Source organism: Cibotium barometz, chromosome 52 (genome assembly GCF_041138505.1).
Source record: "Cibotium barometz isolate CiBa-2024 chromosome 52, ASM4113850v1, whole genome shotgun sequence".
Classification (NCBI taxonomy): Eukaryota; Viridiplantae; Streptophyta; class Polypodiopsida; order Cyatheales; family Cibotiaceae; genus Cibotium; species Cibotium barometz.
Window position 1 is genome coordinate 15,264,712 of NC_141097.1, and position 124,513 is coordinate 15,389,224.

At 42.3% G+C, this 124,513-nt stretch overlaps 2 protein-coding genes across 5 annotated transcripts; both read right to left on the minus strand.

Moving 5' to 3' along the window:
- Nucleotides 1–34,015: 34,015 nt before the first annotated feature.
- On the minus strand, nt 34,016–35,250 carry LOC147608853 (photosystem I reaction center subunit XI, chloroplastic-like). 2 transcript variants are annotated; one of them, XM_086788614.1, is made up of 3 exons: nt 34,977–35,250; nt 34,279–34,797; nt 34,016–34,187 (listed from the first exon to the last, which is right to left on the minus strand). In XM_086788614.1, exons 1-2 carry the CDS (start codon nt 35,160–35,162, stop codon nt 34,312–34,314), a joined length of 672 nt encoding a protein of 223 aa, XP_086644740.1. In that variant the 5' UTR covers nt 35,163–35,250; the 3' UTR covers nt 34,016–34,187; nt 34,279–34,311. The 2 variants fall into 2 exon arrangements, with proteins under 2 accessions (XP_086644740.1, XP_086644739.1); XM_086788613.1 differs by having other exon boundaries at nt 34,016–34,797.
- An 11,676-nt stretch (nt 35,251–46,926) lies between these two features.
- LOC147608854 (DNA topoisomerase 1 beta-like) lies at nt 46,927–90,193 on the minus strand. 3 transcript variants are annotated; one of them, XM_086788153.1, is made up of 16 exons: nt 89,894–90,193; nt 88,322–89,616; nt 88,039–88,233; nt 87,743–87,823; nt 87,594–87,653; nt 86,804–86,898; nt 86,074–86,230; nt 85,864–85,989; nt 83,363–83,443; nt 83,177–83,267; nt 82,849–82,982; nt 82,620–82,685; nt 48,668–48,757; nt 48,434–48,537; nt 48,180–48,348; nt 46,927–47,776 (listed from the first exon to the last, which is right to left on the minus strand). In XM_086788153.1, the coding sequence occupies exons 1-16, from the start codon at nt 89,904–89,906 to the stop codon at nt 47,708–47,710; spliced, it is 2,826 nt and encodes a 941-aa protein (XP_086644279.1). In that variant the 5' UTR covers nt 89,907–90,193; the 3' UTR covers nt 46,927–47,707. The 3 variants fall into 3 exon arrangements, 2 of the variants coding, with proteins under 2 accessions (XP_086644279.1, XP_086644280.1); XR_015264305.1 differs by having other exon boundaries at nt 47,192–47,776; nt 48,668–48,768; XM_086788154.1 differs by lacking the exons at nt 82,620–82,685; nt 82,849–82,982; nt 83,177–83,267; ... (7 more) ...; nt 88,322–89,616; nt 89,894–90,193 and adding an exon at nt 49,089–49,110 and having other exon boundaries at nt 47,192–47,776.
- Nucleotides 90,194–124,513: the final 34,320 nt, after the last annotated feature.

Here is a 124,513-nt window from a genome sequence, read left to right on the forward strand (position 1 = left end):
TCTTTGAGTTGATGACCATGAGAGAATTTCGAAGCATTTGAAAGCTAGAGAGGGTGTTGATGACTAAAACTCTCTCATGATAGGAAGTCTACATTATGTCATAGTACTTCTTTTCATTTCATAGTTGTACTTTTAGAGGTATGTCATATTTATTGATGTTGACATTTCTTCTGCCTCAATTTTATCTTTATACCTTATTAGTGTGATTGATCTTGATGATTATTTATGTTTTCTTAATCAAGACTCCAACTAAGTTTCTTTTTGTTTTAGGATTTAAATTGCTATTTTTTATACCAACTTTGTTTTAAGATTTAAATTGTTATTTTATATACCAACTTTGTTTAAAGATTTAAATTGTTATTTGTTTTCCCTAAGACAGTCCCTCCCACATGCTTGCAAATTTTGGTCACCATGCCATTATACAAAAACATCATCTGATTTGTCGAAGGGTCTCTTGAATATCAGAGACTTGAAAAAATGCACATTGGGTTCTACTTGATATATCAAACATCAAATGGTGTTTGGGTATGATGGCATAGGGAAGAGCAAGATTTTTCAAGGCCTCTTGAGCACTAGGAGACTTGAAAAATGCACACTGAGCACTACTTGATATATCAAACATTGTCTGATGGTGACCAAACTTTGCAAGCATGTGGGGGAGACATTCAAGCCTCATGGTTTTTTCTGAAAGAAAACTTTTCTTGAATTGAAATATTTAATTAAGTACCAAGATTACTTAAAGATAAGAAAAATACATCTTTTATTTCTTCAAAATTTATTGCATTACTAGAGAAATCTCAATCCTGGGATCCAAAAAGTTAGAAACAATGATACTAACCTATGACTATAAATTTCCTATAAGGAAGCTATAGCTAACCCTGATGCATCTACATGAACATGGAATTTTACATCCCGTCTAGGTTGCCTAAGGATTCGCACATTGAGGACCATTACCTTGAGTGTTTGGAATGCCAATTCCTCACACTCTCTCTAGGTAAACTTGACATCTTATTGCAAATTTTGGTCACCATCCTTTGTGATGATATCCAAACACTTTGCACCTTAGCAAGCAGGCTTATTGTAAAACCAAGCAAGCCACCATTGCCCTCACAAACATATTTGATTAAAGAATCTAGGCCTGAAAATTTAGGTGGTTATTGGGTTGAGGGATCAAGTGGGTAAATTGATCCTTCCACCCATATATCGACATGCTTTCTTCCTAATCCCCTAGCCTATTGCATTACATAAGGGTTGATCTTAGAAGCCTCTGTTCTCTTATAGAGAGGATCATGCTCATCATCCAAGTCCACTTGTATAAATCACTTCTTAGAATTGTTTCTGATGTTCTACAAACCGGTTGAGGGATCAAGTAGGTAAATTGATCCTTCCACCCATATATCAACATGTTTTCTCCCTAATTCCCTAGCCTATTGCATTACCTAAGGGTTGATCTTAGAAGCCTCTATTCTCTTATAGAGAAGAGCATACTCATCATCTAGGTCCAATTGTATAAATTACTTCTTAGAATTGTTTCTAATGTTCTATAAACCATAAAACAATACTAAAATTGTAATTAACTCCTTTCTTTTCAAAAATATAAGTGCAATAAAATATTATCATTAATTTAAGACACTTACATTTCAAATAACATAAAATTAATTCCCTTTAAACATATCCATATCTCCATTGAGTATCGTAGCAACACTTATTGGTGCCCTTCTTGATATACAACAACACTTCCTGGTAGTAGAGGAATTGGGTATAGAAAATCTAAGGTGTGGTTGGATTAATTATATCACTAAGATAACAAATTTGCCCCACGGGCTATAAGATGTCATAAAACTGCTAGAATAATAAGTTGGAGACGTTTGCCTCCTCCTTCTTTGGCTGCTTGGCTTTCTCCTTATCTTTCTCTTCTTAAACTTTCTTCCTCTTGTAGCAATCTTTAATGGTGTGGCCCTTCTTTTTGTAATAGTACCATGTTCGAGGAGCCTTGGTCTTCTTGTCCTTGACTGTACAACCTGGGTAGGCATGCTCCACTGGGACTAAAGGAGCTAAAGCTTTGGAACCCTCCATGCGAGTTTCCTCTAAAATGAGGGAAAAAGTCATTGAGGTTAATATATGATTGTTTCAAATTGCTATGACAGAGACACAGTGCTCATAGCAAGGAGGCATGCTGGGAAAGAAACACATAGATGGCCTCCTCCCCATCAATACTCACTCCTGCACCACTAAGTTGATCAATCATACAAAGGATGTCATTTACATGAGCAACAATACTAGTCTTATCATCCTTTTCCATCCTATAAAGCTTCTTCCTTTTAAGAAGAATCTAGCAGCTGCATTTGTTTGCCCAAAGATAGACTTGAGCCAAATCCATGCTTCATTTGAAGTCTTTTCAGAACTAACTTGATGAATCTTACTATCATCAAGCCCACAAATGATGAGAGACAATGCCTTTGAGTCTAAAGTGGTCCACTTAGAGATAAGATCTAGATTTTGACTTGGTCTTTCTCAGTTCCATTTACCACTCCCCACAGGCCTTTCTCAATCAGACACATTTGCATTTTTAATGCACCAAGTGTGGTACTTGGAGCCATCAAATATGTTGGTTTTGTCAAACATTTTTCCCACTATCGTTGCCATGGTACTCAACCTAGCACTCACACACACAGTGTTACACAAACAAGGAAGTCCTTTACAGCTCTACGACTTTACAATGGAGCTCAACTTTTCACCTACAAATGCTTTTACTCAAGGATCCCTTCACCAAACAGATGAAGGTGTGTGCACATGAATTTTGACCACTCTTGATAGTGTGAATTTGCCTGGGTTTTGAAATTGAGCTTAGATTCTTTGGCTAGTGCAAGTTGGGCTTTAGTTTTAGTTTGTGAAAACCTTGGCATTTGACTAGCACCACTCACACTTGAATCCTTCAACTTCTTGTCACTAAGCAATGCAATATGACATGCAATGTGCTCTTTATAGTGTTAGAGAATTTTACAAAATGTTGATCACAAAGGAATGCAATGTCCACTTAGATGTGTGTATCTAGGCCAAATGAGAAAGCCCTCACAAAGAGGCTATGTAAATATGCCTTGTAAACTTTTGAAATTATCACCAAGATAAACGTTAATTTTTTAAACTTTCCCTCCTATAAACAAGGAGGAAGGTGAGCAATTTTGTGGAGGCCAAGCTCTACTTGAATCGTGGGAATTTGATGCTGATTTTCAGCTGGACAGGATCTCCCCTGTGTGCGCACTAGAGGATTCCCCCACAAACTTGTCAGCAACTGCACTTAATTTAGAATTTAGTGTTAAATAATCTCTCAATTAGCACTTACTTTCCTATGCAGACTTTGCATAAACCCTTTGGAGAGGATGATGAATACCAAGCTCTATATGTGCTAGATTTTCAAGCTCTTAGACTTAGCCTGCTGTGACACAGAATGGCCTACATAACCTCGACAAAAGAGCTGCTAATGCGTGGCCTGATTTGGGAGGTGATGGCCTCCGATTTGTTGTTTGTCTTCTGCTTCTCTCAACTCTAAGATACCTGCTTGTTAAATAGGTTGTATGCGGCATCTCTTATGATGTTGCTACACGCCCAAGGCCCTAAACCCGATGCCCTCTGGTGGGCTATACAAAAGCCCCAATGTAATGGATGCAGGGCAATCAGCCAAGTGGGATTGGACCCTCAAAAATTCACCTTTCTGCACACTGTTTCAGTCACTCAAAAAAACAACAAGATGCACCTTCATTAATGTTATTACCCATTAAGTTTAGTATTGAGCAAGGCCTTTGGATTTTTTATGATGACTTGAAGGAGATCTCTAAGCTCAGCTTCAATGCTTTGATGCAATAAAACTCCCTTCACAATGCTCTCACCACCACCACTTGCTCTTCAAACAAAATTTCTCTCATGTAGATATTTCCTTTCTTCTAATGCTCATTCACACCCACAATGGTGTGCCCCACTAAGTGATAATACCTCCCTTAATCTTGTATTGTGCCACTCGCTAAGAGGATGAGAGGAATAGATGAGATAATGATTTCAAGATATGATCCACAAAGAGGTTATGCTCACATAGAGACCTACACACACATGTGTAAACTGTTTTCCAATGTGCCACTCACTGAAGTGATGAATCAGCCCAAAATGCAACAAATACAACACCTTCTTCTTCACTCCAATGTGCCACTCAATGAAGTGATGAATCAGCACAACAAATGCAACAAAGAGTCACTCACAAAAGAATACCACTCAATGATGTTAATAGAGAATTCTACCCACAATCACAAAGATGTATCTATCAACTCATGAAAGATTACACTCCAATGGAAAGGAGATATGATACCATGTTAAAAGATATGGTGTGAGCTTAGTTTATTGAATGAATCAAGCAATGCACCAAGGATCCTCACACCTACAAGAGCTCTAGTAAGTGTTATATATAGATCTATGTCATGTATAATTTGTGTTACTACATACTGGAGTCATGGCATGTACAAGTTATTGAGGAAGGAACACATAATGTAACATAGTTTGGATGGTCAAAGTTATGGGTTGTGTTTAAATGAAATAGATGTGGGTCAAGAAAGCAATTTCTTGAGACTAGTTGAAATTTATCCTTATAGGCTAACTTAAATATTGTTTAAAGTTAGCAAATTACCAATATCTTATGTCAACATATTGGTGATCTTCAATCATGACATCATGGAAACAAGGGTAAATCATGATGAAATCCTTTCATGAGTAAATGGATTTGCTAAGGGTTAGTCCAAAATAGTTTTAGTCTTTGGAAAAAAAAGAGTGCTCGGATTGACCAAAAGGTAATGACATGATTAGAGACCATGATGGGGTTGTTGAGTTTCATATGAAATTTTTATTTGAGTGTAAGACTTATCCTAATGAATTTTTCTTGTAATTCAAAACATGGGGCATCAAGAGGAGACTATGTGTTCTTTGAACCACAATCTTTTAAAGAATCAAGAGTTCTTTAAGGGATTAAATTTGGATGCTAAGAACTCGTATAGAGAACTAATTTTCTCTTTCAAGAACTAGTTGAGAGATGTAATCGTGGTGTTGTAAGGATCACAATATGGTGTAAGATGTTGAGAGATGTAATCGTGGTGTTGTGTGTATGTGGGAAAGCACCCTAAAGGTGCAAGATATTGTGGCAAGATAAGAATGCCACATGTAATATTGAATGGTATGTGAGTGTGACCAAAAGAAGTGGAAAAGGAAGTGCCACATGGGATGATGACATGTAAAGTGGGATAAGGCTAGAGAGCCTATATCATTGTATGGTTCATTTGAGATATGCAATAGAACTTGTGTTGAGTGTGCAATCTCTCTCTCTCTTATGGAGTTCTTAGTGTGGTTTAATCCACCCTAATTATGTTGCTTAATCATTGTCTATTACCATGATCAATCCCATTTTTGGATTGTTAACATGGTATTAGAGCTTGGGTGGGATCTTGGTCATGGTGATTATTTATGTATAGATTTCTTGGTTATGAGTTCTTTGATTAAGCATTATTTTAAGTTATTATGAAGAAAAAAATATGCACACTCATATTTTCATTTGGATTTGCATTTGTGAGGACTTGAGAGGAGATTTGCAACAAGGAGGTTGCATAGAAGCTGCCCCAAGGGAGTTGCAAATGGGAGTTTTGCAACATGAAGAGCCTGCTCATCATCAAAGAAGCTGGAAATGGAGATTTCAGCAAAGTATGAAGACTATGGAGTCTTCCGTGTTCAAGAAAGCTGCCAAGAAGATTTAAGAAGGTATTTTTGGTGATTTTGCCTCTCTAATTTGGTATTTGAGCGTGGAAGAATGTTCATATTTAAGAAGGGTTGCTGATTTGTGGGATGAGAAGATCCCATGGTTCTTTGCATTTGGGCAAAGAGTGTGAGAGGTGCAAGCTTGTCAACTTGGTGGGGCAAGCTATAATGGGCTGATTGCAGCTCATGTTGGAGCATGTTGAAAGGGCATGGCTCACAGAGTTGCTCATGGAAGATGGGCAACAATGGTGAAAGCACTTAATAGCTTTCACATGTTTGGCACCTAGAGATTTCTTGTGAGAAATCCAGTTGAAGAAGCACCCTTGGAATCTGTTGCATGTCAAGAGGAGGAACATACAGGTTGGAGAGTGCTTTAATGAGAAGCACTATGTTGCTGCTGCAAAATGTTGGAGAGTGCTTTAACGAGAAGCACTATGTTGCTGCAAAATGTTGGTTGCTGTTTTTTGATGCTCATTGAAGGGGTCTCGAGAAGTTGTCCCTCACTCATCCCTCTCGTATCCAAAGAGGGTGGGGTACAAACCACTTTTGGAATCATGGACTGAGATACTTTATCATCGGAGCATACCAAATCGGGAATCTCCCAATCGATTTGAAGCGGATTCATTGGATTGAGATGCTAAAGATGGTTTGCTTATTCTAGTTCATGGGTACCCCTAGACCAGACAGTTACATGACCATAGAAGGGAACCATATACCATAGAACCGATGGGTGTATGACCAAGTAATGCAAGTCTTACCCACCGATAACTATTATGGATTATAATACAATCCATAGTCTACCTCCCCTACCATCAGTTTTTCGCTTATTCTGGTTCACGGGTACCCCTAGACCAGACAGCTACATGACCATAGAAGGGAACCATATACCACAGAACCATTGGGTGTATCACCAAGTAATGCAAGTCTTACCCACCGATAGCTGTTATGGATTACAATACAATCCATAGTCTACCTCCCCTACCATCCATTTTTTGTATCCTAGAAACCCCACTATGAAACCCCCATATTTCACTTACATGAACCACTCGAGTCTTATGCCCTATTTAAGCCTCGAATTCTCTTTTTTTAAACTAAATACATTAGTCTCAAAACCTTGTAATCAATCTTGTCCTTGTAAATATTTGAATTGAGAAATAAAATGATTTCAAGGTTTTACTTTTATCTCATGAGCATAGTGTAAAGTATAAGTCTCGTGATCCTAAATTTAATCTTACAATAATGGCCATCATGATCTGTTTCCTCCCCCCAATGTGCTATACACAGACACACAGGAGAAGAAGCTGCTACTCAAACAAATGCAACCTCCCTCCTTTAAAGGGGAAGGTTTAAAAATTAAGAAGGATGCCGAGGAATGGATTGAAGTAATGAATGATTACTTCTCAGCCACCGGTACTGGAGTTGCGAACTAATCCATGCTTGCACGGTTTTGCCTCACTAGGGATACTAAGCTCTAGTGGAAGCAATGGTGCACAATGATAAGAAAGTTACCGAACAATCCCAAACCTAGGGTGACATCAAAGAAGCTATGAAGGAGCAGTATCTTTCTCCATCGCATGAGTCTATCAAGATGAATGATGGACGGATGGTCGGGTAACTTTCCAACAAAATTAATCGATTGCACTATGCTAGGCAAGTAAGTCCATGGGGGGAAATTCTACTTTAGAGGACTAGGTCGATGGCGGTGCCTCACATAGATGGGGAAAAAGGCATTGTTTTTCAGAATTAAGAATAGAGGTTGCCCAAGATAGGTTGATCACTCTACGTGTGATTCGATTTTAAGAATCATATAGGAGACCATGCTGGGGGGGACATAACTATGTCTTACCTAGTAGACGTATCCTTGTATCTCTACACATGGTCGAGGTGTTGACAAATATGATTTTGTTTTTGACTTAGTAGACTACCTTAAGGATTCCCCTTTCAGGTTGGGGAATCTTACACAAAGAGAGGTGGTACTTCGCAATGGTTCTCTCTCACAAAATGTGGGGAAAGAAGAAGCTAATGAAAGAGGAGAACCTATAGTCAAACCTATTCAAACATGCATCCATCTAGCATGTAAGAATCTAATAGCATGCAAGAAAGAAAGAAGACGAAAGAAGGGGAGCTCACAAAGAAAACTATTGTAGGTGAATGTTTGTGTACTGTTTATTATCCAAAAATGACTCATATACAAATGACTATTATAAGGGAATGATTGTGTATTGTTTGATCGTCCAAGAATGACTCATATACGAATGACTAGTTTTCACACTAGGCCAACCAAACTTAAAAATGGTCCAACCTCTATTACTAGCCTTTACCAACTATGTACACGGAGTGAGTAGACTTTGGTTATGTCCTCTTTTTCTTGTACAAAGCAATTCAATTGGTTTTTAATTTGGAGCATAAGAAGCTTTTGCTATTTCTAGTGGTGGATAGAGGTTTTTCTAGGCTCACTTGCAAGCTTGGTAATGATAGTAGTACTTTTTTTATATCAATCATTGAAGGGAGGCTTCTACTTATAAGGACATAAAACATGTTTTTTGTTTATCGAGCCGGGATCAGAGATGAGCATTCTCATCTCTGAGACTCGAGCAGAGAAACGCTTTTGTCATTAGCTTCATCAACTCTCGGTCATGAGGACGGTGACACTACAATGCTACTACAATGTAACATGATAGGCCAATGGATTATTTCCTTATGTAATATCACTAGCCTACCCAAGAATAAAAGTAATTAATTTGACATAAAACATGCTACTACAATGTAACATGATAGGCCAATTGATTATTTCCCTATGTAATATCACTAGCCTACCCAAGAATCAAAGTAATTAATTTGGCCTCTAAGATTGTGCAACAATGCTCATATTCTTACCCAAGTAGTAGTTGTTATCTAGAGTATCCACCCTTTGTTTTGATTAGTCCAACCAATGGGGATGATTTTAATTCTTACCCAATGAGTCGTTGATATCTTAGATATCCACACTGGAAATCCTTAACTCATTCATTACATAGAGCTTAAGAGTCTAACCAAGATGGAGTTTGTACACACTTGTGAAAATACTTTTTCAATTTAGCATAGAATTCTCTTATTAGTGTCCTCACACACACTTTGAGTGATCGAACAACTCCACTTTAAGAAATCTAACAACATTACATACTCATATCATTAGATTTTTCCATAGATTGATTTTGATAGATGATTGTGGGATCTTACACTATATTGTGATCCTTATTCACTTACTAAATAGTTCTTGAAAGAGAAAATTAGTTCTTTATACGAGTTCATAGACTGATCTTATGTTAACAATCCAAAAATGGGATTGATCATGGTGATAGACAATGATTAAGCAACATAATTAGGGTAGATTAAACCACACTAAGAACTCCATAAGAGAGAGAGAGAGAGATTGCACACTCAACACAAGTTCTATTGCATATATCAAATGAACCATACAATGATATAGGCTCTCTAGCCTTATCCCACTTTACATGTCATCATCCATGTGGCACTCCCTTTTCCACTTCTTTTGGTCAACACTCACATACCATTCAATATTACATGTGGCATTCTTATCTTGCCACAATATCTTGCACCTTTAGGGTGCTTTCCCACATACACACAACACCACGATTACATCTCTCAACACCCCCTCTTAATAGAGGTGTTCCACAACTCACCCATCACCCATATCAATGTAGCATTGCACAACCGCAATCCCTGCCTCTCAACACTCCCCCTCAATGATACATTGGAGTGTCCATCAACCAATCATGTGTGCGTGTGTCTACCATCTTAGACACCAAGTCAACACTCCCCCTCAATGATACGTTGGAGTGTCCATCAACCAATCATGTGTGCGTGACCTCACACGTGCATTGCTCATGCACACATCACAACAACCATTTTGAGCTTCTCAGTGAGCTCGGGTAGGGCAACCCTCATACCAATGGGGGTGAGAATAAAAAAATACATATCTCGTTTTGAGCTTCAAGCTCAGGTATGGTTACCAATCTCATAATCATGGGTGAAACAAATACAATGCCTTTTGGGCAGCGAACCCAAGTGTGTGTGAACAAGCGTTAACCTTAACTCTTATGTGAATGGATGCTTAGTTAAAGGCTTTCAAACTTCAACAATTAAATTCTTTTGCATTGCTGAATACGAACGTGGCAGCTTGTAGCGGCTTGCAACGCGCCAAAATCAACTATCCTTCTCTGCAGAGCAGCTACCCATGCGGCTTTCTATGCACAACACGATGCTCTTTGCTGTACGGGACCCACTCGCTCTGCAACTCATTAGAGTCTAGCTATAGGCTTTGCCTTCTCTCTTGTTGTACCATAGGTTCCGTGGGCGACCTTGTAATCTATTGCTTTACTTCTGTCTATCGTGTGCACGACTTCTTGCTCCAGCCTCTGTCTTGTTTGTCGTTAATGTTGAAATTGAGCAGCATAGGCAGTTGTGTTTCCCTCTGCAAAAACTACATCCTCAACTCTCCACTCCATAAGCTGCTGCACCTCTCTCTTGGGCTACACTCCACCTTAAGGTTTTTCTATAGGCGCAAGTCTCAGATGTAGAATTCCTGCATCTATTGCTTCGTATTCTTCCACATCGCCTATGAGTCTTCAATAGTTGTTGCACTACCAGCACCTACAGTATCAAGATGTTGCTGTGTCATGTTGACTTGGTCGAGACCCATCCCTGATCTCCTTGGACTACTGCAGCACCTCCACCCACATCGCCATGGTTTCAACCGGACCAATCCATTGCCTTCTTTGTCACACACTTGCTGCTTTCAACTATTGATTCAACATTCTTTTAACTTTCCTCATAGCCTCTTGTTGCTACAAATGCTTTGCCTTTGCAAGGCTCTCGGTAAAGAGGTTTCCAGAGCCATCTACATGGCTTCTTCATTTTGTTGTTCGAATTGAGGGCATTCTCTCTTCTTCATGCTTGCTTTCCAATCTTCTAACATGTTGTGCACTCCTTTGTGCTTCCTTCCATGAAGCATTCACCATATTAATATTGAATGGTATGTGAGTGTTGACCAAAAGAAGTGGAAAAGGGAGTGCCACATGGATGATGACATGTAAAGTGGGATAAGGCTAGAGAGCCTATATCATTGTATGGTTCATTTGATATATGCAATAGAACTTGTGTTGAGTGTGCAATCTCTCTCTCTCTCTCTCTCATGGAGTTCTTAGTGTGGTTTAATCTACCCTAATTATGTTGCTTAATCATTGTCTATCACCATGATCAATCCCATTTTTGGATTGTTAACATAAGATCAGTCTATGAACTCGTATAAAGAACTAATTTTCTCTTTCAAGAACTATTTAGTAAGTGAATAAGGATCACAATATAGTGTAAGATCCCACAATCATCTATCAAAATCAATCTATGGAAAAATCTAATGATATGAGTATGTAATGTTGTTAGATTTCTTAAAGTGGAGTTGTTCGATCACTCAAAGTGTGTGTGAGGGCACTAATAAGAGAATTCTATGCTAAATTGAAAAAGTATTTTCACAAGTGTGTACAAACTCCATCTTGGTTAGACTCTTAAGCTCTATGTAATGAATGAGTTAAGGATTTCCAGTGTGGATATCTAAGATATCAACGACTCATTGGGTAAGAATTAAAATCATCCCCATTGGTTGGACTAATCAAAACAAAGGGTGGATACTCTAGATAACAACTACTACTTGGGTAAGAATATGAGCATTGTTGCACAATCTTAGAGGCCAAATTAATTACTTTGATTCTTGGGTAGGCTAGTGATATTACATAGGGAAATAATCAATTGGCCTATCATGTTACATTGTAGTAGCATGTTTTATGTCAAATTAATTACTTTTATTCTTGGGTAGGCTAGTGATATTACATAAGGAAATAATCCATTGGCCTATCATGTTACATTGTAGTAGCATTGTAATGTCACCGTCCTCACGACCGAGAGTTGATGAAGCTAATGACAAAAGCGTTTCTCTGCTCGAGTCTCAGAGATGAGCATGCTCATCTCTGATCCCGGCTCGAAAAACAAAAAACATGTTTTATGTCCTTATAAGTAGAAGCCTCCCTTCAATGATTGATATAAAAAAAGTACTACTATCATTACCAAGCTTGCAAGTGAGCCTAGAAAAACCTCTATCCACCACTAGAAATAGCAAAAGCTTCTTATGCTCCAAATTAAAAACCAATTGAATTGCTTTGTACAAGAAAAAGAGGACATAACCAAAGTCTACTCACTCCGTGTACATAGTTGGTAAAGGCTAGTAATAGAGGTTGGACCATTTTTAAGTTTGGTTGGCCTAGTGTGAAAACTAGTCATTCGTATATGAGTCATTCTTGGACGATCAAACAATACACAATCATTCCCTTATAATAGTCATTTGTATATGAGTCATTTTTGGATAATAAACAGTACACAAACATTCACCTACAATAGTTTTCTTTGTGAGCTCCCCTTCTTTCGTCTTCTTTCTTTCTTGCATGCTATTAGATTCTTACATGCTAGATGAATGCATGTTTGAATAGGTTTGACTATAGGTTCTCCTCTTTCATTAGCTTCTTCTTTCCCCACATTTTGTGAGAGAGAACCATTGCGAAGTACCACCTCTCTTTGTGTAAGATTCCCCAACCTAAAAGGGGAATCCTTAAGGTAGTCTACTAAGTCAAAAACAAAATCATATTTGTCAACACCTCGACCATGTGTAGAGATACAAGGATACGTCTACTAGGTAAGACGTAGTTATGTCCCCCACCCATGGTCTCCTATATGATTCTTAAAATCGAATCACACGTAGAGTGATCAACCTATCTTGGGCAACCTCTATTCTTAATTCTGAAAAACAATGCCTTTTTCCCCATCTATGTGAGGCACCGCCATCGACCTAGTCCTCTAAAGTAGAATTTCCCCCCATGGACTTACTTGCCTAGCATAGTGCAATCGATTAATTTTGTTGGAAAGTTACCCGACCATCCGTCCATCATTCATCTTGATAGACTCATGAGATGGAGAAAGATACTGCTCCTTCATAGCTTCTTTGATGTCACCCTAGGTTTGGGATTGTTCGGTAACTTTCTTATCATTGCACACCATTGCTTCCACTAGAGCTTAGTATCCCTAGTGAGGCAAAACCGTGCAAGCATGGATTAGTTCGCAACTCCAGTACCGGTGGCTGAGAAGTAATCATTCATTACTTCAATCCATTCCTCGGCATCCTTCTTAATTTTTAAACCTTCCCCTTTAAAGGAGGGAGGTTGCATTTGTTTGAGTAGGAGCTTCTTCTCCTGTGTGTCTGTGTGTGTGTGTCTATGTATAGCACATTGGGGGGAGGAAACAGATCGTGATGGCCATTATTGTAAGATTAAATTTAGGATCACGAGACTTATACTTTACACTATGCTCATGAGATAAAAGTAAAACCTTGAAATCATTTTATTTCTCAATTCAAATATTTACAAGGACAAGATTGATTACAAGGTTTTGAGACTAATGTATTTAGTTTAAAAAAAGAGAATTCGAGGCTTAAATAGGGCATAAGACTCGAGTGGTTCATGTAGGTGAAATATGGGGGTTTCATCGTGGGGTTTCTAGGATACAAAAAATGGATGGTAGGGGAGGTAGACTATGGATTGTATTGTAATCCATAACAGCTATCGATGGGTAAGACTTGCATTACTTGTTTGGTGATACACCCAATGGTTCTGTGGTATATGGTTCCCTTCTATGGTCATGTAGCTGTCTGGTCTAGGGGAACCCGTGAACCAGAATAAGCGAAAAGCTGATGGTAGGGGAGGTAGACTATGGATTGTATTATAATCCATAATAGTTATCGGTGGGTAAGACTTGCATTACTTGGTCATACACCCATCGGTTCTATGGTATATGGTTCCCTTCTATGGTCATGTAACTGTCTGGTCTAGGGGTACCCATGAACTAGAATAAGCAAACCATCTTTAGCATCTCAATCCAATGAATTCGCTTCAAATCGATTGGGAGATTCCCGATTTGGTATGCTCCGATGATAAAGTATCTCAGTCCATGATTCCAAAAGTGGTTTGTACCCCACCCTCTTTGGATACAAGAGGGATGAGTGAGGGACAACTTCTCGAGTATTTGCATCATCATATCACATCATCATATCACGGAATTCAAAATTCGAGGAATTAAAGGCTGTCTCAAAGATGCATTGGAAGACTAGGAATCTCGAGTAAGCATCTTCCTCCGTCTACAATCATTAATTCACCAATCAAGTTGTACTAGTAAGCTAATTTATTAAGCAACATCCAATTGAGGTAAAACATATTATACTTCAAAACAATCCTAAATAACAAATTCTAGGAACTAAAAACTCTCTGATAGCAATTGTAAGGTCCCTCAACCTAAAAGGGGAATCATTAAGATAGTCTACTAAATCAAAATAAAAAAATTCCATATTTGTCGACACCTTGATCGTGTAGAGATACGAGGATATGACTACTATAGGTAAGACCTAGTTCTATCTTACAGGGAGAGCATGGTATCCTAAATGATTCTTAGAACCTATCTTGCAAAACCACTATTCTTGATTCCTAGAAACAATGCCTTTTTCCCCATCTATGCGATGCATGGCCGTCGATCTAGTTCTCTAGGGACTTACTTGCCTAGTATAGTGCAATAGATTATTTTTATTCGAAAGTTACCCGAATACTCGGGTCCACCCATCCATAGGATGGCACCGTCCAGGGCATTCCATCCTCCCACTTTCCTCCCAACTCTCCCGTCATTTTTGTTTTCTAATTAAACGTACCACACTGTGTGACATATATAAACAAGTTCATTAATTAGAGATCTTATACGGTGCTCATTAAAATAGCCACTTAACTTGAAACAATGATATAACAATACTAGAAAACGGGGGACTTAATAAAAAATTAATTACAAAGGTTCAAATCTAATTATAGCCAAATCCAAGCTCTCTTATTCTATGTTTGATTTTGCCCGCGCGATGATCTAGAATACGGCCTTCCAGTCTCCATAGACTATGCAATCCCTACAGGACAATACACCTTGTTGGTAGCTAGCGAGGACTCAAGCACCGGCTTGTCACTCTCCCAGGATCCATTGCTTGATTCTCCCACTTCTCAGAGGGATGTCTACATGCTAGTCCCATGCTTATTTACCACACTAGCTTAGGCCCGTAGAACTAGGCAGTATCCATAGTTCTCACCAAATTGGCGAGTTCCAACTTCCCAATGGTATGAGCAATATCTTGGGCTGACTCCGAGACGGGCCTCACTAACGTCGCTGTGTCTGGCTACACAAGAACATAAATGGGGTAAGCATTAAGGCGGGGAGAAGATGTACCTCTACTTTAATTTAAGCAAGATAGCAACATAGTAATTCAATCCAATCTTATAAGATACGAGAAATCACATTATCTTTTCGAGAAAGTAATAATTCTACCTGAGATTTGGTATTTTGAAAACAAGGAAAAACAAATAGCATCATTTATCTTTCTTAATTAATGCTAATATCTAGGATTATTCCACTCCTCGGAGGGATGTCTACATGCTAGTCCCAGGCTTATTTACCACACTAGCTTAGGCCCGTAGAACTAGGCAGTATCCATAGTTCTCACCAAATTGGCGAGTTCCAACTTCCCAATGGTATGAGGGATATCTTGGGCCGACTCCGACGGGCCTCACTAACATCGCTGTGTGTCTGGCTACACAAGCACATAAATGGGGTAAGCATTAAGGCAGGGAGAAGATGTACCTCTACTTTAATTTAAGCAAGATAGCAACGTAGTAATTCAATCCAATCTTATAAGATATGAGAAATCACATTATCTTTTCGAGAAAGTAATAATTCTACATGAGATTTGGTATTTTGAAAACAAGGAAAAACAAATAGCATCATTTATCTTTCTTAATTAATGCTAATATCAAGGATTATTCCAAAAACCTCTTTTAAATGATTTTTAAGCTAACCTAGCCATTAATTCCCATGAGGGACTCCCAAGGGAAGAGTTAGGGCCACGTTTGGAGCATTCCCTCGTGCATCGTCATCCATGCTTCCCAAGGCAGCATTTTGGCATCTCCAAGGAGGAGCCATACTATCCACCCTCTCGTATCTCGCGCAATCTTGAACTCAATTCTCTAGACGGATTGCGATTTGAAGTCCATTTTCTCACTTTATGAGCAAAAGACTCTTCCTCAGAAACCACCTCTTAGAGAAACAATGTTCTTGCTTAAGTCTCAATATATGGGAGGGGGAAAAAAGTAGAGTGTCATTAAGTTGGGAGGCTGGAAACTGAACTAGAGGGTTGAGGGGAGGAGAAGGGCTCTCCCCTTAAGTCTATTCACACAAGGGATGAGAGCAGTGTAGGACACCCCCTCCACACAAGACTAGAGGGCTGGCTATGATAGCTTGGCTAGAGAGGGCTGCTAGATAGAACTTTGCTTGCATAGAGCCTTTGGGGAGATCCTACACGCATAGAGGTGGCTACTGGGCAGAGTGGGGGTGCTAGGACTGGGGGGTTTATATAGGGTCTATATAGAGCTTTGTTGAATAGAGCCTTTGGGGAGAACCTACACACATAGAGGCAGCTACTACTGGGCAAAGTGGGGGTGCTGAGTGGGGGGTTTATATAGGGTCTATGTGGGTAAAGAGAGAGCAAAGATGGGTGGAAAGGATGGTGTATGGTGAAATTATGCCGTTCGTGGTTGCATGGGCCTATAGAACGAGTGGTACCTCTCTCGAAGACACGCCAAAGGTGGGGTACACATGTACCTTTCAATCCAATTGGTCAAATGGGTGTCCACATGGTGGCATGTTAGGGAGGTCTATATGGGACCGTTTGTATGGCTACCTTGGTATGTGTATGGTCCTAGGAGGCATCTTTTTGCGGTGGGGACCCCTTTTTAGGACGCCAGCCTCAATATGCATGCCAATGCATTCGACGGCTATCGAAATGTTTTTTAGTGAAATTGTCCGAGGTGTTTTCCTAGTCGCGCAGGGGTGCAGATCAGACACCCAAACGGGCATTTATTAAGGCTCAAAGTTTACCATAATTTAACTAAAAATTTACGTAAAGGTTGAGTGCTGTAAAATCTATTATCAAGGTAAAATCACACGTAGATTTCAAATTTGGACTCATAATTTTAAGATTCCAAGTAGAAATAGCTCAATTATTAAAATTTTGATTTTTATACGATAAAAAGGACCATAATTTCATCTATTAAATGTATGTTTATTATTACTGAAGATGGGCATGTTACATTCTTCCCCCCTTACAGAAATCGAGATGTCCTCATCTCTCATGAATTCAGGGTAATCTCTTAAGAGTGTAGCTTCATCTTCCCAAGTTGCATTCTCTTTAGGGTAGTCTTTCCATTGCTCTAGATGTTCTATTAGAGTTTGATTACAGAGTTGCCTTTCTATTCAAGAGGGTAGTCTTTTCATCGCACTAGATGTTCTATTAGAGTTTGATTACAGAGTTGCCTTTCTCTAGAATCTATGATCAGTTTCTACTCAAGGACTCCTTGTTGGGATTACAACGTGCTCATCATCAAGAATATGATCGAGACTAGGTACATAAGGCTTTAACAAGATTACATGAAAGACATTGTGGACCTTAACATGGGCTGGGAGCTGTAGATTATAGGCACTTGTGCCCAAACATTTGATGACTGTATAGGGCCCACAATATCTTGGGTTGAGTTTCTTATATTTCTCAAGTGATAGAGAGCTACGCTTGGGTCTTACCCATAGAAGAACTTTGTCTGCTTTCTTCAATATCTTTTTAGACCTCCTTGTGTCAGTGTAATGTTTTTGCAATCTTAAGAAACTTTAATATCTTTGTCTCCTTCCTTGAAGATCCTTTCAGGCCTCCTTGTGCCAGCGTAATGTTTTTGCCGATCTTAAGTAGCTTTAATATCTTTTTGAATAGCCTTGGTCTGCTCTTCCATCTCCTTAAACATTTTTCTAGAGACTTCAACTCTTAAGGTTGGATCAGAGAAATTTAGAGGAGATAAGCATTCTTGCCCATAGAGTGCTTTAAATGGTGACATACCTATGATCTGGTGATAAGGTGTATTATAGGCAAATTCTACTAGAGAAAGACATTGAATCTGTATTCTTGGCTCCCGCCTACAATATGCTTTGAGAATGTCTTCAATTACTTGGTTGACTCTCTCAGTTTGGCCCATCAGTCTCTAGATGATAAGCTGTACTACTGAAGTAAAGTTGAGTACCCAAGGCTTGAAATAAGGACTTTAAAGTTAAGTCAGAGTCTTGATCGTTGGCTATCCTTTTAGGTAAACCATGAAGCTTGAAGACCTCCTTGATGAATAATCAGGCAACATCAGAAGCTTTGAAGGTTTTCTTTATAGGTATAAGATGAGCTAATTTGGTGACAAAGTCGACCACTATAAAAGTGGAATCATATCCTTCTTGTACAGTGGGGAGACTTGTGAAAAATCCATATTAATGCATTCCCACTTCATTTGAGGAATATCCAAGGGTTGAAGCTTTTCAGACATCTTAAATCTTTCAGCTTTGATCCTTTGACATGAGAGACATTGTTTCAAGTATTGAAGGAAATCATTTTTAAAGCCTGCCCCCTCCTTAGAGCATTTAAGGTCTTTACATAGCTTGGGTGCCCTATGGCGGGGCTATCATGAGCTTCATGAAAGATTAGCTTCTTTAGGAATACAAAGCGTGTGATTGAAGTAGAGGCACCCATCATGGGTGAAGTAACCCCCCTTGATTAGATTTTTCTCTTTCTGTGAGGTTTCCCCTTCTTCGACTAAGTTCACCATCCTTTAAGGTAGTTAGGATCATGAAATGAGACTTCTTTCACCTTGACCAGTGTGGGATCATTTGGTATAGAAATTGCACTTAAGAAAGATTGTGGCTAAGTGCATTTGCTACCACATTATCCTTCCTAGAGCGGAATTGGTGTCAAAGTAATATTCTTGTAGGATTTCAATCCATCTTCTCTACCTCATATTGAGGTTAGGCTAGGTGAAGATCCACTTTAGACTCTTGTGGTCGGTTACAAGCTACAAATTGCACCCCAAGAGGTAATGTCTCCATAACTTGAGGCAATAAACAACTGATAAAAGTTCCAAATCATGGGTGGCATAGTTGGCCTCATATTGCTTCAACTTGTGACGAGAAGTACAAGCCACCGATCTTCCTTCTTCGGCTAAGACACCACCAAGTGCTAGACTACTAACATTAGTAACCACCTCAAATTCTGTGGTGAAATCGAGAAGTTTCACGACTCGTGCTGCTAAGGTAATGATGGCTTTGAGCTAATCAAAGTTAACTTGATGGATTGGCAATGACACTATTTTGCAATCCTTCTTAAGAAGATCGGTAAGAGTGGTACCTGTGCAAGTGAAAGGTATTCATGTTCCTTCTAGGCCAATGGTCACATGGAGGACCTTACGTTAGGGAGCCGATATTTGGTCCGTATGTGACCGTTTGTATGGGTGCTATGGTATGTGTATGGTTCTAGGAGGCATCTTTTTGAGGGGACTGGGATCCCTTTTTTGGGGTGTCGGCCTCGGCATGCTTGCCGGCACGTCCAACGATTGCTGAATTTTTTTTCTTGTTTGCAAGGGTACAGTTTGTTCACCAATCGGACACTCGGACATGCATTTATTAAGGCTGGAAGTTTATCATAATGTAACAAAAAATTTACATAGAGGATTATTTTGAAGTCGATCATGAGTGTTGTAAAATCCATTATTAGGGTAAAATTGCATGCAGATTTCAAATTTGGACTCAGATCTTTAAGATTCCAAGTAGAAATAGCTCAATTATTAAAATATTTATTTTAACACTATAAGAAAGATAATAATTTCATGTATTAAATGGACATATATTATTACTAAAGATGGGCATGTTACATTTTGCCTCCATCTAGGTATAGAAAGGTCTTCCTTCACCCCTTTGGCAAAGGAGACTTCCAATGTGACAACGAAGTGAGGACACGACGAATCAGCTAGTGCACCCACACAAGGAAGTTGTATTTTGTGACTCTAAGGCATGAACCAATGACACATGCTTCGGGAAGGCCAAGGTAAGCTCTTGAACATATTTTGCACCACTACTAGAGACTAGCCTCTAAAGCTTAGCTCCGTTCATCCGTCCATTCCAAGCTATTGGAATCACCTAATATTAATGTTGGTTAGATGGTCACACTTTGAAAACATATGTTTTTAGAGCCTTGGATGTGTTAGTTTTCTTTTAAATTTTGATTTAAAGTTTATTTACATTAGGACGTTCTATTTTCATCACAAAATCCTGGTGTGATTTGAATGAAATTGGAGCCCGAGAGACTTAGATTTCATTTCTTTGATCCAAGCATTAGCTTAGCAATTATGATTAAGAGTACATGAGCATTGAGCTCCATTAAAGGGAATTAAAGTGGGATAGTCAATTTTGTTCATCCATTTTATAATTTTTCATGCGTTGTTTGAATTGGTAGCTAGAAGCAACCGATAAAAAATAATTTAAAAAACACTTAATTACTTATATTTTTCATGCATTGTTTGAATCGGTAGTTTTGAAGCATGCCAAATCAACGAAAAACAATTAAAAAACACTTAATTACTTACATGAAAACCATTAATTAGGATAAGGACTCTTAATTACCCCCATCAAGTTCAAAAAAACATCAAAACACTCAAAACCCAGGCTAAACTAGCTCTTAGGTTGGGAGATGTAAACTCACATTCCTTGAAAAAGAATGTGAGTCAAACATGTGATTCAACACATGTGAGCCTAAAGATGTGAGAGCCATGAGCCTAAAGACATGATCCGTGAGAGAGCCGTGAGCCTAAAGACATGAGCTGTGTGAGTGCCATGAGTCTAGACATGTGAGCTATGAGTCTGGACACGTGAGTCGTCCTGAGTCTACCAGGTACTCATGTCCTTTAAGGGTTTTCTTATTATACAATCTGTACCTGACTATAATTTCCAAGGAAACTTCTTATGTCCTTGGATACGTGAGAGCCTTGAGCCTAAAGACATGAGCTATGAGTCTGGATATGTGAGATCCCTGAGTCTAGACATGTGAGCTGTGAGTCTGGACACGTAAGTCATGAGTCTACCTACTCATTTCCTTTAAGAATTTCTTCTCATATAATCTGTACAATTTCCAAGGAAACTTCTTATCCATTAGGGCTAATATGGGAAAAAAATTGGCCCTCTACTAAAGGAATTGCTCAGAGACTGATTAAGTTAATTAATCCAGGGTGAAAAGGTCCCTTTATTGAGTGATTCCTCTGTGTCTGCTCTAAAAAGTGTACTTTTATCCCTATATTTGGGGCCTAGTGCCTAGATTTCTAGCTCACTTTATATATTTGACTTTTTCATCATTATGAAAACATCTCTTTTTCAAATTCATGGATTTTGGATAGAAAATGAATCATCTCTCTTCTACCTCCCTCACACTAACCCATATCTCTCCCTCACACTAACCCATATCTCTCCCTCTCTCTCACTTTCCACCATTTTGGAGAGAAAAGGCATTATCTCTCTTTTCCCTACCTCCCCTGTTAGAAATATGTGATTGCGTATCCATTGTTAGTGTGTTTTCTTAGTGATACCTTAGAGTGGTTTGTTCTAAGGTTAGAAGGCTCAAATTACTAGAGTAGCTGGGTGTAGGTCTAGTAGTTATCTTTCTTTGACTGGGGCACCACCTTTTAGTAGGTGAGTCAGCTGAGTAATCATAGAGAGGTGGAGAGAATCAAGGGCTCTAGGCACCTCCCTCTCATGAGCCTATAAATTCAAGGGCTACTACTCACTTATTAGCCTCGTGTATCATTATGTTACCTTTGCCAATTACCACAACCTCTTTGACTCCCCCTGCCTCTAAACTGGCCTCTTCCACCTGTGTAATGTTGTTCTGAATCCTAGGACTCTTGCGCACTACTGACCATAATTCTTATTACTTATTCAGCCCCACCTTGGCCACGCCCTCGGCCTCTACCTAGTCCTCTACCTATACTTGTGTAGAAGGCATGTTGCTCCAAGCTGCCTTTGTTTTGTGAAGACTGGTCTTCAACCAAACTCTTTTCTTCAATGATCAGCATTGACATTAAATCTGTAAAGTTAGAAATGTTCTCCCGACTCTGAATAGACATCTCGAATGTCTTATATTGTGGCTCGAGACCACATAGACATACTTCCACCTTATCATCATCATCAACAGAAACACCAATAGATACAAGAGATTCCACAATGCCCTTGATCTTTAAGGCATAATCATTCAAAGGCATGTTTTTCTTCTCCACAGTATGAAGCTCATTCTTCAACTGAATCTTTCATGCCTTGGTGTTAGTTTTATACAACTTGGGGTGTCCCATGCCTCCTTGGGTGACTTGGCTTCCTGTATATGCCCAATCATAGTGTCCTATTGTATACTAATAGAAAGCCAATATATGAATTTTCTTTCTCCTTAATTCTAATCCTTGTATTCTTTTACATCTGTAGAGCAGTTAGATTAATCTTTAGTATCTCTAGTGCCTCCTCATGTTCACCTTCAATGTAATCCCAATAGCCTTTTCCCATCAGGAAATTTCTTAATCTAAACCTCCAAGCATGGAAGTTGTTCTTGTCAAGCTTTTCTGTAACAATCTGGTTAATTCCACCATTTAACATCTTGTCTTCAACACCAAAAACAGCACTCTTTTTTGACTTGCACAAATTGTTGTATTCTCTCTCCCAGCGGTACTATATTGCACCCAAACTGTCATAACCAGTGACCTCAATTTACATACATACACCCAATGGCAACTTAAAGACCCCTTTGTAGTACACACAATGTCTGCACAACCAATTGCCCTTCCTGCAGCTCCAAAAATAGATATATACAGAGAATCAAAACTTACCCGCGCAATGCACGTGAACGCACTACTAACTAAAAAATAGACATTGACATGCCCAAAACGCGTAATCGGCTCCAAAATTTTTAGTCCAAAGGACAGTATAGCTGCCTTGAAGCTCCGCTCCCATGAAGACAGCTCCTCAATCAAAATTCGTTTGTCGGTGCCTCCTCCCAAAGAGCTCCCGACAAGGGTGTAGTAGCCAACACAAAGGGGAAAGAGTAGATGAAGCTCTTACCCTCGTACTGCTTCTTGTACTTCTCTTGCTTGCCACTCAGCTCCTTAGCATGAACCAGGCTTTGATACCATAAAAATATGTAGAGAGGAGAAGGGAGCTTGAGCTCTTGTAAGCACACACACACACTCTCACAAACCCTAGAAGAGAACACACAAGATGTCAGGCTGAAAATTGTTGTTCTTCTTCTTCAACAAAATAGGTCTACAAAGGTGATAAAGTTACTAACGCACATACAAAAGTGTATACAAGTGGTCCATAATTTTAACATGCTAAAGTGGAGTGGGTAGATGTGGACTAGTTAGTGTAGTTCAACTATAGAATCTCTGCCAAGATATGTCAGTGCTGCTAGCTACCAAATCTGTCGATGATGTAAATGTCAAACGGTCATGCAGGCGCCTCGTGAGTGTTGAGCTTGACACCTCAACACTTGGGTCTAGCAGATGATTAATTAAAATACCACTCCAATAAGGAATTTTGTGTGCAAGAAAGTTGACCTCTCAAACCATGGAGTGACAACATGGGTGTGGGTCACCATCTTAAGGTAATAGCCAAGAAGGCCATGAAAGCTTGGGCATGAGCACCAAGAAGACATAGATGTCTATAGAGTGAATATGATCAAAAAAGTATAATGCCTATGATCAAAAAAGTACAATGCCTATGAGCCCTATGCCTAATATAGCCCAAGGCCCCCCAAAAGTACACATGTAAATGACTCTAAGCCTAAGTGCCTAGGCCCCATTCCCCATGTGCATGTACAACCAAATCTACTTCACTACAAACCATCCCCTCCTACAATGATTTCATCCTAAAAATCAAAGGGTGGTCATGCAAAAAACAAATATAAAGGCTATATACAATGAACCAAATACATGACCAAATGTCGCCATCGCAGAGCACCAATAGTAATAAATGAATCTCATGACTCCCGGGGTCAAATGGAAAAGATAAAGGACTCCTATTGATGATGAGGCTAGTTGGGCATCCTCAAGGATCAAATGGAAAAGATACGAATGTCACCCCCCAAAGATGAAGTAATCCATACAACCACATCCGCCTAGATAAAAGAGAAACCCAAGCCATGTAGACTCCAAAGCAATGGCCCTTTAACCACCGAGATTGAATGGAAAATGTGAAGAGCCAATGTTGATGATGCAGATGGTCAACCCTCCTGGGTCAAATGGATAGATATAGTGCACATCATGGACCTCCAATGTCGATGCACTAGCTCCTAGGTCATAAGGAAAACTTGTAAATCCATCCTCGTGACCATAATGTAAATCTTACATCCGTGGAGTCAACCAAATGTAACCATCACACTTGGCGTAAAAGAATCATTGTATAGGCTAAGACAAAGTTGTGTTGAAGGAGCATCTGAGTGTCGTGCCACATAATCATCCATCATACATCTCAAGTGACATAGAATGCACCCAAAGATGAATATCCCAACTCTAAAGATCATACGATCATGTAGACACCCATGGGAGCCAAATGAACTCATCTGGAGGTCGGCCTAATGTAGAATCAAATGTGAACCCATGCCATTGTCCCATGTAGCACCACTCGAAAAGTCAAAGGTATGATCCACCATATCAATGTATGTATGAGTATGATCTGACCCATGCATAATATCTCCATGTGAGAGACCCTCTATGTGTGTAATGATCATCCAACATATCAATATAATCATCAACATCATCATAGTCATCCTCACATGAAAGATAAATGGTATCATCTCCTAAATCATCATCTATGACATCTCCAAGGCCTCCAAGGTCATCCTCATAAACATGATCTATCTCGATCAATGATACCCCTATGTGATCCACATCCCATGATAAATCTATCTCCAAGAGTATAGGATCTCAGGAGCTGTCTAGATCAAATGCAAATCTCTCAAGATCTATGTCATATGATCTACTATGGATCTCCTATGGATATGATCATCAGCCATCAAATCACTAGCCATGTCATCCTCACAATCTCTAAAATCATGGTCATGGTCTGTATCCATCAATGGAATCCATATATAACCTATATCCAAAGATAGGTCAATCTCTCTAATCACTAGATCTCAAATACAGTACTCTCTAGTAGCAATGATTTTTCTCAAATACAATGCTCTCTAGATCCATATGCACAATCCTACCTCTCCTACAAGGTCTAATCTGAGAAAAATAATTGCTACTCTCATGCACTATACCTGACTCCTCAAATACATGAACTCTATCCACATGAAGACTGCCTTGAATGCTATGAATGCTAGAAGAAGTTGTCCTACTAGTGATATCTCCGCAAATAGAAATCCTAAAAGAATAGCTTGATGCATCTATCATCTATAATAGTCATAGCATGAACATCATCATCATCCTCAACAGAATAATATGGATCAAACCCATACTTGCACACATACCACTCCTCCCAGAAGTGTTGGTATGTGTGCAAAGGGTCCCAAATCGATCAATGAAATCCAAGTAGGCCACATAGCTCCTTATCTGATACCATACAAAGGAATGAAGGTATGCACAATCGTGTGCTCATCGAATAACATGATCATGCTACCTGCTTATCCGAGCTAAACATATGATAATCATGATATAAATACAACTCACTTGTATGGCATGCATACACAATGTTACACCTTGGCGCCATACGAACATCCAAAATGCCCAAATTATGAGGCATGTGTGAACAAACACCAATAAGGCCTAAGGTGTGTACATGAACTCACAAAATTCCCCAAATGTGTGACATAAGCCAAAAATGTGCTAACACGTGTAATCAAGGCTATAAAGGCACAAATAGTGATAGCAATGATAAAATATGTGTGAATTAATGCTAACACTGCACAAAATGCATATCACGTGTGAACAAGTCCAAATAATGCATCAACATGTATGGCACACCTCACATGCATGAAAACTCACCAAGGGAACTCAAAACGTATGAATAAACCCACCCACAATGTGCAAGGGCATGTGAACAATTTCTCCTCACAAGACACCACTAAGTGTAAACAAGATGCGCATTGAATATAGATCACCCCAAACATGCCTCTATGCATGAACTAGCCCTAGTGTAAATGGGATAGCCAAATAATAGGAAATGTGGAGTGGCCAAAAACTTAGGGTGTGGTGTCAACACACAAACCCTAAGTGGAGTCTTTTTATACTAAAAAGGAAAAGAAAAATGTGCTCCTTCTTCTATTTTTTTTTTCACTCCCACATTGTCTCCGCACCGAAGAGGTTTTCGCTCAATGAAGCTTGCCTCCCCTTTCTTTTTTTCCTTATTTTTTTAAAACGTTAGCTGAGCCTTGTAAGAAAAGGCGATGAAGATATGAAAGTGTTATATGCCTTTGGCTGAGCCTTACAAGCAAAGGCGATGAAGCTTTGAAAGTGTTGTACCAAGTGAGATGAAAATGAAAATGAAAATGAAGCAATGCTATAGACGATAATTTAAACTCTGATGCCTATGCTGAGCCTTGAACAAGCATGGTTGAGCGAAGTTGGCTATCTCGGAGAACCAGGCAATGAGCCTCAGAGAGGCGATGAAGGTGCTTTAACTCTGTCTGGTGCTGAGCCTCCATGACGCCTTGCTAAAATGAGCTAACGACGGTGTTGTGGTCACACGTTAACTATGCCTTGCTCTGCTGAGCTAATGACATTGTGCTTTGTAGTAGATAGGTGGAGTCGATCCTACGCTTGTGCATGATGAAACCCACATGTGTGTCCCCGCTCCTTGCACGACTCTTGCACCCAACACTAAGGATGTGGTAAACTTGTGCTCTGGTTTGATGATGTCAAGCTGAGCCTCCTAGAAAGTTACACTAACAAAATGACTACAACTAGTGCTCTTTGCTCACAACCTGGCTAAGCCAATAATGATGAAGGTGATCTGGCTGGTAGAAACTAGCAACAAATGAATGCCAGCAAGAATCCTGAGCATTCTGCATAGCCTAGCCAATCATTCAGTCCACATAAGTATTCCTTGTACATTCATAACTCTTTGCCCAAAGCACTTGGACATATCGTGAACTTGAATGTCATCCCAAAGTGTTCGAAGGTCCTCTACCAATGGGGCCAAGTATGCATCCATGTTCTTTACTTTGTACTTTCCTGGGACTATTAATGATAGTAAGAGATGGCCCTTCTTTATTGCCAACCATGGTGGAAGGTTATAATTCACAAGGCAGACAAGCCATATGCTCCATGATGAACTTCGTAAACCAAATGGATTCACAATATCCTTTGCTAGCCCGAGATGAATGTTATGAGGCTCTTCTTTAAAAATAGACCATTTCTCTTCAGTGTCTCCACGCAAGGAAATCGACTGGGACATGCATGACATTTTCTACTGATGATCTATTAGATCAATGCCATGTCATTAAACTTGTTATAGATTGACACCTAAACATGTGCTTTATTCATTGTATGATAGGGAAGTGTGAGAACTTTTGTAGGAACCTTTTTTCCCTAAACATCTTGCCTGTATCTAGGCCCCCACAGCTTGGACATTCTTGATGATTTATGTATTCATGTCAATAAAGGATATAGTTATTAGGACAAGCATGGATACAATTGTAGTCCATGCCAGTCCTCGCAGCTAACAATCGCTTGGTCTCCGCACAAGAGCTTGGCATCTCATTTCCCTTCAGCAAGATATGGTCCTTTAATAACCTGCCAAGATGAAACATGTATTCTTAATCAACACCATGTACATTATACACAACCAAAAAAATTCATCTACACATGCCATTCACACCTAAATAGTTGTGATACGCTTGAATTAGACCACCCAAACATTGATTGTAAAGCTGAACATAGATAGGCATGTACGTAATTTAGATATCCGAGCTCACATATTAAGTGGTAGGCATGTGAGGTTATGCAATTCCTCTTCTTCATGTGTTGTATCTTGATGCCATGTTGTTTGGGCTATTGTCCTCCTCACCATAATCCTCTAGTCCATGGTCTGTTAATTATGTACACCCAACATCTCGTCCATCAACTCTTCTTCAAATATGTTCTCTTGTTGTTGAGGTGATTGGATGGGTTCTTGTGGAGTGTTGTGTTGTATATTTTGCCTTGTTCGGTGTCCTGTCCTAAAAACACTATCTGGTAGTGTCCTATAGGGCTGGATTTCCAAGTAGTTGACAAGCTTAACAATCATACTAGGGTCCTTATGGGAGCAAAAATGGAGGTTTTGTAGATGTTCCATTGGATATGTACCATACATGCATCAAATTCATTGTTTTCGAGCGATTTGGTACTTATAACGTGTGCATGGGCACATGCATCTCTCCTCAATATTGACAGGCATCTATATGGGTGCCACACCAGTGTTTTGGGAATCCATGGTATCCATGTTGCCATTGTTTCGTGGCTCCATGTCGGCATCATTTTTAGGCACAAGTACACCAGTGTTTTCTAGCTCAGTCTCATCACCAAAGTTTTTAGACACCAGCACGCTAGTGTTTTGTTGCTCCATGTCTACCATGTTGTGCACACATTTGTTAGAATGTTTTTATTTGGGCTAATTGAGGTCTCTTATATTGGGAGACCAAGCTTGTCGCGGTCACCAATGGGAAATGGAATTTCAAATTTGAGGGGGCAGAAAATCAATTTAGAAAGGTTCAAATTCAAATGCATTTGCAAAGTGTTGGTATAAGCGTCGGTATACACGTCGATATATACGCTTGAACATACCGACATCTATAAAAATCACATAATCAAAATTTCTAAAAGTTCTTGTTAACGTGCTTTTGCCACACCATGGCCTCTTGCCCAAGCTTGCAAATATAGGTTTTTTTCATGTTTCTCTTGCCCTTACCCCTCTTTTACATGATTTTAACTTCCCTTTTGTAATGGATCTGTGTTTGTGTGTGCATCTGATTGTTTTTCATGCGGTTTTCTTCCTCTCTTTCTCTCTATCATAAAGGTAAAATCACAAGGGGGTTTGCCTTAATGATTTATTTTGCCCTAATTAGCCACTAATCTACTAATTTTGCACTGTTCTTTTTTTTGTTTTGTGTATATTTCACGAACCCTTGCTCTCTACACCAGCTTTAGCTAGTATGTTGGTTAAACCCTAACTATTTCTTTTGTTAGTTTTTTTCCCATTTGTGCACCCCCATGTGCTTGGGAGCATGTTTTTTATATGCATTTGTGTTTTAAGTACATAAAGCCTTAAGGCATAGGCTTTATGTATAGCCTATGCTTGCATAAATCTATGCTTCATGCATAGCCAAGGCCTTATGCATAGGCTCATGCATAAAGCCTTGTGCATAAGGCTATGTTTCTTGTATAAACTATGTATGAAGTCTTATGCTTAAAGCCCTAAGCATAAGCCTTTGCATAAAGACTTTATGCATAAAGTCTTAGCATAGGGCTTCATGCATAAGGATTTATGCATAGCCTATGCATAAGGCTTTATGCATGAAGTAGGCTATGCATAAAGCCTTATACATAAGCTTATGCATAAAGCTTCATGCATAAGGCTTTATTCATAGCCTATGCATAAGGCTTTATGCATGAAGCCTATACATAAGCCTATACATAAGCCTTCATGCATAAGGCTTTATGCATGAAGCATGCTATGCATAAGCCTTATGCATGAAGCCTATACATAAGCCTTATGCATACGGCTTCATACATAAAGCTCATGCAAAGGCTTTATGCATGAAGCATGCTATGCATAAGCCTTATGCATGAAGCCTATACATAAGCCTTATGCATACAGCTTCATACATAAAGCTCATGCAAAGGCTTTATGCATAAGCCTTATGCATAAAGTAGGTTGTGCATAAGCCTTATGTATGAAGTCTATGCATAAAGTAGGCTATGCATAAGCCTTATGTATGAAGTCTATGCATAAAGCCTTATGCATGAAGAAGGCCATGCATAAAGCCTTATGCATGAAGAAGGCCATGCATGAAGAAGGCTATGCATAAGCCTTATGTATGAAGCCTTGTACATAAAGCCCTAAGCATAAACCCTATTCATAAGCCTTATGCATAAAGCTTTATGGATAGCTTTTACATCAAGCTTTATGCATAAGGCTATGCTTCATCCATAGGCTTCATAGGCTTTATACATAGCCTGTTTTATGGCTATATAAATAGACCATAGACTTAATGTAGTGTTCTTTATGCATAAGGCTTATGCTTAATATATATGAATGATTTATTTTTTTAGGTCATGGATTTCGACATCCCTATGCACACACTCTTCTCCTTTGAGGTAATCTCCCTTCCCCTCCCTATTTCTTTATGCATGCATATATGCACCCCCAATGCTTGGGAGCATTATTATTTTTTTGTGTTGTCCTTTAATGTAGGTGGTGGTCCTAGGCTTATGCATGAAGCCTATGCTTACAGAGTTATGCATAAGTCTTATGCATGAAGCCTATGCGTGAAACCTTATGTATAAGGCTTATGCATAAAGCTTTATGCCATAGATTGTTTTATGCATAAGGCTATATGAATAGACCATAGGCTTAATGTAGAGTTCTTTTTACATAAGGCTTATGCTTAATATATATGAATGTTTTATTTTTTAAGGTCGTGGGTTTCAACATCCCTACACACACACTCTTATCCGTTGAGGTAAGCTCCCTTCCCCTCCCTATTTCTTTATGCATGCATACGTGCACCCCCGAGTGATTGGGAGCATTATTTTTATATATATTATCCTTTAATGTAGGTGGTGGTCCTAGGCTTATGCATGAAGCCTATGCTTGAAGTGTTATGCATAAGTCTTATGCATGAAGCCTATGCATGAGGCCTATGCATAAGTCTTATGCATGAAGCCTATGCATGAAGCCTTATGTATAAGGCTTATTCAAAAAGCTTTATGCATACCCATAGCCTATGCTTTGCTTAGATGTAGACTTGGCTATGCATAGCCATGGTCGTGTGTAGGCTTGGCTATGCATAACCATGCCATGGAAGTTTCCCTAGTACAACCTCCATGGCATGAAGCCTATGCTTGAAGTGTTATGCATATGCATAACTCTTATGCATAGCCATAGCCTATGCTTTTCTTAGGTGTAGGCTTGGCTATGCATAGCCATGGGGAGCGTGTATGATTGTTGGCTATCCATAGGCATAGCTTTGCTGCTGCTGGCAGTTTTCATAGGCATGCCGGTTGTTGCACGATAATCGCCATGGCATGCCTATGCATATCCAAGCCTACACATAGCCATGGATATGCATAGCCAAGCCTATGTCAAAGTAAATTTATGCATAGCCATGCCCATGTGTAGGCTTGGCTATGCATAGGCATGCCATGGTGGTTTTCCTTGCAAACCACCATGGCATGCCTATGCATAGCCAAACATTTACACGACCATGGCTATGCATAGCCAAGCCTATGCTTTGCTTTCGCATAACTTCTAAATAGTTGTGTAGGCTTTGTCATGCATATGTGTACGCCAAGCTTAACTTCTAGTTTATGTGTTTAGCGAGGTGGCCAACACTCCATAGGGTTACACGCCTTTAGACATGCCCAGATATACCCATAGCAAGGGTTCTCTAGATTTTTCATTCATGCCTAGACCACAAGCTATGATCCCTGAAGACTTCTATCATAGGCATCTCCCAAGCAGAGCCATCGCCCATAGCAGCACCTTGGTGGGGCTGAGCCCTCAGGTCCCTCTACCACTGCAGTCACACCGGTCCCCTCTCCCTCCTCACAGACACAAGTGCACACTCCTTCTCGTCGCTCGTCTATGCATAGACATAGCAGTGGTGGTGGGAGTGGTTGTGGTGGGGGTGGTGCCATGGATGCTATGAGCCGACAACATGTGCACCCACCCATCTCCTCCATATCTAGTACACCACACACACTGTCAAAGTCCTTACACTCCTTGCACACCAACAAGCAAGAAAGTTTATCATGTGTGCAGTGGCACTGTGGTTATGGACGATGTAGGGAAGGAGATGAAAGAGCGTATCCACCAACTCCTCAAAATTCAATTTTCCCATGAAGGATAAAGAATTGGGACACCTTGGATCAAGATAAAAATAACTCTATCATCTCACAGATTAAGAGCAAGTACACTCCTAGGCGACGTAGTCCCTAATCATTGGATCAATAGGGTCATGGTGAAAACCATTGCATCACTGAGATTCGAGGCAAGGGATGCCTCGAAGGAGGGGAAGCCAAAATCGACTTGGCTAGATGATGAAGAGTGGTGGATGATCCAAGTAGAGAAGAGGGACATGCCTGATAAATACAGCCAACAAAAGGCAGATAAGGTGGTACACTTTCTACCAATTGCATTGGTTGCTACCACACTTGAAGACAACCAATATTAGTGGGTTTAATATCATCATAAGATGTATTTAGCAATTTATCTAGTGCCTTTTAGATATAATAAATGTGAAACGAGATTAAACAAGTATGTTTTAATTCTCTAACTCTGCATAAAAGTGTTTCACAACCAATCGTAACCATTTGCTACAAGACCTTCCATGAGTACTTTGTAAGTTTTTTACTACTCTCTTACATTTTACTCTCTATGTTGTGTATTAGTTGCATGTATTCTACTTTGCAAACTTGTTCATGCAAGAGAGCATGGTCATGTCCCATTTATGGGGCGAGGAGAAGTATGCTTTTTTAAAAGTATGGCACGCAGGCGCTCCTCGAGCAATTAGAGTTGGAGGGCATGCCCATCAATTAGGAAGCAACAACAAGTGCAGATATGCCCGATCTTGGTGGTGATTAGGCTTGTCAGTTGGACTCCACCTGTACGTGGGACTGAATGACACCTTCATTTCCTTGTAGGCTTGCCTTTTTGGCATATATATGGTGTTGTACACCTGAATGTAAATATGGAAATTTGTAACTATCAATGTCATTTATAATATAAAACTCTCATGTTCTGTCAAGTTTGAGTACAGTTGGGCTGAGTACTCTATCCAGTTTTGATGGCATAATGGTATAGAAATCTGAAGTAGCTCTAGATGCACTATTCTACCAAAAAAAATCGACACCACAGAGCACCAGTATATGCATCGGTATCAGTGCTAATCTACATGCCGGTGAACAATAGTATCGTTGCTTATACTAATGCCTATACCAGCTATCATGTACCAAAGCTAATATCAGCATGCATACCAATGCTCGGGGCACTTTGGATGCCATGAATGGGTGCTAGTATACGCGCTAGCAACCCACCATTTTCTTATAGTGAGGGCTCAACTCAAATGGATGGAAAAGGCTTTACAACCTATACTACTTAAGGAAGAAGGATCCAAAAGCACACATAGTAGCCTCCCACACATATGTATGCACGCCTCCAACCAAAAGCTATACCTCCATTTGGAGTTATAAACAGAGGCGAATAAGTTCTCCGTTACGAGTCTTAAATCTTATATGGAGATAAAAGTGGTATTACCAAATGCCCAATGAGCACTTTTCAAGGAGATTATACACATGTTTAGCCAAATGGTACACATACACCCACTCCTAATGTATTCCTAATGGTGATGCTTTTTGGCTCATTGATAATTCTTATAATAGGTTGTCACATGAGCTATTAGTGGAGACCAATGTCAACTTCTCGGATGAGCTTTCTAGTTGGTTAAGCATGCAAGGTGGTCAGAAATAGGTATTTTCCATGTTCTCACAGGTGATGTTCATAGCATGCCCAAAATATTATGTGTGTTTTCAGTGGGTGTGGACTCCATTCAAATCAACTTTTATGAGCTCCGCTTGGTCACATTCATTGATTAAAAACTTCTGACACTAAGAAGGAATCTACATGACTCCATTCAAATCAACTTTTATGAGCTCAGATTGGTCCCATTCATTGATTAAAAACTTCTCACACTAAGAAGAAATCTACAGTGTCATTTTAAAGATGAAATAAAAATTTGTGAAATGCATGAACAAAAATTAATTGTCCCACTTTAATTTACCCTAATACACTGAAAAGGAATCTAGAGTGTCATTTCAAAGATGAAATAAAAATTTATGAAATGCATGAACAAAAATTAACTGTCCCACTTTAATTCAATCTAATGGAGGTCAACGCTCATGTTTTAGGAGTGGATTCCACTCCTAATCACAATTGCTAAATTTCTTAGATGACATGCTAATTTTCAAAAAAATCTCAGATTGCATTTTGCTTATTCATAATCAAAAGCTTGAATGCAGTGATTGATCATTAATAACTGAAGTAGAGCAGCTACTGCTTTCATTCCACAGAGACCAGTGTGGGAGAAACCTTGTGCAGATTGAAACATCTGCGAATAATACAGCTGAACGTCTCTGTAATCCTAATCAGAAATGTAAATGCCATGAATTAGTTCACTGATCAGCAAAGCCAAAAGGCAATATAGTTAATTCCAACGATAATTACATTGTGCGGTGGATAATCACTCTTTGAGTACAATCACTTGACAAAGTAGGGGAGGTCCAGGACGTAGAGGAGGAAGTACGCCCACGCCACACCGGATAGGCCGCCAAAGAAGAAGCCGCCGGCGAAGCTCGCCCACCCTTCGGCGGTCTGCAACTTGTCAGCCTCTTTCTTCCGCCCCGTGAGAGTAAGCGACGGAGCGAAGGATGGGGCGCCCTCTTTAAACTGCGCCACGCCGTAGATTGTCAAACATACCGACAAGATCACCACCAGCCCTGCTGCGCCCAGAGAGCCGGCCGCGCCCGCCACCTCCGTGTTGCGCAGCGGACCCGTTTTCACGAAAGGGCCCACCAATAGGAATCCGTGGGCCAGACCGACCTCCACGCCTCTTAGAAGAGGGCTCACTGCCGTCCTGTATGCAGGCAAGTTCGACAAATACCACGCGATCAGTGAGCTCGAAGTGATCGGCGTCTCTAACCCACCAACGAAAGGGTCTCCATTCAAAGGCTCGATCACTTGATACTGCACAGTATACACAAGAAATCACCATTAAACATCGCTCCACGCAAATCATACTACAATGTGGCTACTTTCAGAACCCTGAAACTCAGCCCGCCGCTCACCTTCAATCACAACAATCGCTCTGACTACCCACATTTTCTCGTTTCATTAAAAACCATGGCGGACACAGACACACTCACCTTCTCCTGAGCTCGTGTAGCTACTGGCCTCGCGACGATCTTCTTAGGTAATGCAGCGCCTAACCCAAGGCCCTTGCCAAAGAAAGAGTTGTTGAGACGATGGGTAGCTACACTAGAGGAGGACGTGGGCATCGAAGGGGATGATACCATGGAAGAAGTTTGCGCCATTGCGGTAGCTGTCGCCATAGCTTCCGATCAAGCGATAAACAGCGAGTGCAACTGTTTTCGTGCAGACTACAGTATGAATACAAGAGGTTGATGTAGGATAGGATTTGTGACACCGTGATTGGGCATAGAAGATAAGGCTTTTTATGTCCTAGACTCACACGTGTGGAAAAGGCAAAAGCAACTCACACTTAAGGGCATTCACAAGAGTCCCGGTGGAAGGCTTCTACCATCCGTGTCTTGGAAGTGGTGGCCAAACTTCAAACTAGTTGCAACTTTGATGCTAAACATCTCCCCCATGAAATCTCCCCAGCAGTTCACACACAATGCTTCTAATGTTAGAACTTGGAAGTAATCCCACACCTATTGACATCAACAAATGGGCATATCCCAAGTGGTTAGAGCTCTTGTCTTTATCAAAACACAAGTCAATCCTATGTTTAAATCCCACGAATTGCAACTTGTAGTGGTCTTCTTGTGAAATGTTTCAAATCCCATAGGCGAGAAACGCTTTCGGTCTTTAGGGGTAAACCTGTAGTGGTCTTCTTGTGAAATGCTCTGCCAAACAGATGACCCCTATAGGCCATAAGTGTTTCTCCTATTTGAAAATCCGTGATGTGGATTTTTAACCAACCTTCTTTTGCCACCTTAGATGTCACCCTTTTCCATCGCTCTAGTTTGAAACCAACCCCAAATGCAAGATAGGTCGAAAGTGTTTCTTCCCTTTGAAAATCCATGATACATAGATTTTCAGCCAACTTTCTTTTGCCACCTTAGATGCCACCCTTTTCTATTGCTCTAGTTTGAACCCAACCTCAAATGCAAGACTACAAAATCTCTGTAGCTTTTTTATGCTTGCGAAAAGTGCACAAATGTCACGTAGCATGTAGCGTGTATGTGGGCTCGACCGGACTACGAGACCACATGTCGGAGAGCGGGCAGTGAGTGAGTCGGGGGTTCAGTGGTGAGACGCCTGGGTGGGCGTCCGGGCTAGTGTGGGAAGGCAAGTCCCTACATATAGCCCAGTGGGATGGGGAGATTCCTCATTCTTGCTGGGAGATAAAGAGGAGCCATTCCTCTCTCACTTAGTGTGTCCACAAGAGTCCATACTAACCGGAACAAAGGATAAGGAACCTTATTTTTTAATCTTTGGGTGGGTGAGTGGAGACAACCAATCGTGAGCTCTTTGCAAGCAGACCATGGCAGCTTGAGGAGCTCTCTCTCTATCTCCTCTCTCATGAGGCACACACAGCTCTCTCTCTCTCTCGTTGAGGCGCACACAGCTCTCTCTCTCTCGAATTGGAATTGGAATTGGGAATTTCCCTCTCAAGCGTCTCTTATGACAAGCGGGCAACAGTAGCACACAGATGTGCAAGGATGACATCCATAACCACACGGCCGCTCACGGCAGTGTGTGAGAGAGCAGCCACGTTAACCCCTCGCCTTCTCAAATAGCCAGCTGCAACTTCGTGTGACAGCAACCACGTCAACCCGTCCCCTTCTCAAATAGCTTCGTGTTGTGCCCTATGTAGCAATAACACGACCAACAGCGAGACAAAGGCTACAAGCTAGGCAACCACCATACAACCGGCGTGCCAGTGCTCAGTGTAAGCTGGCAAGAGTAGCCGGCGGTCCACAATAGGACACCCGCTCAGGGGTTTATGGCCAAAGCGCACGAACATTTCAGTTGTTTTTGGTGACGTCTGATGTTGTGGGAAGAGGATATTAGACGGCATGACAAGTTCACCTACTACGAAACTTTTATAAGTTCATCAACTTTACAGGCCTCAACATCTTCTTTGCACTTTGGGGAAATGTGACAAGGCTGTTGTCACGGAGAGTTCTAAGTGTCTCCTACTGTGAGGTGGCCCTTCAATAAGTTGTGGGGGAGGATCAGCCAGATGTAGTATTAACACGTTTGGACTGAGGCATGAGGCAACCATTGCAAAACATACACTCATAGCATGGTTGGAGGCAAAGTTTGCTGAGACATTGTATAGCGAAGTTCTATCCTCTGCACAGATGGCTCCTCGTTCTACAATAGCAACTTCATTCAGCCCTAATGGAACCATACTTACAACTCATGGTGTTCATACTGTCAAAATCATTTGCTGCAAAATCGGATCATGCCTGAAGACTTTGTGTGATCCATCGTCGATGTACTCCTTGGGTGGTAGGCTTTCCCGATAAGACATACTGGCAAGTGGGATCCTTGATAATGAAGTGAAGATCTGGGATGCAAACACGGTAGAATGCATTGCATCACATGATTTTTATCTCGACGGGGGGTTCACTATATGTAAACTATATCACGTGCGTTCAAGGACTATTTTAAAAAACCCCTTATCTGTGAATTTTTCATAAATAAAACACACCCTTTTTCTATTCAACCTGTGAATATCTCCTTTAAATGGTACCCTTCTGTATGTAAAAAAATGTATAAAATAAGGATTTTAAAAATCCCATCTGTTGAACCCACGTGCTATACTTACATATTTATGAGTGACCCCCCTCCCCCCCCCCCCCCCCCCGGCGGCACGCGCGGGAGATTTTTATAGGCCTATTACTTCAATTGCATTTCATGCTCAAGGGAAACTACTAAATGTTGCTTCAGGTCATAAGCTTTATGAATGGCAATATAGCACGCAGGAGGAAGATACAACTTCTCCTGCCATTGTACTAAGAACACGACGTTCTCTTCGTGTTGTACATTTTCACCCTCATGCAGCTCCTCTGTTACTTACTGCTGTGAGGGAAATGGCTTGGATGCACACCTGATTTCCCCATGACTCTAGCCACTTCACCTAGGTATCTTTAATATCCTCAACTTGCCATTTTTTTAGCTCCACTCCATCAGCCTTTTGAGGCAGTCTGGGAATGCACCTTTCTCAAATCCAAAATCATCTTTGCCTAATCCCACGGATTTGTGGCCTACATCATGGGTTAGTGATCATGACATTGTGGAGCTGTACAGGTAGAAAACATGATGATGGAATCTAATGGTGTGCAGCATGAACCCGTATATCAGATGCAGATACCTTTTTAGCTGATGGAGAGAGTTTGGAGCTTGCTAGCATCAATTCTAAAGCTCTATCGATGGATGTTTCTCCTAGACCAGCTCAAAATGATTTACCATTCTCAGCAATGCTTTTTTTGTCGGGATGTCGGGGATTCCGTTCGCTACTCCATGCAGCAAAATTTCGCTACCCTGCAGTGCTCCATGCAACAAAATTTCGCGACCCTGCAGTGCTCCATGCAGCGAAATTTCGTTACTCCACAACGTCTATAGCAGCCCACGAGTAGGTGGTTATAGTGGAGGGGGAGTCCTCAATCTTCTCACTATCCTTCTCTTGCAAAAGAGGAGTTGCCTTTAGCTTTAATAGTGGGGAGCGTGTGGAAAGTTCTCAGAAGCTATCATCCAAAAGGGACACTGTCTACCCTGCTTGTCTAATCAGTATTATAGGAGGTTTTAAACAATGTTCTAATATCATATGTTGTATTCTTTGTCAAAGCTTTAAGTATGGCTTGGGTTAGAGGTAATCGTGTTTTGTTGCCTATGTATGTATGTAGCAGCAATGTCCGTCTCACAAGATCCCGATGTGGCCAATCTGATGTCCATTATAAATGAACGATATGGGCAGCAAGCTTGGTCACAATTTACATAGACATAGATATGGTTCCATCAAACCTTTTCACATACACAAAGTTAATCTTTTATGTCTTCTATTTGTCTTATATTTTAATCTTATATGCAGGCGAGCTTATAATCAGGCCAGTCGATGCCATGGGGAGACAGACTATCCCACTTGGCCAATGGGGACAATCTACCCCACTTGCTCAGTCGGGGCAGACCACGCCTTAGATAGGCGCAAGGCCGAGTGGCGCAGGTCTGAGTGGTGCAAGCCCATCACAATATGGTTGTGATGAGTCTACACCACTTCCTCTACCCCCGCTCCCTCACGTCCATCTTCACCCACCACGACAACGTAGTAGGGAGTCTGAGGAGGTAGTAGATGTGCTAGCGGGGGGGGGGGGGGGAGCAGGCTGCTTTTGCTTTGGCAAAAGCAACACTAGGTCTCTCGATGCATCTCCCCAACAAGGGGGCTCTTCATCTACACATTGTGAGCCAGCTCCCAAGAGATCCACTCCACCGTTCGATCCACGCCTCCTACCATACACCATGGATGTGGATGGTACCCTCATGATGGATGCACGAGGAAAGCAAGTCATGAATCATATGCATGTACTTGCGAACTTGGAGCTCATGAACTCCTTCAAAAAGTGGAAACACTGCTATTTTCATTGCTGAGCAGCGAACCCGCTGCAGCAAAAATAGCAGTGTTTCTAGCAGCGAAACCGCTGCAGCAAAAATAGCAGTGTTTCTAGCAGCGAAAATGGCTGGACACCTAGCTACCCTTCTAGTTATAAGAACGCTGCTATTGTCGCTACTAGACCCTCATTCTGTTGTAGTGAAACATCACCAATTGAAGCTACAAATCACATTCCTTACATGCTAGAGGAGGGTAGTAGCAATATCAAATATGGAGTAGATATGTTGCTTAGGGCTATAGAAGGGCAGCCATTAGTCGATAGACCTGATACTAGAAATTCTATTGCTTTAACTACAAAGGGAACCCATATATTTGGGTTTCAAAGTCAGGAAAACCTACACTATAAGCCTCTACAACCATGCCATCAAATGGCATACCAAATATGGAGTGGAGACCAAAATCCATGCCTACGATGCTAACTCCAATGCTAAGTAGGAACGAAGAGCACTGGCTTGCATCTCGATTCATGTGTCGATACCACCTTCAGAAAAGTCGAAAGAGTCCGTAGGACTAGCAACCAGCAAGAGGCAATAACATGCCTATGTGCAGTGGCCTTACCCATCCCTATTCCCATAATAAAAGAGCCACACACGGTGCCAAATCCTAAAGAGGACTGTGCACACACCAATTCCAGGGCTCAAAAATATCACCCACGACCCCATAACACCTATATTTGTCATGCTACAACACCAACTTGCAAGCTGGAACTAGAAAGACAAAGCTCAATCAAGCGTGCTAGCGAAGCCAACCACAGTGACATCCAAACTTTTATCGTGGATGGGCAAATGATTCTCTGCCCTCACTCGCGGAGGGCATGCACGATAAGCCTCAAATCCAACGCCCACGTGTAAATCCGTAACGTAGTCCCCCCTCCCCACTCAAGTGTATAGTTATAATCTTCATCGGGAATTATAAAAAAAACAAAAACCCGAAAACGTAACAAGAAACGTCTAAAAAAAGCATGCCATGCACATACATTTGCACCTCGTGCACATACCTTTGCACCTCGTGCGCACACCTTTGCACCTCGTGCGCACACACCCATGCATTCACACACATGCACACACACTTGCACATTTACACATGCACACACCTACATGCGTATACACCCACCTGTGCACACATATTTGCATCTGCACCAACGAGCGCACCACACACATTCACATGCACGTGTGCACACATTCACACATCCGTACACCTTTAGGTGTGCATGCCCACTTATATCTCAAACACGTGCACACACGATACACTGCATCTACACGTGTACTCATATATACACCCACACATGTATACATGCATGTATATTCATACATCGCATACCTATTTATGCACACGTATGTGCGTCGCACCCCACACACATTCCTGCACGTACACATTTATTGTGCAAACATATTCACATGCACCTTTACACATCTTGCACCACATGTATGTGCACCACACCCCACACACATTCCTGCACGTACACATTTGTTGTGCAAACACATTCACACGTACCTTTACACATCTTCCACCACGTGTGCACATGGTCACACACACATACACCGCACTCCTTTGCACCCAACCCTGATCACGCTTGCAATTACACATTCGCTCCATCCACCACCCACACCTGCCTCCTCCCTCACAGTGTGTATATATATACATATATAACCTTCCCTTATTATTATTTATTTATTTATATAATAATAAGAATTCCGTTTTCCTATTTTTTATTTATTTAAAAAAAGCCCTTTTTTCTTTTTTTCCTCGTTTTTTATGTTCTTGTTTTATTATTATATTAACAAAAAGAAAAAAAACAGCGCCTACCCCTTCATGCTTGGCGGCTGCGCCTCTGCTCATCGCCTGCGCTCTTCGTCGCCCCATCTCCTCTCCCTCTCCTCGGCGGCTGCGCCCACTTCTCCGCCCAGGCTGCCCTGCGTCTGCGGCCATCCCGGGTCCTAGCCAACTGCGCCACTGCACAGCCCCGTCGTCTCAGCACCGTCTCCAGCCATTTCCTGCGTGACGTTGGAAGGGGCCTGCGTGAGTGCAACAGTGGGAGGGCATGAGGGGCAACTCGCTAGTGTACACAAGAAGAGATAGAGAGGGTTGCTTTTGTGGAGCCTATCCATGCTTTCTAAGTGGGGCTCCCCACGAACTGGGATAGATCTCAAGCTCCTGAGTTTGGCCATCCACAGCCCATGGAAATCGCACTTGCTCAACCTCATATCAAAATGATGAGTTGTGCCTTTCTGTGCTTTCTTTGATGCTCTACATTGTAGGTTTCATCAAGCTAAACAATCAAACAAGAAGAAACGAAGGCAATCTCATATCAAAATGATGAGTTGTGCCTTTCTGTGCTTTCTTTGATGCTCTACATTGTAGGTTTCATCAAGCTAAACAATCAAACAAGAAGAAACGAAGGCAATCTCTTGCCCACATAGCTACACATGCCATGTTTTACAACTTTTTTCACCCCCCCCCCCCCTCCACCTTCCCTACTACCCCCTTATGGTGGGCAAGTGAGTTCCTTCGTTCATGTGTGAGAGTCTCTGGTAGGGGTGTGTGAGAGAGCCCCACTCTTAAAGTCTCTCGAGTTAAGTGATCAAGTGTGCATGAGGGACGAAGCTCGAGAGCAAGAGAAAAACGAGAGAGAGAGAGAGAGAGAGAGAGAGAGAGAGAGAGAGAGAGAGAGTGTGTGTGTGTGTGTGTGTGTGTGTGTGTGGAAGCGAGATGTCTTCACTTCTTAAAAGTCGCTCTCTTGGATCATTTCTTAGGTGTCTAGCTCATTTCTCATCACAAAACAAAGGATGTGCATGTGTGTGTGTGTGTGAGAGAGAGAGAGAGAGGGAGGGAGAGCAAGCACGGCTTCACCACTACCCCAACAAGAGCCACTGGCCACGACTTCTCCATCAACCTATTAACTCACCCAGGCCTCTCCATCAACATTGTTGGCCACACCAAGCCAACCTCGACTTTTCCTACATCAAGAACCCGTGGCTTTTCACAACAACAACCTAGCAACTTCAAAGCACCAACACGTCCGCCAGGCACCTGATCAAGCACCATCCCATCGGCGCTCAAAGCACCAAAAAAACCGCCATTGGCACGATCGACAAAGCCCCCGCAAAGCAAGCCATCGTCAAAGCTACAAGCCCCCCGGTAAGAAGACCGTGACACTGACATACCAATACAAAGTCGGCACCACACAACCCAACCGGTGCATCAAAACCAATGCTAGCAACAACAAGGCACAATAGTCGTCGACAAGAAAAACACATCCAGCTACTATCGCATTCCAACAAGAGTCAATCAACGGAACACAAATGTCCCCGCTCCTCCTGACAACCCGTAAACATTTCACCCTTCATTTACTCCTTATTTTGACTCCCCACTGAGTGGGTAGAGTGCTTCCCACATGGAGAGTAAAGCTAGTACAGCTGGGTTTTCTTGCAGGTACATGGCCCGAATAGTCCACTAACTGCTAAACAACCCATAAGACCAAAAGAAAATCCCACTAAGACGAAACCCAAATCAACTTCCACTTATTACCACTAGACCCTCGCACATTTTTGGTGAGCATTCAACCCTCTTCACTCACATCCTTCTACCAGTGCACTTAGGAACATAGCACTGAACCGTCCTTCCTACCTTGTGGTCCATCTGACACCCATCCACACATCCATGCATGCCGACAATGATCACATCCAATGGTTTGAACCACACCTTATTAAGGCACTTCAACATCGGATCCCATTCTTGCACACAACATCCATGCCCCATGCCAACATTTTGCATGGTTTCCTTTGATCTAATTGTCTTGTCTCGTCTTCTTCATTGAGTCTTGTTCTTGCTCAATCCAACCCTCTTTCCACATGAATCAAAATTTCGACGTCTGCACACTCACAAGGGCTACTAGCCTTTCATCCACGCATGGCAAGCTTGGACTTCATTAAGATGCTCTCCAAAGAATCATCCATCTTGCCCAATTAATTGAGCATCCCAATTGCATTCCATGGAGTCGTCGGATCCATGCACCCAAACAGAGCTCTTCTCACACAACGAAGACTCAATCAACCACACTATGCATCTCCCTCTAATGCACCAAACTTGTCTACACTCATGCTAATCAAACAAGGTAGAGATGCCCAAAAGGTCAAAGCAACACCAAATGCCCAAGGTCGGCACTGTCCAGTAGGCTCAAGAAGAAGAAGAATCCATTTGGCATCTCTGAAAAGCCCCCCCATCATTCGTAGTTTACCAATATACCTACCAAACTGGGTGTCCTAAATTCTTCCATTCTCAGGGGGATAACCAACCTCATTCACACTCGCCTTATCGACCAGCCTCATTACACATCAACAATCAATTCCCTATCTCAAACCGTGTGTAAGAGTAAGAGAAAGATGAATAAAAAGTATCGAAGAAAGTAGAGTGTTAAGGTTTTCACCGAAAGAAGATTCTACATGGGTGCCTTTTTTTCAATTATGCATGCAATATATCCACAGGCTCTACATGTTATAAACACATAGACACTCTTCTTTCATAAACATGTCTTAAGCCTCACCACTGATAGTCGTCCAGGTACATCTTTGGATAGGGAGACCATGGCGAGCGCAAGCCTGACTCATGGTACGACCCATTGCCTGGACCTTCCTACAATCAACACGAATCTTCAATAGCCTCGTCTTCGACCACACCACCCATTGATCCACACTATCTCTATCCCAAGTGCTTGACATCACCAAATCCATCAAGCTATAGAGACCACCCAGCTCCATTGTAATTGTGAGCACAATCATATGCAAGTCCGCTATCATGACTCAACCAATGTAATAACCTTGACTCCCCAAGAAAAGATATGTCAAGTAAATGTCAAATAAAGTAGCAAAAAGAGTCAAAGAAAGAAGTTGAGTTAGAAAAAGTCTTTTGTTGAAGAAATGCATAAACACGGGCACTCCCGCCCACTGTCCATATATGTCACCTTTATATTTCTTCACAAGCATCACAATTTTTTTCACTTCTCACATCTCACGGCACACACACACACATGCATCTACATCTTTACTCATCAACGCTAACCCTCCAAGTACATATCTAGATGGAGGAACCATGGCGGGCACAAGCTTGACCCATGGTATAATCCATCGCTTAGAGAACCCTCGTCCTTGTAGGGACCCCAAACGAGCTTCAATGCATGTAAACTTTACTTCAACTCCAACTCAACAGCAACAAAAAGTCACTCTGGCCAACGTACACCATGAAGAATCCCAATCTCTAAGCATCACGATGTGACATTGGATCCTATCCTCCTCATGTCATGCCATGAAAATCTGGACCGCTACCTTCCCATGCAAACGATTCCGTTGTGGTCTTAGCACTCATTCAACCAATTACACGATACATACCACTTCTACCAACTACCTTATGTTTAAGGGTCCACACTACTTCTACAACCAACGGAGACCTAGCACGAAGAACCTTTATATTATCTATATCACTTTCCACGCTCTGTCTCGACAGGCAATCTACCATCAGGGATACCTAAAGTTTCTTATGACTTTGTCCCACATTTGGTTTGTGGATCAATCCCAAACTATACCACTTAACCTCAGCCGCCAACTTCATGTCATACCCTAAACCATCCACACCTTCTACCTCAATAGCAACTTCACTACCTACTTAGGTGACACAAGGAAGTAGTCACCATCAAGAGGGGAGATATATTAACCACTCCATTGGTTAACATGGTTTCACCCTCCTGACCTACAATAAGACGTTTTACCATCTTATCTACCTAAACGAACACTTATCTTTTGTAAGACGACATTGGAACATATATAACAACCTTTTATGCACTTAATGTCAAATAGAGAATGTCTACAGACTGCGTATACATAATTGCTTAAGATTAATAATAGAGACCGTCTCATTTTTAAGATTAATCAACCTTGTGTGAACACTAGTCATTTGAATATGTCATTTTTTTACAATAAGCAATACACCATCATTTCCCTTGCAATAGTTTTCTTGTGAGCTCTCCTTCCCTCTTCTTGCTTACTTGCATGCTATTGGGTTCTTACATACTAGATGAAAGCTTTTTTGAATAGGCTCGATTGTAAGTTTTACTCTTTCATTAGTTGCTTCTTTCCTCACCTTTTGTGACAGAGAACTACTATGAAGAATCGTCACTTTTTACCTCTATCTAGACATTGAGAGCTCTCCCTTCACCCCTTCTGTAAAGGAGCATTCAGGTGTGACAAACAGAGTGAAGATGCAACAGCCAAACAAGCTAGCACACCCACACAAGTTACAATTTGCTCGTCGAAGACAAGACCCAACAACAAATCTTTTGACAAGACTAAGGGAAGCTCTTCACTTGACTAGAATTATAATAATATTGATGGTGGTTAGACAAGACCTGGTTTACTTGGGAGTAAAGAGCATATGAGACTTTTTTTTAAACAAACTTTGATTATGCATTTAACCGTAGTATTTTATAAGTTTACTATAACCCAATAAAATTGTTTAGCATTTTAAATTTGTACAATTTTCTTAAAAGTACAAAAATTTACGAATTTAGTCCCACATCAACAAACTTACACATGGATTGGACCTTTGACACTAAAACTACAAGTTATCTTTGTTCTACCAAGGTGACTGTCCACTTATTGGACCCTCCACTCTAACACGAGTCAAGAGATCAATACTAAACCACATCATCATAAAGCTGATTTCGGTCCAAGAATTGACATTTTAGTTTCTGCATCTTCCACACTAAGGCTATCATTATCATGGCAAATTAGGTCTATAATATTGGTTTCGTTTTTTGCATAACTCTTGCTCATATTTGTTTGTATATATATGTTCCTTTTTATGTCTTATTTCTGTTGCTTAACATAAGAACACCATATTAGAGAATTTGAAAAAATTTCAATTCTCATTTTACAAGATTATAAAAAAGAGACCATGGGGAACCTTTTTAAGCTTTTGTAGGTTCTAAATGCACATTATTCTCTGACAACTTTTGAGTTTGTATGCTTAAGATACCAAAAAGTGGATTGAAAAGAAAATTTCCAAAGTCTTAGGATTTTTCCAAATTCTCCGATATGGTAATTAAGGATTCACTTTTATATATTAAATTTAGTATTCCAATTGTTAAAAATGAGCCGCAATGGTCTATTCTTACCTACTCTGCCTAAGTCTCTCCTTGGATTATCTTGGCACATGCAGCTCGGAAGAAATGCATGTGCACTCAAAAATTACCCCCAAAAAAAAAAAAACTTACAAAGGATTTCATATGCTAACAAGACTTCTTGATTGAAAATACCCTTCAGTCATGCATATGTACATGGAAGTCCCCTCGTTATGAGGAGCAACCATGGTTGAGCAGCCCGTCCTATTGAGGGCAGAGAGTTTGGAGACAGCTTTGAAACGTGTGGCACCCAGAAAATTATTCACAGTACACACCATTTGTCTACATTCAACTCCAATGATCTAAACAAAAAATTATGATGATTCCACTAGACCTAATTTCTTGTAAGTGGATACTTGTGAGCCATCTTCATTCAGAGCACACACATTACCCCATGTCTGCTGTGGTAGCAGCAGATATTAGGCCCCCACAAAGATGGGCTCCACAAGGACTCATACAAAAGCCCTACTGACAAGAAATCCCAATCATGCTGAAATGAACTCATATCTTGTGCAGAGAGTAAAAAGGAATAACAATGAGGACACATGGGTGTTAAATATCCCTCTCCAACCTCCTTTCATTAAAAAACTGTCCGCCTGCCGATCCTCGTAAAACCGTTGATTATGAATGTTGGGTACTTTCTCATTTAAAAAATTACTGCCATTTTTGGGTGAAGCAAAGGCTTTACAAATACAAGGCACCCAGCTTGTTTCAGCAATTATTTCTTGAAGGTTAGCTGCTAGGCCACAAACTACACCGTGCCCCGCCCATGGGTGTAGCCAAGTGTGAAAGAGTGTCTACATGCCTCCAGGTAACTCCAGTAACCACCACACCATGCTAACCATTATCAACTTCCTTCTGCCCAACTAAATGACATACTGCTGCAAAACCATTTGGAAGAGAATGCCACTGTGGTTCCCAACTGCTCACCTATTGCCTGCTTCACACAGAGGATGCCACTTTGGTTCCCTACAGCTCACCTAGTGCCCGTTTCACACAGTGCACCAAATCAGTTACACATCAAACAACCGTAACCTAGCCCGAAAACTGCATGGCAAGATGCCCTAGAAGCGGTAATTCATGTCCACATCCATTGCCCATGCAAACTTTGCCAGGAGAGATTTGTTAAAAATCTGTGAAAGCCACGAAATCATGTAAATGCTTATGTAGAGATGCCTCCCTTTAGTTTAAAAGCCACATGAAGAGAGCTAACCTACTTGCTACAGGGGTGATTATCCGTGAAAAATAGCAGCACGAGGAAAATGGTAACTAAAGATATTATCCATGTTGAAAAATGGGGTTAGCCATGAGAAAACATGCAATTAGAGTGATTATCCATGGGAAAATAATGGAATTGGACTCTGTCCATGGGAAAAAAATGCAATTAAAGTGATTAACCATGAGAGCAAAAGTGATTAGATGTGATTGGAGTTATTATCCCTGGAAAAAAATGCATATAGAGTGGTTATCCATGACAAAAAAATGAAATTAGAGTGATTGTCAATGAGAAAATGCAATTAGAGTGTTGAAGCTGACCTTTTCAATAGGAACTTCGTGCCTTTTGCACCAAGCTACTGTAATCCGAGGATCCATGTAGTTAATCTTTGATGTCCCGAGAGCTACGGTTTTGAGATCATCCTTGATCCTCATGTCCAACTTCATTTTGTCTATCTTCTGCTCTGTTTGTGTAATCTTTTTCTCCAACCTGGCCATTAACAGCAGGGGACCATATTGCATTACAAGTAGACCCATGGCAAGTTAATCAAAGAAAGTAATGTCACATAGCATACGCTTCAGGATTTTGATTCCGTTTCGGCTTTCCGTCTGCATCCTTAAGAGGCGGCTTGCCCCTTTTTGCCCTATCCAGGTCTATGCGCAGCTCATTAAGTAGTTCCTAGTTACAAACATGGACAAAACAGTTTCAAAGCCCTGGTTTATCATCCGAAAAATGGCCTATGCCTGACCCTTCAAATGTCTGCATAGAAACTATTCCATTATTCACATTAGGAGGGAAAAGAGAATACTTCCAGCTCTGTCATTTTGCCTTCCAACTTTTCCATCTGTGCTCCATGCGACTTGGAGACAGACCTTTGATGGTTACATAAGATTGCAACCTGCATCATAACTTCAATGTAATCAAAATAAGAGGGGCACATTCTATTTCACTTAATCTCAAATCTAAACAAACTAAGACAAACATCCATGTGCAGCAATATTGGGCAATATTTGTGCAGCAAACAAGCAATCCTACAAGCACTGTAATCGACCGCCTCACCCAGATTAAACACAAGAGCCAAGGTAATAATGGACACCCCTATTTAACCCTACAATGAAACAAACAAGACCCTTGAAGAGCTGCTATGTACTTGCTGCATAATCTCTTCTCACTGACTCAAATTCACACCACAACGATTCTTTTGCTCTCTCGGGGAAGTGATCACATACTCCACTAAAATTTTCAATTCTCCATCTGGAAAGAGGATCAACACGAGCGCCTTTCTTCTCTCTCCTCTCTTCAGGAAAAAGCAAGTCCAAAGCAATTCTCTCTCTGGAAAGAGGATCAACATGAGAACCTTTCTTCTCTCTCCTCTCCTGAGGAAAAAGCAAGTACAAAGAGGGATTTCTTTATTGCATTGGGATTGCATCCCCTTCAAAACCGGCACCTATCACTTCATCTTTTGGTCTTTGCTTGAGGTTAGAATGTCTTTTGGATAATCCTTGGTTCTGAAGAAATCAAGCAACTATCACGTCATTTGAGTCATGTACGTCAGATCCAGATCCATCGCCATTGCTGTTCACCGCCTTCAGATTTGCCATCGCCGCCCTCAGATCGCTGTTCGCCGCCTTCAGATTTGCGTTCGCCGCCTTCAGATCTGCGTTCGCCGCCGTCTTTATGCCTGTCTTGCGTCGCCTGCACGGTTCTGCGCCGCTTGCAACAGAGCCGCCCCAGCTGCCCGACTGTACCTAACAGAGGCGCCTATGAATCTTGGCTTCAATCGTCTCCTCAAACTGTGCCAACAGTATAACCAGTTTGCGATTTTTTTAATTTCTTTTAAAAATTTCAGAAATTGCTAAAAACTATTAGCAAATTGGCTGCATTAATTTTGGGGCTTTTTATCCTTGAGCTCAAAATTGCAAAATTGACATACATTGCCACTGATTTTACCTGATTCGGTGCGTAATTGCACTAGAATTTGGGGATTTTACAAAAATTGACACCATTTGCAGGTCCTTTATAGACATGTGCAGGCAGATTCAATTGACATTGGGGCATTTTCCCCAAATTTTTGGATGTGGTACCAACTCTCCATTGATGTAACGTGACCTGCTATACCAGAAGGACGAGATAAAAGTTTGAGTTGCAATCATGTACTTCGTAACTCCAGTGCAAAGTTACAATGGATATCGTCAAAAACTTTACTCGGCCATCTCTCATCAAGAAGTCTTGCTAAGAGGAATGTGTCCAAATCTTTGCAGACAAGCATGGTTCTCGTTATCTTCACCTGAAATAAGCTAAAAAGTTTCACAAACACAGTAATTGGTAGGTAAACAATAATTTTTACTACACGAGTTGGAATGCTCTCTTGTAGGGAGCATTGCACATCCTTGAAGAGCTTTCTCTTTGCTGACTCCATTACTGAGGGGTCTGGGATAGGCCAATCCATGTAGTCCACTCAGTTTGCAAAGGTAGCTCTTCCAAGCGGCCATGATTGGTTATAGCATTACTACTTGTTTGTACACACTTGTGACAGCCATGTTTGGGAACACTAGTGATTTATTTGGAATGCTTTCCGTTGAGGATAAGTTGGATGGCACCAACTATCCTATGTGGGCATACATGATGAAACATGTACTTGTTGCAAAGAATTTGTGGGTTTATGTATTAGGAGCTGATGTCAGGTACATTGCGCCTGCACGAGGAGCAAGTACTTCAGGAACCATTGATGCAGGTGATGATGTATCTTCAGGTGGTGCTACATCTTTTGCACCTTTGCCACCCACTCCAAAACAGCTCAGATGGGATGCCAAGGATACTCAGGCACATGCTTTGATTGCCCTTTCATGCAGAAGGCAGGTTATAACACACATCGTTCATGCACTTCTTCTAAGGGTGCATGGGATGTACTTGCTTCTTTGTATCAGGTTCGCAACCAAATGAGGCCTGTGTTGCCTATCTTCGTAAGAAGATTGAGTCTGAGCATATGGATGAGGGTGATTCAATGGACAAGTTTCTTATCCGCATCAAGGATTTGCGAGAGTAGCTCATCAACATTGATGAGGTCATTCCAGATGGTTTACTTGTATCTACAATGCTTCAGGGTTTGCCAGAATCCATCAGGGTTTTGCTACTACTCTTCGTCTACTCATGAAGGGTAATCCAAATTTGTATACCTTTGATGAGTTGGGGACTCTCTTATTGCAGGAGAAGCAGTCTCGTTCTAATAGGATCACTATGCTTTCTATTGATCAGGCATTTGGTGCCTTTGATCGAAACAAAGGTAAATCTGGGGCTGCATCCAGTGGTAAACCTAAGGGCAAACCACATGCCCATTCAGATTCTACCTCGTCTAAAGAGGGTGACAACAAGAAAAAGAAGAGATGCAACTATTGCAGAAAACCTGGTCATCTTATTGAGGAATGTAGGAAGCGCATTGAGAGTGAAAAGAAAAAGAAGCAGCAAGGTTTGGCTGCTATTGTGGACACTAAAGACTCATGAGGGATATGCATTAGTGCTAACATGCAATTTGCCTGCTTCCTGTATGTGTATCTCAGCTGGAGATTGGTACTTTGACATTGGTGCTTCTAAGCACATCACTTCTTACAGAGATCTATTTGCCAATTTGCAGGATTCACCTCCAGGTGACATAGTTATGTGTGCCAATGATGCCTCTTACTCCATTAAAGGCATTGGCAATGTGGAGCTAACAGCATGTAATGGGGATAGCTTTACTCTTTGTCACACTTTATATGTACCAGGCATTAAGAAGAATCTCATTTTTGTTTATCAAGGTTTAAGGTTCAGTGTTCTGACCATTGTTTCTTAGTGTATGACAGCAGAGATTCAGCTTCTCTTATGCTTTCTGGGACATTATGCAGTGGCTTGTATAAGCTCGATATGTATGACAGGAGTACTTATTCTCATGATGCTATGCTTGCATCCACCACCCGTGTGTTGAGTGACACTGAGTTATGGCATGCTCGGTTTGGTCACTTGAACTTCTCATCTCTTGTATGCTTGCAGAAGCAAGGTATGGTGCATGAGCTTCCTCCTATGCAGGTTTCCTTCAAGAATGTATGTGAGGGATGCATCCTTGGAAAGATGCACAAGAATTCCTTTCCTAAAGATGGTGCTATGAGGGCTGTCCGACCATTACAGCTCGTTCATAGTGATCTTTGTGGCCCCATGAGGGCTCCATCTTTTGGAGGACACTTGTACTTCATCACGTTCATTGATGACTACACTCGGTTTTGTTAGGTGTATGGTTTAAAGAAAAGTCAGGTGCCTTTGCAGCTTTCAGAGACTTCCGTTCCATGGCTGAAAATGCTTGTGGACACAAGCTTGTCACATTGCGTACAGATCGAGGGGGGGGGGATATTTGTCAAATGAGTTCACAGCTTACATGCAGTTACATGGTATTTCTCATCAGTGTACTACCCCCTATACTCAGCGAAATGGAGTTGCAGAGAGACGTAATCGTACACTTATGGAGATGGCACGTTGCATGCTCAAAAGCAAGGATCTGCCCAGTAAGTTTTGGCTTGAGGCGGTTATGTGTGCCAATTATGTGCTTAACCGTTGCCCCATTAAAGCCTTGAAATCTATGATTGCCTATGAGGCATGGAATGGCAGCATTCCAGTGGTGACTCATATGAGAGTCTTTGGGTGTTTGGCATATATGCATGTGCCCACACAACAAAGACATAAGCTTGATGCGAAGGCAATCAAATGCATTTTCATTGGTTATAGTAGTGAGAGTAAAGGATACAGACTCTATGTGCCTAATACAAGCAAGATCATTGTGTCAAGAGATGTTATCTTTGATGAATATGCATCTCAACCACTTGTCTCATGTACCAAACAGCCGTCTATTGGGCCGGAACATGTGTTTGATACTTTGTTGCCTTTATTCAATTCAAATGTGGACAATGTAGAGCCGGTTTCAGCTCATTTACAGCCACCTATGCCTGCTGAAAACCAGCAAAATCAGCAGCTGAACTTGCCCCAAATTGATCCTGAAATGCCTCAGATTGATTAGGATACCTTGGGTGATGCATTGGCAGAGGAAGATGCAGATACTAGGAAGTCAAAGACTGTTCCTAGATGGCTAGTCTACATTTATGCCAGGTCGTACATGTGCTGCTTCTCGCCATGCATCTTCACATTATGTGGATACAGCTCTTGTTGCCACCGCTTGTAATGAGGAACCCATTTCTCATGTTGATGCATTGGAGGATGGCCATGGGGTGGCAGCCATGCGTTTGGAGTTGGACTCCATTGACAAAAACGGTACTTGGGAGTTATGTGACTTGCCCCCAGGCGACGAGCGTGCTATTGGCACAAAATGGGTTTTCAAGCTTAAGCGTAAGCCTGATGGTTCAGTTGATCGCCATAAGGCTCGCTTGGTCGCCAAAGAGTATACCCAACGTGAGGGCATTGACTATGAGGAGACCTTTGCTCCCACTTCACGTATGACTACCATACGTACTGTTATTGCATTGGTTGCCCACAAGCAATGGCATGTACATCAGTTGGATGTCAAAACTGTTTTTTTGAATGGCGATTTGCAAGAGGAAGTTTGTGTCTCTGAGCCTCCTGGCTTTGTTCAAAAAGGTGCAGAAAGTAAAGTATGCCGTTTACATAAAGCACTGTATGGTCTTAAATAGGCCCCTCGTGCTTGTTACCACAAAATTCATGCATACTTGACTGCCAAAGGGTTTCAGAATAGTTCAGCTGAGAGTACACTTTATGTACGCCACATTGGGAACAATGTTCTCATCCTTATTCTTTATGTGGATGACATGCCCGTCTCACTGGCCCTGAAGAGGGTGATATTTCAGCTTTTAAAGCTGATTTGCAGCATGCCTTTGATGTCACAGACATGGGACATTTACATTACTATTTGGGCATACAGTTTATACCTTTTGAGGGGGGTATCATGTTATCTCAGTGCAGATATGTTGAGCAGCTCCTTGAGCATTTTCACATGACAGATTGTAAACCTGTTTCTACTCCTATCGAACCAGGTCTAAAACTGTCACTTGAGCATGTTGGTGAGCCTTTTGATGTTGCCACTTATCAGCAAGCTGTGGGATGCCTTATCTATTTCTGATCTACTTGTTTGGACATACAGTATGCTGTTTCTCAGTTGAGCAGATTCATGCAATGTCCGAGCACTATGCATTGGCAAGCGTGCAAGCGTGCCTTTCGCTATCTTAAAGGCACCGCAAACTTTGCCTTGTTTTATGACAGTTCCTCTACACTATGCTTGCTTGCATTTACAGACAGTGATTGGGCAGGTTGCTTATGACACGCGAGTGTCAACCAGTGGTAACTGTTTTCTTCTTGGTGACTCACGCAACTCATGGCTCAGTAAGAAGTAGCCTACAATGGCCACTTCTAGTTGTGAAGCTGAATACAGGGTAGCCTTTACAACTACCGTGGAATGTGTCTGGCTACGACGCCTTCTAGCCAATCTTGGTGTTGGACAGCAATCCCCTACCACCATTTACACTGACAGTCAGAGTGCTTTGGCAGTTGCACGAAACCCAGTATTTCATGCCCACAGCAGAAAGCATATTGAGGTTCACTATCATTATGTCAGGGAAAGGCTCCACGTAGGAGAGATTGACTTGGCTTATGTGTCTACACATGCCAATATAGCAGATGGGTTTACACAGTCTCTTTCGAGGGAAAAGTTTGAAGCTTTCCGCAAAGCTTTGAGCTTACAGCCTCTTCTAGGGTAGTCTGCTACACCCTGTCCCCGTTTATTGAGTACATCTTTTCCAGCAGTCTTGAGCTTCACTAGTTCTTCTCTCTTGCACTTGTGTGTGTGTCTGTCTGCAGGCATCTTCCCCCATACCCAACAACAACCACACAACTTGTGCGAGTTGATCCGTGCTCCTGATGCGCAGCAAAAAACCTTGATCGCCTCTGCGAATCTCTGGAGATTCCCCACATCTCCTATAAGGAAGGTCTCTGGGTCATCTACAAACTCTGAATCAAGCAACTCCTCTTGCGTGCGGAGGGGGAGACGCAATCCCTGGAGCCCGGTCTGCTGGGCAGAGAGAAAGCTACTCATGGCCTCGGCGACGAATAGGAAGAGGTAAGGTGCCAAATGACAGCCTTGCCGAATCGAGCGGGAAAGGGGAATTCTGTCGCCGCAGACTCCTTGAATGAGGACCTGGCTGTGCGAGGCCGAGTAAAGTCTTGAAACCCCACGAATCCACTCCACAGGGAATCCACTCCGGCTCTCTAGAAAGCTCCAATCCACCCTATCATAGGCTTTCCTCCCAAAAGGTAAAGATGTTGTCTAGAATGCTCCTATCCTGAACAAAACCAGTCTGAGTGTCATGGATCAAGTCTGGGAGAAAAGGCTCAAGTCTCCTGCCGCCGACGGCCTTGGCCAAGATCTTATAGGCGGTCCCTGATGGGTCTCCATTGCCGGATCTCCAATTGGTCACCACCCTCCTTGGGAATCAAGTGAATCAAGCCCTCTAAGAGCTTCTCTGGCATGGCACCTGTGATCATAATCTCATTGAAGGTAGCTCGAAGGCCGCCTTCCATGAGATCCCAATGACAAATAAAGAAAGAGACTGGAAGCCCGTCCGCCCCTGGGCATTTGTCCTTGGGAAGTGCCGTCAATGCCTCCGCCAACTCCTAAGCAGTGAATGGTGTCAATAAGAAGGATCGAAGAGAAGGGGGAACCACCTCCCTCGTGCGCCGCTAGACCCTCTTGCGCGCGTCTACTACCTGTGGAGATAATGGGGCCCCAGTGAGGAGAGATCGAAAAAAGTCCGGCGATGGCTCACACAAGGGGGGGATTTGAAACAATAGCTCCATCCTCGCCACACAACTTGTGAATGCCGTCTCTCCTCTTGTGGGGGCCAGCTATCTCAAAGAAATTCCCTGTGACTCTGTCACTGGCCTGAGTCCAAAATGAAGCTCTGGCATGATACTTGAACTCCACCATGCTCTCCTCAATGGATCTAATCTTCGTGCGGGCGGCAGCTAGCTGACTCTCAATCCACTGGCTATTGGGGGATCTCTTTTAAAACTGATGTAAAGAGGCTAGACTACTCCTCAGACTCCTCTCCTGCTCCCGGATTCCCTCAAATTGGCTCTGGGCTGCCTCCTGCAAGAAACTGCTAGTCTCCCCTAGGCCCACATCCAATGTGCACACAACAGAGCCTGAGATAAAAGTCCAATCCTGCCATATCTACTGTGTACTGCTACATATCTCAGGGTCCTGAATGAGGCTGTCCGGAATCCTAGAGCTCGCATGCGTGTCATGCCTCCTTGGGTTCTCTAAGGACAGAATAACCAGGGCGTGATTTGAAAAAATAGTGCCTGCCAGGATACCGATCATGCCCCCATGGTTGCAAGCCCATTCATCAACATAAAACCTGTCTAGTCTGGAGAGGCTGGGGCCGGTGCTCCTCCTATCCAATCTCGAGAAGCTAAGGCTCCCAGGACTACCCCAAACTCTCGAAGATGCCAAGGGTCGTGTCCCTTGAGTACTAGAATAATCTCCGCCCAGACCAAATACTCTGCTCCTGAGACTGTGGCCGTGCCACCTCCAAGTCTCCCTGAGGGGCCGAAGGATGGAGCCCAGAAAGTGTGACTCCTGCCTTGAAGGATCTTCCTGCATCAGCGGGTGCGCCCCTCAGAAAGGTGGTCGAGGGCCGCTGGGGGGTGACATGAGTGCTCTGGAGAGGCAGATTTTGTTGGGGGGGGGGGGGGCGGATGAGGAGGACGGGGCAGAGTGAACTGTTGTGGGTAGATTCGGTGTCGAGGATGGAGGAGGAAGGGGAGGAGGCGGGGGAGGCGGTGAGGGAGGGGCGGAGAGGCTAGAGAGGGGTGTTGCTGTGAGAGATAAGCTCGACATGCCAGCAAGAGGGTCAGACGCAGGATCGAAGCCGTGCTGCCACCGCGCAAAGAAGGCATGTGCCGCACGCAATGAAAGGGGGCTCAGCTGCATGACTCAGTCTGACGCCGTTGGTGAGTCAAATTCCACCTTGTAGTATCCACGCCCCAGAGGGAGGGTGAATATCTGTGATCTTTGTAGGCTCACCAATGAGCCTCGCCTGGAATAGATCTTTGAGCTGTCTGCACGTAGGGCGGCTACCAACAATTTTGCAAACTAGGGTGGAGGGCTCTAATGTGGCAATAGTCGTGGCGAGAATCTGAAGATCTGCTTTGGAAAAGGAAATGCAAGCAACGGCGGCCTCAGTCGGGGATGACGGAGTGGCTGCCATGGAGTCCTCTTGAGAGTGAACACCACAATAGGCCGAAACTTGTCGAAATGAGAGTAAAACCCCCGAAGAAATTGATAACTCAACCTGCGAGGGAGGGGAAAAAGGAAGGAAGGAGGAAAGCTAACATGGAGGACGGAAGGCGGGGGGCGGGGGCGGGGGGGGGGGGGGGGTGGGGGTTGGGGAGGCAGGAGAGGAGGAGCAGGCTGGGCAGGCAAGAGGGGCGAAGGAGAGGGAAGACAGGGGCGGGAGGCTCAGGAAACGTGAAGGGGAGAGGGGAGGCAGGCAGGGAAGCGCGGCAGGTGCGAAGGGCAGAAGAGGGGCGAAAGAGGGGGGGGGCGGCGCAGAAACACGCAGAGAGGGGGGGTGCAGATACGTGAAGGGGGGGGGGGGGGGGGAGAGAGAGCTCAGTTGAGCTCACGATGCACTTGAGAACATTTACATCAGCAACCTTTCAAGTACTGGATGGCCAATTGGCTGGTCTGGACAGGAGTTGGCCAGCATTGAGCAGGTGCCTCACACGTGCGAAATTCGGACAGCATTTAATGCTGATTTTCATCAAGTCGTGAGCAATCTGTCCTGGCCGACAGCAGGTTGTTTGGACCAACCAGCAGCAAAATTCATATATAAGCAGCCCTCAGCCATTGTCTAAAATCATCTCATTCTTCATCTAATTCAGTCATAGATTAGTGCATAAGAATGTGTGCTTGAAACTTCTGTCTTGTGCATACATCATTCTCAGCCCAAGCACCTTAGTGCTTTAGTCCCAAGGCAGCCCAAAGCTTGTTTCAGCATTCAGCCTCCAGTAGTGCATCTCCCTTAGCAGATCGGGGTGTATAAGTCTCTCCAAAGTGGCTTCAAATTTGTCTTTAACTCGTTTGATGGTTCAACAAACGTTAGGTCTACATCGTCCTTGCGTTTGGCATTCTTCATCAATCATTCTCAGTAAGTTTTCTACATTGTAACAGAAGTTCTCCAAAGTAATAAAGCAAATAAAATACTCCTGCTTGTGGGAGGGGGCCCTTCAGTAGGTAGATTGGGACCCAATCTGGTGTCATCTCTGCATACTCTCTCTCTTCAACTCTAACTCTTGTGAGTATAGATAAAAGTGGATTGCTTCATGCTCACTATAACATAAAGGTATAAAGAAGGTCTTGCTGTACGTTACACGATCATACGAGTTGCATGTTACACTAGTATCAAAGCTTTTGGTTGTGAAGCGGCAGGCTGAGAAAGCCAGCAAAGCATCCTCCTCTATGGTGGCCGCTGCTGAAGCTACACCCACCCCTCTAATGTCAAACACGAATGCCGCACATCTATTACACTCTTTAAATCTAGTATACTAGTGATATTTGAGGATAAGCAAGAGGGCAAGGCTGAAGGGCAGACAAAAGCTCTTATCTGTGCTTATGGCACAACAAAGAGACAGCGGTTCATTGTCCTATTCGACATGGGCAGCTCTGAGGATGCCATCTCTCTGCAGTTGGCTACGAAGATGAGCTGTACATTAGTGTCTCATAATTTAGTCGTGGATGGGTACACTGTACACACCTGGTCTTTGCACACACGTCACTCATAAAGCTCAACAGTTTGAGTTTAGTGTTCATAAGTCCTCATGCAAGCGAGATTTCATTGTTTTACCACTTCTGGGGTGTGACATGAATCTTGGCATCCAGTGGTTCCGAGAGCATGCACCCATTCTTGATTGGTGGCAGGACACCTTCACAACTGTTGACGGTTTACCTGAGCCCGTCATAATTTGTGGGGATAGGAGCATTCAAGGAACCCCTCTCATTTCACATGTCCAGGCCCAGAGAGCTCTTAGAAAAGGAGCTGAGTGTGCGTTGATTTATGTCTGTCCCCAAGAGTTTGTTGTTCAATGAGCAACACCCTTAGAAAAGAAGTTGGTAGGTCTCCTTCTAAAGTTCCAAGACATCGTGTTGAGGGACCACCTCCCACCCATTCGTCCCGAGGATCATTGCATTGAGTTGGTCCCCGGGACACAGCCACCCAATAAGTTCCTCCATCGCCTTTCAAGGCATTGGGGGTCAAACTCAAACAACAATTATCTTAGTTACTCTGGGTTGGATTTATGAGCCCATCATCCTCGCCGTTCATTGCATCCATCTTATTCGTGCAAAAGAAAGATAAGACTACGCGTTTATGTGTGGATTACAGGGCAAACAATCAAGAATAAGTTCCAAATGCTGAGAATAGAGAACATTCTGGAGCATCTTAATGATTCTAAATTTTTTTCAAAAATAGGCCTCAAGAGTGGCTATCACTAGGTCCGCATTTTTACAACCGACATTCCAAAGATGGCTTTCGGGACCGAGCTTGCCCATTACGAGTTTGTAGTGATGCCATTTGGTCTCACCAATGCACCAATGACGTTCAATAAGATGATGTCTCGGGTATTTATTGAGCTAATTGGGAAGTGTGTATCCATCTTCTTAGATGATATACTAATCTTTTCTGCCCCACTGGAGAGTAGCATGAGCCGGATGTGGAGAAGGTCTTGCAACTTTTGCGAGACAGTGAGCTCTACATTAATAAGAAAAAGAGCACATTTGGCCTCTTAGAGGTCCATGATCTGGGATACGTGATCAGTGAGTTGGACCCCGACAAGGTACAACCTATATTGGATTGGGATGTATCCAAGGCTGCTCAAGAAATCAGATCGTTTGTGGGTCTTTGCCAGGTCTACAAGACCCACATGGACAAATTTTTCAACCTTGCAGCACCTCTTTCAGATCTGCCCATGGGCGTGAATGTTGGGCAACAGCCCGTTGTGTGGAAGAGGGAAAGAAGCATAGTTGTTACGAGGCGTGCCTCTAACCGTTAGAGGCGTTCGAGGCGTACGAGTCTTCTGAGGCGTTCGAGGCTTCGTTCGAGGCGTCTAGGCAAAGTTGATTTTTTTTTTATAAAACCGTTTCTGAATTCTGGCCGTTTGGGATTTGCATGTTTCTTCCCGTTTTCGTCCATTTGAGTCTCTAGACAGGGGGCTATAAGGGCCCCTCTAAGCTCTCGACTCACACACACTCTTTCTCGAGTCTCTCCCTCTCTCATACACACTCTCTCTCCCTGCCTTAAGGCTTAAACCTTGCTCAAGGCAGCCCCTCTCACACACACTCTCAGTCTCTCACACTCTCTCTCCCTCTCTCATACACACCTAGGGGACACCCTCTCTCTCTCTCTCTCTCTCTCTCTCTCTCTCTCTCTCTCTCTCTATATATATATATATATATATATATATATATATAAAACAGACGCCTCTAACACGTCCCTAATAAATACGAGTCTTTCGAGGTGCGTACCATATCCGCCTGTACCAAACACCTCTGACGCCTCTAACAACCTTGGAAAGAAGCTATGGGGGCTTGAAGATGACAGCCATGGCTATGGGGCAGCGCACAATGGCAACGTGATTGAGGGCGAAAGCAGAGGCGGCGGCAGCGCACAACAGAGGTGTACGGTCGGCGGCGACAGGGAAGCTGAGGTCTGATGCAGAGGACAGTAGGGGAAACCCTAACCCTACTACAACAAAACCCTAATGCAGGATGTGTGCAATAGGCTCAAGCAAAAGGAGAAGCTCAAGGGCAATAGGGGTAACCCTAACCCTAGCAACAACTTGCTCTGAACAAATGTTGGGTATGGGGGAAGAAGCCTGCACACAGACACACACACACACACACACAAGTGCAAGAGAGAGAAGAACTAGTGAAGCTCAAGAGTGCTGGAAAAGATGTACTCAATAATAATATAAAAGTACAATGTGAGTACATAAAGTAGCCTAGGGCAAAGTGCCCAACACACATAAGTGTGTTCACACGGGGAAAAAACCTGTGTCCAGTCACAAGGAAAAAGTGCCCGTGAGTAAGCTATGTTCACACCTGAACTAGCCGGGAGTAGTCATGACCAACAGTTTTTGCGTAGGCTCCGCACCCAGCCCGACTTGGCACCCAGTTGAGCCTTTCCACTGGATCCCGCAGGGCACTCTAGTTCGCTATCTCGGATGCCAGGTTGGCATTGATATCTCTCCGGAACAACATCTCGCCCCTCTTCTTCTAAGTATTCAGAAGAAGCTTTTATACTGGAGTTCTGCGAGACTCTCCCTTGCGGGTAGAGTGGTGGTGGCGAATCAGGTTCTTCTTGCCACCATGCGGTATATCACTTCGTGCTGGGCCTTCTCTCGAGCATGTATTGTTCAGATTCAGAGATTGATCCGGGACTTCTTATGGGCCGGCAGTGGACGGGAGGCCTACCAAGGCCAAGGTGGCATAGAGAGTGATTATTCAGCCACGTCGCAGAGGGGGGCTAAGCCTCATTGACCCTGCTATTCAAAGCCATGCCCTTTTGGGCAAACTGATCGTTAGAGGACTCCTACCTAGCGATGAGCCTTGGAAGGACTTTCTCTTGGCCCAGATTTCAGCCCGCACCCCGAGTCTAGGGGGCCCTTGGCTGCAAAGCCTTGGATGGATCTTCACAGAGATGCGGACCCACGGCTTTAGTCCAGCTTTTGAGGACAGATTTGTAGCCAGCCTACTTTGAGCTTGGGATCACCTTAGAAGCAGATGGCTCCGACAGCCTCTGAGGAGCAGCTTCGGCAGCCACTGATCTGGCACCCCGTGATTCATTTACCTAGTGGCCACATGTTGGGGGCTTGACCGCATGTTTCATGGGGTGCATTGAGCTAGGACCAACCAGGTCCCTTGGAGATTGGATTGCACACAAGTAGTTACTCCCGGAGGTGCAGGCGACTCCCCCATTCTGGCTACCAAACATGATATTCTCATGGCTGTCCCCGCGGTGCACATGAGGACAGTGACCTACTCACCTTCTCTATTGGATCACATGGCAGACTAGAGCGATCTAGACTTCCCTTAGAGGATTTCAGTGGATGCACCTTGCAGAGGGTGAGGGTGATTGGTTTTCAGGCACGGAAGTGGCATATAGACCCATCACCGGCCAAAGTGGCCAGGGAGAGATTCTAGAGACAGTGGATATGCGAGTGCCGACCTCTCACGCATCTGTAGTGGGACCCAGGCGAGTGGACTTGGCATGACCCCGCTGATCGGGAGGAGTCTGTGGATGCCCCCTTCTTTGCATACACAGAGCAGCTAGGCCGCGGGATCCAAATGCCCGAGCTTGATGGCACCCCGGCAACAACAGCTCATTGGTAGTCACAGGGCCTCTCACAACGTTTCCTCTTAGATTTTTGGAAGAGGCTTTGGGACAGTTTTCGGCCTAGAAAGATCACCCTCTTTCTTTGGCGGATGGCACAAAGGAGCACGGCGGTCAACACTTGGCTAGCAATAGGAGGTCGGCCAATAGCTTGCCTCAGGTGCGGTCACCCTCAGGAGTCTCACTGACACTGTCTTTAGGAATGCCCGAAGGCTCAGCAGATTTGGTGGCAGATTTTCCACATCTTCACTATGGACAAGGCCGCGACCCAGATCATTACATGAGCCACTCTCGCTTGGGGCACAAAGGCTGAGGTGGCCAAGGGTTATGAGGAGGATGAGTGGGAGAGATTTAGGGTTAGGTTAGAGATTCATGTGTGGGACATACACAGAGAAGCAAGGGAGAGAGAGAGAGAGAGAGTTGTGGGGATAAGTCAACTCATGATATGAGTGTGTGACTCCCCTATCACACATGTATATTGCACTAGTACACATAGTGCACTTAGTACATTAAAAGTACTAAGTGTACTATGTACTATAACTTATGGGCTTGTACACACTATAAGGGTGGGCATAATGCCTTTACCCCAACAACCTCCCACTTAAAGGCAAAGTGCCCTTAAATGAAGGAAAAGAAAAAATCAGCATGTACATGATAATATACAAGGCCATATCAAGGCTGAAACTGGCCTCATCCAATGCCCATCAAGTGTCTGCAATGAGCAAACCGCTCCGGAGGCAAACTCTTTGTCAACAGATCAGCCGGGTTGTCATCCGTATGAATCTTAACAAGCTGAATTTGCTTGTTCTCTATCACCTCTCTGATGAAGTGATACTTCACATCCACATGCTTCGTCTTTGCATGAAAGATAGGGTTCTTTGCCAACTGGATGGCACTCTGACTGTCACAATGCAACAATGGAATATCACCTGTATAGCCCAAATCAACCACTAACCGAGATAGCCATAATGCCTCCTTGCAAGCCTCTGTGGCTGCAATATACTCGGCCTCTGTAGTAGATAAGGCAGTGCACTTCTGCATCCTGGATATCGATGACACAGCACCTCCTGTGAATGTAAACACATAACCGGTAGTAGACTTCCGGTTATCTGGATGACCGGCATAATCCGAATCCGTATAACCATGCACTAATGCATCCTGTTTGCCAAAACAAATGCACATATCCTGTGTGCCCTTCAGGTATCTCATGATACCTTTCACTGCTTCCCAATGCTTCTTGCCAGGGTTGGCCATGTATCTAGAAACCACTCCCACTGCAAATGCAATGTCCGGTCTAGTAGCAACCATGGCATACATGAGACTGCCACAAGCTGAAGCATACGGAATCTTGGCCATATCAGCCCTGTCACTATCTGACTGTGGGCTGTCCATAGCACTGAGTTTCACATATGGAGGCAAAGGAGTACTAGTCTTCTTCCCCCCGTCCATATTGAACCTCTGCAAAACTTTGCCAATGTATTCCTTCTGAGACAAATACAACACATGCTGATTTCTGTCCCGAAGTATCCGCATACCCAAAATGTGATTTGCATCACCCAAATCCTTCATATCAAAGGTTTGATGCAGCCTCTGCTTCAAGGCATCCATCTTTTTACGAGATTTCCCGGCAATCAACATATCATCAACATACAAGATGAGTATCAATAGACTGCCATCCAAAGCTTTCTTGGTGTATAAGCAGTGTCTATGTCACTTCTCCTGAATTTCTGGGATTTCATGAATGTATCAAATTTATGATACCATTCCCTTGGTGCCTGTTTGAGCCCATAAAGACTCTTTTTCAGCTTGCATACAAGTTTCTCCTTTCCACTCACTGCATAACCCTCTGGTTGTTGCATATATATCTCCTCATGGAGATCACCATGAAGAAAAGCAGTCTTCACATCCATCTGAATCAAGTCCAAATCATCATGAGCAACCAAAGCTAGTACAGCTCTAAGTGTGGTCATTTTGACCACTGGAGAGAAGATCTCCTCAAAGTCCACACCATATTCCTGCTTGAAGCCCTTAGCCACTAACCTGGCTTTGTATCTTGGCTTTGCATCTGGTGCAACTTTGAGCCTGTAAACCCACTTGCATGGCAAAACCTTCTTGCCTGCAGGCAAATGCACCAACTTCCATGTTCCATTTTTATGCAGAGAATCCATCTCTGACTTCATGGCACGCTCCCATAGAGCCTTGTCTGCCCTCTGTAAAGCCTCCTTATAACATGAGGGCTCCCCACAGTCAGTAAGCATCAAGTAGTCAACCCCTGGAACAAACCTGTCAGGGGCTCTGGAGGGTCTTGTGGACCTCCGTACCCAATGACCATCATTTGCAGGTTGCTGTCCAGCCTGCATATCACCCATTGGTGGCTCCTATTCCATGCCATAAGGCTGAAAAATCATGCCCGGTATCTCCTCTAACTGTGGTATATCCATAGGGATATCTTCTGCCATGTCTGGCTGTCCATTTGGACCATTTTCAGCACCATTTAAGGGCTGGTTTTGCTGCTGTAATGGCTGATTTACAGCCTTTTGTTGTTGTCCATGATGTCCATCATCATCAAAGATGACTCTGCCAGGCTCCTGTTGCCTTGCAGGCTCCTTATACATGCATGTTTCATCAAAAATGACATCATTGCTGCGTATAATCTTTCTATTCACTGGATCCCAAAGTCTATACCCCATTTCACCTCTGTCACCATATCCTAGGAATATGCATTTGTGAGACTTAGGATCAAGTTTGGTGCGCATTTCCCTGCGTATGTGCACGTACGCAACGCAACCAAACACTCTCAAAGTGCTTGTATGACGGAGGCTTCCCTGTCCATACTTCCTCTGGCACTTTCCCACCAAGCCTCGTGTTAGGTGACCTGTTTATAAGGTGAACGGCTGTCATAACAGCTTCAGCCCAAAAACCATGAGGTAATGCAGCATGTGACAACATAGAACGGACCTTCTCCTGAATGGTCCTGTTCATCCTCTCTACTGTCCCGTTTTGTGGAGGATCATAAGGAGTAGAGAGCTCCCTCTTGATGCCTTTAGCATCACAAAAGTCCTGAAACTGTTTGGACATATACTCTCCACCATTGTCGGAACGCAAAGCCTTCAGTGTTTTGCCAGTTTGATTCTCAACATGAGCAACAAACTTCTGAAACACTGAGAATGTATCACTCTTCAAACGAAGAGGATAGACCCACACCTTGCATGTGGCATCATCAATAAAAGACACAAAATATTTGGCCCCTCCCAAAGAAAGCTGAGGCATCTCACATACATCTGTATGCACAAGCTCTAACTGAGCATCTTTCTGTCCAAGAGCTTTCTTGTGGGGGCACTGCAGTTGCCTGCCATATATACAATGCTCACAAAACTGAAAACTTGAAAACTTTAGAGAAGGCAAGTAACCCAAACGAGACAATTGCTCCATTCCCTTGACACTCATGTGTCCCAACCGGCTATGCCACATAGAGATTTCCGGCAGCTCGGTTGCATTTACATTAGCATGGTGACAAACACCTGCATGCATAAAGTAAAGAGTGTCCACCTTAGAGCCTTTGGCAACAACCAGTGAGCCCTTACTAATTTTCCACTTTCCACGACCAAATGTGGTAACATAATCAGCATCATCAAGCTGTCCAGTAGAAAGCAGATTCTTCTTGATCTCAGGCACATGCCTGACATCATGGAGCATAAGCTGTGAGCCATCTGAAAACACAAGCCTCACATCACCTCTGCCAAGAATCTTGCATGCATGGTTATCACCCAAATAAACCACTCCTTCATTGCCAGCAGTATACCTGACAAACAAGTCTCTGCAACCTGTGACATGAAAGGAGGCACCTGAATCAATGATCCATGAGTGCATACCATGACCACCTGTAAGAAGTGAATGGGCATCAAGTGAAGACGTAAATAGGACCTCATCCTCAGTGTCACCTGCATGTGACACATTGATTTCTTCAATCTTGACTCCACTTTTGCCCTTTGGCTTTACATCTTTGGCTTCATCTTTCTCTTTGTCTTTGCCTTTTCCTTTTTCCTTTTGATCATTTTTCCATTTGTAGCATTGCTTTTTAATGTGTCCCTTCTTGCCACAATAATGGCATTCCAAATCCTTTTTGGAGCGAGACTTGCTCCTTCCCCGTTCTTGGCTTTTACCCCTTTGCTGGGATCTCCCACGTGCATTCATTGCATTGGACTTTCCAACAGAGTTGTTTTTCCTGATCATCTCTTCTTGAAGAAGAGCACCCTCAACATCTGCATATGACAGCATAGCATTCGAATTGCTAGTGGCTGTCCTGAATGTGTCCCAACTCTCTGGCAAAGTGCATAAGAGAAAAGTGGCTTTGAACTCATCGTCCATTGCCAACTTTTGATTAATAACTTGGCTGACAATACCATTAAACTCATTTAGATGGGCTGTCATAGACGCCCCTTCCTTCATCTGAAGACCTATGAGTTTCTTCAACCAATACACTTTGCTTGAGGCACTTTGCTAGGCATACAAGTCCTGCAATCTCTGCCACATTCCCAAGCTGTCTTCTCTTCACGAATGCTGAAAAGTAATGAGTCTGACACAGACAACATGATAGTAGATCTTGCTAGCTCATCCATATCTTCCCACTCTTCAGCAGTAAGAGAAGCGGGCATTACACCCCTTTCTTTGATAGGCTTGTGCTGCTTCTTCTGGAGCAACACATTATAGCACTGGGTTTGCCAAATATCATAGTTATGTGAGCCTTCAAGCTTCTTGATGTGAAGCAATGAAGAGCTCTCACCCGTGGTTGCCATAGCAATATGCAACCTGTCAATGCCTGACTCCCTGCAAAATGTGCAAACACTGCACCAAAAGCACACAAAGTGCTCACAGTTATTCTCCCAAGCTTTATCTCCCACTGCGGAAGCACAAATGCAACTTTTCTCCCACTGTATGTGATGAAAACACCAAAATCTGGTTGCTGCAGATTTAGGACAGCACCTTAAATGTGCTCTGTTGCCCTTCCAAAGTACTGTACAGCAGTACTAAGTGCTCACCTGTGATGTACCAAACCTGTACCGGCAAGTACAGCAGCTGAAATTGAACCTTTTCTTCACTCAAATCAATGTGCAGCCATGCCAAAACTTGCACAAAGCTGTGCCAAATCTGTACCAGCAGGTACAGTAGCAATAAATGCTCTCCTGGCTGTCCAAATGAGTGAAAATCAGACTTTTACAGTCCCGTACACTGCATACAACAGTTCCGAACAGAAATTGGGCAAAAACCCCTTGACTGCAAGCTGATTTCTGAGGATTCAAGGCATAAATGTCTTGCCTGCTGTTTTGCCAAGCTTAACAAGCATAAAATCTTGAAAAGCCCCTTGATTTAAGATCAATTGCTGATCATACATGGTACATTGACGCACATGAAGGCATCCAAAGTCTTCGCGATGCTTCCCCCTGGCCACATATACATTTAATACATGAAAGCCCTTTGATTTACAGGCACATTGAGTGCTTGTCAGGCATCAACACATTATCCACAGCATCAAATGCGATTGCCTGCATGCAAATCAACTTAATCGGCACAAAAGCCCCTTGATTTGCCCTGCAATTTGCTGCAATTTTGCCCAAATGTGCGATTTCTCACATCATACAGCATGTATGACTGCTTAATTGCACAATTACATCAAAAGCCCCAAATTTCGACATCCAATTTCCTGCAAATTGATCCTGATTGTGACCAATGTCACCCAATTTTGCCAATTTTGCTCAAAAATTGAGCAATTCGGCACCTGTACCTGCTCAATTGATTGAATTGATAAGAAATTCCCAAAATTGAAGGCAAATACCTCTAAATTTTTGAATTTCTCTGAGATTTGCAGGCTGAATTTCTTTGTGTTGATGCTGTTGCAGAAAAGAGGGGGGGGGCACTTCTTGTTGATGTTGATGCTGTTGCTCCTGCTTGTTGCTGTGGATTCGATTCTATCCACAGGAGGCTTCGCTCCCAGCCAAGACCATACGAGAGCTGTGAGCTATGGCGTTTGAGAAGCAATAAGGGCAACGGCTTCTGCACAATTGAGGCGGAGACCTCTAGCAAGGCGTTTTTGTGCAAGGAAGCATGCCTGATGCAAGAAAAGCTTCTCGCTTTCCCTGGGCAGAAGCTTCATGGTTGAACTTTACCCTCTTGTTGTTGGAGGCTCTTGTGCAGCAGAAGGGCAACAAGCGCAGCACGCCGCCAACCTTATCGCTGGTAGCGGGGTAGCGCCAGGTATGCGTGTTGTTCTGGTTCGCAGCCAGTTAAGTGTCCGAACAGTACGTGTCAATGGACGCCCGCCTGTGCGCTGACTCATTCAGTGGCTTCATCACCATCGGCTGTCGCCCGTCAACGCCCTCTGCCTACGTGTCCGCCTGCCTTCACCTGTGTTCGCTCGCTGCTGAGCGCCACTCGCCTAGGTGGCCAGCGCTTCTACACGCCGTGCGCTGCTACACATCTTAATCGTGCTACCCTTGCTACGTTTCTTGGCTATGCCTACATCGCCTACCTTGTATTCAGCGCTTCAGTCTCCTACCTGCTGCTCTCTGCAAAACCCAAGAAAGCTCTTGTAGCAACATGGGAACGCACTCTCAAATTAGAGGAATCGTGAAACCCTAAAACACAGCTTGCTCTGATACCAGTTGAGTGGGAGAGATTTAGGGTTAGGTTAGAGATTCATGTGTGGGACATACACAGAGAAGCAAGGGAGAGAGAGAGAGAGAGAGTTGTGGGGATAAGTCAACTCATGATATGAGTGTGTGACTCCCCTATCACACATGTATATTGCACTAGTACACATAGTGCACTTAGTACATTAAAAGTACTAAGTGTACTATGTACTATAACTTATGGGCTTGTACACACTATAAGGGTGGGCATAATGCCTTTACCCCAACAGAGGATGGGGGAGGGTCAGCCCTTCAGCTCTCTCACCACCATATTGTGGCAGTACCAGTCACAGCTCTACCTACAGTCCACTAGCGACTAGGCTCTTGCCAAAGGTGGGAGATTTGCAGTTATCACCAGCCTGGACATTTCCCAGTATGAAAGGAGTCTTGTGGACTCCAGGATGTCTAAATGTTTGGAAAGTACAAGCTTTGGGAATGGGGGATTATCCTAGAATACAAAGGACCACACTCCTAAAATTTAGGAGAGTTGCTATTTTTGGCTCGACTCCGATGGAAATTCTGTTCTCGTCATTACATCTGGAATTGAGCAGATACCAAGAGTTGGCAAAGTGCCTATGACAAAATGTCTACCAGTTGGGATATTTTTAGAGATAAAGTTTATGGAAGGACCCATCTCTTAGATTGGGACATGTGGCAAGAAAGTGGATCAAAGTGAGACAAGTGGCCTAACACTTGTTAGAAAGTGGATCAAAGTGAGACAAGTGGCCTCACACTAGTCACTTCAGCTATTGTGGGCTCTCCACTTGTCATTGTAGCCTTCTCTTGCCATTTTAGCTCATGGGAGGCCCAAATCTATAAATTGGAGTCCTCTCTCTTCATTAATGGAGGCTCTCTTGTTGCACACTAGCCTCTACCACCATTACAGGCTGCCCTAATGATGGCTACTCTCTTTCTCTCTCACTTGAAGGCTGCCCATGAAGAATACCGGCTGTTGGGGACTGTTTTGGAGGCTTCCATCGCGAAGAAATATTGAAGGCAAGGGTATTTAATCATTTATTATGATTTCTAGCCATTGTACTTGTTGTACTAGCCTTTGTACCTACTGTACCAACCATTGTACTGGCTGTACCAGTCCTTGTACTTGTACTTGCTGTACCACCCATTGTACCATTTGTACCAGCTTCTATACTTGCTGTACCAGCCACTGTACCAGCTATACTAGTCAATGTACATGCTGCACCAGCATTTGTACTTGTTGTACCTACTGTACCAGCCATCGTACCGATTGTACTAGCCATTGTACTTGCTGTACCAGCCACTGTACCGACTGTACCAGCCATTGTACCTATTGTACTGGCTGAATGGAGAGTTGTACTTGCTATACCAGCTCTATTGCATAAAGACCCGTGGTTTTTGGGGAAGAATCAGTACCCACACGGAGGTATATGGATTATGTTGTTGGCTTGGCATTTCTACAGCCTGTGTTCCGGCTTGGTTGCCTCGTGTTGGGCTGTGTTATGGCATTTGTATATGGATAATCCGGCATCTCGTGTGGGGAGAGTAAGGCCCTCAAAGCTTGTACATGATATTATTCTCCTTGGGTAATAAAATACTCCAAGGGGGGGGGGGGGGGTGTTAGAAGTCATCTCCTGTCTATTTGTATACACCAGGGCCTCTGTTGTGGGTGTGCCCGCCCGTATATCATTTTTCCACACTCCCCGTATTTTTTCCCTATTTTTCCCATTTTTTTCTAGTGGCTGGAGGGCTGCCAGTTGATGCCAGGAGCACTCTGAAGCTGGCCGACTGCATCTGTATCAGTCGTGGGCTGTCTGAGTGCTGGCCGACTTGTTCTGTCCAGGTGTGGGGCATCAGATGCTGGCCGACTGCTATATTCAGCAGTCGTGGGAGTTTTGCTCAGTCGTGGGCCCTTTCCAGTGCTGGCTGACTGCCCTCATGGGCTTGTATATATTGCCCCCCATCCTCCTCCACTTTCTCATTCAGTATCTTCGGGATCTTGTGTATAGAGAAGAGTTTACACACATCTCTCTGTGTTTCTTGTGCTGATTATTTTCTGCAGTCTACTTGCTCTTGTCTACCCAAGTTTGGATATCATTTCCGCTGCATATTCTGACATGGTATAAGAGCCCTAGGCTCTAGGAGATCTTGGGCGTTTTTCTGAGCAAGAGGGGGAGCAACAGGTTGCTGATCGGTGGACTGTTTCGGGCTGAACGGGAAGTGAAGGTGCAAGAGGAAGGCGGGCAGAGGGGCTGGACAGCCACTTGCATATTTTCTGATTTTCAGATTTTTCCCACCCACCCACCCTTTCAGGTTACTCTCCGAGATGGCGGATTTACTCGAGATGGCTGAGAAGCACGTGAAGATTCCGACTCTCCCCACGTTCCCAGTGGATCGGCAGTTGGACGGGTCCAATTACGGCATCTGGAAGGTCATGATGGAGTCAGTTTTGGAGTCATATGATCTTGCTGATTTTATTATCAAAGGGGTGCCAAGGCCGGAAGCTGAGGAAGGGGAGCTATTATCAACGAGGAAGGACCGCGAGGCACAGGCACAAATGTGGGACCGTGTCAACGCCAGGGTCCGGTCGTTTATATTCCTCAATTGCACACCACAGGTGATCAACCATGTGAAGCACATGACGCTGGCGAGAGGCATATGGGAGCACTTGGCTTCTTTGTACAACAAGGTGTCACCCATGAAGCGGATATCCTTGGAAGTGCAGATGCGGGTTATGAACCCTGCAAAGTCTTCGACGATGCGGGAACACATTAACAAGCTGCAGGCCCTTCAGCAGGAAGTCCTTCAAGCTGGGAAAGAGATATCGTCCGAAGATATGGCCATCACGTTACTTTCCCACTTGCCTGGTCAGTATTCCGCTTTCTATTCCTCGTTGATCACTAGTGGCAGGCTCAGCACCATTACTTGGGAGGAGCTTGTGCCAATGGTCCTGGACCAGGAGGAACGTTTCACGAACCCTCCTCATGGCGGAGGTTCGGAGGCCTTAACTGGCCAACGGTCGAAAGGCCGTAATACCAACAAGGGCAAAGGGAAGGCTTCACCAGATAAGTCTTCCGAGAAGAAGCCTCATCCAGAACGAGATAAGCTGAAGGCCGAAAGATCGTGTAATGATTGTGGCGAGAAAGGCCACTACTGGAGGAAGTGCCCTAAGCGGACAGGGAAGAGTGCTGATTCATCAGCCTCAGCTGCGAAGACTCCGGCATTTGTGCACTTGGAGATGGTGGACTCCGATGATTCATGTGGCACTTTCGTTTTGGCCACTTAAATGTGGATGCTTTGAGGCGCGCCTTCCGGGACCAGACGGTGGTTGGCTTGCCAGATGTTGGTAGTAGGCAAGGACGCTGCAGTTCTTGCATACGTGGTAAGCAGCACAGGGAATCCTTTCCGAAGCAGGCTTCCAGGCGGGCTTCGAAACCTTTGGAGTTGATTCACACTGACTTGTGTGGACCACAGCAGATACCATCCTTGGGAGGATCTCTCTACTTCATGCTGCTTGTTGATGATTGTACCAGATTCACGTGGGTCTACTTTCTTTCACAGAAGGACCAGGCTTTTGCTCGGTTCAAGGATTGGCACGTGATGGTGGAGAAAGAGTCTGGATTTCAGGTCAAGACTCTCAGGGCTGACAAAGGAGGGGAATTCTCCTCGACTGTATTCTTTCGGTTTTGTGCAGATCATGGCATCAAGAGGGAATTGGCCAATACCGGTTCGCCTTCGGAGAATGGAGTTGTTGAACGTAAGAACAGGACTGTGGTGGAGATGGCGAGGACCATGCTGGAGCATCGAGATCTTCCTCGTCCACTTTGGGGTGAGGCTATGGCTACAGTTGTCCATACCATAAACCGCTCTCCGACGACTTCTGTACCCCATATGACTCCATTTGAGGCATATTTTGGCAGGAAACCTGATGTCTCGCACTTCCGTGTCTTTGGGAGTGACGCGTATGTACATATTCCGAAGAAGCAGAGGGGGAAGCTTGACTCCAAGTCCCGCAAGCTAGTATTTGTGGGGTATAACTCTCTTTCCAAGGGATATAGGTTGTATGATCCAGAGAGGAACGAGATTGTTGTCAGCCGGGATGTGGTCTTTGATGAGCATGTTCCAGCATCCACTGTCGAGGAGCCGCCACTTCTTGGAGATCCAGAGTCTGATGATGATTCCCAATCTACCACTCCAGTTGATCCACCTCAGTCATCACAGGAGGTTGAGCCCGCAGCTGGAGTTGAGCCCCCGCGACCACAGGAGGCTCCACGATCTGTTCGAGTACCTAGGTGGTTGATGGACACCCTTCGGGAGTCAGGTGTCACGGAGCTACCCTCCGAGTGGACCACAGAGGACGGCCCTCGAAGATCACATCGAGTTCGAGATAAAAGCAACACGGCGGAGCTTCTTCAGGTGAACTATGCTCTTATGTCTCGTATCATGCGGGATAAAGAGCCCACTTCCGTAAAGGAAGCCCTTTCACAGGATACTTGGAGGGAAGCCATGCAGGTGGAACTTAATGCCATCGAGAAGAAGAACACTTGGGAGTTGGTACCGAGGCCGTCGAAGCGGTCAGTCATAGGTGTCAAATGGGTCTTTAAGACCAAGTACGCGGCTGATGGGTCGGTGGACAAACACAAAGCCAGGCTCGTGGCTAAGGGTTATGCTCAGCGGCCAGGCATCGACTACGAGGATACCTTTGCACCGACAGCGCGGATGACCACGATTCGGACCGTTCTTGCCCTTGCTTCTTCTCAGAGGTGGCCCGTGTACCAGATGGATGTAAAATCGGCGTTCCTTAATGGTGACCTGCAGGAGGAGGTGTACGTTGAGCAGCCTCCAGGCTTTATTGTTCCAGGATCGGAAGGGATGGTTTACAGGTTACGTAAGGCCTTGTATGGTCTTAAGCAGGCTCCGCGAGCTTGGAATCAGAAGATTGATTCCTTCTTTATTCGGACTGGATTCCAGAGATCGGTTGCAGATCCGAACCTGTATCTCTTTCGGGAACGCGGCATGGTCACACTCATCATCCTTTATGTGGATGATCTCATTCTCACCGGCGGTCATGTGGAGCACATTGGAGTGACGAAGGCTGCCTTGTCACAGGAGTTTGAGATGACCGACTTAGGCTTACTCCACTTCTTCTTGGGATTGGAGATCTGGCAGACCCAGAGGGGGTTTTTCGTCTCTCAGCAGCGGTATGTTCATGAGTTGCTTGAGGCCTTTGGGATGGAGAACTGCAAGCCTATTACTTCGCCGATGGACCCGAACACAAAGTTAACCGTTACAGATCCTAGTGAGCCAATTGATGCCTCGCAGTACCGGAAGCTGGTTGGTTCATTGATCTGGTTGCTGAACACCAGATTTGGACTTGAGCTTCTCCGTGGGCTGTTGAGCTCTTTTATGCAGACGCCATTGAAGACTCATTGGGACGCAGGATTGCGGATCTTGCGGTATCTGCAGAGTACGAAGGATCTGGGACTCTTTTACACAGGAGGAATGGAGTCAAGCTCCAAGGTTGGAGTGACTCAGATTGGGAGGAGATCCAGACACGAGGAGATCTACTTCAGGATACACTTTTACCCTCGGCTCAGGAGCGGTTTCTTGGAGCAGCAAAGAAGCAGCCAACTATTGCCCTTTCTTCGACAGAGGCAGAGTATCGGGCTGCTTGTGAGGTTGTATGGCTGCGGAGGCTGCTTGGCGAGATGGGGTTTCCACAGAGGGAGCCCACAGTCATCCAGTGTGATAACCAGAGTTGTATAGCTATTGCTCGGAACCCGGTTTTCCATGCCCCGGACCAAGCATATAGAGATACAGTATCACTTTGTTCGTGAGAAGATCTTGGCGGGTGACATCTTGCTACTTTATTGTTCGACGGAGGACAATGCGGCGGACCTCTTTACGAAGTCTCTACCTCAGGCTACGCTCAGGCGGCACTCCAGCTCCCTGGGGTTGGTTACACAGCCAGGAGCTGAGAGGGGGTGTTAGAAGTCATCTCCTGTCTATTTGTATACACCAGGGCCTCTGTTGTGGGTGTGCCCGCCCGTATATCATTTTTCCACACTCCCCGTATTTTTTCCCTATTTTTTCCATTTTTTTCTAGTGGCTGGAGGGCTGCCAGTTGATGCCAGGAGCACTCTGAAGCTGGCCGACTGCATCTGTATCAGTCGTGGGCTGTCTGAGTGCTGGCCGACTTGTTCTGTCCAGGTGTGGGGCATCAGATGCTGGCCGACTGCTATATTCAGCAGTTGTGGGAGTTTTGCTCAGTCGTGGGCCCTTTCCAGTGCTGGCCGACTGCCCTCATGGGCTTGTATATATTGCCCCCCATCCTCCTCCACTTTCTCATTCAGTATCTTCGGGATCTTGTGTATAGAGAAGAGTTTACACACATCTCTCTGTGTTTCTTGTGCTGATTATTTTCTGCAGTCTACTTGCTCTTGTCTACCCAAAGTTTGGATATCATTTCCGCTGCATATTCTGACAGGGGGGGGGGGGGGGGGGGGGGGTCAGCCCATTCCCCGGCCTCTATATGGTGTCACATGTGCAAGATCCACTTTTAGCATTTGTGGATGTTTTGTCCAGCTTTTATGTTTTATGCAAAGTGATGATGGATATGTGTTAAGGCTGTGGCCATGTTTAAGTGTTTGAATATGCATTGATGGTATCAACAAGTGTGTCAAAGGCCCTAGTCCCTCGGGCACCGCCGCGAGTTACATTGGTATCGGAGCATAGGCTTTCTTGGAAGCGGAGGCTTTCTTCTATTAATAAGGAAGAGAAAAGATCTCAAGTGGGGACCACACTTACCATCATTGCTGTTAAGCATGGCCAGCCGCTTCATAGCTTATGAAGCAAGAGCATGAGCAATAGACAGCTTGTTGATCTAAGGATTTATGAATTCACAAAATTTATCTTGGAAGTATGGAGTTGGCTTTATGTGCACACGTTTAGCACTCTTTCCATATGGATATTGTGGATTATATTATCAAGCTTATAAGCAAGCTATATAGAGATATATCTCAGGATATCTTAAGGATATGGTGACGAGATATTTCTTTTGGCTTCATGACCAACCTGGCAAAGAAAAGCTAAGTATACTTTGAGTTTGCAAAGTTGGTGCTTTTGCTATTTACTATGAAGTGTTTTTGATGTTCACTAAACCTTGTATAGCTATGCAAGGAGAAAGGTGTTGTTGTTTGCCTTGAGATGGTTTCAGGGAAACATTGTTTATGGCTCCCTTTAATGGGATGAATTCTTTTCATGGCTCCCTTTATTGGGATGGATTATATCTATGGAGATTTCTTTCTTGGACAAGATTATGAACGAATCTGTCCCAGTTTATAGAGAAGAAATCTTTGGATATCTCATGGATATGATACTTTTATGGATAAAAGTCCACCTCTACTCCAAGGTGTGTGGTTAGCACGGAGTATGTGGTAAGAGTTATGATATACAAGGATTATGGTATACATGTCTATGGATTCCTGGACTTCTTTTCTAGGGATTTGGATCGATCCTCAGGATTATGGATTATGTTTATGACTCCCTTTTACTGGGATGGATTATTCTTTTTGGCTCCCTTTATTTGGGATGCATTGGACTTATGAAACTCACGGTTCACATACCTTGTGTAGTGTTCTCTTGTCCTACGTGCTCTCTTGAAGATTGTTTCTACCATGTATGGGTGGAACAATAGAGAGCAGATGGAAGGGAACATGGGCACTTCACAGGGTAGTGTCGAGCACATGCCGTGTGTAGTGTTCTCTTGTCCTACGTGCTCTCTTGAAGATTGTTTCTACCATATTTGGGTGGAACAAAAGAGAGCAGATGGAAGGGAACATGGGCACTTGAGAGGGTAGTGTGAGTTGGTGGCCGAAATGCCTACAAACTATTGGTGGCCGAAATGTCTATAAACTATGTGCAGCAGAAATGCTTATGGAACACCTCGCTATTTATGCCTGCGAGTGATTGTTTTATCTTGTTACTTGAGCCCACCTCTCATCCAAGGTGTGGTCGAGTACCAACACGGAGTGCAAGTGGTAAAGTGGACATGACGCTTGGTTGGCACGGAACTTATATCTATGCCAAGGGTCATGTGGACCGATGCCTTATTGGCAGGAGACTTATTTTGTCTCGCCCATTTACTTCGGACATGGATTATGATATCTGGACTTATGGGATTGTTTTGTCTCGCCCATTTATTTGGGACATGGATTTATTTATTTTTAAAAGCCATATTAGAATCACTATCTCCCCATAGAGAGGCCAAGAGGTTCATTGTTCATCTCACCACGCATGTGGATTCATGTTGGGATTGTGAGAGGGCAATTCAATAAACACTCCACTATACACATGGATTCGTGTCGCGATTGTGGAGTGAGTGTTTCATTGTTTCCACACCATGCTTGTTGATCAGAGTTGGAATTGTATGGGAGAACATGGAAACTGTTGGGATTGGGAGAAAGGATTGCCAGAACTATGGAGAACCAGCTTTTCTGTCACCATGGGTTGTGCTCTTGAATGGCACCAGTTTGTGTGCATAGCACATGTTTCTGTGCAAGGCACTAGTTTCTTGTGCATGGCACTTATTGAAGTGTCTTAGCACTTGGTTGGTGATTTTCATTGGCATATGATTATCTCATTGATATTGGTGATTGAGACACAATTGGCTCTTGTGCCTGTGTCTAGCATATCTTCCACGGAATTCTCCCCCATTTATTTTGGAACATGATTTTAATATTTGCTATTATAGAGACTTATTTAGTCTCATCCATTTCTTTGGGACATGGATTCTTCAGTTATATTGGATTTTTGAGACAGTCTCGTCTCGCCCACTTGATGGGACATGATTATATCTTGAATATATGGCTTGAAGCTTAAAGTTGCGGACAACTTTTAAGCAGCTGGGGAGGATGTCACCAGCCTGGACATTTCCGAGTATGAAAGGAGTCTTGTGGACTCCAGGATGTCTAAATATTTGGAAAGTACAAGCTTTGGGAATGGGGGATTATCCTAGAATACAAAGGACCACACTCCTAAAATTTAGGAGAGTTGCTATTTTTGGCTCGACTCCAATGGAAATTCTGTTCGCGTCATTACATCTGGAATTGAGCAGATACCAAGAGTTGGCAAAGTGCCTATGACAGAATGTCTACCAGTTGGGATATTTTTGGAGATAAAGTTTATGGAAGGACCCATCTCTTAGATTGGGACATGTGGCAAGAAAGTGGACCAAAGTGAGACAAGTGGCCTAACACTTGTTAGAAAGTGGATCAAAGTGAGACAAGTGGCCTCACACTTGTCACTTCAGCTATTGTGTGGCTCTCCACTTGTCATTGTAGCCTTCTCTTGCCATTTTAGCTCATGGGAGGCCCAAATCTATAAATTGGAGTCCTCTCTCTTCATTAATGGAGGCTCTCTTGCTGCACACTAGCCTCTACCACCGTTACAGACTGCCCTAATGATGGCTACTCTCTTTCTCTCTCACTTGAAGGCTGCTCATGAAGAATACCGGCTGTTGGGGACTGTTTTGGAGGCTTCCATCGCGAAGAAATATTGAAGGCAAGGGTATTTAATCATTTATTATGATTTCTAGCCATTGTACTTGTTGTACCAGCCCTTGTACCTGCTGTACCAGCCATTGTACGGGCTGTACCAATCCTTGTACTTGTTGTACTTGCTATACCACCCATTGTACCGATTGTACCAGCTTCTATACTTGTTGTACCAACCACTGTACCTGCTATACTAGTCATTGTACATGCTGTACCAGCATTTGTACTTGTTGTACTTGCTGTACCAACCACCGTACCGACTGTCCCAGCCATTGTACCTACTGTACCAGCCACTGTACCGGCTAAACTGGCTGAATGGAGAGTTGTACTTGCTATACCAGCTCTATTGCATGAAGACCCGTGGTTTTTGGGAAAGAATCAGTACCCACACGGAGGTATATGGATTATGTTGTTGACTCGGCATTTCTACAGCCTGTGTTCCGGCTTGGTTGCCTCGTGTTGGGCTGTGTTATGGCATTTGTATATGGATAATCCGGCATCTCGTGTGGGGAGAGTAAGGCCCTCAAAGCTTGTACATGATATTATTCTCCTTGGGTAATAAAATACTCCAAGGGGGGGGGTCGGCCCATTCTGGCCTCTATATGGTGTCACATGTGCAAGATCCACTTTCAGCATTTGTGGATGTTTTGTCCAGCTTTTATGTTTTGTGCAAAGTGATGATGGATATGTGTTAAGGATGTGGCCATGTTTAAGTGTTTTAGTATGCATTGATGGTATCAACAAGTGTGTCAAAGGCCCTAGTCCCTCGGGCACCGCCGCGAGTTACAGCAGTAGCATAGCAGCCTGGCGCATTTGGCGAGCTAGATGCGGTGAGGCCATTGAGGGTACCCAAACCCTGCCTACTGAGTCCATCAAGAGCATTTGGCTTAACATCATTCATACCCTCGACAGTCAGTGGGGGAAGTTATAAGGAGGTTCTGACTGCATGCGTAAGCGGTCGGACGCTTTCCTTAGACTCTGGAGGCCCGGCCCTTTTCGCACAGATCGAGGTGGAGACCCCACTTGGCATTACAGACCACCTGTGTGGTTGTTCCCCCCCCCATGTATGAGATAGTCTTCTCCTCATAGAGCGGCCAGCCAGAGGAGAAGTGTTTTCTTCCCCCTTATGATCATTTGATTCCCGTCCTTACAGGAGGCCCCACTTGGCATTACAGACCACCTGTGTGGTTGTTCCCCCCCCATGTATGAGATAGTCTTCTCCTCATAGAGCGGCCAGCCGGAGGAGAAGTGTTTTCTTCCCCCTTATGATCATTTGATTCCCGTCCTTACAGGAGGCGAGTTTGTATCTAGCCCTACGGGGTTGTATCTAGCCCTTTGTGGCTGTTTTTTCATAGAAGAATCTCTTTCCCAAGAAAAAAAAAAGGCTGCTGACTGGACTTTTAAGGCTTTGTATGCCTCTTATTTGTGGCCTTTGATGCCCACAAGCCCAAGGCACCTAGGCTGGCCTAAAGCCTTTTCATCCTTTTGCTAAGCATCTTCTACATGCTCCTAAATGCCTGGTATGCTAGGGTAACCTGCATGCTTGACTATTCTCCAAGTGGGTTAAGTGACAAACACTAACACCTACGGCTTGGAATGACCTACAAAGCTCATGCCTGACATGTCCCTAGACTAGGGCTCACAGTAGGGTCACTGCCGTACGACAATACAAGTATAGCGCTGATGATGAGCCAGTGTGTCACACTGCACCTCAATGCATGGGTGCATGTGACAGAATGTGTACATGGAAGCAATGTCCATTGCCCATGGGAGAGCCGCTCGGTGGTGCTGAAGGATGTCTAGATCTAGAGCTGACGACTGGATCTCTGGAGGCTTGGTGTTTGGCTGACTAAAAAGGCACGTGCTCTCTCTCAGAGGAGTCCACAAGTGCGCAGTGCCAGCATGTTGCAGGTCTGGTGTGTACTCACTCTGTGGGGTTTCCTGACTCTCCCCTGGTCCACCTGCCCTAGCGGATCTTAATGGGCTGAGTGTCTGCCAGGGGCTCTCTAGTGAGGGCCAAAGGAGTCGGTGATAGATGTCTATGTGGTATGTCACACGTCACCCTGGTGCCTCAGTAATCTATCTCTATGACGAGGGAAGGAGTTGGTGATAGATGTCTTTGTGGTATCTCACCTCTCACCCTGCTACCTCAGTAGTCTATCAGTACGATGAGGGCCAAAGGAGTCGGTGATATATGCCTGTGCAGTATCTCACCTCTTACCCTGCTGCCTCAGTAGCCTATCTCTATAGTGAGGCCAAAGGAGTCGGTAATAGATGTCTGTGCAGTAATTACCTCTCACCCTGCTGCCTCAGTAGTCTATGTCTATGATGACTCAGCTCTAGTAAGTGTAGTCCCGGGCATCTCTCATCTCTGTAATGAATCACCCATGACAGAGGCCTGATAGATTCCAAGAAAGGAAACTCTTCCAAAATAGAAAGAGAATCAATTAAAGCTAATAGCACGTACTGCTTTCTACAGACTGCAATCTCTGGCTCCCCTGAGCCCGAAGCATGTCCCTCTTATTTAGGACTTCTTAAATGCAGTCCCCACAGGCATCTGCCATTACTATGAAAAGTTTATTCAAGTCAAAAAAAAGTAGGAACTGAAAACCATGGAGAAAACAATGCTGACCTGTCCAAACGCATGCAAAATCAGCATCCAAGGGATGGGTATTTTCTGTTAAACCTTGGTGGTATGCAACTGATAATGCAATTCACCAAAGGTCTCCAGAGAGGGCATCCCCACCAAACAGCTCTCAAACTTTGGAAAACGTCTTCTTGATAGAATTGCCACCAAGAAGGTAAAAGCATAAATAACAGCCAGCAACTCCTTTCAATGACATCTCTGGTGCTTTCTATGGGGTTCAACTTCTGGTTATCTTAAGCCACAGCACGTCTCTCTTGGTGTAGACTGCTCCAATGCAGTCCCACAAGCATCTGTTTCTCCTGTGAAAGGTTTAATTGAGTCAAAGATAACTAGGATGTCACCTGCATCCGCTGTACTAAGGTGCGGCAACATCAACATATTGCTACATTTAGCACACTCGGGACACCTTTCAATGGGCACTGTGAACCCTTGTCCAGGGACATGTCACCAAGCTTCATCTAGGTCTAGGTTAAGTCAGTGTTAAGTCGTGCCAGTCCCACACAATATGAAGTAGCCCACTTGAAAGATGTCAAAAGATGTAAAAAAGGATGTCAGGGCACTTATTAAAAACCAGTTGGGCGCCTGGACAGTCCAGTCCAGAGTCAGTAGGTCATGGGGAAAATCAGGCATGTGTGAGTCCTATGGTACTAGGAATGACCATATTAAAAAGGGGCACTTGATTAGGGGCTCTGGACAGGCCCTATGACAATGTATGCGCACCCTATAAGAGCACCCTAATGTGTAGGCAAAGGGGGGGAATGGCAGGAGGACGCCCAAGGGCACACCTTTCCATGCCCTTTTTGGCCCCCTCTCAACCCTAATCAGGAAGGCTAACCCTACAGACCCAACCGGCCAGTTTCAAAGGGGCCTTACCAGCTCATGGGTACCCTATATAAAGGGGAGCCAAGCCTCGTTCTAGGCAAGTTCTGCCATATCTCTCAGATGCTGCTAATCTTCAGCCTTCAGTTCAAAAGCACCAACGGGGTGGTCAGATATGTGTGATGGTAATGTTTCAGTTGTAAGGTCAAGGATATTGCGGATGATCCCACCTCTCTACATCACGTCTCTTACTAGAATTACTTCTAGTGTCCACTGGCTTCCCGTAAGGGGTGTCCACTGGCTTCTCGTAAGGGGCTTGTATAACTACAGCAAAAAGGAATATTTAGATTGGCAATACCAAGAGCTTAGTGCTATGGATCAACTTTACGTTTTGGCATCTAACCAACATGCTGACACTGGGTAACCCCACACTCCCTCATTCTTCCTCATCAAGTCATTCAAATCTCTTCTTTTTCTGAAGCAGTCCAGCCTCCTCCATATTTTCAACTTTGCATGTAAGCTCCCATTGCAGAAGTGCATAACTGAAAGAAGGCCCTTTTGGTCATCCTTCGTGCAAATTGTGCATTCAATCTTGCTTACACTTGAGACAGGAGAAGCAAGTGAGAAGAAAGCAAACCTCCTTATTAGCCTTTTGATATGATGCTATCTTCTCTGGTACAATTTGGCCATCCGTGTCCACCAGCTGTTTGCAAAGAGGGAAAACGTGAGTTAGCAATCCCAGCTAAAGTGGCATACAACCTAAAACTTCATCCAAACACACTGACACCTAAACATAAAATACAAATGCACAATTCACTTCCGTCACCCCATCAAGGGCTACTGCAGCAGTATATGAGCATATGTACCAGTCTGTCCAAGGTGATGGATGCATTGTAGGTACGAAAGACTTTGGCCGTCAGATGGGGCATGATGTTCTTTAGATGTGTGTTCAACTTGCTTGTATCTAACTTGTCAAATAGATCCTGCCCAGCTTTCTTGGCTGGAGAAATAACCCAAAAGTTCATATGCATCAGCCCATTGTAGTTTTGAAAGCATCACTCAGAGAGAAAGAAGAAAGAGTTATTGACATCTATGAAGGACGCAAGGGATGTATGAGACGAAAAATCTGTTACATCTGAATCTCTGATCCATGAGTAAACTGGAGAGAGAGAGAGAGAGTGTGTGAACACCCACATCTTTTAAAGTCCCCTATAGCTTTGTAGACTGGTTCAACAACTTTAACGGTGTTGAAGTATCTGATCGAGTCCTTTCCTAGAAAATCAAACTGCACAAAAGCAACGGAAAGGCACGAATTCAGAATACTAATACTTCACAAAACTAAAAAGTTTCAATTGAGCTAAATAACCCATAAAAACTTACCTGCAGTGATTTTGGAGGAACAAGTGTCACATGTTCCACTTTCAAAGAACAACAACCAACAGTATCCGCCTCATCATCATCCTAACCACAAAAGCAAGAGTTTATCGAAGCATTCCATGATCACTACTGTTTTTTTCAAGCAAAGGGAAAAACTTGTTGCCATGCTCAGTACTTTGAGTGTGTGTGTGTGTGTGTGTGTGTGTGCGCGCGCGTGCGTGCGCGCTCTTCTTGAAGGAAGCATCCCTTCAAGTGTGTCAATACTCTCAACAGTCTGCACACTTCATAAGTCTCTCTCTTGTTGAATTTTTAGTTCAATTGGGAATGCCAATTTGTATGGTGTATGGGCAAAGGATGATTGTCTATGGAGTCTTTGTTGAGGGAATTTAGGTAATTGAGAGAGAACGATGTGATTGTGAGAATCAAGGGTAGCATGAGTGATTTGTGGAGACTAGATGGAGATTCTCATGGAAATGTTGCATGCCTGGAAGCCTTGCTTACTTGATCCTCAGCCCTAAGCCTGATAAAGTACAATGATGCAAACTTTAATGATGATAAGATAGAGAGAGAAGAGATAGAGATGAGTTGTGTGTTCAATGTAATATATGGTACCAAAAGATGATGATCTCTATACAATTTCTAAGGCCTTTGGCCTGACCAAAAGGTTGACTTTAGACCTTCTATTGGCTGCCTATGACCTGATCCCAAAGGAGGATTAGATGATATGTAGAAATGAGAGCTTGGCTATTTAGGAAGAAGAGGAAAATTCGTAATCCAGTCGGTTTTTCCTTTTCAGCCCACAAAACTTCATCCAAAAAGTCATCTTTTGTGTCCAAATTGTGCCCAAAAGGTGTCCCATATATGGGCGTATGTCTTGGGCACTTCAGGAACCTATTGGGCTGCGAAATCGGCCCCTGAATCTCCCCTAAAATGTTGACGAATCCAGGACTAATGATGAGGTTATTCATGCCATTCCTCCTAAACTTGATGACGGGTGGTTGGAAACCTGCATCTGTTCCACTTTGATTGCCTGAACACCTTGCCACTTCTCAGATTTCACTCCAAGTTTGGTTGAAGAACTATGCATCTGTCCCCATGCCTACAATCCCTTTCCCTTAAAACAGCTTTGGTCTCCTTCCGAGAATAAACATGCATGTTGCTTTGCCTCGGGAACTGATCTGAGAGTTAACTAGTGTCCTCCTTTTGAGCACACACTCCCAGTGAATGATTTCCTCTGCCTTTGCCTGCTACAAACCACTTCATAATCCTACCTTTGCTGTCCGCACCTTCCTGGGACAGCTCAGACAGCTCAGAGGGCTGAGCCTGAATGTTCTACCAATGTTGCATGCAAGGAAGCCTTGCTTACTTGATCCTCAGCCCTAAGCTTGATAAAGAACAATGATGCAAACTTTAATGATGATTAGAGAGAGAGAGAGAGAGAGAGAGATGAGCTATGTGTTCAATGTATTATATGGTACCAAAAGATATATATATATATATATATACCTTCGTAAGGTCAAAAAATTTGAACTTACAAATTGAGAGATTTGAGAAAGAAATAATAGTGAAGAAGGACAAAGACAAAAACAAAGCATTTGAAAGATCAAAAATAAATAAACTAACAAACCTAGCTACTAAGGAGAGGAAATCCAAAGATTAAGTCCACGACTAGGAAAAATGCCTAATAAAAGGTGGGAAAAATACCCAAAAATATCAAATAAATATGCTAAATAAAAGGTGGCATAAAAGAGATCAAACGGGGCTGCAGATGATCATTCCAACACCTCCTTTCAGCTCTAGCACAGTGGTTCGACTCCCATACGGGTAAGGAACTCATCAATAGTATCTCAAGGAAGAGGTTTGGTGAAGAGATTAGCTAGGTTGTCCTAAGAGCGACAATACTCCAGAGAAATGATGTCGTCAGCAACCAGCTCACAAACAAAGTGACAATGAACCTCAACGTGCAATACATGGTAGGTCATCTCTCTCTCTCTCTCTCTGCTATGTATCGAGAATGAAGAAAAAGCAGTTTGTGCATGGGTTTAAATCTGTGATTAGGTGCTAATCGCAATCAATCAATTCATAAACACGCTTCCACAAGCACCCAAGTTATAGTTGTCTAAAAGAAAATATATATAATGTAGACTAGCAAGGCTGGAGATGAAGGATTCCCAAGAACTTTATATGTGTGAAATTGCCTTGGCACACCATGTTTGGACTGTATAACTCATGTAAATTAACCATGTAATAAAGACAAGCTTTTTCTCATGTTGGTCACAACAAATCTAAGTGCATTATATACTGTGTATGAATGTAGCTATATAGGTCCATGTCAACCACTGATTCTGTTCATCATCGTGCACGTGTGTGCATGTCTTCATGTGTGCGTGCCTGCTGTGAGCATGCATCCATGCTGTGTAAGCACATCTGTCTGCGAGTCCGTGCAAGCATGTCACTAAATTACCTTTACAATAGAACAATTTAAGAATTTGAAATCAAAGTACCTTCTCATTTCCTGCCCTCAAAGCAAGTTGATCAATAAGATAAGTTGCCACAGCTATCTGCCTTTTCGTCATGTCTGTCGAGGTGAAGTTCTTTGTGTAGGTTATCCGAATATTTTCTATGTAATCCTGAAATAACACAAGACAATTTCATTACCAAGTTTTTTGTGTGCTTTAACTAATGCGTTATTGCTGAAGTATAATAAATTATACCTTCAATGTACGAGCTTTCTCATATTTTTCCCTGTCACTTTGACCCTTCAAGCTGCTGCTTGCAGCCAAAAAGACATACTTAAATTCTTTTGAATTGATTGGGTCATTCCAATAAGCCAGCCATGTGACGGTATCATCATGCCGTATCTCCTTCCATCTACAATTCAAAAAGATGTAGCATAAACCTCATTAAACCCAACTCTATCAAGTATAGCATAGACTTCGTGCTATGACATCCCCAAGTGCAAGTTCATGGAAAAGATATGTCACAACAGTAGACAGATCTTCATAGATAAACCATCGAACCTGAAGGTGAAGAACAGACTCAGCCATGACAAAGTCTAGCCACGTGCACACACACTACATATGTACATGTGTACGTATGTATGTACGTAAGTATAAATGTATTCATCCTTATGTACCTATGTATGTATTTCAGTATGTGTGTGTGCATGTACACCTGCATGTATGTATGTGCATGTGTGTATTTATGTATGTATGTACATAATGTAGAAAAAGGGCCACCAACACTCACATACCCAATTAGTGTACAAAAATTTAAACCTAAAGTTGTAAACCTTTCAGTGTGTTGGTTCTTTAAGGTGCATTTGAGCCCAAAATTTGTAAACGTTTCTGTGTGTTGGTTTTTTAACGTGCATTTGCCCCTTTTTTTCAAAAGCAGGTTCTGTGATTTTATTTACATACATAGCAATCTACAAGGAAATGGCACCTGCGACCAGGCATTGGGCATTCTGGTATCGGTGTATTTTTTCCAATATTTATAACAATATCCTCAGGAAATATACGTCGCTTCAGTTTTCCCATCTGAAAATGCACACAATCTCAAGTCAGCCAGCAGTTCAATATACTTGTCAAGGTGAAAATCACAAGATATAATATACAAGCTGCCCATGTCCTGCCCGCCTAGAGGTTGCCATGCCTGCAGCTGCCCATGCTACAGCCCATGCCCCACCAGCAGGCTCATGTGCACGTGGCCTGCCCATGCTGACTAGGGTGCCTGCCTGCCTACACATACTGTTGATGGCCCCGCCTTGGCTGAAGGTACTCCAGGCAGTCAATGTGTTGGCCTATACACCAACCTCCTGGCCCCACCCTACAGGCTCAATACGCATGGTGCAAGCAAACTACCCCAGCATCTCTTGAATGTTGGATAATATACGGTATACCACATGGTCCAAGGCAGATCTTGATACACATGGCAAGATATGATTGTTGCATATTGAAAGACTTAAAAAGGGAACCCACAACAAGTATGGATGCAGGAACGTTTGAAAAGAAGAATCATAATTTATTTGAATTCTAGCCCAGCCATGTCCCGAGCTGTGTAGTCAAAGTGGTTAGGGGGTCCAACTTCCAAGTCCCACGCAGAGGTCATGGGTTCAACCCCCACTCGCTGCAGCCGAGTGCAAGATGATGAATAAAGGGCAGGACTCTAACCTGTATGGTCAACATAACCAAAAACTCTCGAGAAGAAAAATCTAGCCCAGCCATGAACAGACCTTTGGATGTTCTCCTCTGCCACGAAACAAGCCAGGGGGCTCCACACGGAAATTTCCAACCTACAGTCCAACATAGTTGCACAACCAAAGTCAGTGTCTTTGGATCTTCAATATCTATGACCACAACAACAGAATCTACAACACCAAACCTTTTCTTTAATGCCATCCACAAGTGCCCACATGTACTTCTCTTCTTGCTTCTGCTTCTCCTCTCTTAGCCTTTTCTTCTCCTGCCCATAACAATGATAAAATGAGGCAGACGACTTTTTTTGCCAGCTGCAAATTTTCTTTTTTGTTACAGATTTTATATTACATAATTAATTGTCCCAATTCGAACTCAAGCACGGTTATGGCCAATGGGCAATGTGGTGCCCCCCAGACCGACTGCAAATTATCTAACAAGGCTAATCTTTGCGTATTGACAACAACAACGACAATGGTTCACCTCGGATGACAATTGCTTTTTCTTCTCCTTCTCTGCAAGATGCCACTCGTAAATGGGGGTAAAATCACAACCCTCCAGGCTCTGTATCACATGATTAGGCCCTAAAACTTGCCTCCAATCACTCCAAAAATTAGACAGAAATTTTGGCTTCGTGAAGTAGTCAGTTTCACGCATGATGGCAAACATTGTGGCTACCTACAACAAATCAAAAACACTAAATTATGAGTCTATCCATTCTAAACAGTTTTAAGTTCTTGATATTCGTTATACAATCATGGCTGACCTCTTCTTGTTCGGGAGTGAGGGTAACAGGCTTCTCCTCGTATAGCATTTTGACACCATGAGACTTGTAAGGAGGAGGAAAAATAACCCCATTGTGCTCAAGGGTGGTCCACTTCAACCCACCGCCTGCACCAGGTGCATTCTTATCACCTTTCACATCTCTCTTACTCATTAACTTCTGCTGCTGCTTTAGCTTTGCTTTTCTGGCCTCCACCACCTTCTTCGCGGCTACAGAGGTCGTTAAGCTACCCGCAGCCTTCTTTACAACCACAGTCTTCTTGACATTTTTCGCTAAAAGAATCCGTTGAGCCAGAGGGATATCGTCTTCATCTTCATCTATGTCCATCTTAACTGCAGAGTTCGTCAGTGTGCTAGAGGGCTTGGGTGATGCACTGGATGGTTTGGATGGTGCTGTGGATGGTTTGCTGGACGTTTTGGGGGATGCCATGGATGATATGGGTGTTGTGCTGGATGGTGGTCTGGGCATTGTGCTAGAGGGTCGTTTGGGTGTCGAGTTAGACAAGGATTTGAGCGTACTAGATGGTGGTTTGGGTGCTGGGTCTAACGGTGTACTGGATGGTTTGGGCAGAGTGCTAGATAGCTTGGGCTTCTTTGCAGCAGAATCACCCTTGGTTTTCTCATCAGGAGGCCTCTTTTTGGCACTGGAGTCCTCCTTTACCAGAGCTTTAAGAGGGCGGCCTGTTACTGCAAGCCCATTAGATGCCCTTTTCAAGACCAATGGCTTATCATCATCATCAGAGTCATCCATCCCTGCCCTGTTGTCTCGGGCTGGGACCTCAGGAGAAGGTCTAATGGGCACCCTACTTACCAGAGGCTTGTCATCCTCAGAATCATCAGAAACTTGATCAGTGCTTCGCTGGCAAGCATTGCCAGGACCTGTTCTTACCATGTCGGCATTCACCCTAGATGACAACATGCCCTTTACGAGGTGATCCTTTTTTCGTACACTCGCCACAGGGGCACGGGCTGCATTGGTCTGGAAAACAAGTGGTTTTTCATCATCCAAATCACTGTCCATCGATACAGGTTTGGCTTTGACTGTTGGGGTGGAAGGTCGTGACGTAGAAGGGTTTCCACTGACATGTGGAGCTGGTTTGGAATTTGGGGGCAAGATTTTACCCAGTGTCGCAGAAACAGTCGATCTGACAACAGCTTGATGAGTTTGTCCAGGGCTAGAAACCTGCCCTGGAGCTAGGTTTTTACCTTTGCTAGAAACATTCCCATGTGCAGGCAGAGATTGCTTTTGATGCATCCCACTGTTAGACTTCTCCAAATCTAATTTGCACAGAATGAGGTAGAAAACCAAACTAAATTATTTGAAGGAAAAAAAACAAAAACAAAGCAAAAGCAAAATAGCAGAAAGCCCAGAAAAAACACGGTTTACAGAGCATCAAAAAGCAGTTAACGGGCCAATTAAAAGCAGTCCACAGCCCATCAAAAAAGGAGTTCACATCCCAAGTAGCAATCAGACCCTTGCAAGAGCAGTATACAGAACATCAAAAAGCAATTTGCAGCCAGCAATCAGACCTTCCTAACAACAGGAGGTTCTTACTCGAATGCGACATCGTTTCGCGGCAATCTCTGGGGCAGTGATGATGATTGGAACATTAAATTGCAGTGAGGATTGTGCGGCAGGCGTAATTTTTCGCCAATTAACCTGTAATACAATGGCTAGTGAAGGATCCCAAGCTGCAATGATCTCACATGCGGTGTTCCGCACTCCACCAAGGCCTGTGTGAGTGTTGGTGGTGGTGGGGGGGGGCGTGGGTCGGGGGGGTAGAGTTACACAGAACTTGTTGAGTGGCCTTTTTTTTTTCTGTGGTGTGTGAAACAGGAGCTCAAAGACAGGCACAAGCCCCACTTGTGGTGTGAAGTCTTAAGGGTCGTTCACGCAGGACCCACCTCTGCGGTAGCGAGTCCGCTCGTTATTAATAAAGGTTGCGATATGCGGCTAGTGTGTTTAGGACGCACGCAAGCTTGATGTGCTATGGAGCCCACACCCACCAACCCACCCACACCCCACCCCTGCGGTAGCGAGTCCGCTCGTTAATAAAGGTTGTGATATGCGGCTAGTGTGTTTAGGACGCACGCAAGCTTGATGCGCTATGGAGCGCACATCCCGCGACAATTACTCAACGGATAAAGTGTGTACTTAGACCGTGTCGTGATACGAAGTTTGGGGATGGCTGGCTTGCATCGAATTATGGTCATGAACATGACTCAAGATACCGACGGTCTCGTGATGTGGGACGTCAAGTGGTTGCAGGGTTGGCCACAATGGTGTGCTTCACAAAGGAGAGCGTGGAGCATTAATTATAAGGAGCCTACTGTAGGCCCATTAGGCATCGCCATACCCCTGCCTGCCCATGCTGATGTGGTGGGGGTATCCACCGCCCATAATTCACGGGCAGGCAATCTCCCCCGCCCAATTCCCCACCCATACATGGGCGGTGGGGTATGTGTAACGGACCTTAGTCTAAAGGAAAGAGGTGCAAGGGTGGCCCGGTAGTGAAACGGCATCCTCTACATGTGAATGGTGGGAGCCAAAGGTGGCGCCCCTTGGAAGCCACAAGAACCCCTACATGGAAGGCCATGAGGGGACAACCGGGGTGGTCACCTCACGAGGCCCAGCCAAGAGGTCTTGAGGGGGAGCGGTTGTGGCACCTATGCAACACGAAGGAGCCGGCTACATGATGGAGCCGTTCTCCAGAGCCCGTGTGCAGGAGGAAGGCGAAGTCGCCATGGCCAGGTGTTGGCTGCCTGCGCAATACAAAGGGTCGAGACCTTGTGCTTGGGGTAGCCGGGACTGGAGGTGAAGAGTGTCGTAGTCATGAGGCTAAGGCCAAGCCAACGGATATGCTGGCCGCCTGAGGTTGGCACTCATGTGCATGGAGAGCAGGGAACGTTGGCTTGTTAGGTGCCAAACCTCACAAACGGCGAAGCGTCAAGCGCCATGCGCATTGGCTTGTCGGTGGCTTGGAGTCATGCGCTTAGGGGGGTCGTGACAGCCGCATGTGGTAAGCTTGCCACCTATGAGACTTGCGTCTAAGGCTTTGGTCGGGCACGGATGGAGATGAGCTCCGTGCGGTGGTGGGGTAGGGAGCCGCCATGTGTCGGAGTCACACCTTCACGGTGTGAGTCTCACAAGGCCAATGGGGTACCTATGGCTAGCCTATGTGGTAGGTAGCTAGGTCGACCGTGCACTTTGCATGGACACAAGGTTGCCAAGGTTTAATGGACATAGTCTGGCCGTGAGGTCATGAAGAGGGGACCGGCTTGCAACAAAGGCAAAGGTACCGGGGTGCCAAGTTTCAAACAAGTCACTAACGTGATGGTGTCTTGGCTTAGAGAGGCCGCATGGCTCAATGGACGGAGCCTAGGCTTGCCTTGGAGCCGACTGGCATACACATGGGCAAGGTACCATTATGGAGAGCCTAACCGCACTCCTAAAGTGGGATGCTCGTTAAGAGAGAGCAAGCACACACCTAGGAGTCCACATGGGTGGTAGACTAGTCGTGTGGGCCGTTCGACATTGTAAGGTCATCTCACGATGGACCATGAGACCAATGCTCTAACATGAGTAGACCTAATACTGGTGGTATGCATAGAAGTCGAGGGAGTGACTCTCTACGGAGTTGGAGTTAGTCTAACACTATGGTTGACCAAGCAACACGATGGATTGTGCACGGCTTGGAGTGTAGACATGACATGAGACCAATGATGGACAATCGAGCCGATAGGACACTGGGCTGGTTGCGGTGGGCAACTGTGCTCCACTGTGCGTGAGGTTGGCACCTTGCATCCTCATAGAGTGGCCGCTTAGGTAACATCACCGATGAGCCGTTATGGGGACTTGGACGATGGACCCAATCCAGTGACCACTTGACAGTGAGTGTCAAGTTGTGGGCAGTCTAGTTCGGGTTGAGAGTTAAATGCCTAGGAGTTAGAGGCTTCGGACGAGCATGATAGAGTGTGCATGGACGACCAATGCCGGCGTGAGGGCACGCGGCGTCTTGGGCTTTCATATGGAAGTCCTAGAGGCAAGTGACTGACGGAGCAGTCCTTGCAAACCATGACTTAGGAGAGGTTAGCTTGCCTACACCCTTGAAGATACGTAGAGGGTGTTCTAGTGGATTGCTATGGAGTAGAGTGACCACTAGGTTTGCGAGGGAACTCGTGAGTGCATTGAGCGAATGTAGTGAGTGCGCGAGGTGCATTCTATGATGATAGCTTGCGCATGGCTTCTCAAGTGCTAGGCATTCTCATGGAGAAGGAGTTTGAGTGTGCTCAAGAAAAAACAGTGGCACAGTAGTAAGTTCTTGATCACGGACAACAAAGAATCTCAAAGGTATAAGTACTCGTTGATAATTTGTATAAGATGAATCTTAATAAAGAAGATCTATTATCTACTTGGTGTACACTTCTCATCTCTATGACAGATTGTCTTTAGTGGTTGCTCTTGGTTATCATATGTAATAAAAATATGATAAAGAAGATCTATTATCTACTTGGTGTACACTTCTCATCTCTATGATGACAGATTGTCTTTAGTGGTTGCTCTTGGCTATCATATGTAATAAACATTGCTATGGATAACAACAATGTGTGGTGGTACTTCTAAATGCAATAAAAGGAATTGTACTCTATGTCATGACAACTCACTTGTGAACTATGATGTGATCATTGTCTTATATGCTTAAAGAGAGTTAGTGTATGTTTATCAAAGTGAGTGAGACGATAACTAAATGCATGAAGAAACACCCATGTTGCAAGACACCCTAATGATGTGACATATCTTGAGAGATTGAGAGAGAGTTGAGGGAGAGTGTTTGACATTTTTTAGTACAATGGACTAATCATCTTACGATCATGGAATGGGTGAGTAAACAAAATTTCAGGGGAAAGATTTTGGCTTGTTACAATGGTATCAAAGCGAAGATGATACCATCAAGCACTCAAGATGGCAAGGAACCAGACTTAGCCATGAAGATCTCTCTTGACAATTGGAGGACCTCTTGTATACCTAAAAAAGCATACTTTAAAGAATCTTGTGCAAGACATGAAAGATGGAAACACTTGTTTGGTCTATACCGCATAGAGAGAGACCCAGGCTCAGCATGAGTGTGGTCAAAAGAAGCGGACACCCTTGAGCAAGAGCAAAGACAACAAACCATTCGAGTTGGTGCTATACATTGGTAACTTCTCTTTTGGTTCAGTACTTCTTATTCTTACTATTCAACTCATTAAAAAAAAGGGTAATGTTGGTGAGTGTAAGACGGAAGTACACCACCAAGACCATTCATTATGGAGTGTGGTGGTTCCACTATAAAAAGAGGGGGAGATTGTCTTTGGAAGATTCCTCGTAAGTAGAAAATGGGGCATGAGTGTGTGTTGCATTTAGTGACATGCATGGAGCCATGATGGCTAACCTTGTGGTGAGGTGGATCTCACACATGGGGACGCCCCATGAGGCCGAGTAAGGTGTAAGAAGAAAGAGAGGATTGGGATCCTTTCTTAAGTCTTGGCATGAGGAGGTTAATCCCAAATGGAAAGGTACTTATGGACAATTCGTGTCGTCCTTGGCATACTTAGAGTAAGCCAAAGGAGTCTCGGCATCCTTACTTGAGGATCCATTGATAGGAGAAGTTGTAGTAAAGGAGAGTTGCAACCCAGATCACATGGGGTGATCTCCGCTAGTGAGCCTTTAGATGCATTTTAGCACGTGGTTAGGAGAGACACATAGGCAATCCTGGCTTCATCAAAGAAGAGGGTCTTGCAAAGAAGATGGGTCCAAGAGTTAGGAGAAGTAGGATGGGACAAATAAAGGAGTTCTAGAGAGGACTTCACCACTTGTTGCTAGTAGGAAAGACTGCGAGGTAGTGGTCTAGAAGAGGCACATTGTGTTATCCAACACAATTGCTATGATGGGTCTTCTTGATTGAGACACAAGAGACCATGGGTGGAGAAATTTACCCAAAGAAGAGAATAAGTGCACACATGGATGGAGTAGTGCACACCCTAGAGTCCTAGTGGGAGATGGGATTTCACCTAAGCAAGGGGAACTCGTAAGACAAATGCTTCTTTTGGAAGACGAATTGTCTCTAAGCCAATAGTGACCACCTACAGTTGAAGAAAAAACAAGTACATGAGACTCGCGACCCCTTGGATTTGAAATATCTAACTAGACATGTTGCCTTATAGGGGAAGTACCAGAGAGTTGAAGGGTGTGTCACATGGTGAGGAGTACTATAAATAATGGGCTTGTTCAGAGGAAAAGGGAAGGAACCCTTACCCTATGCATCAAGTGGCGATGGAGAGTCCACTGTGACACATGACCATGGGAGGAGGTCTAGTGTATAAATGCGAGGTTCAATGTACTCAAATCACTTGGAGACAGTACTAAGAACTTGAGCTATGCCAAGATGGGAGTGTGATAGCCACTATTATACGAGATGCTAATCACATAGCTTGGTAGCACTATGGAGAGGCTTGGGAGCCGAGGGTGTTACAAAGAAGGATATCCATTAAACTCCTTGGCTTAACAAAATCCTAGATGGAAGTCGAGCCTAAATCGTTCCTTAGACTCGTGTGACTCTATAGGACGGGGTCTTGAATCGAATGGGGGAGTGTAACGAGCTCGCTCATTAATCAAGATCGTGATATACGGTTAGTGTGTTTCAGATGCACACGCAAACTTGATGTGCTATGGAGCATGCATCTCGCGAGACGACTCAACAGATAGAGCGTGTGTGCAGAGACCATGCCGTGATACAGAGTTTGGGCATGGCCGGCTTGCATCAGGTTATGGTCATGAACATGACTCGAGATACCAATGGTCTCGTGATGTGGGACGTCAAGTGGCTGCGATGAAGGTTGGGCTTCACAAAGGAGAACATGGAGCATTAATTATAAGGAGCCTACCTTAGTCTACAGCAAAGGGGGCTTGGTCATTTGTTAAGAGGGCCGCCCGGTAGTGAGAGAGCGTCCTCTACATGTGAATGGTGGGAGCCAAAGGTGGCGCCCATCGGAAGCCACAAGAACCCCTCCGTGGAAGGCCATAGGGGATGGCCGGGGTGGTCACCTCACGAGGCCCAGCCAGGAGGTCCTGAGGGGGAGCGGCTGTGGCACCTATGCAACACGAAGGAGACGGCTACATGATGGAGCCGTGCTCCGTGTGGTAGCTGGCATATGAAGCACCTGAAGGGGCCGCAGAGGTTGGTGAAGGGGGATGCCAAACCCCATGAAGAGAAAATGGCCGCACCACATGGAGGAGGTGTTGCCATGGCTAGGTGGGAGCCAAGCCCCGTGTTGAGCCTGCGCATCAACACGAAGTCGGGCCGACTATGGATGGATAGAGCCTGTGTGCAAGAGGAAGGCGAAGTCAAGTGTTGGCCACCTGTGCAATGCAAAGGAGGCTGAAATGGTGGGCTAGGGAGCCACCATGTGTCGGAGAGACACCTTCATGGTGTGAGAGTCTCACAAGGCCAATGGGTACCTATGGCTAGCCTATGTGGTAGGTAGCTAGGTCGACCATGCACTTTGCATGGAACAGGGTCGCCAAGGCTTAATGGACATAGTCACGTAGTGAGGTCATGAAGAGGGGACCGGCTTACAACGAAGGCAAAGGTACCGAGGTGCCAAGTCTCCAATGAGTCACTAAGGTGATGGTGTGTTGGCTTAGAGAGGCCACATGGCAAAATGGACGGAGCCTAGGCTTGCCTTGGAGCTGACCGGCATACACATGGGCAAGGTACCATTATGGAGAGCCCTAGCCGCACTCCTAAGTGGGATGCTCATTAAGAGACAACAAGCACACACCTAGGAGTCCACATGGGTGGTGGACTAGTTGTGTGGGCCGTTTGACATTGTAAGGTCATCTCACGATGGACCATGAGACCAATGCTCTAACATGAGTAGACCTAATACTAGTGGTGTGCATAGAAGTTGAGGAAGTGATTCTCTATGGAGTTGGAGTAGTCTAATACTATGGTTGACCAAGCAGCACGATGGATTGTGCACGGCTTGGAGTGTAGACATGACATGAGGCTGATGATGGACAATCGAGCCGATAGGACACTGGGATGGTTGGGATGGGCAACCATGCTCCAATGTACGTGAGGTTGGCTCATAGAGTGGTCACTTAGGTAACATCACCGATGAGCCGTTATGGGGAGTCGGACAGTGGAGCCAATACGGTGACCACTTGACAGTGAGTGTCGAATTGTGGGTAGTCTAGTTCAGGTTGAGAGTTAGATTCCTAGGAGTTAGAGGCTTCAGATAAGCACGATGGAGTGTGCTTGGACAAGCAACACCAGCGTGAGGACACACGGCATCTTAGGCTTTAGTATGGAAGTCGTAGAGGCAAGTGATTGACGTAGTAGTCCTTGCAAACCATGACCGAGGAGAGATTAGCTTGCCTACACCCTTGGATATAGGTAGAAGGGTGTTCTAGCGGATCACTATGGAGTAAAGTGACCACTAGGTTCACGAGGGAAATCGTGAGCGCACCGAGTGAACGTGGTGAGTGCACGAGGTGCATTCTATGATGATAGCTTGCACATGGCTTCTCATGCACTAGGCATTCTCTTGGAGGATTAGTTTGAGTGTGCTCAAGAAAAAGAAGTGGCACACGAGAACAACTCATGAGTACACAATAGTGTACACATTGAAGATCTAGTAGCAAGTTCTCATCGAGACAACGGACAACAAATAATCTCAAAGGTATAAGTCATTGATAATTTGTATACGATGAATCTTAATAAAGAAGATCTATTATCTACTTGGTGTACACTTCTCATCTCTATGGAGGATTGTCTTTAGTTGTTACTCTTGGTTATCATATGTAATGAACATTGCTATAGATAACAACAAATGTGTGGTGGTACTTCTAAATGCAATAAAAGGAATTGTACTCTATGTCGTGTGACAACTCACTTGTGAACTATGATGTGATCATTGTCTCATATGCTTAAAGAGAGTTAGTGTATGTTTATCAAAGTGAGTGAGATGATAAATAAATGCATGAAGGAACACCCATGTTGCAAGACACCCTAATGATGTGATATATCTTGAGAGATTAAGAGAGTTGAGGGAGAGTGTTTGACGGTTTTTAGTACAATGGACTAATTATCTTACGATCATGGAATGGGAGAGCAAGCAAAATTTCAAGGGAAAGTTTATGCCTTGTTACACCCACGCCCTCAGAGCCCATTGTGAACTTTTACTGCTCATACTTGTGAGTTTTCAAAGGGTCGTTCCCTTATACAACTATGCTACCACCCTCGTTCTAGACAAAAAGTTGACAAGCCACTTAAAACTTTCACAGAAACATGGGATGGTGCACCTTGTGAGGGGATCCCACGTGTGGATATGGCACCCACTAACTCATGAATGTGTTAGACTCCTTGGTCTATGTTTGAAGGCAAGTCAAGTGGAAACCCTAGAGCACCAATGTCTCAAGCATGTAGGTGTGTAAAGCGCACCATGAGTATTGTGCTTCATTCTCAACCAACACAATGACATTAATGAGCTAACCACTCTTATCTCATTGTGCCAACCTATGCTGACTAGTATGTCATCTATATATTTTTGGTTTTCCTCTTAAAACCATGCTTTTCTTGATTTATGATGAATTAATGTTTATGTTTAAGCTTAGGTTTATACATAAACTAATTTTTATATTGAAAGTGTAATTTTGAGCATTTTCAATTCATAGAAAATACGAGGAAACTATGGCAAAAAATCCATCAATAGAGAATGAGTTTATGCGTAGAATAAAATTTATTCTAAAAGTGTAATTTTACACATTCTCATTTCATAGAAAGTGCGGGGAAACTAAGGTAAAATTTTTATCATTAAAAAATTTAATTTTATGCATAATAAATTTTTATGCTAAAAGTAGAATTCTAAGCATTCTCATTTCAGAGAAAATATGGGGAAGTTATGGTAAAATCTTTATCATTAGAAAATAAAATTTATGCATAAATAGTTTTTATATTAAAAGTGAAATTTTGAGTATTATCATTCATAGAAAATGTGGGGAAGCTACGTGAAAATTTAAATCATTAGAGAATAAATTTATGCATAATAGATTTTATGCTAAAAGTGGAGTTTTGAGTATTATTCATTTGTGTCAGAAAAATAAAGAAGGTTATGCATAAATTTTCTAGATTCATTCAAATTATGAAAATTATAAAAATGATTAGGAATATAATTCATTTAGATAAAATGGATTAGTAGGTGTGCATAAATATTTTATGCTAAAAGATAGATTTCCATGATATTTTAATTTGTAAAAATAGAGAAAAGAAGGTGAAAATATTCATAGGGGTGCATCGAGAAAACATAGATAAATTTTTAATCAGAAAGAGGAACTATGGGTATAATTGATTTTGTAAATCCCATGAGATCGTATGAATAAATCTTTTATTCAAAAAGAAGAATATTGAGTATATTTTATTTTAGAAAATTTGAGATAAGAATGAGAAAATATTCATAGGAATGCATCTAGAAATCATGGATAAAATTTTAATCAGAAAGAGGAATCACGAACATATTTAAGTTCTGGAAATTGAAGTATACGTCTAGATTCTTGAGAAATGGAATCTTGGGTACATTTTGAACATGAAAAGAGATTTTCTCAGAAAAAAGACCTGAAACACGCTTAGTTGGATGAATGTAAATACTTGTGACCAACTTATTCCTAGATTCCCTGGGAAAGGAATCTGGAGTTCTTGAAAAGACCGAGGGTCCAAAAGAGAACGAAATTTAACTGAATTTAGTCGGGAAAGAAAGTTACCTTTAACTGAGCCAAGTAATGGCCGAGACTTAGAAAGTTCTATCAGTATAAAAAGTAGAGTAACCGTACTTTTAACCTGGGTGATGTGTGAAATAATGTGGATTGATGTGAAGTGATGTGGATTGATGGGGAATGATGTGGGTTGCTGTGGAGTGATGTGGAACTGATGAGGGACGATGTGAATGAATGTGGAAATGATGTATGATGATGTGAATGAATGTGAAAATGATGTGAACGAATGTGAAAATAATGTGGGATGATGTGAACGAATGTAGGAATGATGTGGGATGATATGGATGAATGTGGGATTGATGTGGGATGATGCGAATGGATGTGAATTGATGTGGGATTATGTGAATCGATGTGAATTAATGTGGGATGATGTGAATTAATGTGGGATGATGTGAATTGATATGGGATGATGTGAATGGATGTGAATCGATGTGAAATTATGTGAATCAATGTGAATGGATGTGAATTAATGTGGGATGATGTGAAATGTGAATTGATGTGGAATTATGTGAATTGATGTGGAATTATGTGAATGGATGTGAATTGATATGAGATGATGTGAATTGATGTGAATTGATATGGAATGATATGGAATGATGAGAAATGATGTAGAATGATACGAGACGATGAGAAATGATGTGAATGATGAGTAATGATGGGAATTTTGCGTGGAAACTGTATTTGTATGTGAAATTTGTTTTTAAGGATTGTTTTACGTCAAGAATGATGGGGGAAGCATTTTGACTATCTTTTGGAATGAGGTCGTGTGGTGGGGACCTAAGTGGAAATGTTGAAACAGCTGACGGAGAGTCAAAGAAGGACGTCTTGTGCGGCAGGATTGGCCAAGGTCTTGACCAGCCTCGATTCAGTTAAAATGGTGAGCTTCCGGTACGGTGGATGAGGGGCCAAGGAAGCGGCTATGAGTGAAGCGCTAGGTCACCTGCGAGCGAAGGAACCTAGAGGGTGCTGACCATACAGTGCTCGTCAGGATACCCACGCATGCGACGAGGAAGAAGATGAGTTGGAGTTGTTTTCTGAACACGGGCATGGATCTGGTTGATTGGCCTTGCTGGTCTTCAACGGATGAGTTCATGGCTCTTTTACATGGATCTTGTTGGTTGATCTAGCTGATCTTCAACGGAGAGTCCATATGGATTTTATGAAATTATACTCATGGGTAGTATATCATGGAAACACTGTGGTTTCATTGCAATGCTGTTTTGGAAATAGTTGAATCAAAGAAAATGCAATTTCATATTGGGTGTGTAAGTGGTGTGTCTTTAATTTTTGCATGAGTGCCGGCTAGGGGGCTTGGGAAATCTTTTCCCTGGTACCCGGGACAAAACATAACCAAATTTTTATAATGGATCCTATCAATACAGTGGTTGGGCGGTTGGCTAACCCATGAGATTAGATGGGGTTAGGCTAGATCGATGGATTCTTATAATAAAATTCAATTCTGTTCAAGTTACGATAGCTAAAGTAAGTCACAAGATAATACTTATTCTATGAAAAAGAATCAATGGCTGTGCCTCTTTTGATGGAAAAAAAGCGTTGGTCTCTATTAACCAAGTGCAAGTTCCTCCTTTGATTCGGCCATGTGACCCACGGGTTGGGTCGGAATACAAAGGATAGATAAGGCCCTTGACTACGTTAGAAGATTTTCCTAGAGGAATTGCTTATGCTTTCTAGGCGAGGGAAGCTTTTTCCGGGTTTGGTTTTGGAAGAACCGCCGAATTAGTCTCTCGTCCGGCGAGCGAGGCCCTGAGTGGGAAGCTCTGCCTTGCGTGCAAGATTGCTACTTCCGTTGCTAGCACTCAAGAGTTCGATGCACAGAGGGGGCAGGGATCCCAGAGCTGGTATCAAAGCGAATTTGGTTAAAGTTGATAAACCAAGAAGCAAGAAATGTCAAAAATTCATGAGTTACAAGTGAAACATAATGAACTATTTTCTGATAATGAGTTTTGTATGTTTCTTCTTATAGAAGGGATCTTTATCCCAGGATTCTGAGAGGGTTGACCAAACCTTAAGAAACCCCAGAATCAGTTGGATCTAAAGTTTAACTCCTTTTGGATTTGAATTGTAAATAAAGTGGTCTTTTCATGTGAGATTCTTGAGTGTCTTGGTTAAGTTGGAAAAAGGGACTTGACAAAGAATTTTTGTATTGATAGGATCATGGATCGAGGTCGTCGTGATAGAAATGTTAACCCCCAACTCGATGAGGAAGAGCTCGACCCAGATATTTGCAAAGCTCTTCAAAGATCTCAGCCTCGACCTTTCATCAAAGGTGAAGGAGAGCACCTGGGAGAAACAGTAGAGAAGTGGATCGAAGCTATGGAGGAGTACTTTGATGTCACAGGTTACAACGAAAAGAGTAAGGTGGTTCTTTGTTATGGATCACCCTAAACCTCCTTGAAACACATGCAAAAAGGGATTACCTGGTGAACTGTAACTATCGTGAGGATCTTCCCAATGGCCGAGCTCGTAACCCTTGAGGTCTCCAAGCTCCACAACTCCTTGAGAAGCAATTCCAACGCGTCTCCCCGCGAGCGTTATCACACCGGTGCGTTGCGCTATGGGTCCTCGTCCCTCCTCTCACCTCACTTAACCCACACACACTCACTAGCATGCATTAGGGAGAGAGATTAGCAAGCAAGACTCTATTGCACAATGGGAGAGTATATTGTATTATGAGAGAAATTCACTTATATACATGGCCATAAGTGTTCACATTCACTTAAACTGTGGTCGGCCGGGCACATTAGGCTCATAAGAGACCTAATGCTATTACAATGACTACTCGCATGATATATCCATGAAGTAAATCACTTAGGACTTCATCCTAACTTGCTACCACATGCTCTTGAAGCGAGAATCGCCAATAAATACTCCGTCACACCATTACGGGCGCCCGTCCAAGCTGTAGCTTTGGACACTATTGCTTCATATCATGAATGTATGACCCTTTGGTGTATCTATCGTGACTCCTTGATGTAAGATAATGGCGATAGCTTTTGTTAATCCTAGAATTGGATTAACATTTCCCCCTTCCTGATGACGATCGCGTCCGCGTGATCATTGAAGACCTTTGTGTGGGGAGAATGAATAAGCTTTGTCGATGGCTTTGATATTGAATGACGTTCAATGGTCTTTGTTCCTCTAGAAGGAATAAGAAAAGCTAGTTAATGAATGAAGAGGTTAGTGGTGTATTGGGAATTCCTAACGGGGTGGGTGGTTTTTGTAAATGATTATATTTTTTATATTTGTGTGAGCTTTTTTTATTTTTTTTTATTTTGCTCACTTTGTTTTTGGCAATCATCGGCAAGGTTACACGTGATTTTTGTTAGTGGGGACACTAAGAGATATTAATAATGGGAGAGAAGGATGATTCTCAGTTTCTCATTTGATTCATTGAAGCGACATTCATCATTTGAAGTAAATGGCTTGTGATGATATTCCTTTGTGTGACAGGATTCTTATCAAATGTTGTTGAGTAGGACCTGATCCTGTCTTCTTCTGTCCATGTGCTTTTTATGTTTTTATGCACATTTAAGTGCTCTTATGAAGCAAATTTACATGAAGTACAAGAATTGAGTCACATAGACTCTTATTAAACTACTATGTGTTGAAGTAGCCACTTGAGGATCGAAAGAATTACGTCGACTTGCAAGGCTAATATAGATATCTTCATCAAGGATTGAAGATTATTGATTTGTAAAGTCGGTGGTGTCATTTGGAGAGGTTTGTAATTTGAAGGAAAATTCTAGGCGATGGGTTGTATCATTGACCAGGGTTTCGCCCACCATGGCCCCCCATCCAGAGATGTACATGGAAGTTGTCGATGGTGAGGCTTTGGTGTGCAAATGTTATCTAGTGTATGAGTATGGATATGTACTCATAGAGTAGTTGCTACATTAATTTAGCCAAAATAATAGTACGCAATAAGCTTAACAAATATATAGTGGCTATTGTGTGATATGGCTTAATCCGTAATAATGAGGCTTAAATTATGAAAGTGCAGGTTCTTTAGCCGTGAGATGGAACTCCTTGAATTGTAATTCCGTGAGATGGAATTCCGTGAATTTGCAAATTTTGACTCCTTTCTTATTTTATTTTATTTTATGGGTCATCTAGGTCATGATTTGCAAGCAACAGCTTCTTGTGCGATCATTTCTTACTTCCAAAGGGGTGACAAGTGCATTGTTATTTTGTTCTTGATGTGCTCTTAAGTCTCCGTATTTGATCTTGAGTTTGTTGCTAAAATGATATCGAGGTAGTAGGGAAGACTGCTGATTGTTTGCTTGAATAGACAAGCTCTTGTGTTGGTGCTGAATGCACGAGAGTGGTTGAGGGATTTGTTTTGCTGTTGCTTGGGCCTCCATTCTTGTCGAACTATAGGTGAAGTTGGGTGAGGTTTTCTTCACATTGTTCGATTTTGGCAACCATATGATGGAATTACCATCATAGTATCCTTGTTGTTGAAGTACATGCACAGGCACCCATCTTTGATGAACACTGTAATTTGGTTGCCGATGTGCTTGGTGTTGAGGCATTCTTCTTTGTGCAAGCTTAGGGAAATTTGTGATGCACTTGGGGACCCAAGCTTTGGTATTTCTTTGGTAGTACCCCTGTGCTTGCACTAGTGTTTTTGGTACCCACACTTGTTGCATTGGTGGAGTTCTTTGAGGAACTCGCATAGGCTTTTGTGGACGGTGTTGTGGAGGACTCTTCTTCTTCCTTGGCTTTATAGTGCTTCGTTTTGAGGAAGAGTTTGTGACTGTCGAGGCACCCAAATTTGATTGGCACCTTCATAGTAGCCTTGAGCTACAAGTAGCTGCTTCTCCACCCACATTTTGATACTATTAAGATATCTTGATTGTGGTTGTTGTGTGGTGGAGTTTTCTTTTGGGGTGATGTGGAAGGTTTAGGGCCCTCCTTGACTTTGGTTAGCACTGAGGTTGCAGGTTTGAGACTCATGGGCATTGTTTGTTAGAGTCTCTTGTGGAGTGGCTGTCGAGATGACGAGGCCTTTGAGCATGTGGTTGTCTCCTTTGATGAGGTTTATTGATGAAGATGCATAGGATCCGGGCCTTTCCTTTGAGTTCCCTATTAGAGATAGATGCTTTGGCTGTGGGAATTGCTTTAGGAATAGATGTTGATTGTGAGGTCTTGGCACATCGAACTTCGTAGGTGAGGATGGGATTGAAGGAGTATATGCAGTCATTCGTTGGCGTAGATGTAGGTCATTGTGTAGAGGGGCTTTTGTGGAAGAGGCTTGTATCCTTTTGCATTCACCATCATAGATATCCATTAAAGTTGGATCCTCTTCTTGGCAGTATGGTATTGTCCACTTTTTGTCTCGTTGACCATCATGATGACTCTATCGCTAGCAAAGCACAGTGGTGCTTGGGCAGTAATGCCCCAAGATCAAATCTGCTTCCAACACAAACTCAACCACAAAAAACTTGCAAGTTAGGGGGTTAGTTTCAATATACATTGTATGTTCAAAGTACCCCAAACATGGTATGTTCAAGTCTTGTGTAAAGGTAATCCTTTTTCAGGATGTGCCGTAAGTGTTGGTTGACCTAACAAATCCCATAGCTCGAGAGTCATGAGATTGTGTTCTCATGTTGGATAAAGCTGTGCTTGAGCTATGGTGATTTTATTTGAAATTTCCAATCCAACCAAAATCCTAGGGATTTTTTCAATAAGATATGTTGGAAGTTCTAGCTACTTTGCAAGGTTTCTTCCTCCCGTAATACCAATTGTACGTTGCCTACAAGAGTGTCCAAGGTGACTGTTTGCATGGATTCATCTAGTGAATACAATGATTCACTTATCCAAGGTCTACCAAAGATGACATCATACTCAAGGGAATCTAGAGTAACATGAAATGTAAATTCCATATCGTCATTGATTGTTTGAGTAGTGTATCTAAAGTAACCTGGAACTTCAATGTTTTGTTCATTGGCTCCTTTTGCAAGACTATTGCTTGTAGGAATGAGTTTAGGTTGTCCCAATGACATCCAAGTGTCTATTCACGATGTTATGACTAGTTCGAGGGCTAATCAATGCGTGTTTGCGTTGAACATCATTTCCTGTAGGGAAATCCAACCACACCATGATAGAATCTTCCAAAGGAACCATGGGCATTTTGGTTATTGTTTCAGCTTCAAATTCTATGTCTGTTTCATATTCCCATTCACTTTCATTCTCTGTTTGGGTCTTAGCTTTTTCAAGAGTACCCAATGCGTACACTGGCACACTTGGCCCTCTGCTGACAATTCTTAATGAGGGCTATTTGGAAACTTGTGAATCCTCACAGTCCTATTTTATGTAGTTCGTTATGTCCTTGTATAACTTAGGTTGAGCCATTAAAGGTGCAAGTGTTGATCTGATGCTGGCTTTATCACCCATGAGAAGAGTATTCCTCCAAATGAGGTTTTGAGAGATTGTTTTAATCTTGTAAGGGAATCATCAAATTCCTCACGTGCTTTCTCAAGCCTATAGATCGTACAATTTGTCTCAAATGACTCTTCTGTAGAGAGTGTATGTTCCTCTCTTGAAAGGGAAAGTGGTACTCTTCTAGGCTTTGAATCTTGGTTGCTCTTTTAGGATTGGCATTATGAGGCTTAATCATAACCGGTGACCCTGTAGTAAGACATTCAACCAAGCTAAGCATGCTCTCCTGAGCTTGATGTTTGCGTTCCACATACGTCATGTGATCATTATTATCCATTTGGGGTGTTGGGTGGGTTCTAGTTTCTTGATTGGTCTATGTGGTGCAGTTTTGTATTCCGTGTCGCACATATGGGTGTTGTGGTTTGTGTTGTGTCTTTTGATGTGGATGCTTCTGCATCATGTATAGCTTTTGGATCTTTTGTGTTTATGTCCCTTTTTGGATTTATGTCCTTCCACAGACTCCTTTTCCCTACTTTTAATTCGACCTTGGTTTTCGATAGTTTTTTGTCCTTTGTCTTTTTTTGGTTTTAGAAGGTTTTGTTTTCTCTTTTGGGTTCTATTTTGAAGCATGTTCTACCCATGTTGAGGTCTTGTCTTTTACATTCTTTTTGACTGTTTCAATATCTGCAGTATAGAAGAACAGGTGCCTTGTATGCACAATAAGGATTGGGATGGTCGTTATAGTGATTTTATTCAACACAAGGCATTTTGCTCCTCACTTTTAGAGGCATTAAGGATGTTTGGTTTTGAAGGTTTTCATCCTCTCTTAGGGATGTTTGCTATAAGGTTTTAAGCAAGGCTACATAAAATTCGGGGAATGTCAATTCCGAGATTGATCTTTCTTTCGCCATTGCTTCACTTGGTTTAGATGAGGAACACCTTGAAGCATGATCATCTTCTAGCATGTTGACATCTAAACGTATTACTTCTTTACAACATTGATTGAATGTTTCTAGATTGGATACAATCATCAAGTTGTGTAAGCTATTATTCTTCAAGCCCATCATGAAACATCTTCTTAATTAAACATCGTTTAATTTTTTCCATGACTCACAACGTGAGTCCAAGAGTTTTATCCTAAGGAAAAAATCTCTAATGGATTCATTGGGTTGACGCTCAATTGAATAGAGTTCTGTCACTGCACTCCACCGATCACCTTGTCTGGAAAAGCCATGTATAAAGGCTGATTTCAAGGTTTTGAAGTTGGTCTTGATCGCCGGCATCAATACGATGAACCATCAACTAGCTTTTCCTTCTAAGCATAAGTTCAACGCATGTACCTTAGTGGGGCAGTTGGGATTTACAAAGGCTTCACATCTCTGTTCAAACATTTGTATGAATTGAACAGGGTTTGTTGTTCAGTCATATTTGTCCATAATTTTAGAAATTTGTACGACCGTGTTTTTGTATGAGTCACTAAGGCCGTATGTGAGTGCTCTTATTGGAAGAGACTCACTGAGTCCTTGGGACACCCCCCTTCCTAGACTAGTCAGTATGTCCAAGGTGTGGGCATTCAGGAAAGGGTTGATATTTATAGGATTTGCGGAAATGTTAAGCAAGGGGCCAAAGCCCGGTGGAATCGAAGTGATAGGGGGTGTAAAACCCGATGACACACTTGTTATAGGTATGGCCAATGGCATTGGGAGGTGAATTTGCAGCATAGATCTCAATGGCTCGAAGATGTCAGCCATTGGGTTCAGTCCTTGTGTAATCCCTGGCAATCCTTCTATTGTGGCCATGTCAGAGTGCCTAAATGCTCCTTAATGAGCAATCACAATTTGCTTGTTTGTTTTTTGTTTTGTTTTTGTTTTTTATTTTTTTTATTTTTTATTTTGCTTTTTATACTTTCCCACAGCCCGTTTTACAGCCTCAAAGGCTTGGCATACTCTTCGTTGGATCAAATGGGTGTCCGTTTGCCCTAATTAGCTTAGCCGCTACACGTGCACCTGATATATTTTTCTAGAAAAAGTATGCTAGGAACTTCCCAGATGGAAGAGGAGGTCCTAAAACCTATTTTCCATCTCTGTCTCAAGATGAAAAATTTTCCCGAGAATTTTTTCCCTGTTGTGCAGCACGTTTTTGAGAGTGTTCCAAAAGGAATTTTGAAATTCGGGGAATGAACGAATCCTTGGATACCTTGGTGAAAAATGCTAAGCCAGTTTTTATGGCGCTGAAGCAGTGCAGATGGCAAAGAATTTCGCCAAGGCCTTTGTTGTCAAGGTTCCGCCGAAGCCAACACCATCATCTTTCACAAAAGATTCCTAACCCCGAAAAGTGAATCCAACTTATTGCCTCCTAAGAGACAACAAGGTCCTAGTCAAACTCAGGATACGGGAAGTTCCATAATGGAAGAAAGGCCTTTTCTTCGGAACACAATCCCCTGGAACTCAACTTCAAAAGTTCCATCCTTGAATAAAGGAATTAGATGCTTTAACTGCCAAGGATACGGTCATCGTAGCATGGAATGCCTAACTCCTTTTGGATTAAGGTTTTCAGGAGGACTAGGAAGTCAAGGACTAAGATCTCAAATTCCAGCTCCTTCTTTCCAGAGTAATCAAGGTCCTTCTCATCAAAATCAAGGAAACCCTATATGTAGACCCCCTAACCAACCCTCACCTTCAATGCGAAGTAATGCAAGACCTCAGTCTCAGAATTGGGGAAGTCAAAGAGAGAGGTTCCCAAAATTTTTCCTTTCTCTTTTGACCAAATCGAGTATACTAACCTTTATATTAACAACCATACAAACTGTGACACATTAGCTAATCAAAGTTCCATGCTCCCCTTAATGACACAATGCACATCACTATTTTAGCACTCCCCCTTAGTGATGGATTCCCATGACACTCATGCATGCTCACCCCTCTACTCCATAGTTAGAATAGTCTAGGTGATGGATTCCCCTAACATTTGTGTGTGCTTACTCCTATACTCATTGGTTAGAATAGTCTAGGTGACTTGTCGTTCGTAAGTTCCAGTGACCATCCCCATAAGCTTGACAAACAACATGATAACAAGCAAATCTTACACTTCAAACAAGAACATAATGGACACAAATAGAGGTAGGAGCTATGCCATCTACTTCAACATGATAAAATGAGCAAATATTACACTTCAAGCAAGAACATGATGGACACACACATAGAGGTAGGACATAAATAGCGGTAGCATCCATGCCATTTTTAATTTTCTTACTCAAAGCAAGCTTGAGAGTACGCACTCTCTCTCTCTCCACACATCACAAATATAATGGTTCACACATAGCTTAACTTGGTCATTTATAATAACGAAAGGGAAAACTAGCAAAAAGAAACATTTGCAATGATGTCGATGAAATAATTTTTGATAATGATGCTCCCTACGGAGATTGCAAACCATAACATCCCTATTTGGGAGCCTGTGGTGAGGAATTAGAAAAATTTCCCTAAGGCAAATTTTAAAATCTCTAAAAATTTTACAATGCTTTCAAGCCAAATTCCATCGTTTAAGGCCCAAAAGTAGCAATGTGCAATCTTGTGGCACAAAAAACTAGGTAAATTTTTACTACCAAACCACTTCAATACCAACTTAAAACCTTCGTAGATGGATGAATCAACCAAGGTTTAGAGAAACAAAGTTATTTAAGTCCAAAAACTCTACAACTCTCTCTCGTACAATATTTCTTTGGATTCTATTTCTAATATTTTCAAAAAGCACTTGCAAAACAAGCAAAACTCCCTATCCTCTTCCTAATTTTGCTCTTTTCTACAAACAATGGCTAAGACCCTATATTCCCTTTTGTAAATCCACTTCATTTATGACCAAGTTTCCATTCTTTTGTCCTCCCATCCCTACACCATAATTTCATCCTTACTTATCTCACCTTCTTTCACACCATTTGATGAATTTCCACATATGACCTACCACTTCTCATAACCCCACCTTTTTTTTTAGTTTTCTTATTCTTCACTTCCTTATCCTCATTTCATAAGGTTACCCAAATTATTTATATGTTCTCCTAATCCTTCTCCTAATGTGAAGTATCACCCTCTTTGATGCAATAATTGCTAGACAAAGATAGAGGTTGAAGGTTGAAGGTTGAAGGTTGATACTTCAAGGGACCTTCCCATCAATTGGCCCTTAGTTTTAGAAGATTGGAGTACATGAACTGCAAGTCCTTTTATGGTAATCTTCATGAAAATGCAAATCCCTCAATGAAGGTAACTACTCATTTTTGTGGTTTCTTGGCCTACATTCTTAAAGATCATTCAACTTTAAAGATCAATGCTAATGAGAATGTAATTGCAATTGTTTCTCATTTTTGTGGTTTCTTGGCCAACATTCTTGGAGATCATTCAATGCCAATGAGAATGTAATTTTAATTGATGTTGATGCTTTATATTTCCATAATGTGTTCTACTAATTGAAAGGATGTCTAGTTTACAATTTTACTTTTAATTGATGCTGATGATTTATATTTCCATAATGTGTTCTATATTCTTGCAAAATGTTCCTTTTTGTATTATTGTGAAGAATCTTAAGGTTATGTCCATTGTAACTATACACAACAGAAGCGTTTTGATGCACCTTCAAAATATGTAATAAAGAAATTCTTATATTTTCTTGAGTGATTGATCAATGGTTTATGTAGCCTTGGCATAGTTAGTGTGATAGTACCACCTCCTCCTCCAATTATAGTTATTCATAATTTCATTGTCACTTATGAAAGATAACTCACTTGATTCATTGATTTCTTTTATAAAGTTCTATAGTTTTTTTAATAAATAAAGTCATAAAATATCTCAAACACATCATAGTTCTAGAGAATGCATATGATATGAGGAAAAGTTTTCATTGAGCATCGTTTGTGATGATGCTTCACCTTTCAAGTGTGGAAAAATTGATAAATGCCAATTGATCCATATTTTCATGTGAGGATGCGTCACCTCTTTCAAGGGTGGAAAAATGGATAAATGCCAATTGACCTGTTATTTCAAGGGTGGAAAAAATGATAAATGCCGATTGACCCATTATTTCACACATTTTTTATTTTTATTTACCATCCATAAATGTACAAATACATCCTAAAACAATCCAACAAGATCATACTTTACATAATTCTAAACTATTAAAATTACCCAAAATATTCTAAAATCCTCACATAGTTCCACACTATTATTCTTTTATTCCTTCTTTAATTCATCAATATAGTCATTACTATAGCACTTGCCTTCATCAAGTCCTTTCACAAATCAATGTGGTCATTATTATAGCACTTACTTTCATTAAATCAATCAAAAAACATATTATCCTTCACCCATGTTCCCTATAGTCCACCCTATAATCCAAAAACCATCAATATATAACTCTCTATAGTTGCATTATATGAAGACTATAGTTAACCATATTGTTCTAAGCCATATTCCCCACATTAGTGATACTATAAAGTGTTATTCTATATAATTAGCCTCAAAACAATCATTGAAGGACAATAACCTATAAATCCTCTAAATATCCTATTCCCTCGCATTATATCCATGTTTCTTCCTATTTTATCATTCTCTATCACACAATATAATGAATCTATGCTCTTTGTTTTCTCCCTACTATCTCGCTACTTTCATCCATGTATTCATATTTTTCCCACATTTGAAAAATTAAAGACTCAAACTAATGATGTAAAATCTTTTTACACTATCATATTCTTAAGGAGCATACTAAAAGGTGCAAGTCTACAATCGAACTTCTTTGTATCTTAGGTATAAGCACATCTATATACCTCCCTTGAAAACCTATAAATAGGAGAGATATGGAGTTCATTTAATACAATAATCCGTCATGAGAGCACACCACTCATAAGCATGTCATATGAGCCTTTGTCTCACATAGTTAGCTAACATTTAAGCCTTGTCCTTCTTGATAAATCCTCTCCATGAAGATATAATAAAAGATAAAAGACCAAAGCGATTAAAGTAGAAGATCAATCCAATACTTAAAGCCAAAGAACTAAGCATGAAGAATTATTAGAGGTGTTATTTTATTCAAGTAGAAGATCAATCCAATACTTAAAGCCCAAGAACTAAGCATGAAGAATTATTAGAGGTGTTATTTTATTCAAGTAGTATGATGTGTCAACATTATATTATAGAAATATAATATTCCTTTGAATTTTAAATATTCAAATCTCAAATAAAATGTTTTATCCAATTCATGGGCAAGACTTAATTAAAAGGTGTGTTGCTTTTTAAATTCATATGATATAAGTGGACTGAACAAATCCTAAGGTAATGCATTTAATGTTGCTTCAACCCCCGTTCCTCTCACTTGTAGTTAATACCTATAAGAGCTAGTGCCAAACTAACAAGGGTAGTGATTGGAGTCTTTCTCACTGCTTGAAGGTGAATCCAAGATCTGAAGCCTTACTTGTTGTCTATGGCTTATAAACTTAGATGAACAAACAAGGTGAGAAAATGAGTGCAAGTGCAAGAGTTGTGTAGTAAGCAAGCAAGAGTTGTGTAAGTGCAAGAGTTGTGCAGCAAGCAAGTGTGAAACAAGTGCAAGTGCAAGAGTTGTGCAGCAAGCAAGTGGTGAAACAAGCTAGTAAGCGAGTTTTGGTTGAGTAAGAGAGTGGAAAAATAAGCTATTTGCGTGTTGTAGCCAAGTCATAGAATGAATGGTGGTGTAAACAAGTGCAAGACTCATGCAAGTAAGTGGTAAAACAAGTGCAAGACTCATGCAAGTAAGTGGTAAAACAAAAGAGTGCAAAGTGAACTAAGGAGTGTAGTAAAATGAAGGGATGTTTATTTAAGATTGAGAAGGCAACATATACTACTCTATTCTTCTCTCCTCCTTCCATTTCCTTTAAGGTCCACGCCTCCTTATGCCCTACTCCTTTTTGAAGAAAACACAAGGGAAATTATAATAGAAGATTTCTCTACCATTTGACTCCACAAGCATTTTTTATAGTCCCACTCTCCTACCTAGCACATCCTCATGCTATGTCCTCTTCCTCTCTCAAGCTCATCTCTCTCTGATCTTCCTATCTTGACTCTCTTCTAATGCTCATACCTCACTCAAACGTAACTTTAGATCTTATCTTAAAGCTATAGCCCCACTCTCCTACCATCCTCACGCTATGTCCTATTCCTCTCTCAAGCTCATCTTTCTGTCATCTTCCTATCTTAAATCCCTTCTCATGCTCATCTCTCTCTCTCTCTCTCTTATCTTCCTATCTTGACTCCCTTCCCATGCTCGTGCTTCACTCAACCCTAACTTTAGCTCTTATCCTAAATCTTTCTCCTTCACTATTGAAGATAAGTTAATGTAATCTTTTTCTACTCATATAAACTTCAAATCATAACACAAACTCAAGCAAAGCTAACGAGGTGGCAAGAGCTAATATGAGAGCTAGAACACTCATAACTATGAAATTAAGCGCATGGAGAGTAATGAGATGCACCCCCAGGGATAGAGGGAAGGAGAGCTCCCAAAGTTGAAAAGGGGCTGAAAATAGCATGTAAAGAATGCTGAGTGTAGAGATTTTTACTTATATATACAACTTGAGTTATGAATGTTCTTGTCCTTTATCCAAAACTCATCCACTCTCTGACTCCTTATTCTCTTAGCTTTTAATCTAATAAATTTAAGCCTATGCACATCCTTGGATATACCCTAGTGCTATCATAATATTCTCATTTCAGTGAAACTCTACATGGCTAACATTACTTTGAATGCACGACATCACCTTTTGGGTCACATCTTTTTTTGTGTTCGTACTAAGTTCTCCCCATGTAATAGATTTTGGGATATCTCCGAGCTTACAATTGTGCAATGCAATTGGAATACATAACTTGTGTAGTAATGATGGCATCATAATATCTCTACGCTTATGACTTGTGTAATGCTAGTAGTATATACATAGCCTAGGTAATCAACTTTTTAAGCTTTTGTGCCCTAGACATTACTTGAGAAACAAGACATATAAATATGAGGTTGTATATATGTCATTTTGACTATTGATAAAACATATAATCACATTATCACAACTAATTCTATATTTATGCTCTTGTGGTGATGCTTTCTTGTATGTTTTCTTTCTCTCTTTGATGCATGCTTTCTTGCTAGTGGATTATGTGAGTATATGAATGATGATGCTTGCTCCCCTCCTCTCCCTCTCCTTCTCCTTCTCCATCTCTTTATCTCCCCAATTTTTACACTTACACTAGCATTAAGATTAAGCTAGATCTTTTCATAGGTCTCTCCCTCTTTTATCCCTACACAAGTGCAAAGCACAATAAAGGAGTTCAGCCTCATTAGCTCGTTAGCACTACAAGCACAATCATGAATCATCTCATTGCAAGTACTCATCCTACACTTGCCCATCAAGTGTCAGAATATTGTAAATGATGGCGAAAAAGGATCTAAACCGGCATGGAGGGAGGTTTCTTCCTCTACTTCTAAGGTTCATATTTTGTATGAGTCAAGGGTTCTCTACCCGTATAGTCCCCCAAAATCTGAGTTATTTATTTTTGGATCCTTTTGGATTTTGTAACGCCTTATTTTCAATTAAAGGCTTTTCTCCATCATACCCTTTTTGCCCCTAGTTTAGGCGAGAGGGGGTTCTTTTGGTATGCCGATGTAGGCTATCTTTGTCCCCTAGGCAGGACACTTGGCCTCTGAGTCTTTTGCCCAAGACCATGCTTTTTAAGCCTCTGAGCCATGCTTGTTGAGCCTCTGAGTCTTTTGTGACATGCTCACTGGCCTTTGAGTCATGCTCACTGGCCTCTACGGGGACCATGTCTTGTGTCTTTAGTTGTGTTGGTGTACGGGACTCTTGAAGGTAATGCATGCAACTCCGCCATCACTCCAAAGGGGGTTTTGTTGGATATTTTAGAGTTAGTCTAGAGTCTAGTGTCCTTAGTGTTGTGGTCTGAATACCCTCTTATTTAGGGTCAAAAGATAAAGACCTCGGTGCTTATAAAAGCATGTACTTGGGTCCTTAATTCTCATATGAGTACCATGCAGGTTGTGCAATCTCTCTCTCATACTTGAGCTCTATTTGCCTCTCTCTCTCTCTCTCTCTCTCTCTCTCTCTCTCTCTCTCTCTCTCTCTCTCTCTCTCTCTCTCTCTCTCTCTCTCTCTCTCTCTCTCTTTACACACTCCACTATGATGATGATATTTCATCCTCCATAGCTCCACATGTGATCCTGTGGATGCCAACAATTGCATCCCCTTGATATTCTGCAAATGAAGTAGGAATGCATATACATGGATTTTATTACTAGGCTACCATCGATAAGTGTAGGATGTGATTCCATATTTGTGGTGGTTGATAGGCTAACTAAAGTCACAAATTTTATTCCAATGAAGAAAAGCTTTACTGCACTGGACATCACCAAAGTTTTTCTATAGGAGTCATGGGTTACCTCGCACATAATAATAAGCAATAGGGATGCCAAGTTTACCTCTCAATTTTAGACAACATTATTTGAAGTAGTGGGGAGATTGTTCTTGATCTTAGCATAGCTTATCACCCTAAGACTGATGGCCAAACTAAAGAGTCATCCAGGTTATAGAAGATATTCTTCATGCTTTTTATGGTTGTGAGCCAAAAAGATGGTTAAACTATCTATCTCTAATGGAATTTGCATACAGTGCCTCTCATCACTGTAGCATTGGTATGAGTTTGTTTAAGGTACTATATAGGTAAGAATGGCTTACACCTTTAATTGGTCCAATCCATTGATCAAAGTAGAGTTTTCTAAAGAAAATGCTCGATGAAATGAATAATCAGATATAGTCTTCAAGGGAGGATATAAAGGTTGCTCAGGATAGGCAGAAGTAGTATGTTGTGACCGAAAGAGAAATCCGAATAGATCTAGTCCGTGAGTTTGAAGGTCATAAGGTATTTCTTCATATATAAGCCAAGAGGAGGTATCTCTCAATGGGAAAGTGCAAGAAGTTGTATTGCTTAGGTTTCCATGCATAAAAATAAATTAAATAAGCTTAATTTATGTGTATTTACACATTAAATTTAATTTATTTAGGTTAATAGTTAAATCCATAAGCTTCAAAAAATCATGGGTCAATAAAAACAAAGGGTTTTGGTTAGCAAGTGGTATTCAAATTACCAATGGTATTTAATTTGTGGTGTATGAATGATGGCTCATGAAAAATAGGAGTTGTGCACTCTATTTTTATTCAAAAAAGATAAAGTGCATGTATAAAAATTGAAAGTGAACTTTAGTCCCAAAAATCTATGGTTTGCACGAAATTCGAAAAAGGAATGAAGTAACCACCACCACCCATCCAACTCATGCATATGTAGAGACTCTCACTCACCCAATTTAAATATAAATACCCCTTGCCCCCAAGGAGAATCACATGAGTTCTTTTGAGAGGGATAGGTGATTGTACTTTTCTCATACAATAGTATAGTACTTGCAAAATTAGCTTTAGACCTCATTACTATAAGCTTAAATAGTTATTTTCTTATGTGTAGAGGTGGAGAATTGTAATTTTTACATCCTTGGGTCCTACTGAAAAAATTATGAATTTTTTAAAGAGGATAAGGTCTCATCTATTGTCCACTGGGGTCACAGTAGTGCATCCCCAAGTTGAATATTTACAATTTGTCATTTCTTTACTATTTCTAATTAAAATGTGACAGTTTAAGATGTGGATACTCAAATCCCAACCTTAGGATAAATCCTAATTTATCAATTTAAGAAAGATTCCTTAGGCTAACTTTATTTCTAGAGAGAGAAAACTGGTCTAATGCATTATTTTTTATGTAAATGTTACAGGACCTTTTCTTCGAGTACAAGCTTTTAAAATTTTTTATAATTTTTTTTAAATAAGTTAATTACAAGTTAATACATTAACATTAGAAGAAGAATTAAACAAAAAACGTAAACGAAAAAACCATTTATCACACAACAAAAGCATTGGGTCCAATCTCCCCCCTATATGTGTGAGACCCATGGTCTCACATATGAGTATTTCGATGATTTATTGAGGTAGAAAGTAATTTGATACAATCAATACATCTTCTCATCAGAGTAGAAAAGAGAAGATGGAAAGAAAAGAGAGCTTCGTCCTAAGGAACCTGCAATTCTTACAAACCATGTCTCTCTCTCTCTCACACACACACACTCATGAAATAATTAAACCATATAAGGAGAACAATAAGAGAAACTCATACTCCCTATAAAAAAAACAAAAAGATGGAAAGAAAAGAGAGCTTTGTCCTAAGGAACCTGCAATTCTTACAAACCATGTCTCTCTCTCTCACACACACACACACTCATGAAATAATTAAACCATATAAGGAGAACAATAAGAGAAACTCATACTCCCTATAAAAAAAACAAAAAGAGAAGCTCATATTCCTTGTAAACGTTTGCCTATCTCAGCCTGTCCTATTTCCTTGTATATGCAAGTACAGGCCTGCAACTTGCAGCCGCCGCCGTTAACTCTCTGGTTTTTTATCAGAATATAGTCGAGTTGGTACTTAAAATTACGGTAATAGGCCTAGTCTTTAACTCTAAGCGAGCCATTTCACTAAATTTGGCCGTATGAAAAAGCCAACCTACTTTTAGGGATCTCTATCATAAAGATGATATTTTTATCACAAAATTATTTTCTTTATATTTTTCTAATTGTTTAGAGATATTCATATACTCCCATCTCTAACTCTAATTTTATCAAGAAAGTTCACTCACATAACAGTCCTCCAAATTAAGAAAGCAATTGTCCTCAGTTGCGTAACTTGCAAACGTGGTCTTGAAATTTGACAAAAGAAAAGTCCAACAAACCAAGAGTGCACATGCTACATTGGAAAATGAGATATTGAACAAAAAATTACCACTAAAATGTGGTTCCTACCAAAACCATCAACAAGATATGCATGTTGCTAAATATTTTTTTTAAAATAACAGTTGGGAACAAACATACTTGTCATTCCAAAAGCTTGATATTGTTGTTGATATATCAACCATCTCAATCCATTATCTTATATTCATGACATATTCAGCCTGGCTAATGAGCAACACATCCTCACACTCTCTCCAACTATACCAGTTATCCATCCTCACACATTAGCAGCTCACACCTACTAACACTCGACAACAATCATGAGTACTAACCCATACTCAAGTCTAGTTTTCTCTAAGCCATGGGCGTCCCCAATGACCCCAGAGGGTGATTAAACACACCAGATCAGTGCCTCTTTCCCAACAAGAAAACAACTATCATCTAGTGTGTGGTTAAAAGAGTAGAAAAGGAGGGGAATTTAAGAATCGTAATTGCTTCAATATGTTTCTGCAAAATAGCAAAAGCACTATAGTCAAAATATTAATAGTAGGTTAGTCCGTAACCCACACCTTTGATTTTCTTTTTCCAAGCATGTAAAAGGACCGGCCTGTAGCCTCTGATACCATTGTTTTTATAGGACATTCTCTCCAAGTACAAGCTTTCAACAAATTTTACAATTGCTTAAACAAGTTAAATACAAGTTAATACATCAACCTTAGAAGAAGAATTAAACAAAAACTTAAACAAAAAAAAAATATTTATCAACACAAGACAAAAGCATTGGGTCCAATCTGCCCCCCCATATGTGAGAGACCCGCAGTCTCACATGTGAGTATTTCGATGATTTATTAAGATATGAAGTAATTTAGTGCAATCAATACATCTTCTCATCAGAGGAGAAAAGAGAAGATGGAAAGAAAAGAGAACTTCATCCAAGGAACCTGCAATTCTTACAAACCATGTTTAATATCTCTCTCTCTCTCTCTCTCTCTCTCTCTCTCTCTCTCTCACAGACACACACTTATGAAAAAATTAAACCATATAAGGAGAATAATAAGAGAAACTAATACTCCCTATAAGGAAAATAATAAGAGAAACTGATATTCCCTGTAAACATTTGCCTATCTCAGTCTGTTATGTCTCCGTATGCAAGTACACACCTGCAACTTGTAGCCACTGTGACTCTCTCGTTTTTCGTCATAATATAGTTGAGTTGGTACTTAAAGTTACAGTAATAGGCTTGATCTTTAACTCTTCGTGAGCCGTTTTGCTAAATTCGGCTGTATGCAAAAGCCAACCTACTTTTAGGGATCTCTATCATAAAGATGTTCTTTTATCACAAATTTATTTTCTTTATATTTTTCTAATTGTTTAGAGATATTCATATACTCCTATCTCTAACTCTAACTTTATCAAGAAAATTCAATCACATAACAGTAAACCCTAGTTTAGAATTGCCCTTAGGATAAATTCTCAGTAAAGGGATGAATTAGGAAATTTTAAAATTAATCCTGAACTTAGGGTTAGCTCTAGGTCTAGAGAGATAAAGTGGAAATCAGAGTTGTAGAAAATTATTTTAGATCAATTAGAAATTATAGGATGAATGTTTAGGATTGTTTTGAAAATCTAGTACAAAGAATTATAGAGAGAGAAGAAGAAAACAAGGAGAATTTTAGAGAGAGAAGGAGATATAACAAGTAAAGTTAAGGTCGAGGATAGATTAAATTCCTAAATTAATTTTGGATTATCAATTTTAGTTATGAATAAATAGATTAAACCCAAAATCTCTAAAAAAGAAGGCATAATTTTAAAGAGAGAAAATCTCTAATAAAGAGATTTAGAGTGTCATATTTAAAAAGTAGATTTATATCTTTGAAACAAGTTTAGAGAATCTTGAAATGAACAAGTTCAATGAATTTAGGAGTATAATTTAGAGAAAGAAAGATGAGAAACTCTCTCTCTAGAATTCTAAGGCATCAATTTTGGTAAATGAAGGTACAAATCTTATTTTGAACTTTAGAAATCAAAATTGAAGAAGTGTGAATTATGGGAAATATAAAATTCAAAGAATCAATTATTAAAGTTGTGTATAAGACTTTAGATTATAATCAGTTTCGTAAGAAACTGAGGCAAATGTGCAGATGTGTAAAAGCTTAGATCCTTATAGAGGTATAGGATACCTATTGAAATTTAGTTACTGATTTAAATCCTTAAATTGGTTAAGACTTTAGAAAGAGTAAGAACAAATAGAGGATTTTCTCTTAAGTAATATGAAGACCTTAGCGACCATATGTTATATTGAAGTTATACACCAAAATACTTTGTACGTAAGCTTGGGGACATTGAGAAATTGGGTTCTAAGGTCTCTAGTTAGGTTAAGCATAGAGTTTTTGGACTAACATTAATGGAGGATCTTAGGTTACACTCAATTCTTGTAAATTGGTGCCTAGTGGTAGGCATTATCTCCTTGCTCCCCCCATAGCCTCTTTCTCATTACGGTAAATTTGATCTTTGTTTGCCAAGTATGGAAGTAGAAACTCTAAAATTTATCTACTTTTGAATTGGCCAATGACTATGGGGGGCAGGTCTTATCTACTAGATAATTTGTCTAAGAGAAATGTCTAAACCCTCACAATAATATAAAAAAGATGCTAAAAACTTCCTTCTCTAGATAAATGATGCTAAAAAGATGCTAAAAACCTCCTCCTCTATATAAATGCATATGACTTGTAAGAAACTTTGAAAACTCTAACATCTTTGCATGAGAGTAGTACTAATGCTGAGATTAGGCCTTGGACTTCCTAATTTTCTTTCTTGACTTAATGTATTTGATATTGGATGATTCACATGATGGAGGCATAATTAATCACATTGATTAGTTGAAACTTGAGAGATTAAACCATCATTAACCACTGACTAATGAAGAAAACTCATTGTTTGGGGGTAGAAATCTAAGGTAACTTGGAGCATCAAATTGATGAACCGCCACCAATAAAACTGTAAAATCCTTCAAGATATACTTAGAGCTATGTGTATTGATGGGGCTTCAACCAATAAACTCATGATTAGACTCATTAATCAGGCATTAAGTATTGTATTACCAAAAGGTGCCTCTCATAGCTACACAGTAGTCCCTTCTACAAACCATCATTTGAGAAAGTGAGGCTGATGTTGGATTTATTGTAGCCAAAAATCCAGAGTGTTAGAGGAATTGTGCTAACGTGATCTCGTTGAAGCACTATTGCATTTTTTCCCAAAAACACAAATGTTTTGAGAAAACTCACATCCCGATAAGGAGTGCATCGTTTCTAGAAATCTAAGCCACCAGCGTGTGCACCTCTAAGTCACGAAGAGGGATCAACAACTAATTTGGCTAATGGGTGTGGTTGGAGAGAAATAAATCCACACTCCATGATCAGGTGGTAAAGAGAGAAAATACCCAAAAGCCCTAAAAGATAATATTAGTGAATAATCACTAATAAAGATTATTAGATATGCTAAGCAAAGATTAAGAACTAAGGAACCAAGCTCTGATACCGTGTTAGCAATTATGGTACCTCAATCAAGAGATTAAACATAAGGTTTAAGCATGATGATGATTGATAAAGAAAGGTGATTAGGATTAAGCACACATAATTAAGCAAAGAGCTCACGACAATAAACATATAGAGAGTGGAAAAAGACTTGTACTACTACATTAGATTGTAGCCTATAAATAGGCTTGAGTATAAGTGATTAAGAAGGTGATTAAGTAATAATCACACTTCATTAACACCTTAATAAATTAGCAAGAAAAGGCAGAGAAGGCCATTTGGATAATCAAAGATGAGAAAGTACTAGCAATGATTGTCTTGGGTCTCGGCAGTGATACATATATCCACATTAGGGAAAAACTCCCAAAAAAAAGACAAAAATGACATTAACTCTCTTCTTTTTCCTCCCATATGTTAGATGCTCTCAGCAGTAAAGTTTGAAGCAATAAATTTGCCTTTCCCGCCCATTGTATACATTTGGGAACACACCCAATCTCCTCTCTTTTTCGCATGCACGCAATTTCTTCTCTTTCTCGCACTCTCCTCGTCTCACGACAACATACCATCTCACTGTGATTTCTCAATTTTTTGCTCTCTCATCATCAGCAACAAACAACCCTCTGATTGAAATGTCGACACACCCGAGGGGGCCATCTTCACAAATCCAATCTATTATGATTCATAACACGCTAGATGCACAAAATGCATGGAATCCTCTGACGGTTTCGAAGGGGAGTTGGATTTTGCAACAAGCATCTCACGGAGAGAACGCAAAGAGGATCATCAGCAAACGATTTTATATCATGCTAGAAAGGAAGAATCCAAGGATTCAGACACGGAAGCAACAAATCAAGTATCAAAGAGGTTCTTGTCCAACATGTATATTTGCATAACGAGTTAAGACTGGATGGTTGGCCACACGATCTTCCATGATACAGACCAAATTGTAAGCTTCTAATTCATTGTAGCTTCATTTTAAACTCAACACAGCTTTTTTAATCAGATTGTTTGATTAATTTTTCAGACGTATATCCTTCAACATATATTGAATGGCAACCAGTCGAATCAATAATTGGCATCCTTGATGTTTAGCATGCATATATTGGAGAGCAACAATACAAAGGTCGCTCTCCAAGATCATTGGTTGAGGCAGGTATATTCTTTTACAATCACTATTTCCAAATTCATAATGGAACGATAGCTTTTGGTATATGAAGTAAGGCTCCTCTACCTAAATTCACAAGTCCAGAGTGGGAATTACCAAGTGCAGTGAGAGTGAAGTTATTGAGAAAAACTTTTCCAAGAGGTGCAATGTAATCTCAAACCACAGATCTCTACAAGACTTGTTCGAGTAGCATTTGCAATGTCGGCGGTAACGTTATTTGTGGATTTGTTTACACAGTCAAGAATACGAGTTACAAAAATAATGTTTATCTGTGAAAACATTAAAAAAATGAATATTCTTGAAATCCTTAACAGAGAGGATGGGATATACAAAGGAAGAGAGAAATGTAATTTGCTCTATGTGGTAATGAAGACAATGTGTTGCAAGTATATCGTTCGTAGTCAAAACTTCATCATGTCTTTCTACTACCGACGTATACACAGAGTACATAATAAATTAGTGCCAACAATGGATCAAGACATGGATGAGATGGATGGAAATGATCTTATTGAAATGATCTTATTGACATGGATGAGATGGATGGAAATGATCTTATTGAAATTGCAATTAAACTCAATGATAGAGTGATTTCAACGGTAACTATTGGTGAAAACTGCAGTCTACAACAGTTTATTACGACAAGATATCATGGACGAGAGCCAAACAAAACTGCACTATGACTTCCGTTTTAGAGTAGAAAACAAGCAGGTAAACAATCCAATACTCTCAAAATACATAATGTGATGATTCCTAAAATAATTTTCTTTACTGTATAGGTGTCATCAAGACGTGAGCAATGCATATAGTGTAAAGACCTACATGATAAACATGTGGCACTAACATGTAAGTGACCTTGATTATTATTATTTTGCAGTGTTTTGACTTTGAGTGCATTTCAAAACAATTACTAGAAGGCCAAGCAGAGCAACGAGACAAAATTGCAAGACACACTTTAAACAAAGAAGACAACAACAATGCGATATTGGTCTCATTAGGAGTTGGGTTCTATGTCATATCACGTTATTGTGGTCATTTGTTGAATGACATTCAAACAAATTGAAACATACACTTCAAGAGCTAAATGACCACAACAACGTGATATTGGTTGTTAGGAGTTGGGTTTTATTCCATATTGCATTGTTCTGGTCATCTGATGAAACAAATTGGAACTTGCCTAAATGACCACAACAATGTGAGGGGAGGGCATTCTACTACTGGCGGTAAGTATGTATCATATCGCGTTGTTGTGGTCGTCTTGGTGTTAAAGAAAAATGCAAGAGAGGAAGTCATTTCCATCCCCCAAAACTACCACCACAACGGGATACTAGGTCATTCTACTGGGCAAGTATACCCCGTATCGCGTTGTTGTGGTCATTTTGGGGGTCAAGGAAAATGCACTTTATAGCGCCTCATCACACCATTAAAACTATGTTTGCCCTGTCTTACATTTGAATGAAGATGTTTGAATGCAAAATATTATGTTTTGGTAAATGACCACAACAACGCAATATGGGACATTCTACATGGACTTTCGACCCACATCGCGTTGTTGTGGTTGTTTTGTGTCCATAATTGTTTTGTCATTTGAACTATATTCAACGGAGATTTTGTCAGAAATTAACCATAATTTTTTTATGCAAGAAGAGATATGGACTAAGGTGCCAAGTTCGAGCTATCTGCGCCAATTTTTTGAAGAATGCCTCTCCATGGCGAGATGGTTCGCTGTCACAAAGAGCAAAGCGTTGTGGCTGTTGTGCTACCCTCCTCGAATGGCTATCTAGGCAACGTAATGGTTTATAATTCAAGGTCATAGTTTTTTTATGCAATGTGCTCATCACTCCTCCTCAATGGAGAGTTTGTAACAAACTTTTTATGTGTAAATAGTGATATTTCAATTATGATTTATCGCAAATTGGAAGAGATACGCTAAATGTGATTGCATAAATATCTCAATGTAAGAAAAAGAAAAGTAAAGTGAGACCTTGAGTACAACACATTGAAAACTTAAGAAAAGTAAAAATTACAAAGGAAGACAGGATTTATTATGATTGCATTTTTACATCAAGCCTTCTCGTTTTTTTGAGGAGGAAGGCAGCTCTTCAATAGTGGAGGGAACGAGCTCTTCTACAGTGGGGGGAGGGGACTCTTCTGTAGTTGGTTGAGGGAGCGCTCCTAAAACGAGTTGTCGGGAAACGGAGAAGATCTTTTTTCCATAGGGGGGAAACATCATGGGATCCTTCACCCCACCAGCCAGTGCATAGGCTGCATAGGCTAAATAATAATTACTTCTTAGAAAAGGTACCCGGAGCCCTGTCCAAAGGTCCACACAGCAAATTTCTTATCCAAAAGAAAAGATTTGTCTGTGTTCCACCTCATTGGATATCCCCCTAGATACCTTGAAAGAACCTTCA

Bases quoted from the DNA above. Each gene is read 5' to 3' on its own strand.
- LOC147608853 (XM_086788614.1), bottom strand. From the start codon at position 35,162: ATGGCGACAGCTACCGCAATGGCGCAAACTTCTTCCATGGTATCATCC. The intron at 34,798-34,976 runs GTGAGTGTGTCT...TATACTGTGCAG, and splicing joins CTACACGAGCTCAGGAGAAG to TATCAAGTGATCGAGCCTTT.
- LOC147608854 (XM_086788153.1), bottom strand. The intron at 87,824-88,038 runs GTGAACCATTGT...TGTTATGGGCAG, and splicing joins AAAAGCAATTGTCATCCGAG to GAGAAGAAAAGGCTAAGAGA. The intron at 47,777-48,179 runs GTCAGCTTCAAC...TGGCTTTCACAG, and splicing joins ACGAAGTTCCTATTGAAAAG to ATTTTTAACAAATCTCTCCT.